General features: G+C 32.2%; 5 protein-coding genes across 7 annotated transcripts; 2 read left to right on the forward strand and 3 right to left on the reverse strand.

Annotated features, from left to right (window-relative positions):
* Positions 1-1,612: 1,612 nt before the first annotated feature.
* On the reverse strand, positions 1,613-82,859 carry LOC129949303 (solute carrier family 12 member 7). Of its 3 annotated transcripts, XM_056060683.1 has the most exons (24): positions 67,261-67,405; positions 66,808-67,202; positions 51,359-51,487; positions 38,528-38,716; positions 29,657-29,790; positions 26,803-26,885; positions 24,987-25,089; positions 24,807-24,912; positions 24,609-24,738; positions 21,639-21,760; positions 21,484-21,566; positions 20,626-20,761; positions 20,403-20,559; positions 20,078-20,337; positions 19,755-20,007; positions 19,330-19,692; positions 19,070-19,256; positions 18,789-19,004; positions 18,617-18,724; positions 17,356-17,412; positions 6,009-6,110; positions 5,770-5,945; positions 5,563-5,702; positions 1,613-1,912 (listed from the first exon to the last, which is right to left on the reverse strand). In XM_056060683.1, the coding sequence occupies exons 3-24, from the start codon at positions 51,462-51,464 to the stop codon at positions 1,821-1,823; spliced, it is 3,303 nt and encodes a 1,100-aa protein (XP_055916658.1). In that variant the 5' UTR covers positions 51,465-51,487; positions 66,808-67,202; positions 67,261-67,405; the 3' UTR covers positions 1,613-1,820. The 3 variants fall into 3 exon arrangements, with proteins under 3 accessions (XP_055916658.1, XP_055916659.1, XP_055916660.1); XM_056060684.1 differs by lacking the exons at positions 66,808-67,202; positions 67,261-67,405 and adding an exon at positions 82,722-82,859; XM_056060685.1 differs by lacking the exon at positions 17,356-17,412 and having other exon boundaries at positions 67,261-67,404.
* Positions 82,860-89,235: 6,376 nt separating this feature from the next.
* LOC129950640 (sushi, von Willebrand factor type A, EGF and pentraxin domain-containing protein 1-like) lies at positions 89,236-97,409 on the reverse strand (the record flags this gene model as incomplete). The annotated part of the gene is made up of 8 exons (XM_056062567.1): positions 89,236-91,170; positions 93,752-93,911; positions 94,028-94,146; positions 94,214-94,328; positions 94,483-94,628; positions 94,686-95,008; positions 95,072-95,179; positions 97,251-97,409. Coding segments are annotated over 8 exons (2,046 nt in total), but the record flags the coding sequence as incomplete, so codon positions are not given.
* Positions 97,410-107,152: 9,743 nt separating this feature from the next.
* Positions 107,153-114,948, forward strand: LOC129950191 (putative uncharacterized protein DDB_G0282499). Its single transcript, XM_056062039.1, has 3 exons — positions 107,153-108,227; positions 111,039-111,613; positions 114,517-114,948. The coding sequence occupies exons 1-3, from the start codon at positions 107,482-107,484 to the stop codon at positions 114,819-114,821; spliced, it is 1,626 nt and encodes a 541-aa protein (XP_055918014.1). The 5' UTR covers positions 107,153-107,481; the 3' UTR covers positions 114,822-114,948.
* An 8,455-nt stretch (positions 114,949-123,403) lies between these two features.
* Positions 123,404-124,227, forward strand: LOC129950039 (elongin-C). Its single transcript, XM_056061814.1, has 2 exons — positions 123,404-123,791; positions 123,953-124,227. Exons 1-2 carry the CDS (start codon positions 123,589-123,591, stop codon positions 124,092-124,094), a joined length of 345 nt encoding a protein of 114 aa, XP_055917789.1. The 5' UTR covers positions 123,404-123,588; the 3' UTR covers positions 124,095-124,227.
* Positions 124,228-130,483: 6,256 nt separating this feature from the next.
* LOC129950641 (piggyBac transposable element-derived protein 4-like) lies at positions 130,484-132,427 on the reverse strand. The gene has a single exon (XM_056062568.1). It carries the CDS (start codon positions 132,425-132,427, stop codon positions 130,694-130,696), a length of 1,734 nt encoding a protein of 577 aa, XP_055918543.1. The 3' UTR covers positions 130,484-130,693.
* Between the last annotated feature and the right edge of the window lie 11,752 nt (positions 132,428-144,179).

Here is a 144,179-nt window from a genome sequence, read left to right on the forward strand (position 1 = left end):
TCTGTGGACCTTGGAACGACGTAATACGTAAACATTTTCAATTTGACAAGAGAATAAAAATCATTGATCTCGGTTGATTAATTCTTGAGAATTCTTTAAAATAAAATAAAAGTTATGCGGGGTACCCATTGAGCAATTCAAAACATTTTTTTGTATTGAAAGGAGCCAAATTAAGAAAATTTAAAAAATACGTCGGTTTGTTCTGTTTCCAATTTTCGATTTTTGACTAAAAAATTTGTCGTGGATTGCTGTTGTTTTTAGTCTAAGAAAAATTAAAAACACCTGCCTCGAAACAGCAAAAAACCTTAATTTAAAAATTTGAAGTCAATCGACGCAATGGTTTGGGTCTTAGAGACAAAAGATAGACCCACGGAATCGGGGGAGCAACTTTTGTCGACTTCTCTAACATTGAAATGTCTTGTTTGATTACAATCGTAGTTCCTATACGTGCGTCGCAAGTAAAAATGTATGCATATGTATGTATAATTAACAATATGGGACAAGACTAGGTAGGTAGAAATGGCGATCTCAAGGCAACCTAGCCTTTGGGTTTTAGATTAGCGCTGTAGTGCGCCGTTTTTAAACCAAAAACTCGTTTGACCTTTGATTGAAAAGGATAGATTTATAGAGAAGCTTTATAGCGATTATGTTAGAGCCATTTTGTCGCATTGAGAAAAAAGATTAGGTCTCTAATCTTTGTCTCAGAGAGTTCGTGAAAGAATGCTTTTCCAAAGTATTTCATTCTGGTGTTTGCCAAAGCAGGACATTTGCAGAGGAAATAGATTATCGTTTCACTTTCTCTTTGGTCACTACAACTACGGCAAAAGGTGTTGTAAAAGATACCCAACTTCTCTGCATGAACTCTTATAGGCCAATGTCCGGTACAAACAGCAACAATCCTGGCTATGTCTTGCCTTGGCCTGCATAGAAGATCGTTTGTACGGGTTTTATTATATCTTCCTAGATATAATGCAGTTTGGTTAATAGCTCCACCTTCGGTTTGATTAAGTTTAGTAGATAGAAAAGATTTTACCCTTCATAGCACCAAAAGGAATGTTAACCATTTCCGCAAGTGAGCTATGAAGGGCAAATCCTTGCCTGGCTAGCTCGTCAGCCCATTTATTTCCCACGATACCACTATGGCCCGGAACCCAGATCAGGGTGACACCGAGGTTAATATTCAGGCTCGCAAGCTCATCGCGACATTACTGGACCAATTTAGATGAGGATATAGCCGAGTTAATTGCTTTGAAAGCTGCTGGCTGTCTGTAAAGATAGCCGCATTTCGGTTTTGGTTGGGGTTTTGTTTAAGTATCTTACATGCCTCCCTTATTGCCAGCAGTTCAGCCTGGAAAACGCTAGCAAAGTCAGGAAGCCTAAAGGATTTGGCTACATTTAGGGACAATACTTATTTAGTTTAAAAACTTAAATTAACTACAACTTTAAACAACTAACTAGTTCAGCTATTAAATTTTTTAAGAGGGTATATTATTATTTTATTATATTTTTGTTCATTTTCTAATGGTTATTTCTGGAAACTCATTTTTACTTACCGTCACATTGTAGCCTAAAATTTTGAAAAATGTCTTCAAAACTTTTAAATAAAAGTAAATTTAATTTATTGTAAATTTCCCTTTATTTCAATCCATTCAAAATTGACTACATTCAGTTAACCTAGCAAAAGTTAAGTTCGCCTTTTTGTTACCCTTCATTGGTAGCACTTAAAAACTTAATGTTAACAACTTAATATATGTATCGCCCGGCATTTTTTTTTCAAAATTTAATGAACTAGTGACAAAATGAATGTTGTAATTTTTTTCTTAAGAATATATCGTTATAACTTCACGACCGCCACCACGAACCATTAACACTCGCTCCAAACCCTCTGTTAATACTTCCAAGAACTCCATATCTGAAAAAATGCTTGTTAAGGAAAATACATACACATTGTTTCCTGATCCTATTAAAAAGAAACTTTCTTTGATTTGTTTAGAAGTTATTACAATATACAACTAATTTTAAAGTATTAATATTGTAGATACAATTTATGATAATTATAGTTTAAATGTCATGTGAAAGTGGATGTAAAAATAAATATTTTGTAAGAAAACAGCAAATATTAAAACCCCAACATGGACATAATCAGATGCATGTTTGTTTTCACATACTCTCCTCGTTTGTTCTTACATAAATAAATAAGAATGACTTTAAGAACTGGCGGTCTAGTTTCTTCTAGTTACGACTAATTAAGGGGACTATCCACACCACATTATAAATTTTAAAAAGTAAGCAATATAATGTATATCTCGAAAAGAACTTGAAACAATATAACATTGCCCATTATTGAGATGACCTTTAAAAGTTGTCTAGATCTGGTCTATATACTTCAGCGATGGAGAGATGTAAATGCTGAAACACATACGCGATTCAGCTTCGGCTTCGCCTGCGTTACGTTAGGCTTGCTTCGAGGTTGCTTTGAATGACATTTCTATTATTTCTTCCCTCCAAAGAGCAAATATTTTCTTTGTTGACATTTTTTTACTGCTGATGAGCTGTCAGACAAAGCAAATGTTCAGATAATTGAACTAGAGCTTCCGTTTGGAGTCACATTACGTTACATTACATTCTTTTCCTTACGATTGTCAAACGAAACGTGAGGTCGAAGCTCCATTGTGATAGCATGCATTGAATTCCTATGGCTGAACTCGTAAACGTCAGGCGAAGCCGAAGCGTGTTTGTGTTTCAGCCATAAAGGTAGATTTCATTCACAAGGCGGGCAAATGCTCACATGTCAACCCTATAGACCTAAGACCTATTAGCCTATCATCATTCATTCTCAAAACTCTAGGACGATTGATTCATATCCATATACGTAATAGCATATCGAATACTCCCTAGAGCAAAAGGAATATACCATGGTGGACTTCCTGGACATTGAGGGCGCTTTCAACAACCTTGACACATCCGCCATCACTTCTGCAATGGCGACCGTCGCGTCGAGTACTCACTCTTTGAGTTGATTAATCTAATGCTAAATAGCAGGATCATCAATTCTAAGATGGGGGATTTTTGTACGAAAAGGTCTTTCCACTCCACAAGGTGGTGTTCTGTCCCCTCCCTGTGGAACATAGTGGTTAACGAAATACTAATATCCCTTGAGAGGGAAGGCTACAGAGTGGTTGCGTATGCCGATGATGTTGCTATCGCCGTAATAGGAGAACATCCTAATACACTGAGAACCCTCCTTCAAAACGCACTCAATATGCTCACTAGATGGGCTGATCACTGCGGATTTAGTATTAATCCTCAAAAACCAGACCTCGTCCTTTTACGCGGAAATACAAGATCCCAGTAATTGTGCCTCCTTCAATAAAAGGTGTACCACTAATTTTTACCAATGAAGCCAAATACCTTGGTTTGATATTGGACAAAAAATTAAGCTGGAAACCGAATGTTCAGGAAAGAGTTAAAAAAGCTACAGTAGCTCTTTTCTTTTGCAAGAAAGCCATAGGAAGTAAATGGGGTTTTCAACCTCGCATAACCTATTGGCTATACACATCGGTCATCCGACCAATACTTATGTACGGGGTTGCAGTATAGTGGATTGCACTGGAGAAAGTCACATACTACGAAAAACTCTGCATAAGTGGGGCATTAAGAACCACACCCTCAGCAGCGTTAGAAACTCTCCTCCATCTGACACCCCTCGACATATTTAGAAAACAAATGGCAGCAAGTACAGCTATAAGACTCAACGCCTCATCTCAATGTACCAAAAGCAATATGGGGCACTCCATAATTTTGAACCTCTTTGGTTCTATAACAATGTACATAGACTACACTATTGCAAAACCCCAATTTGGAAAAAACTTCCAGGTATCAATTCAATCCAGAGATGAATGGGAAGACAAAAAACTCCTTGAAGACATATATATCCATTTTTATACAGATGGATTCAAGACAAATGAGGGAGTTGGTGGTGGTGTGTACTCAGAAAAGCTTAATCTAAGCATCTCATTCCGCCTCCCTAATCATTGTAGCGTCTTCCAAGCAGAAATTTTAGCGATCAAACAGGTTCTCTCCTGGCTAAGAGAAAACGTGATATCAACTTCTGATAACCGCATCTTCTCTGACAGTCGGGCTGCTATCAAATCTCTTGACGGTGTCTCAACCAAATCTCTAACGGCCCTCCATTGTCGATCGTTTCTTATGGAGATGGCGCAGCAATTTAACATTCACCTCTGTTGGGTGCTGGGCCACAGAGACATCACAGGAAATTATAGAACCGATGAACTCGCTAAACCGTCATGCCTATTTCACCTGAAAGGGAGGAGATAGGTATTCCGATAGCTACTGAGCATGTAAACTTATGCTAAAAGAAACAGGTTTTGCAATAGCAAATTCTTGGTAGCACAATTTTCCAACATGCGCAGGCACAAACTCATATGGCCTTCACTGGACCTAAAGCGCTCTAAAGACTTGATATCTCAAAGCAGACTTCATATTAACTCCCAAATAGGTGTCATTACGGGACACTGTCTTATAGGCAGACACGCAATACTACTTGGTGTAGCCTCAAATGTCTTCTGCAGAAGCTGTTTGGACGAGGAAGAATAGGAAACAATCTCTCACCTTCTCTGCACTTGCCGCCCTGCTCTTTCACTAAGACGCAAACTTCATCTGGGAGCATAATCTTTTGGTAATCTCAGTGGTACCCGTGGCATGATGGTTAGTGCGTTGGACTGTCATGCTAGAGGTCTTGGGTTCGATCCCTGCCTATGCCATCTAAAGTCTTTTCACGGGTACTGCCTCTTGCGAGGAATTGACAAATTCTCCAAGAGTAACTATTGTCGCGAAAAAGTGCTTTCTCAAAATTAGCCGTTCGGAGTCGGCATATAAACTGTAGGTCCCCTCCATTCCTGACAACATTACTCGCACACAGGAATGGTTGAGAGTTGTAAGTCACTAGGCCTTAGTTCTCAACGGACTGTCGCGCCACCCAATTTATGTATTTTATTTATTTAATCTCAGTGAACTAGCTAAAAAGGCTGTCAAATATCTCCTTCGCTTTTTAAAAAGCTCAAAATGGTTCGACTAGTGGGAAGAAATTCTCTAGATTCATGTGGTATCACAATGGGCCTTTTCTTTTGGCCTTAGTGTGTGGATTATGAATCCGCAGCCACTTTAATCTAACCTACCTACTGTTTAAAGCCGAATCACGACAAGAATTGCTCTTGTAGGATTTGTCAATTATTCACAAGAGGCAATACCCAAGAAAAAACTTTAGATGGCACAGGCAGGCTTTGAACCCAAGATCTCTGGCATGTCAGTCCTATGAATTTACCATCGAATCATGGAAATGTGTGTCAAAATGAGCTGCAGGGTGCTTCTACGTACAGAGAGTGACCAAATATTGAATCGGTCAAACAACTAGGAGGGAAAATCTGATACAAGTAACAATCTGCTAGATGTTAATGCTTTTTGGGGAATCATGTCTTGAACTTAAGTTGGTCTGCTGTAATAATTCATATTCAAGATATTATTATTTTTTAAAAAGGATACAGTTACTTTCTCTTCCATGTTTTAAGTCCTTTGGTGGTCCTGGTAAATTCATTATAACCAATTGTGCATCTACTGACTTATTTACAATGACTTCGTTTAATTTCACAGCCGTGTGCATTCTCCGAACATTAAATTCATCTCTGCAAATAACGCAAACCAAAAAAAAAAGATTAATTTCTCATCACCGAATCAAACATCCATTATTACGGTCTTGATTTAATTTCCAAATGTGCATCAGTGGAAGATCTTTCGGATTTTTCATCTTCATGTTGTTTTTTGTCTCTCTTCGTTCTGAGACAAATTTCCTTTGAATCACTATCGGTATTGTGTGAATATCCTTTTTGCTTTTCATCTCCCTGATTATCTCTATAGTATTCTAAATGCTATAATTACAAAATGAAGTTTTAAACAAATCACTTTCAATATCGTCGAAAATGTATATTTACATTATTTTCACAGTTTTCCTCAAAGGCTTCAGAAGGATCAGCAAATCTGACCTTTGGATTTGTTTTGGTGGTATCATGGTGATGATCGACAATAGCTTGAACCTAAAACGAATTGTATTAATAGTATTTTATGCATATAAGTTATTTAGCTGTATGGATGTTTCCATATACGCAAAATTTGGAAAAAAAAACATAAACTGAAATTATAAAAGTTCATGAAAAAATTAAATAATATTGTAAATAAATAAATACAAGGAATTTTAAAAATGATTTTTTTAAATATCATTCAAAATAAAACAGCAAATAGAAAATAATTTTACCCTTGAAAACTTAACTCTAGATTTATATTCATGAAGCTCATTTTTTGTCCAGTAAATTTAAAACATCATTATTGTTTTAGAATCTAATTAAGATCTAACATTTACTTCAAATAAAAAAACTGAAGATATACAGGTCGGAAGAAGAAAGCCTCAAAATTCAGAATGGTGTCATGAGCCATAAAACTGGACTAAGTACTCCATTACGGACAGCCACTTTAACCTAACCTAACCTTACAAATAATTGTTTTTTATTTTTGAATTCCGGAAAAGATTGAAAGTTCGAACTTTGCTCGTAGTGCTTGAAACAGTCATTAAAAACAGTTTGAGGTTATGATTAAAAGGGAGAAGTTTAGTAAAATTGTAATTTTATTGTTTCAACAAAAACGTGTTTGAAATTATTTACGAATTTTTCAATATTATAAATAGACATTGGTTTTATTTTTCTGCAACAAAAACATTAAACAATACTTTTTAAAAAAGACTTAGGTAGGTAGAAATGGCGATCTCAGGGCATTAGGCAACCTAGCCTGAGATCCAATTAGCGCTGTAGTGCGCCGTTTTGATACCATAAACTCGTTTGACCTTTGATTGAAAGGGATAGATTGATAGAGAAGCTTCATAGCGATTATGTTAGAGCCATTTTGTCGAGATACCCAACTTCTATCGACACGATGTCATCCTCCCAATTTTCTCTCGATGGGAAAATAACCTTAAAATCCATACTAAGGTTCAAAGTAGGAGTGCAGTAGTCAGTGTCTACCGAGATAATATCTGAGGGAATTAATTTCGTAGTGTTGCTGTGACCATAAGGTTTTGACAACCAGCTATTTGATTCCTTCAGCCTAATAGCGCTGCAGGAAACTATGTATTTAATAAAAAGGTCGATTGGTAGAAGATCCAAAATAACGTTTAAGGCGTCCGTTGGGCAAGTACGCATGGCCCCTGTGGTGCCCACGCAAGCTGTTCTCTGAACCTTCTTTAGCTTATTAATGTTATAGGCTTTGCTAAGAGCAGGCCACCACACAATCGAACCATATGTTAAGATAGGGCGTCTTCGACTGAAGTCCCCACTTTTTGCCGAAAGTTTTGCTGCAGGCGTAGAAGGCAACACAGGCCTTCTTAACCCGTACTTCAATATTTAGTTTCCAGTTTAGTTTAGGGTCGAGTATAACTCCCAAATATTTTGCACTGGAAGACAATGATAGGATTTGACCGTGGAGTCGAGGTAGGGTGAAGGGCGGTACTTTAGTTTTGGTGGTAAAGAGCAACAGTTCAGTTTTACTTTGGTTAACTCCTAGTCCACAACTAGTGGCTAGTTGCTAACTTTCTTCAGAGCTGACTCCGTGATTTCACTAATCACAGAAGTGTACTTTCCTGACACCAATAGCACCAAATCATCCGCGTAGGCTACCGCCTTCACTCCACATCTCTCTAATTTAACGAGAATTGTATCCATGACCAGAAGCCATAGAAGAGGCCGAAAAACACCACCCTGGGGTGATTCTTCATGGATTTTAATAGCCTACTATGTGTTTGAAAAAGTGATATTTCAAAACCTGACGAGATATTGTGAGTTTGAAGACGGTTTACCAGTAAAATAACCTTGTCGACCAGTGTAGTTTGCATATAAAGAGGGTTCCAAAACATGTATTTTCGCCAATTTCTTAACGAATCAAATAAAAACTCAATCAAGTAATTCTCGGTTTATCTAACACCATTTTAAAATATTTAAAACTCATTCCTTTACACCTAATCATGTCTGTAGAACTTGGTTTAAAATCATTTTTTAGTTCTAGATATTTTAAATATCGGTTGATTGGAACTTAGTTCGAACGTATGTATGTTTTGGTATTTTTTTTAGCAGCCCGACATTTTACAAATATATACAAAAATCTGTCAGTTTTCGTTGGATCGAACATTTATTTTAGGATTTGGTTTTGATATTCTCACTTTTTTAGAAATACAAACTTAGTTTTCGTTTTTCATGCAAATCAAATCAAATAGGGTGGCGCAACAGACCGTTGTGAACCAGGGCCTAGTGACTTACAACTCTCAACTCTTGAAGGATTTGTCAATTCCTCGCAAGAGGCAGTTTTCATGCATTTTATTTATTTAAAATTATTATTTGTGTTATTTAAAATTATTCTTTTTTGATAATTGTGCACATATACATGCATATATGAATTTGGGTTACGCTTAACATCTTTCTCGAATAAGTATCAAAAGGAATTGGTTTGCAGTCCTGAGATCTCTAAAATATCACATGAGGCATGCAATTTAAATGATAGAAATTATTGTTGAGATGAAAAATGTCAAAACAGGTGTCTTGTCCCCTATGAACACATGTTCATGCTGTCCATGTTAATATTAATTATTTTAGATTGAATTTATTTCTCGACACAATTTAAACAGCTCTTATGTCTACTTCCAAAACTTTTAATTATTGGAATTAATTTAAAAATTAAGTTTTTGGCAAAACATTACTAAACCGAGTTTTAATAACCTGGTCTAATAAATGGAAGTTATAACTGAGATCTAAATAAGAGTTCTAACGCTAAGAACTTGAGGAAGAAATGAGTAAGAACTCAATCGAGTAAAGCCCAACGTTCAGCTTGCCTATGTATAAGCGGGTCGCTTCGCACGACCCCATCTGCGGCACAGGACACCTTACTCTACCTAACACCTCTTGACCTATTTAGCAAACAAATATCTGGAAGCTCTGATCTTTCCCAGATCTTTCTGGAAGGATAGGACATTCCTGGAGGATGGGCCAATCCATTTTTATACAGATGGTTTAAAAACAAAAGAAGGGGTTGGTGGAGGTGTGTACTCTGAACGACTGAAATTAAATCTTTTATTCCACCTTGCCAATCATTGTAGCGTGTTCCAGGCGGAACTTTTGGCGATAAAAGAAGTCTTGTCCTGGCTTAAAGAAAACGTGATATCAACATCTGATATCCGTATTTTCTCGATAGCCAGGCGGCTATCAAATCTCTGGACTCTGTCTCTACAAACTCTATAACAGTCCATAACTGTCGATCATCTCTAATGGAGATGGCGCAACAGTTTAATATACACCTTTGCTAGGTGCCGGGCCATAGAGACATTCCAGGTAACTGTAAGGCAGAAGAACTCGCCAGGAACGATACAGTACAGCCCATCCTACCACGTTTGGCACGTACTAGCATACCAATCGCTACTTATAAACTGTTACTAATGCAAGACGCTGTGAGGAGGGCAGGCACCAGGTGGAACAACATCACCACGTGTCAGGTCACAAAAAACATCTGGCCAAAACTGGATTTAAAACGTTTAAGGTGCTTGCTATCTCTAAGCAGGTCGCATATAAGATCGATAATAGGTGTTATTACGGGACACTGTCTAATAGGAAAGCACGCCACGTGACTAGGCGTATTCTCAAATGACTTTTGCAGAAGCTGTATTGACGAGGAAGAGGAGGAAACAATTCTTCATCTTCTCTGTACATGCCTTGCTCTGTCTCGAAAACGCAAGAATTACCTAGGAGAATTCTTCTTTAACGATCTTAATCATATCAGCATAATCAGCCTCTCACGTTTCGTAAGGGACTCAAGATGGTTCCATTGAGCTTAGGAGAAAGCCTCAAGATTCATGTGGTATCACAATGCAAAATTTAACTGGCCTAAGTGTGTCCGTTTCCATCTTGGACAGACACTTTAACCAACCCTAATCGAGGTCTAATTTATCAATAAACCGAGTTTTAGAGCCTAAAACTTTTGTTAAGAAATTGGGAGTTAGTGTCTTCTTTTAAATTTCTTATTTCTTCACGTAAACGAAGGTATACATAAATGGCTTCTTGTTTAAATTGAGTACTCAGTTTTTTATAAATACATACCTAAAAGGAACAATACCTTAAACATTGAATGGATGTTTTTATGGCATAGTTATTGTTCTTACTTAGAAGATATGATCGAAAGCTAGTGGCTACGTAGTCAAGGGATTCTGATTGGCTAAATCTAACTACAAAAGTAGTTGAAATTTCCCCTTCGACGTAGTGTAAAAATTTCGACTACAAAGTAAGTGCACACCGGTTTTGAAGTTTCACAATCAGCTGCTTCGTAAGGACACAAGAATTTAAAATAAAATGAATCTTTCGGTATTTAAATACAACTATAAATCAATCATATTATATCTTCTATTTGGTTTTATTGAATTTTAAAAGAAAACAAACTATTTAAAGTTCTAAAAACACAAGTTTCTGATTTTATATATTTGTTTTTGTCATTAATATGACAGTTCCGGATTGCCTAGCTTTGTAGTGCAATTTTGCATTCACAAAGCTAGTTGAAATTCGATGACGTAGTCGTTAGCTTTGTGAATGCGCCCAGTGTTAACTTTTCTCTTATTTTATTAATATATGCAATAGAAATAAATTCGATCATTTCTAGCGTCTCCTGTAAATTTTGGTAATACGGAATTAGCTGATTTGAGAATGGTTTTCTTTTTATAAAGTAAAAGGGTTTGCCATAATTTTTAATCGACCGATTTGGAGTCTATGCCACAGTCCCACGACGACGCTCAACAAAATTTTCTTTCCATAAATTCATTGGGTCAAATTTGTACAATTTTGCAAACGTTGTCCAAGATTTTGTCTGTTCATAATAAAATAACAAACCAAACGGAGCATAAATTAAGTGACAGCTGTCAAAAAGACCAACTCCGATAAAAGTAGTGCCAGATTGAAAACCACACTATTTAATTTTAATATTTAAATGAAAATGTAAAAATACACCAAAGTCACACAATGTAATAAAGTCACACATATAATAGAAGAAAAAATTGTAAATTGGTGATTGTAATCAAGATAATCAAAAATAATAAATTAGGCGAGACGTTGAATTTATATGATTCAATTTGTATAGTGTTAAGACTAATTGAAATAAGTATCATTTCAAAACACTTTTACACTTTAAACTATATAAACATCCTAAAAGAACAATAAAAACATGTTTTGACGTTTTAATTCGGCTCTACCTAAACAGTAAAATAGTTGAAGGATTTAAATGAAAGTTGTAATGGAAATTGAGTTGAACTTTTCAATACATGAAAATGTTGACATATGACAAATAGAAGAAATAATATTTATTAACAACAAAAAAAGAAGACATTACGCCTAAAGTACCTAGTTACTTATTTTTAATTTTTAGTTTGTATAGTTTATAATTTTCACATACAAAATAAAATACATGTTTTTTAAAACTTAATTTAAATAATTAGGTAGGGTAATGACTATAAACGCTTATTAGAAACATGCATTAACGAAAGCAAAAACTGATCATGCAAGATCTAATAATATGATTTGTGTTATGTTTTATGAAAAACTCTTGATGAAATTTTGATTTAAAATAAATAAATATGTATGTAAAAAACTAAAAATAATGCGATAAAATCATGAGCGCCATTTGTTGAATTGATAATTTCCGACAAATTTGATTTTTTCGTTTTGTTAATTTTGTATTTATCAAGAAATAGGTACAAATGTTTTGTGTCAAATGTTAATTGTTTACTTAATTTCTTGTCGAACGTATGGTGTCATATTTTTTGTTTTTTTAGACTTGGTTGAATAATAATAATAATAATTAGAAAATAGCCTAATTATTGTTGTTAATTTTATTGTAACATAAGTGGTTTGCCATTAAATAAAGGAAACCAAATAAGACGCCACCATTAAAGGCACAACATGGCAATAGTATGAAAAAGGTTCAGCCAAATATGTTCTTTATTTTTTCAGTTGCTCATAGTAAAAGAATCAATAGATTTCAAAAACAATATCCATCAGTAAGGTAAATGAGGATCTTGCATCGAAAGTGGACAAGGTCAAACTTTAACCATTTGTTCGAAATCAAAAAAGAAATTTAAACAAATAATTATCCGTTTTTTAACCATTTAATTAGGTTAATTAAATAATATATGTAATTAATTTCAACAAAGGCTTAAAATATTTGACTTGTACCCCCTTTTGATTCAAGGCCCTTAATTGAGCTTGACTTACGGTATACAAATCTATAATCAAATTATTTTGCTCTAAATTAATCCGCAAAAATAGAAATGTATGTACCTACTAGATAAACTTAAGGCTCTACGTTTACGTGACAGGTCTACATGCCACACATGGTTAGAGGGTATGTAAATGGTAAGTCGTAATTATACGATGCCTCCTATTGTAAAAATTTGTAATACACTCCTCGTCAACTGAATACGCACAACCATTTTTTAATATGCTTTATCCATTTTTTCCAAACAGTGATGGTTATTATGCCATCTGTTGATGCTAACTATTCCCTTAAGATGTTAAGCAGATAATTCCTAAAGAATTATCCAAAAATAACCGTGAGTTTTTCTTCAACCACTTGCAAAGTGTTTTATATACAAAGTAGGATTTTTTTTAGTCAACTGACAACGCCATTTTCTTCGTTTTTTTATAAGTTTTTTGGAGTGCTTGACAATTTAAATGAACGATTTTAGTGTTTTCCGTAAAATTTAATTCTTGATTAAGCTAAAATCGATTTAGCTTAAGAAAGTTGGCCGAAGTTTTAATGTAGTTTATTCTTGAAAAATAAAGATGCATACGGCAAAAACAAGAAGGGAGGTAAGAAAGTTGCAACAACAGCAGCTGAGATAAGAAGAATTTTAAGATGTGCATAAAATTCTTGTGATTCTGTGGCTAAAATAAAACAAAAAGTTGGCGTAAACGCAACTTGTTCAACAGTTTTAAGAGTAATCAACAACTCAAGCCATCTTAAACGAATGAAACTTAAGAAAAACCCACCACTTCACGAGAGACGGAAAATGTTGCGATTAGATTTTTCAAGACTTCACATGAGTTGGAAAAAAGAATGGTATCACGTGGTTTTTTTTAGATGAAAAAAAGTTTAATTTCGATGGCTCTGATGGGTTCAACTTCTTTTTACACGACTTAAGAAAAAAATATTTTTAAAACGCCATCATAGTCGTAAAGGAGGTGTCATGATATGGGGAGCAGTCAGCTATAATGGAACAGTTGAGCTCGAGGGTGGAACACAGCAGCTGGAATAAAATGTTCCTACATTTTCTAATACCTTTGGACCCATAAACTAGACCTATCAACATAATAATGCGCCTATTCACTCAGCGCGCATAATATAACAATAATAAAACATGGATAGAGGAGCAACAAGTGCAGTTGCTTCAATGGCCGTACTCACCAGATCTAAACATCATAGAAAATGTCTGGGGATGGTTAGTACGCAAAGTTTATGATGGTGGTCGTCAGTTCGAAGACAAAGAAACCTTAATTTCTGCAATCAAATTAGCGTGAAGCGAAATTTCGTTAAATTACATTTAAAAGCTATACGATTCCGTGCTGGATCGAATTTACGAAGTAATTAAAAATAATAATAATTGTTTCATTCCATTCCAATACCAATTTTAATTTTTGTACCTATTCAGTTGACTCAAAAAAAACTTCTACTTTGCATAAGTTACACTTTGGAAGTGGTTGAAGGAAAAACTCACGGTTGTTTTTGGATAAAACTTTGAAATTCTGTTATTTATATGTTACGAAAATTTTTACCACAGATGGCATAATAACCATCACTGTTTGGAAAAAATGGATAAAATATATTTAAAAATGTTTATGGGTATTCAGTCGACGAGGAGTGTATAAACAAAGTATCACTCTAAATCAGTTGGATGTAGGCATTAACATACATAGAATATCAGCCAGAACGAAAGCAACTTAATTTATTTTAAATGTAAAGTAAAAACTTTTGGTGTATAACTTAGGTTGAAAAGTTTTTTCATATCTTTTTTTTTATTAAATTGTCTTACTATATTCACAATAATCAAGTTGAAAAAATGTTTATATAGTTATACAATAAAATAAACCTATATCGCTGCATATAAACTAAGGCAACATATATTCGGAAAAGTCATATCGTATTTAATTTTAAATATTTTTTAATCAATCTTTTGTTATGTATCAATACTTTGCATATTCCAGGTGTACTGAACAATCATCGCCAGTGCTGTCGTTTTAAACATTTTAAGAGCAGTATTTTTCTGTCATTTTGGGGACTATTTTCTTAAATTGAGGAGTTAAAAAGAAAACAAAAAACAACAAACACATGTTTGGCTCAAGAACAAATTTAAAAACTGTAAATAATAATGTCCAAATTCGAAGTTAATTGAACTTCTGCGAAGGTTAATGTTCTGAAAACAGACAAATAGACTGCTCAAAGGCCAACATTTTAAAAAATAAGAAATTGGCAATTAAAACAATATTTTACATCATTCTTAGGTTTTTGTTTGAATATTCATAAACAAATAAAATACATAAGAAAAGCTTATCCCTTCCATATGACTTATCGAACAAAACAACAAGAATAAAATACTGACATTCATAAAAACACAAAACACATAAGAAGAGCTCATCGCACTTATCGAACAAAGCACAAAAAATAAACTACATTCATAAATACATAAAATCAGTTCCAAACATTAAGGGGCCCCAGTTAAAGCTTTCGATCCGGAAAAATCGATATTTGACGGTGTTTTCCTTTGATTAGAAATGAAAATTATATGCTGATCGATCAGAAATTACATAAAGAATTTGTTTTTGAGAAATAAAGTTTAGTTTCGCATTTATTTTTTGTTAAAAATGCTTTTTTCTAATTTCTATTTTCCTGAACAGCTGAAACTTTTATGTTCAAAACTGAAAGGAATAGTGCCACTGATTTGTGTTCCAATTTTCCACAGTTCCAATGACAAATAGATATCTATCAGTAAAAATATGTCGGTGGTTTTCAATCAGGAAATTTTTGTCAATGACAGAAAGGATACCTATAAAAAACCTGTTAAAAAAATCCAAATTTTGTTTCAATGATGAAAACCACTGATTGCAATATCTAGTGCCTAATACAATTTTTTTGTAATTCTCGATTAAAGTTTTCAATGGCTCCCATTTTTCGGTGCAATTGTTTTTAAGAAGTTCCTTAGCAGTTAGTAAGGCATCACCATTTCTACCTTGAGTGAATTTTTATTTTAAATATTTTGCTATCGCAATCTGGAAGGAATGGCATGAACATTTGGAATGGAAATAGAACACAACAGAGATGGGCAAGTTTTGGCATTATATTTAAAATTTTAATTTTTATTGTAAACTAAAAAGAAATTTCTTTTGCGTTTTATATTAAGGAGTAGTTGATTCTCAAAAAGTGTAAGATACTACTAAAGTAGCAAAAACGACAGCAGTGATAATAGCTTGCAAAAAAGTTTAGTATAAATAAATCTGTTATATCTCGCTTAATAAAATCATTTAACAGTGAAGGGTCAAGCAGGATTTTCGTACAAATACAATTCAAATTTTTAGGGATCAGCTGGTTGTCAACGTGTACTTCGTCGTCCAATTAATCGAGGACTTGATCCTTTGTTTATAAGATGAACCGTGAAAAATGGAGGAGGAAGCATCGTCGTCTAGAGATGCTCCTCTTGACAAAACATTTTGTGGAAGGTTGGACGGTTTTACCACATAATATTGATTAAATATCACGTTCTTAAGTTTTAATTTTAATACAATTTAAGTGAAATATTTATTGTTTGTTTTTATAATTTTAAATTTGAAAGTTCAAAAAACTTTGTAAACTATTAGCTAAAATATATGCAATCTTATGCATTTAAATAACAAAGATTTTTAAAATTAAATACGTTGCTTTAGTTGTGCCCAACACTGTATTGTATTTTGCAAAACTTCAATAATGGTAAGGCCATTTTTTTTAATGATCCACACGTAAAATCTGTTGATGATGCTAGATCAAAAATAAAGTTTCAAGAATTTGCAGAAATATGTATACATAATTTTTGGTCGCAGTCGATTATAATTGCAGTAGTGTTTTAAATCCCATTTTGTACCTAGAATTTACTTAGTGGTGATACTTAACAAAAGTTTGGTCACACATTTTTTTAAATTAAATACCGACCATTATTACAATATAATTTTTTCTAAAAAGTTGGTTTACTTTTTTTACACAAAAAGCGAAAACCGGTATTATTTCCCAATATAGTACGAACATTAAGTAATTGTAATAAAATTTTGAAAAAAAAAACATTTCATCCTTAGAAATTATACAATACAATTAATAAAAACAACAAATTAAGTGGCCGACACTGTAAGTGGTCGAATTATTGAATTTGACCTTTCGAATTCATGCCCCCACCATGTTACAACATTTTATTTCATATTCTTTTGATCTGAAAAACATTAATACTATTAGGATAAAGAAATACTAGTATGTTCTTAAAAATCAGTAAAAAATTTTCTAAGAAATTGTATACTTGTAAACTTTACCCTCGCAACTATTAGTTTGACAACTAACTTTTAAATTAATTTAATCGATCCGGATTGAGTTTGGTGACCTTTCTGGCATCACATTTGGCAATCGAAAATGTTATATGGAATCACTTATCATATGAGCCACTTATGTTATTTCTTGACTTCAAGAACTTAGGCGGTAGGTTTGGACCAAAATTACCAGCCTACACCATTAAGGCTGTCCTACGAAACCAATGGCGTACACTATATATATATGTACATATTTTGAATAATGGTAATTTAGAGCTAAGAGGTAAGATTGTGCCGGAATTGTTAGAACTATTTGGCCGACAAAACAATTGTAATTGCCTTAAGAATAAAGAATAAACATTGGAGTTCATTCTATGAAAATATTAGATGTAATGGCATTTGACAAATACCTTCTAAGTTTATACATCACTGTTTTTCAAAAATATTATAAATCTAATTTTTACGTTAATAATATTAAAATGAAAAAAAAAGTAGAAATGTATGTAGATGCGATTTTTTTTCTGAAGAAAAAATGATTCTGTTTGAATGAGAAAGATGATGAATTAAAAAATTTAAAAAGTTCGGAAGAATGAAGGCGGTTAAAAAAATAGAATCTATGTATTCTCACAAACAAATTTTCATTTATTTTGTTTTTAATTCTTTGTATTACCAGAGGGAATTTATCCTCCCCTGATGTGCTCTCGTTAATGTCCACCAATGTTTGTACCTTTTATTGTTAAAGGAAAAAATGTAATTTTTGATATCAGATATTAGTTTAAAATTTCTGAAGGTATGAAGATTATAGGGAACATAAAGAAAGGTTTCGCTTTATATTTAAAAAAAAACTTATTTAACTTAATTAAATTTTATTAAATAGGGAGTCTTATTTATTGTAACGTGCAGGGATATTATTTCGAAAAAGCGACCACTACCAATCGATGAGATTTGCACATGCAAACAATTACTCAAGTTAAACCAAAAGATTAAGGTAAATGTGGAACTCCTTTGTTTTATTTTTTACGGAAAAGAACTTTAAAACTATAAAATTCTTAAAAAAAGAAGTCAAATTGTTATAAAAACAACGTGTCTTCCAACCAAATGAGTTTCTTTAACTACTAAATCTCAAGCAAATTTTTTTTAACACATAATGGTTTAATGAATTTAAGTTATGTTCTGTTAGATATTTATTAAAAAATACACTTGAAATGCAAAACTTAATAAATGTATATTATGGTTATAAACTTTTTCTTCTGTAAGAGTTTGTGTGTTTTAATGATTACGTTAAATGAAATAATGCTTTGATTGAATATTAAAATATGTTGCTAAACAATTTTGTATTATGTTATTTCATAGAATATGCATCCTATTTTAATATTTCTTAAAACTTTGTTGAAAACATGTTTAATTAAAATGTTTAAGGTCGTATTTTCATAAATAAAGAAAGCAAGTGTTTATTTATAAACATAAATCAATTTAAACACGAGCACTGTTGTAAATGTAAGATTCCAAAATTTGGAATTTCACTCTAAAGGTTGTTACCAGGCTTCTAGTAAGTTACCCCCCCTTTTAAGCTTGCTTCAATTTTTTAGAACTAACTTATTTTTGTTGTCCCGTTTACCAAATATTTGATGGTATGAATTGTGGAAACATTAATTTATTTTGTATTTTTTACCAAAATGTTTAAATTCTGAATTGTTATTTTCGAGGGTTGTCACAGCAATTATGTTTTTTTTCGATTTCATTGAAAACGTTCCTTTTTTTTGTTAACACATTTAGGTTTTCAAGATTTTATACTTTTATAGTTCTTTCTCCTTGGGTACATTGAATTTCCACATGTATCGATCTTAGTTTTGATTGGTTTAGTCGTTTTATTTTTGTTTAAATTTTCCTAAAACAACACAAATTTTTTTTAAATTTTTAAATCAACTTACAACTTTAAAGTTATCCTTTTTGTTTAATCGTAATTCACGTAACATCTGATTACGCTGTTCCATCATAAGCGTACGCTCATACGTGTATGCTGAAATATCACTGTTCATCTAAAAATAAAAATCGTTTTATTGAATATATGTTTTATAAGACTTATAACATTTTTCTCCTCACCATTTCAACAACTTCTACATCAGCTTCTATTCGCAAATGATAAAGGAACGTTTTTAGATCCTTTTTCATTTGAATGGAATTGTCTTCCATTTGTGCAACTGTGAAAATTCGAAGTTTGCAGTTTTTCCATGTACGATGCTGTTTCAGTAAGAATGGTAGCAGCATCAACAGTCCACCATCATGTACAATCCACCAAATATCAATGTTACCAGATATCTTGATAAGAAATTCACAATATATTATTTCCAATAAGATATTTAAAAAAAACAGCAGATATTTACCTTATGACTAGATTCAGGGTAAAAGTTGATACCTTTAGGTACAAGCAAGGCCATATGACAAGCAGCCACTGTCCGAACAGTTTGAATGAATGTCCTCCAGCTTTGCTTATTTTCTTGTCGCCAACTATAGGGCCATCCAACAATAACGGTATTTGGTTTCATTCCACCTAATCCAATTGTTTGAATTCTATAAAAGAAAAATAATAATAAAGATTTGTTACTCTCTTAATATATTAGGTAAATTTGTTCGTAAAACTTACACAGAACTTATTCCTTCTTCAATTTCCCGAGCTACTAGAATATCACAGAAGCCTTTAACTTTTTCGTCGTCCATTAACTTTCTAAGTGATTGTTTGCATTGTGTAGCTTGTGAATTTATTTTATTGTAATCTCCTGGAAGTACGGATACACAAATTGTCAGACCCTTTCCAGCCTTAAGTTGTGTTGCAAACGAAAATATTTTTCGATATTTTGGCATAAGATTGTCGTTCAATTTAGCCATGACTAAAATTTGTGGACGCCAGTTCTTGGTGTGTGGTGGACCCTCTTCTAATCGAAGAAGTGAATAGCGTGCGGCCGTTAGGGCCATTCCTCGAATACCATCTCCCCATTCTTTTTCAGCTCTGAAATATACATATATTACTATTAAATGTATTCCATTTTAAAGGTATCTTGAGGTTCATACCCTCTGTATTCAATGTATTTATAAATAACTATAGCCATTCCCATTGCTATGAGAGCAAAATACCACGATGTCATGAACATTACGGAAATACAGAGTGTCAGACCGATCAGGGACAGTGACCAGTGGTAAAACTTGAAACGTGGTCTCCAGTTTGGAGTTCGTAGAAGTGTTTGAACAGCGCAGGCAAGGTTGACGAATCCATAGCACATCAAAAAGAACATAGATAGCAATGGTGCCAGTAAATCCACATTACCTAAAATCAATTTTATTTATGATATTATGTTTGATCATGACATATCTAGTTTCTCATAAATTAAACTTACCAAGTAATATACCACATTGACAAATGACAATTGTCAAAAGAAGAGCTCTAGTAGGTTCACCTCTTGATGAAGATACGGCGAATGGCGCTAAGAATGGTATAATTTGATCTTTTGCAATAGCTTGTAATAGACGTGGGGCTCCTGTTAAACTTTGAAGACCAGCACCTAGCGTTGATAAGAACGAACCAATCAAAATAACCCACTGATTTGGCCATGCAATATTTGCAACCACTAATTTTCCACCAATTGACTGTCCAAATCTGAGAAAAGTTTAAATAAACGTTCATCTTTCTACAACATTCAAGCGGTATATATAAATTCATACTTGTCACGCAAAAGTAAGTTGTCAACAGTACCGGCGAATAGCATCACACATGATAAATAGACCGTACTAGTTGTAAGGATTGCACAAATTGTTCCGATTGGTATACTTTTTTGAGCATCGGCTAAATCACCAGATCTATTGGATCCAGCCATGATACCTTTAAAATTGAAGATTTCAAATTACATACTTAGAAATTTAATATCAACGCGAAGAAATAACTTGCCAGTTACAGATGGGAAAAAGATTCCAATCAATAAGGTAAACGATGTTGTTATATCTGCCAAAATTTCCTTGTATGCAATGTCACCAGGTGAACCACGATCTATGGAATTTTCTCCGTAAGCAATAAATTGCCCTTTCTAGATAAATTGAAGACAAAACAATCAGGGTCAATAAATGTATTCCAAATGAAATAGAACCAATCTGAAATTTTACTAATAAGACCAAAAATTTGTCAACTCAACTCCATAAAAATAATAAATTCAAGTCCAGAAGCAGTTTATCTGGAAGGATCAATAATCCTGGCAGGATTAAACATCAACATTATTGACTAAGTTAAGTTCAGTAAACTTTGGTTATTAAATACATTTATCGAAGAATATTCTTTCTCATGGTTTCAAGCTTAGCATATTTTTTTTAAAAAGCTTGCCTTTTCAAATGAAGACAATTTAAAGGAATACTCTCACACAAAAATGGATAACAGAATAGGGATGTAATAAAGAAGTCTTAGCCAAAAAAGCTTTAGAGTAATGTCCCGAAGTTAAAGAGGCGTCTTTTTATGACAACTCAGAAATTTGAGCTTTTTTCATTGTATTGTCAAAAGAACCAAGAATTCACTTTAGAATTTATTAGTATAGTTTATGTTGATTTAATTTAGCGTCAAGATGAAATAATTATTGAAGAAACTCTTGAATGCAAAGTTTTATCGAATATTTAAAGCAATCGATAATAATCTTATTGAAATAAAAGAAGTTAAACAAAAACAATTGTATTTATTAAAATATAATAATATCAAAAAATAGTTATCATATGTCAATAACCTATATTATTCAAAACAATGTATACACAAATATTTCCTTACCTCTAAGAACGATGGTAAAATATTTTCATAAAATACACCACTCGATAAACCTTTGATTCCTTTTACCTTTGTGACATTATGCACTTGAAATAGAAAAAAAAATCATTCTTAAGTTAATGAAATCAAACCAAAATTAATCAATTTTAAAAACTTACATTTGTAATATTCACCACAAATTCCGTCCGGACAAAATGCGTTGTATATCATTCCACCTTCTTCTTTAGTGCAGTTTTCTAAAGGAACGTCTTTCAGTAAACGTTTGCCGAGAACGCACATGCTAAGATAGTTCATTATTATTAATTTTTTTCTTTAAACATAAATTAACTTATATGTTATTTGGTGTAATCAAATTTACATATCCTTGACTAATAAGCTTTTTTTATAAAACATACTCTTAAAGTGCCAACCCGTGATGGAGTAAGACACACTTAAGCCAGTCATGATACCACATGAATCTTGAGGCTTTTCTAGTCCAGTCAATGAACGAAAAAAATTGCCTTCAGCTCAAAAAAAAATCCAACAGTTTCAAAAATTGGCACACTTACTAAGGGATGTCTGGTGATGACCCAAAAAAAAGTCCCCAAGAATCCGACGTGGGCTCTATGAGCTCCAGCGGCAGAGAAACATGGACATTGTTTCACTTTCTAACGTTTATCTCGAAAACTATTTGTCGTATCAAAAAATGTTGTTACACAAAATTAAAGCTCATTAAATTTTATTAAAAAAAGGCTCCGTGATTTTTTTCGTATCTGTTATAGTTTATAAATTAACTCTAGCGGCAGTGAAGAGAAACATACGGTTTTTTCGGTTTTTCGGGTTTATCTGAAAACCTTTATTAATTGGACTATTTTCTTAAGTCAATGAAACCATAAAGCTTTTTGCAAAAGTCATTTATAAATACGCATAGCCGCTTGCTTTCCTATAAGACAATGTCCGGTCTAGAAATTTGCCTAACTATCTGAGAAAATACGGATATCAGATGTTGATATCACATTTTCTTTAAGTCAGGAAAAGATTTCTTTTACCACCGAAAATTCCACTTGGGATAGTTTATAATTAGCGGAACGAGAGTTTATTTCAGTCCCATTTATTACCAATGGTTTTTTTTCAGATCCCTGCAGTAGCTTTTTTGACTCTTCGTTGTATATTACGTTTCCAATTTTGTTTTTTGGCCATAATAAGACCCAGCTACCTAGCCTCGTCCACAAACTTTAATTAGATACCGTTAATATGGGGAGGGTTAACATTCTGGAATTTTGTATTTACTCGAAAATAGGACTAATTCGGTTTTAGAGGATTGACACCCAGTCCACAACGATCAGCCCAAAATATTAGTTTATCCAAGGCATTTTGTGAGAGCTCTTTTGGGTTGTTAATATACTTTCCTTAGACTGCTATAGTCAAGTCTTCCGTAGAAGCAGGGCCGGATTAAATAAAATGTGGCCCGGGGCTAGTTTTGTAATTTTTCTTTTATTGAAATCAGAAAATTCATGATTAACTTCTTTGCTCAAGGGTTTCGATTCGATTTCAATTTGTGAAAAATTATTTCATGTAGTTTTCAATCAAAGACAACATCTTGTTTTTAGCTAGGTTTAAATCTAGTTCCACTTTTTGCAATTATGAATTGGTGGCGTCAAATCTATTTAAAATCTCTTTCCCCCATAAAAGCATTTTAAAGTTTAATAATTTTCGATTTTAAAGATAAAGCTTCTTGCCGAGTATTAAATTTTTTATTTCGATCAGCTAAGCAGCTTAAAAATTTGTTGCTAGAATTATTTTGTAAAGACGTTTTTGAGTACAAGTGTTAAATTTACGGGGTTTTCAAATTATTTAAACAAATATATTTATAAAAGTGTACAGTGAAGTGATGCTCATATAAAAATGAGCCATGAATAGTCGAAAAGAAGGAAAAGGGGATGTGCATTGAATTAAATGTCTTTTGGATTTGGGATTAATTGGATGGATTTTTTTCTTTGGATATACTTGCGAGTTGAGCTATGTGGGTTTAAATTTTAAGGGATTAATTGTGAGTTGGGCTATATGGCTTTAACGTTTTTGGGGTATATAGCTTCGAGTTTGGATTTTGTGGAGCCAACTAATTTTGTTTTTTATATTTGGGGTTTATTAGATTGTACAGTTTAAATATCGTGGTTTTAGTTTCTTATTGGGATGTGGCCCTCGTTTCCGCGAGGCCCGGGGCTGCACTCCCCTCTAGCCCCCTATTAATCCTGGGCTGCGTATAGGCAACCACTCTAAAACCCTCTACATCCAGACACCACCAGGTTCCCTCTACTAACAAATTTTCTAGCAGAAGAGTTGCCAATTTTGAGTTAATTATTCTGCTAGTCAGTATTAAATTAATTAACTCCCTTAGCGAACCCTCTACGCTCAGAGATGTTTGTGCAAATTTGATTGCAAATGTGTCCACGTTGTTAAAAGCGCTTGCGATGTCAAGGAAAGCAACCATTGTGAACTCTCTATAGCGGAGGGAGTATTCGATGGAGCGTACTAATGTGTGTATTGTCGTTTCCAAAACATTGTAAGCATGTTGAGTCTTGTATTAATATTTGACCATAAATGGATATCAATGAATCTTTCTAAGGTCTTAAGAAGAAATAATGATAGACAAATAGGTCGTAGATCTTTAGTTTTGACGTGTTAGCATTTTTTCCTTTTTCCCTTTTTTTTGCTTCCGTAGTTGTGAGTATACATTTTGGTCTTTGTGATGTTTTTTGAAAAAGTGCGTTTTGAAGTTAATATTTGGTGCTGATTTTGAATCTGAACTTTGATTGGTCCACACGTGGTTATAAAATACCCTTTTACTTGTCAAAAAAAAACGTGATGTGAAAGCCCTAAAACCGTTTTATCATTAATGGCTAAATATTTCTTTAATGGTTATGTAGGCGAACATTTACAATTAATAAGGATTTGTTTGACAAACATTTTATAACCCCATCAGTTAAGTATTATTAACAAGATTCTTCATCTATTTCATCCCCCTTAATCGATGCATGAGACCAGGTAATTCGCTCAAAACTATATTTTAAGCAACAAAGATGTTAAATTTAAATTATTGATTCAAATAACAGATAAGTTATTTTTTTTACTTAATATTAAGTACTTACTAAAGTTTTTCATTTCCATTTAGATTATCAAATATTCCTATATAAACTGCGATGATAGAGAATATAACACAGGCTAATGCAATCGTTGCAAATCTATTGACAAACTTCACTCCAAGAAATACAATAAGACCTATAGTTCAAGTACATTCCAAAATTAATTAATCAGTCCAAAAAATTATAATTATAGTAGATTTTTACCCATGACAACAAGAAGTCCGGATCCATAGACCCGGAAATTATTATACATTGCTTCGGCATCTTTTGTAAAATCTCCAAATATAGAAAGTCCAGGTGCCATATAGGTCTTGAAAGAAAAATTTCAAAAGAAAACATATTAATAAGGCTTTTTTGTTGGTATTGTACATATATGGTACTTACGAGTACAATTTCTACTGCTCCCACAATGTACATAGCTGCCGCCAGTGTAGTACCCGTGTAGAACAGCATTCCAACAGCTCCTCCAAATTCTGGCCCAAGAGATCTTTATTAAAACAAAAATACATACGTCGTTATTCAAGGACCATTCTTATAGAAATCACTATCCTATGAAAGCAATTTGATTTTTCCTGCCAAATTTTGTTAAGACATAAGTTAGACATAAGACATTCTACCAAATGTAAACTTTAGAATATTATCAAAATTATTTTATTATTAGGTACTCTACTGAAAACAGACTAGAATATGGAGTTATCAATCCTCGAAAGAGGAATGTACATGTCACAATTAATTGTCCATTTGACTTTTATTAAGTAAATTTAATTCCAACAGGGATACGTTGACAGGTCGTGGTGGCCATATTGGATGCGTTCAATCTCAGGCAGATAGGGTATCCGGATACCTTTTTGTTAGTGTTTTACGTGTAAAATAACAGGTGATCAAAAACAGCTGAGATTTCAAAAAAGGAATTCGAAGGTATCCAAGAATTTCTAGGGTATGTAGGTATTTGACAGAACAGGTGATTCAACACATGGTTGAATTTTAAGAAACTTGAAAATTGATTTCAGCTTTTTGGATTTGTTGGTAAACAAAAAGATTCAAAATGTTAGTTAAGGTTGTATTTGAGTATATTCTGTACATAATAGACAATGAAGAAGCTGAATTATCCATTAAATGTTTTAACTTACAACAATTTTGACTTCGAAGCTTAAATATCTCGCTGCTTTTTGTGAACACTTAAAAGTTGTTTTTATTTTTTCACAGCTATCTCAATATCTCGTTCAACAAGGTATCTAAAAATCCACCTATCCAAGATACCCTTTCCAACACGAGATTGAACGAAGCCATTATTGTTCCACTTTCTGTCAAATTATATTTTTTTAAACAAGCACTAAAGTCAAATCATCATGGCAAGTTACAGCGTAGATGCAGTAAAGGCGTTTAAGTGATTTTAAGGTTTTTGTAGACAATTTTTGTTCTTTACACATTTTTGCAGTTAAGTTCCTTCTTACAAAGTTATTGTGTACAAATTGAACAACAGAAAATAAATATATTTTGGTTTATTTACTTTGTTCAAGGAATAATAAAACAAAATATATAAAATGACAAAATTAGTACGTGAAAACTTCTGATCTTTGGGACATTTGAAAACCATAATATCAATGTCTAGTTTCTGTAAATTAATCCATATCCTAAATAAACACATAATTGACATTTGTCAATTTGAACTTTTTACCGTACTAAGATATGCTTAGTTTGTTTTAATGTGCATGAAATTCAAATTATTTCCAAAAATTCAACTCTGCGCTTCCTGTATTTAGGCGCCAGTTATAGCTATCATTGAAATCGATCCGGAAAAATTTTTGAATCGTTATTTGACGGTGTTTCCCTTTGGTTAAAAATGAAAATTAATACCGATCGATCGAAAATCACACAAAGAATTTTTTAAAGAAAAAAGTATAAATTCGCATTTATTTTACTCTAAAAATGTGTTTTTCTATTTTCCGGACGAAAATTCATTTTCCGAAACAGTTGATATTTTAATGTTCAAAAGTGATTTGTGTTCTAATGTCACACAATTTCAATGACAGTTTTCTGTCAGTAAACATTTTTCGGTGGATTTCAATAAGCAAATTATTTTCAATGACAGAAATTTTTAACGATAGCTATAAACGATCTGTCAAAAAAATTCCAATGTTTGTTTTCAATAATGAAAACCAATGATAACTATAACTGGCGCCTTACTGTCCAAACTTACCTTGATATCATAAAGTAGCTGCCTCCCGCCGGTACCACTCCATTCGTAGCAATTGCTGACATTGATATGGCCGTTAACATAGTCTAAAAATAAATCGAAAACAGAGATTAATGTGTTTTTTAAATAGTTAACTTTGTTAAATAAAATTCAATTAAAGGAATTTTAAGTATTGATTTATTTAATTTCTTAATCATATTCTAATATGATTAAAGTTTTCGTGGAGTTATTGAAACAACATTCCTATCAAATATGTATCATCGATCAAGTCGAAATTTTATAATGGGTGTTTTTTTTTCATACGTGTGGTTTTCAATCTGGCAATACTTATGACTGAAACACAAAAAAGCTTCAGCTTCGGCTTCGTCTGCGTTACGTTGGGCCTGCTTTGAGGTTGCTTTGAACTAAACTTCCAATATGTCATTTCTAAAATGACACTTCTGTCATTAGCATTTGTCATTTTTTCTCAAAATAAAAAAAAATGAGTTTTCAAATCGAAAAAATTAAATTTATCGCGGAAGCAGCTTACACAGCCTATAATAACCAATGGGAATCCCTCCAAAACAAATGTAATTTTTTTGTTGACTTTTTTACAGCTGTTGAGCTGTCAGACAAAGCAAATGTTCAGCAAATTTGAACTAGAGCTTCCGTTTGGAGCCACATTACGTTATTTACTTACGATTGTCAAATGAAACGTTAGGTCGAAGCTTCATTGTGATAACATGCATTGAATCCCTATGGCTGAACTCATAAACGTCAAGCAAAGCCGAAGCTGAAGGGTGTTTGTGTTTCAGCCATTATGGTCAGCTTTAATCTGTAATGCAACCGCAATGTAAGAAAGTATTCAAAAGCATCTGACTTAGGTCCCTGTAGATTTGACTGTCTTAGACTTTGTGATAATCGAAGTTTATGTTTGAGCTAAACATTTAAATTTTTTAATCAAAATTCTAAAGGAGCTTGATTTTATTATTAAAAACAAATTAAACTTCTGAAACAATGCAACGTTTTATAATTCCATTCAATTTAGAATTTTTCAATTCAATTTCAAAAGCATATTTTAGTTTCGAAATTCAATTTTTACCAACTTTGAGTAATGTTTTAGTTAAACCAAAATGTTCCCCTTTTTTTAAACTACTATCGTAAAAAAAAACCACCCACGCAATTTTCTTGAGAGCCCTTTCTGCAATATTGTCTTTATAACAACATTTATTTCTTATACACAAACTTAAAGTCGATATCTCTTCTGATTTTTGAGCTATGGACGACGAAAAAACGTCGCGAACGTACGGACGTACGTACACACGCACGCACAGACATATTTCTTTCTTTTATTTCGACTCAAGGGACCTTAAAACGTCGAGAAATGTCAAAATTTTTAATTCGACAAATCGGACCCATTACAATAACTTCCTATGGGAAGTTAATAAGAAAAGCAGATAATTTGCCCTGAGATGTACCATAACACTTAAATGTTTAAATTGTTAATTTATGAAAAAGTATTGTTTTTTGATATCTGCCTGTTTTATGAAGGGAAGTTTGATTCCTGTCAATTGCAATTTGCTCAACACCTTCACGAAAATGTAGACAAACTGGCGGAAGTGCCAGATTCAGATAATTAAAAAAAACTAACAAAATTGCGACTTTAGGCGCATCCTTTAGCCCTACTCCATACACTTTTCATTTTACTCCTCATCGATTTATAAAACTAAATACCAAATTAAAAACATAATCCATGTCACAAAATGAGTTCAAAATTCGCACACTATGTGGTTCAACTTTATTAAAAGTGATTTTTGTTTTCACATAAAAAGTGACAGCGAGGATTTTCATTTAAGAACAATTTGGATACCATAAATGGCTTATGCTCTCAGAGGGAATTTTATACTTTCTGTAGGCTTCAAGTATTTTTGTGTTCTTCTATGTGTTTCGTATGTTATTGCAAACATATATGTACGTAGAACATCACTTGACCATTTTGTATTGTAGAATATTTTTTTGGAAAACTTTATTAATCAACAAAACGTAACTTCGCAAACCTTTAAAAAAACATGATAATTCCTTAATCCGGAATGAGATAGGACAGTTATGGTTTTAAATGCTGTCTAGTTGCAAGATTATTGGACTTGGAAGTGTTGTAAACACTAACTTAAAATACTTACTTCTATGAGAGCTGAAGTAACATTTGTAATGGTTTTAGATTTTAGATATTTGGAGGTTTAAGAAAAATTTAGTTTTTTAAAAGCAATAAGCAAAAATTTAATAAAATATAAATTCAATTAAAATTACTGTGCATTAAGCATTTGTTGAAACAAAAACAAAAAAGCAAAATTTTGAGCTGGGATTAATAAATAAAACATTTACTGGACTGGTTCTTTATATTTTAGGCCTTAAAAAAAGTTTTATAGTTTTTTCGATAAAAGTTGCCGGTACACACACTATATGCTACATTTTTGTCAATATGGCGCCTTACATTTAAAAGAAAACATACCAAACATTTTATTGGCACTATTTGCATTCCACTTTTTTTTTTATTCTAAGTAAAACAAAACAACAACAAAACAATTTTTTCTTTCCAAAGCTACAATTTTCGAAAATCCTTGTTTTATTTCTGGACTCACAAGGACTAGTTAGAACTGCATACCCTCGTTTTTAACATTTAAATCGAAATACAGGTATTTTCAACGCCCATATCCGACTGTCCTATAGATTGGGGAACTTATATAATACTATGATCTTAAATTGGTAAGCAAATAATTGCATGCGTAAACAATATCTTTCGGAACATCGATTTATTATACAAACTTTAACATCGGTGGTAAAGCATGAATCAAAAACTTAAACCTTTCAACAAACTTACCACACAACAGCATGTTAGCACAATAAGAAATCCACATACAGCTCCAGCGGTTCCGACAACCCATGTTAAACGGATGAAAAGAATGACACCAAAAATATTTTGAATACATGGCAGGAACACTCCGATCAAGGTGCCTGAGAAAAAAATTAAATTATTATTTATTAACTTTCGGATTAAATTTCAGACCACAAGTACATACATCTAATGTACAATAATAAAATATTTTTAGAAAATATATAAACATAGACGGTGTGCCAGAAAGTTATACATTTTAGCTGCATAATGTAAAATGTTGAATACTCTGACAGTTTCAAAAAGTGTAAGTTATATACGCATTTAAACTTATTAACTTATATACTTTTTGTGCGCATTATTTTAGTTTTACGTACAGTCAAACTTCCTTACAGCGAATTTACACGGGACCAGAAAATTATTTCGTTATATAGAAAATTCGTTATACAAATTTTGTGAAGAATTTAAAGAAGACGGTGATTTTAGTTTGGATTACGTTCTTCCATTTTATATTCCATTCTTTGCTTAGATTTCGAACGGCTTGTAGCAAGTCTATGAGCGAAACAGGTTTTTTCTGGTCCATTTGTGCCAATATGTTCGTTGAAATACGTTTTCTGTAATGTTGTTTTAAGTTGCAGATAATGCCTTGGTCCATTGGCTGTAGTAAAGAAGTCATGTTAGGAGGAAAATAGACAAGCTCAATGTTTTTCAATATATCTTTCACATTCTTAGGATGCGCCGTGCAGTTGTCAACAAAAAAAGAACCGTACTTTTTTTTCGAAAGAAATTGTTTGTCCAACTTTTAAAGCCATTTTGTAAAAATTTCGCTTGTCATCAATGCTTTTTTGTTGAACTCATAATCTGCATGCAGAGATTTTATTTACTTAAAACATCTTGCATTTTTGGCCTTCCCTATAACAAGCAATTTAAGCTTCTTCGACGCAGTCATATTGCTTGCAACAAGGACAGTAATTCTCTCTTTGCTCTGTTTTCCACCAAAGCTTTTCTTGTTTTTAAATGCCAGCGTTTTATTGGTTTAGCATTTGAAAAACAAACCAGTCTCCTCACCAATAAAGATGTCGATTTTGCTGAAATTTTTTACCAATCGTGGCAAAACATTTAAAACAAAATCATCACGATCCTGTGTGTTCACATCTGCACTCTCCCCACATAGAGTTTTTTGACCGATTTCGTGCCGTTTCTTAAACTTATTCAACCATCCTGTACTTGCTTAGAATTCTTCGCGCCCCATTGCATGGGCGAACTCCTTTGCGTTTTGTCTCATCAATGGTCCGAAGATAGGAAGATTTTTACCATGAGCGGTTATCCATTTCAGCAGTGCTTCATCAATATCCTTGAAAAGATTTTCGATGTCTTTTGCGTTTAGTACTTAATTCCTTGTCTTCTACATTTCTTTAAATCGCTGCTTTCTTTTCTAAAATTTTCCATAAGCTACTGGGAGGAATTCCAAGTTGCTTAGCAATATCTGTTTTTTTTAGTCAATCCTTCTTCAACTTTATTAATTATCTTTTTCTGAAGAGAAATGCTACTTCGAGACATTTTCAATTATATTCACTGAAGCCTGAACATAGAATGCTTACATTTAAAATCTTGGGAAATACCCTTATAAGGTTTAATTTTTTTTATTTGAAAAAAATTCGTTATGTAAAAACAAAAACGTATGAGATTTAGAATTCCAGCAACAAAATTTGTTCGTTGAAGAGAAAAAATCGCTTTTTTGAAATTCATTATAAGGAGATCAAAACACACCAAAAAAGTAAATAAAAAAATGTGTACTTAAAGTGAATTCGCAATAGAGAGATCTTCGTTATGTAGCAGTTCGTTATAGGGAAGTTTGACGTTATTTTTAAATTAAAGGGTTGGAGGGCATATAAGCGTTTATAATGACCATAAGGATTGACTCTGCACACACTGACATTAAATTATAAGCTATTAGAATTATGTCAAGAAATAACATCCGATCTTGAATAGTCAATATTCTCATGGGCAATATAACCGGATAAAAGTGTAAATTAAAATGTTTATAAAAGAAAAGACGCCAATTTTTATATTATGTGCATCTGAAGAAATGTTTAAAAATAATAAACTTTTAACAATATTGTTCCATTTTACATCTTAACAATAATAAGTAGTTAAAACGTTTTATTTAAATTGCATGGATCATTTGATATTCTATAAAGATTGCAGGACTTCAATATCTGAATTAATGGTTTGATTTTTTAAGAAACAGTGGGAAAAATGAAATCAAAAAAACCAATTTCTTTTGATTTTTATTAAAGTAAAGATGTTCAATGCAATTCGAATATGTGCACATTTAACAAAACGAAATATTGTTATTTTTAATAGGCTTACACATTAGACCGAAGAAAAGAAAATTCTTAGTGCATTTCAAGCAGGATTTAGAAAGAGCTTTTCGACTATAGACCAAGTATTCAGTTTGATAAACATGGCAAAGGACTTCAAAAGAAGGAAACAAAAACTTTAAGCCTTTTTTGGGGATTTTCGAGCTGCGTTGAATTCAATAGCCCGTGAAGCGCTTTTTTATAAGCTTTATAAGCTTGAAGTATCAAGGAAAGTCGTTACCCTTGTCAGAGCGACGTACCTATGAAAATAATGTGGCCTACGTATGGGATGGGCAGTATATATCAAAAACACTCCATATAAAGATATAAATCCTCGGTAGACATCTTGGTTTGCCTACAAGCTAAACCGGAAATCAGCCTCATAAACTTTTTCATAGTGTGCGTGTAATTTCTCCTCTAATTTATTAAATTTCCCCAAAAAACTCAGTTAGTGTGTCTATGGATGCGTGAAAACACTTCAATTTTTCTCGTTGAATTCGTCCACATTACAAATACAACAATGTAAACAAATGGGTTTTGGAGGGTGATACGTATGAAGGATTTATATCTTTACTAGAGTGTTTTTGGTATATATCTGAAGAGTTTTTGACAGAAATGGGAGTTAAACAAGGCTGTGTGTTGAGCACACTACTATTTGTTTTGTTTATCAATGATATCTTGGAGGAGGTCGGAGGAGGAATCCAGTTCGAATACCAGGTCTGTTATTTGTGGATGATATTGGTTTTTATCTAAATCGGTGGAAGGAATGCAGCGTATGTGAACAGACTGGAGGCATACTGTGAAAATTGGAATCTGTCACTTAATTTACAGAAGTCTACAATTATGATATTTCAGGGCGGAGGATTAAGATATGCACATAATGAAAAAAGAATGTACAAAGGTGAATATGTTGCAATTGTTCGAGAGTACAAATACTTAGGGGTTTTAATAACATCTAACCTCAACATGAAAAAAGGCATTTTGAGTCCAAGATAACTGAATGGAAAAGAGCAGTTTCTTCTGTGTGGAAACGTTGCATTGATAATAAAGGTGTCGAGCATAGTTCAAAGCTAAACAAATTTCATGCGACAGCAGCTTCTATAATGCTTTATGGTGCGCAAGTTTGGGGATATTGCCAATACGAGGAGGTGGAAAGGTTCCTCAGTTATTTCTTAAAGCGCATTTTTCGGCTACCTATTTATATGCTACATTTGGAAACAACTGAACCTTCATTGTTTTTAAGGACCTTAAAGCTGCATTTTGAATACATTATTAAGGTAATGGAAATAGACGAAGAAAGATTGCCGAGACAAGTACTTAAAAAGATTTTGTCACTCAGGGGTAATCTAGTCAAAAAGTGGAAGGAGTGGGCTCTTAGATTAGGTGAAAGTATCGAATTTTTACCCGGTATAAGCCTTTCCGATCTAAAAGAGAATTTCAAAACAAAAATAGATAAGTTAAGCCATGTCGCGTATAGAAGTTTTAAAGAGGAAGCTCAATTTTCGCAACATAGAATGATTTACAGTCAACTAAATTTAGCTCCTCAAGAAGGAACATGCCTCCTCAACCATTTCCCCATAAGTATTATAAATGCTATATTTAAAGTTAGAGGATTTAAATTACATTCCGCATCGAACTGATCTGCCTATCCTATACGACCTTTGCAATCTTAATGAGAGTGAAAATGTACACCACTGCATGGCAAAATGTCCTGTTTTGAAAGAGTTTCGTATAAAATATTTTGGAGCAGCTGTGATAGAATTGGCCGAAACATTGGAAGTTCTGAATGGAAAAGTAGGTTGGAAAATTGTATATAAATATATTAAAACCGCATTGCGCTATAGACAACGTAGCCGCGAAGGGGACTTTTAATTAAACAACTAGGTAAATTATACAATTAAACTTAAATACATTGTCAATCTGGTAGACGGCCACTGGCCAAACCATTTTTAACTTGTGAATATAGAAAGAAAAATTGTGTTTTCGTGTTTTAATGGATTTGTTTTTAGTTTTAGTTAGAAAGATTTTATTTTAAAATAAAAGAGATACATAAATAAAATAAATGTCATAAATAAATAAAATAAAGCTGACAGATGTTTTGAAAACTGACAGATGTGTTGAATTGTTGAATTGAAATGTCAGAATGGTTTAAAACTGAGTTCCCCAGATACGATTAGATGTGAAAAAGTTCAAAATAATAAAGACAAACCAAAAATTACTAGATCGAGTTTAGAATTTATTTTAAAAGTTTGTTAAGAAATTTTCCGTAAGGAAATTTATTATAAAAAGTAAATAAATAGTTGATATATAAACTGATATTGTGGTGGTCACACACTTAACATAAAGAATTTTTAAATACCGGAATAAAACGTAATACCCGTGTTTTGTTGAAAAATCTATCCATAGTATAGTAGGATTTTACACGAAAAAAAAATATTCACGGCATGAATAATAAAGACAAAAATTTAAGTAGAATCTTAGTACATATGGGTTTTTGACATTTATACTAGTCTCGAATGGATCTTATGTGATTTCATTCTCAAATGTTGGTACGATTGATATTGCATTTTTCATCTCGATGGCTGTGTTCGTTGAGTAGTTGTGCATTGGAATCATGTGTGTTTTCTATTGGGGAAAAAAATCAACCTATTACTGTTGATATTATTTAGTTTTGTTAGTGCAAATGGATTAACTGCGCTTATTTTGCAAGAGAAAACAATAGAAAAGATATTTATGTTTTGCTATGTTTCCACCAAAGGTTTATCTCAGTTTAGATTAAATAAATCTTTCAGACGTTTCCCCGCACAAGAAGATTTAAAAATTATTAAGTTTGACAGCACTTTCTAAAATGCAAATGATGTTTCGATGTGTGAAGTGCAAGTGAGAATGTTTGATTCGTGATAAACAATGAAAAAATGAATAGTTCAGCACCATATAAGAATATGCTACCTACTCCATGCGCATTTTTTTAAATTTGATTGATTTTTGCACACAAACATGCAAATAAACAAACCATAATCCATTATCTGTTTAACCAACTCCTCCAGACAGGTTTTTCTTCTCAAATTTTGACTCGACTCCTATCCCTGAACGGAATCAACTCGGTTAAGGTATATAAAGAATTAAGGCGAGCTTCAAGCTGGCTTCAACAGCACATGTTAATGTAACAGTTTACGAACAAACCCTCTCCTTGAACTAATTGGTAAATGAACTTTTTTTTAAAAAATCTCAATTTCCATATGTTTTCTTAACATTTCTTCTTGAAAATTTTAAGTTTTTTTTTGCTAAGTTAATTTTAACTTTTGATTTTCACAAAAAATTCTTCAATATGTGTTTTTATTCATTATTATTTTGAAGAGATCTTCTTTCAGTTGTACCAATTTTTAAATACAAAAATCGGTCTACTGCGGATCGTTTTGTTGGCAATTTCTCACTGAACTATATATGAAATACCAAAAAAACGCACTTAATGTGTATCTTTACCTTACCTTACATTTTCATATTTCAATTGCTAAAATGACAACTTTAACTAAAAGATTATTTTAGAAAACTGTTGTTAAGTATGCATTTCATGCAGAAATGTTAGAAATTGTGTTGAAACGTTTGTTTGTTTCCAAAAATAATATATCGTCGTCGTTCTTTGAAAACTCCCAAGTCCATTTTCCGCAAAAATGAAATAAATATACTAAGTTCATGCAAATGACAAAATTTATATTTTTTCAAAACTTCCTAAGCTTAAAAATGCACCATTTTTAAATTATAAAGAATTAAAACTCCTAAAATCTATTAATTTGTATGTTGATTTCAAACTTTTGTTGCAAATATCTAAGACACAAAAAATGGACTAGGGGAGTTTTAATATATAGACGAAGATATTATGTTCTTGTCGAAATTTGTATAGATGCTAAGAACGCTGCAAAAGTATAGATGCAAAAACGCAGAAAATGAAGAAAATAAAACAATATCTGAAACGAAGAACTGTTTGGATTCTTAAGAAGAAACCTTGAATAATAATTTAATATTAAGTTAAAATTCGTGAAACTAGTCTTCAATTCCATCTTATTTTTTGTTGACGCACATAAATAGTGTAAGTCTTTCTTAAAGTGTTTTATCTTCTAAGCAGTTTTTCTAAATTCAAATTTTTGAGAACAAAGATTTTAGTTGTTTTTGACAGCAAACCGTTAAATTACTAAAAAAAAATTAGACACAATCTTTACTTATACAACTTTACTATATAAGCTTTATGGCTCCTGGATCGTCCATTGGCCAAATTTGATGAATTTATGCTACCCGATTGGAATAGTTCTGGATTCCCGAATTATATTATGTACTTGGTCTAGTCCTCAGTTAAAAGTGATACTTTTAGCAACAAATTTTAAAACAGTAAATTGAAAATTGTTTCTCATATATAAAAAATAATTATTTAGAAATATAACGCAATACGATAAGTTTTAATTTCAAGGGAATTTCTACGAAAAATACAAATTATAATCTCCCAAGGGGGGGCATGACCCCAACGAAACGCTCTGGACAAACTGAGCAAAAATCAAGTGACAGTTTTCAAAAAAACAAACTCCGAACCACACGCTTTAACAAGACACTTGTTAAAAATTAATTAACTTAGCTAACAGTATTCAGTTTCTTCAAAACTAGTTTTACGGTAAAACTAGTTTAAGATGGTTTCAAGTTTTTCATAAATTTGATATGGGCATTATATTTGTTTATATATTGATTCTTGATTTTGACCAAAATAATTTGTCTTTATTTTGATGGCCAAATCATATGGCAATGGATTTATAAGCAATATTAACAAACATTTGAGTGTTAAAAGTTTGCATACTTGTAAGTTTTCTTTTTTGTTTAAATATTAGCCGTTACTTGAAGTTTGTGAAGTACTCATAAGTATGTACAAACAATCAGTTCTGCTAATTACGTTTCGTTGAGTATGTAGAATGTAGATACCAGTACGTAACATATGTAGACATCTCAAGATAAAATAAAATTGTTAATAAGTAGCTCTGATTTGTGGGAGAACATAAAATAAATACAAAATTTAAAAAGACCGTTGAAATCATAAACTGATAAATATTTAAGATGCACACATGAATGTACGAGTACATAATTGATAGCATTAATAATAACTCTTAATAAACGCCAAATTTATGTAAATGAATTATTTGACAAATAAACACTCTTTAAATCCACTCCAAAAAGCAGAAAATTAATCAATCATATTCAAAGAAAACAAATCTAGTAAAATAACAATTTTTTAAATTCAAGTGAAACAGAAATAACATACATACTTCAAAGTGTGCTCAATTTCTTTTACATTCTACCAAAATTATTTACTTATGTATACATATATCGTATATAACAAAAGTCCATAAATATCTTAACACAAAGAATTCTGTATTAGGGCAAAAAGTCACCAAAGGCTTCTCTCTTACATAATATATTATTAAAAATTAAGAGCTTACATAAATGAGAGTTCTCTTTTTGAACTCGAAGTTTATTTGATGCTGTGGAAAAAAGCTGAAAAATATAATCTTCTATACTGAAGCTGTTCCTAGGTTATTTTTTTTTGTTAAAATACCGGACCAGAATTTTGATATGTAGCTCCGGTAGCATAAAAGAGAATATTTCGAGTTGCTAACAGGTGTAACAAAAAGAGATTCAGCAGGTTAATTTTTCGGGCCTGGATATCCAGGGAACTTGAAAGTTCTTATGCTGAACCCAATAATCACGTGCTTGGTACTGGATGGACCAATACAAAGATGAAGAGAAAATGTATAATTTAACATCGAAAGTTATAAAATTAAATAAAACATATAAAATTATCATAAAAAAAGGATCAAATGAGAGCTATACTCAATTCCAGCAGGAAACATGGATTAGGGTGTAAATTTTTATAATTTTATGAACTGTAACGAGTTCAAAAACCAAACGAATTTTAAATTGTATGGTCAAATTGGTTTTGCTTGGGAAGCATTTATGTTTTGAAAGTTATTTTTTTTCGGAGGATTTTTAAAATTTTAAAACATTACTCCACTATTATAAGAATTTGATAAAAGTGTGGGTATGGATTGAGCAAAGGATGTGTAAAAGGTGTGATTTGTCAAGTTGAATATTTTAATATTTTTCAATTTTTTAAGGTCACGAGAATATAAATTGTTGGTTTTGAAAGAAATATTTACATATGTGGTCGTGCTTACTTAAGTTCGTTTGTTTTCCATGGTTAAAAGGCATTGATAGCTTGAAAAATCAGAAGCACTAGTAATTGCTGTAATTGACAAATATTTGTTGTAACTTGAGGTTTTGAAAATGAAGTCTGACATTTTGTTTATAAGCAAAATTCTCACTGCCACAAAAAATCAAAATAATATTTTTTATTAAAATAACCAAAATAAACCCATTGACACACTTTTAGTATTTAAAAAAAATATATATTTTTTATACTTTTATAATAAAAAAAAGAATAAACAGCTTTAAAACTTACCCATTCGTGCAACTGGTGGAGCTTGCTTCGCGTCGGGGTCTGTAGCTGCAGGTATTGTGTTTTCATAATTCGCCAATGAAGAAATGAATGCGGACACATGTGGTCTGGTCTCAAGTTCGTCATCGTATAAGTACAAATTAGCATCTAGCCTGTCTTTGGTTTCTTCCAAACTGGGAGTTTCTCTCTCTTCTGTAAAAAAAAAATATATATTTTTTAAAATGTAATTATTTAACATACATAATTATAATATGCGTCAAGACAAGTTGTAATGGTCATCTTCTGATGAGCCCAACCATTACACCGGGGCGAAACGCATATATGAACACTTATGCTGGTTATATTTTCAATAATATTTATTAAAACATAATTATAATTTTTGCATATATTCGTATTCTATAACAATCGTATAGAGTACAAGTTTTGACTTATTTATCTAGAAATGTAAAGTGCCTAAACCAATAATGTTTGTCTTGGATCAAAACATTAAAGTCATCCAATTTTAAATCTACATCTTTCTCTTAAGATTGGGTATCATCACAGAAATGAATCAATATATTGTTTCCTATAAAAATAATCCCTTAGATTTCATAATCACAATACTTAACCTAGTGTACCAAAACTATGTAATAAAAACGGAATGCGGGTATGTTACTAGGTTGCACAAACTTGCTTTTTTGATTCTTTAATGTGAATTTAATTAATATTATTCTTTATGGAAGTAAACAAGTTTTAAATTCAGAATTTGTAACTTCGGAATTTGTAACTTTATATTTAATTTACTTTCAATCAGCTTTGGAATGCAGTTCTCTCTGTATAACCTTTTGAGTTGTATGTGCTCAAAATTAGAACGAATTCGGTAAGGTAACAACACAAAAAATCACATAAGATTTCGGTCAAGAAAAATCGAACTCGGCGACATATGTACATAAAACATATATATATATAAATATATATTTGATTTTCTGTAGCTTAAATGTTTCGTTCAACATCACTAGCCAATTTAGTTTTAAAGCTAAAAACTATAATTTTTGGAAGAGACTTCCATTCTGTTCATTTTATTAGAATCGAAAAATGTGTACATACACCTATGTACAATGCACATACTTCAGAAATTAAATTGGCATATATTTTAAAAATTGCGTATTCATTTGATACCAAAATTCAAATATATTAAAATTTTACTTCTGAATTTATATGATTTTGTTGTCAAAAGTAATTTTGTTGTCAAAATTGGGTTAGGAAAACATTCTCTGTGGTATCTCAAATATCTTTGTTTTATGTATGGTAATACTCATGTCCTTTTTTCAATGATATTAAGAGCCTTTAAAATAAACCTTTTATAATAAAAATCTAAAAAAAAATATAGTTTTTAGAAAAAATAAACTTCTTGGGAGTTATTAAATAAAATGCAAACGATAGTATCGTTTTCCTGGTAGTACAACTCGAAAGCTTGGTTTTCTATTGGCAAATATTTTCCAGGCGTTACCCAATACAAAAAAATCCCTACCCTAAAATACTTTTGGCTATTTTTCTCCAAATCTATAACCTGTATGAAAAAAAGTGTTAGGGCATTTTTTGAAATAAAATCAAAAGAGTGCATTGGACTCCCGCTAAAAAAATACAAACTAGGGAGTTTTAAGGACGTACAAATTAAGCTCCCTACCAAATTTCGGCTTGATTTGTTTCATTTTTTTGCGAAGTGAAAATATAATTTTCGTAGGCTAACACCGGTGTGGAAACGAAAGTCAATTCTTTAGAAGAAAATATTTAAAACTATAAAAATTAAGATTTTTTGTTTAAAATGTATATCGTGTATTATTACTAATAATAATAAACATTCTTTTGTGTGAATGAAAAGAAATATATAATTTGTATAAAATTGAATTGTAGAATAACAATTTCATACAAAACTAGGTATAAAGTTGAAAAAACAATGTTTTTAATTAAAAATTCTTACCAAATTCTGCAAAATCCTGATTTAAACTAATTTAACAAATAAAAAACTTACCTTCAGTTTTTTCTTGGCTTTCGCCTTCCTTATTTCCCTCCTCCATACCGTTCCCGTTTGCTAATTCTGTAGCATCCGAACTCATTTTTCAAGTGAGTTTTTAATCTTCACAGATTTTGTGCGTTAATTTAAACCGTTTTTCTTATTTAATCTAGCACTTAAAAATGTTTATTTTTTTTTATAATTTTCTCACTCCAATTGTTTTAAAAGAAAATTTTAAGGAATAGTTCTTAATTATACATTAATTGCTTATTATTTTTGATCATCTATTAACTTTGAACACTATTATTTCGAGAACTATAATGAAAAATAATGGTTATTGTGAGAAACATTAAATTCGCAAAAATTTTAAAACACTTTCTGATGGAAAAAAGTATTGAGTGACCTATTGTTACATTTGCGCTTATATCAAATTTAAGAAACAGAAACCTTCATGTAAAAAATTCCTGTGAAAATTTAACTATTAACAAATATTTGTATTTCTTCTCAAATTTGTATTATAATAAATGTCAAGTTTTTAGCTTTCAATATTTTATGCCATGGGAAGCTTCTTAAAGGGAATCGGAATTTGTTTTATTATGTTTGAATTTTGTTCTAGTGAAATAAAAGTAATTCTAAATGGGTTTGTTTCAAAATAAACATAAGTTCTAATACCTACTGTCTCTTTTGACTGATGGCTGTCTATTTAATAAAAATAGGTCTTAAGTTAGATAATGAAATACGCCTTTTTCAGCTCTCAGGGAGGTTAAGTGATTTTTTTCCTTTGGAAAGTTATATAATGTTGTATTCTGTGTATGACTTTTTTAAAGACTTCAAAAGTTTAAAAAAATATTCTCAGACTCCTTTCTTTTTGAGACAAATTTCTTCTCATGTTTTTACGGTTTAAAAACTTAGACATTTAAAAATACAAAAATGATAAACTAAACTTGGATTTTGAAATTAATTTAATACAACTTTTAACCTAGAAAAAATATTCGAATACAGTTAAAAGAAGATTTGTTTGTTTAAAGTTTATATAGCTTCTTTAAAATATTTCATTTTTTAACAAAAATAGAAACTTTTTTTCCAAAAAAGGTAAACTTATAAAATTTATAAACACGATTATCTAAACGTAGCCAAAAAGGTACTACCAAAAATTTTAACCTTAACAACGATAGAGATTTTTCACCCCATTTATTTCAATTAAACATATTTTCTTTAAAGTTTTTTTTTTAATTTTTTTTTTAAATACGTTCAATGATTGGCTGTGGTGTAAAATCAAATATGACCCATAATATACAAATGCGTGCTTTTGCAATATTATGCAGCATATAAATTTAAGGTTTTTTGTATATATCTACATAGATCCTGGATAAGGCTCCAAGTATAACATCAATTAATTGATGTTTTAAAATATCACAGTATATATGTACATTTTACACTTCAAGTTTAATCCAACAGAAATGTTAGTAAGTAGAATATAAAAAATAAGCATCGCGCTTTCAAGCCTTTAAAATAAAATTATCTTTGATAAAAAGGATCAATCACAAAATTTAAAAGCAGAAGGCTGGCTAATGAACAAAAAAAAGAATAAATAGGTTTGATTATGTTATTAGGTCTTCACCAGGACAATTTTTCCTTATTGACCAATTAAGTTCAGAGATTGAAGGAAAGTATATGGCACGTGCACTTAGGAATTGAAAGTCCTTAGTGATATACACATCGTAATGAAAATAAGTACAACATAATGACAGATAGGTATTTAGATCTGAGATTCTCATTCACAGAAACCGATGTAGGTTAAGATTTTTTACACAGTTACAGAAAAAAACTGAAGTACCTACCCGGGTAAGGATTTGTATTTAATATGTATATAGTTTTGTATATATATGTACATATGGGAGATTCAAAAATACATATAATTTTTGTATCCTTTAACTGAGATAAATGTTTTTTGTGTATTTTTCAAACGAATACATATTTTTTTTTGAAACCTCATGATGGATAGTATTTAATTTTACACCAATTTGCCAATAAGCCCACAGACAATTTAAATATTAAAAGCAGTAAAAAATCATCTTCGTATTATATGAATCCAATTAAAGTCGGTAAAATAACCTTGCTATTTGATATAAAATTAATTGTAGAGCTCCTGGGAAGCATCTGCCTGTAATCGATTTTTCATAAACGTTGAACTTAATTATTTCTTTAAAATTTAAATGAGATTTTGTATCGAGAAAAGTGTTTTTACTCTGAGAATTTCATACAAACCCCCAGAATAAAATAAGGATAATTCATAAACACAGATCACAGTTAAATTTAAGATTTATGGTTATCAAATTCATCTTAAATGACTTGTGAAAATAGATATAATTTTTCTACATAATACAAATCGAACATATTTAATCGAAAGTTAAAACTCCCGGGCACAGAACAGAATTAAGAATTTTAAAGCATCCTTAATAATTTGTGTTAAAATATTTATAGATAATTTTAAAACAAAAACCAAAGATACAAAATCATTAACCTAATAAAGGATGCTTAAACTGAATTTTCTATATAAAATAAAAAAATCTTAAATAAAAATCTTCCATCTTCTATAATACCATCACCATTGGGAAAGGTCGTTTTCGTATAATTATAGGTACATACAGATAGTTTCTTATCACATTTTAAATTTTTTATTTAAAATATTTATTATGGCACAGCAAACGTTATTTTTTTTAACGTGTATCACAACGAACTAAACAAAGTATTTTTTAGGTTTCGAAAAGAAAAATCTAAGAAAATTATTTTAAGTATTTACAAACATCGGGATAAAGTACGACTATTTCTACCTTGCACAAAAAAAGCACTAGCCTAACCAAAGAGTTTTTAAGAATACAAATATTTTCTCAACGGTACAATATTCTTCTCTTTAACCCATATATGGTTCGGGACTTGCGTAAAAGCATACTAAATTCTCTTTAAAATTAAAATTTTACTACTCCTAGCCTAGCATCACCTTATATAGAGTATAGTATTCAAGCCCTACTATGGGTTTGCCACTCCCTGTTGCAAAAAGCCCTGAGAAAATAAGATAGTAAAATCAAAAGCTTCTAGAGTGTCGCAAAGTTATTGCTGTCCTGAGAGAACGGAATTCCAGGTTTAGTTACAGTTTTCAGTTTGTATATATAGTAGTGAAAGTTCTTAAAGACTTTTGTATGATAGAAAGATGTTCCTTCGCTTTAAGGATGTTTCAATTTTTCAATTTGGTACATCTAATGGTATGTCTTTAAAACTTTGAGATTCGTTGTACCGATTTCAAACTTTTCTTCATCCATTGAACAACCAATTAAAATGCATTGATACGATGAATTATTGTGGAAGAAAAAGTAGCTATACAAATATTGCACAAGATACCTGAACTAGTAGCAGCTTAAATCATAAAATTTTTATCATTTGTGTTCCTACTTATGGTTTTGCTTACCATACACAAGTAGACATAAGTTAATATACGCAAAAGTAGCACAATTTGTACTTTGAGATGCTGTAGGTCATGTAAAATTTGAGGAGAAAGAAATAAAAAAAAAAGTAGGAGAGGGTTTTTGTGCCTGTTCAACTTCATATTATCCTGGAATTGTGGTTATAGGCCCAAAAAGCTGTTTAAGCTTGTTCGAGCCATATAATATGTAGGTTCTTATGCACATGGAGTGTGAGTATACCTATTAAACTTTGGTTTGAACAATGAATTATACATCTTAAAAATATAGGTCGATGCTGAAAGGTATGAAAGGGAGAGATGAGAGTGAATTTTTGGGCATGTTATTTTTGTGCATGTACCTTTTCCAAAAGATTTGTATTCCTGGAAATTGAGAAGCTATTTATATGTATGTAAGGATAATCGTTTTGTAAAACAGATATCAAATATTTTTTGAATGAGTTCTGTAGTGCTACATTCAACCTGATGTCGACCATGCTATAATTTTGTGTTGTAATTTGTTTTTTAAATTCTCATAAGAAGTTATTGAAATCGGTCCAATTTGTCGATTTGACAATTTTGGCATTTCTCGACGCTTCAAGGTCCGTGGAATCTAAATCAAAGAATTTTAGACACATGGCTGAGTGTGCGTATGTATGTGCGTTTTCACGTTCTCATCTTCGTACGTTCGGGAAGCTTCACATCTTGAAAATCAGTGGAGATATCGACTAAAAATAAATTTTGTTGTATACAGATAATGACCCAAAAAAGGACTTTCAAGAAAATTGAGTTGGTGTTACTTTTACTATAGCAATTTAAATAAAGAGGCTGGGATGCGACCCACATTGATAACTTCCCATCCCGTCTGTCGATTTGTCTTGCTTAAAAGTTTGTATGTTTTCTTGTTGGGTTAAAAAAGTTACAAGTTGAATTATTCTTAAAAAATATAAAACTACCAACAATATTTTTTCAAAAAAAGAAAAAGTTTAGTTTGAAAATCTTGTATTGTTAAATAGATTTTTAGTAACAAAAATGTTACCAATTTAAGTAGAATTTCTTAAATTTTTAAAAATTGGATGAACGAAATTAATTTGAGAGATATCAAGAACCGAACATACATTTTTACCAAATTTGCGTACTTTTTTTTGTAGATTTTATTTTTTTTTATAAAAAACGGACTGTTGAGCTTAAAAACAAAACTACTGAATATCGAAAACAATATATCCTGTGAAATAAAAAACAATGAAGACAATATTTTTAATTTTTAAAAGCTCTTTAAATCGAAAGTAAATTTTTACCAAGTTTTAGTGTTGTTTTTTCTTAGTTTTTTATTTTATGTAAAAAAACTGTCAATTCGATTTTTCTTAAAATTTTTACTGAATATTGACAACAATATTTTTTAATTGATAAAAGTAGTTTTTGAAAAGATATTTGAATGGAAAATCAATTTTTACTAACTTTTATTAATTTTTTTATTTTTTATAAAAATAACTATCAATTCGATTTTTCTCAAAATCTTTCAGAATGTTGAAAACAATATTTCTTATAAGTTAAAATTAGTTGAAAGCCAAAATATAAAATTTTTGAAAAGATATTTGAATCGAAATTCAATTTTTAGCAACTTTGAGTAATGTTTTTTTTTATATTGTTATTTTTGAACTGTCAATTCGATTTTTCTCAAAATTTAACCAGATGTTGAAAACATTATAACATCTTTCTTCATTGCACAAAATTGTTTTGGAGATAAGGTCATTATGCATTCGTAAAATTTTCGAGGTGACAACATTTTTTTATCAGCTTTTTTGATTTATAAAAAAATCGTTAATTGGATTTTTTTTCAAAAAATATACTTCTTTGATATCACGTTACAATATATTATACAAAATTTTTTTAAGTCTCTAGCGTTTTTGGTTCGTAAGATAATTAGGGTTAACCAAATTTTTCACATTGTTCTAAACTGCTATGAAAAAAAAAATTCTTTAGAGCCCATTCTGCATCTTTCTGCATTATTATCTGTATAACAAAATTTATTTGAAGTCGATATCTCTTCTGGTTCTTGAGCTGTGGACGACGAAAAAACGTCGCGAACGTACGGACGTATACGAACGTAAGTACACCTACACACGCACGCACAGACAACTTTCTAAAAATCTTTTATTTCGACTCTCAGTGTCAAATTTTTCAATTTGACAAATCGGATCCATTACAATAACCTCCTATGAAAAGTTAAAAAAGCGAAAAATATCTCACGGACCAATAATGCAAGCACTTCAGGAGTGGCCGTCATAGTCAATGGCGATCATTATCGGGCCTGTTGAACGAATTTTTGTTCACAAAAATTGAAGAGAGTGATATTGGCAACATTCGTTTTCTTTTTTTTATAATAAGCGCACACTTTGGGGGATATAACTACCCTTATTATGCAGACTCAGTGTCAGCACTAGGAAAGGGAGAGAGGGGTTGAAAGGAGGTGTCGGTGCATATTGGTTTTGAATTCCCGAACCTTGGTTGGAAAAATAGAGTGTGGTAAGGCATTCCACTATCGAGTAGTACGTCTTAAGAACGAATCTCAGTACTTGACGGTACGACCGAAGTTGGGCTCGAGGGTATACTGATGAGCATTTCTAGAAGCGCGAGTATTACGGATGAACTGTTTAAGGGGAGGAATGCTGCTGGCTATTTCTCGAGAACAAACCGTTAAAATAATGATACAAAAAATCGTGAGACAGGAAACTTTACGACGATGTTCGAGCGACGTAAATGATCCTAAGATGGTATTTTAACCAATCAATCTAAATGTAGTACCCGTAGCGTGATGTAATGCAAGGGGTCTTGGGTTCAATCCCTGCCTGTGAAACCTAACTCTTTTCACGGGTACTGCCTCTTGTGAGGAATTGAAAAATGCTTTCTCCAATAAGCCGTTCGGCATATAAACTGTAAGTCCCCTCCATCCCTACAATTACTTGCACAAATGAATGCTTGAGAGTTGTAAGTTACTAGGCCCTGGTTCTCTACGGACTGTTGTGCCACCTAATTTATTTATTTATTAATCAAAATGCGCTACGTTCAATACTGTCCAAGAGGTTTAAGTAAGTTCCAGGAGCACCAGCCCAGATATGGGAGTTATACTCAAGCTTTGGACGTATATAAGTCTTGTAAATAACAGCCAGATCAGAAGCACCAAAAATAAATAGACTGCCTCGGGTTGTACTGTACACTTTCACCGCGGCGATGTTCTCGCCCGATCTGTTGGCTGATTGCTTACTGAGCCGGTCGTTTCAAATTTGGCCACCAAAAGTTGAAGAGCCGACATTGAAACGCCATCACGTATACCATACAATAAGCGCAATGCGCTCAACGTTTGCGTTAACGAACACTCATTTTGAGTTTTATCATTTAAACGTGCTGTTCAATCGTTTAACTTGCCATGATGATTTGGCATAAAAAACTGAATAATAAACAAAAGGTTTGACAGATGTCACCAAAATAAAATGGCCACGGAATGCCAAAATTTACCCGTGCCAATTTAAAAACCCTTTATATTTAAAAATTATAAAAATAATGTATTTGTTTTTATATTTTCAAAATTTGAGCAAGTAGTAAAAATTAAAGTTTGAATTTGAAATCAGCACCAGAAATTAAGTCCAAAAGGTATTTTTTAAACTTTGAAAGTTTTAAATCAAAAAAAGCGCATAAGAAGCGTGCGATCGAAGTTGTTGAGGGGTTTAAAAGCAGGAATGAAGTTCGAAAGGTTTATGAACAGGTAAAACGAAATTCACAAGTACATAAACCTAGACCCAAAGCCCTCAAAGACGAAAGTAGAAACATCATAGTGGAACCACAGTCAATGCTGAGGATATGAAAGGACCACTTCTGCAGACTGTATAACGGCAACGACGAACCGAATTCCGCTGTCAGGCAGGATGATGCATTCAATATAGACGACGAAAGCCAACAATCCCGTCCTCCCGACTTAACCGAAGTAAAGATTGACATATCTAAGCTGAAGTCTAATACAGCCGCTGCAGCGGATGGCTTGAATGCCGAGCTCTGAATGCCGAGCTGGAGATAATTTGGTTAGGAGCATGCACGAAATTATCTGTAAGATATGGTCGAAAAGCATGCCCGATGAATGGAACCTCAGTAATGTTTGTCCGATCCTGAAAAAAGGAGACCCTCTAAACTGCACCAACTATTGAGGAATCAGTCTACTTAACATCGCCTACAAAATCTTCTCTGCCGTAATATGTGAACGTCTAAAGCCCATCGTCAACAACCTGATAGGTCCTTATCAGTGTGATTTTAGAGCAGGAAAGTCCTCAGTCGATCAAATATTCACATAACGGCAGATCGTGGAAAAAACCCAAGAACACCAAATCGACACCAAATCGACACCCACCATCTTTTCATCTATTTCAAGGCCGCATATGACAGCATCTACAGAAACGAGCAAAACAAAGTACATGCTGTCGTCAAGAAAGGACCTACAACACCGACGACTTGGTCAAAACATCACCATTGACAGACGTAACTTTGAGTTAGTCAAGGACTTCGTCTGCATAGGCTTCGCTGTAAACTCAGAAAACAACACCAGCGTTGAGATCAAACGAATAATAACTCTTGCTAACCGCTGTTTCTTTAGGTTAGACTAAGAAAAGAATTGAGTGGAAAAGTCCTCTCTTGAAAGACGAAAATGTCGCTATATAAGACCTTAATCATCCTCGTCCCGCTATACGGTGCAGAAGCATGGACTATGATAAAAGCGGATGAAAGCACCTTTGGTCGTTTCGATAAAGTTCTTCGTGTCATCTACGGTCAGGTATGCATAGGAGGGGAGTGGAAGAGAAGATTGAACGACGAGCTGCTGTACAGTGACGTACACTTAGCCAGAAGGGTAAAAGTCCAATGACTAAGATGGCTGGGTCACGTAGATCGCATGGAAATCAATGCTGCGGCCGGAAAGTCTTCGAATCCACACCCACAGTACAGAGCAGTAGAGGAAGACCGCGAATCAGATGGTGCGCACAAGTGAAAAGTGGCCTCACCCAACTTAAAGCACGAAACTGGAGACATCTAGCTAGGGAGAAGTTTGTTGGGTGAGGCCCTAGTTCACACAGGACTGTAGCGCCACCTTAAGTAAGTAAGTACAGTATACGGGAAAAAGATCTCCGATATCCATCTTGTTGGAACCAGACTTCTTTGTGGTTCCCAGTAAACTGATTTAAGTTTGGTTGGAGGAAGGTCTCAATCATGTGACAGTAGCGATCCGCATTAACTGTAACTTTTTGCCCACACCAAATTCAGCAACAGCATACCAAGCTGTCACATAAGGGCTGTGAAGTGGTCGTTGATGAATTTCTTGAGGGTTTTCTATTGCTCAGTAGTGGAAATTTTATTTATTTACAGTACCCGATAAATGGAAATGGGCCTCGTCAGATGAAATTAAAAGAGCACCAACGGGAATGTTTTGAAGAATGTCTTTACAAACAGCTCTGCAGAACCAACATTACGTATATATTCCTCTACGACAAATGCCATGCCACGTTGACCTCTATTTATCTATACCCGGAATACCATTTTATCTATAAAAAGCTTTAAATATAAACGTCTAAAAATACGGAAGGTTTTTTGCCGGACCCTTTAGTATCAAATCAAAACTTTATGTAGAGTCAAATAAAGATTTATAACTTATGAGAATTTGCAGAAACTAACTTAGATACTAAAATAAGATTTCTACTTTGCAAAATCATCATACAATTTTTTGTTAAGAGAAATTTTGAATTTTAACTTAACCTTAAAAACTCCGGTTTGGTTGTTTTCGGAATATTTAAAGAAGCATATTTAAAAAAAACTGTTGTGAAAAAAATTAAAGCCGAGATTAGAATTAAGGACATCTTAATCCTTTAAGAAAATATTGTTTTGTTTGCGGGACAGAAAAAAAACGTAACTTTGTAGACCAGTGTAATTTGATTAACATTCATAGCTTTTGATAGCAATATTTAAAAAAGTATTGTTTTTGTGAATTTGTTTTATTTATTTTTGTTGAGAATGAGAATCTATTTTATTGCGAGGAACTGACAAGTCTCCAAGAGTAATTCTTGTCATAAAAAAATTGTTTACTCAAATTAGCCTTTTAGATTCGGCTTAAAACTGTACGTCCCCTCCATCAATGACAACGTATTCGCAAACAGAAATGGTTGAAAGCTGTAAGTCACTAGGCCCCAGTTCTCTATGGGCTTTTGCGCCACCTAATGTTTTTTTTTTAAATTAACCAAAAAATAAACATAAGCCAAAGGTTTTCCGGATACGTGCAAAACCTTACAAAAATAGTTTTTTTTATTAGTTATACATATGTATTTATACGTACATATAACATACATCTTATTATATATTATGTATGTAAATGTAAGACTTATAGAAATCTTATCGAACATGGGTAAGTATTTAAGGAGTAGTTTTGACTTTTGGTTTTAATTTGCCAAATGATTATTGATATTTACGTCAGCAAAAAATGGGTACAAAATATTGTATGTATTTGCCACTTGTTTAGTATCATTGGTATCATGATGGATCACCTATAAGTTGATAAAGATCTAACGGTATTAAAATTTAAATATAAGTCCCATAGATGTCAGTAGTCAGTAGAACTGTAGATTATGAAAAACAAGAGTAGCAATAAAACGATTACAATTAGAATTGGCAATTGATCTCACTCTCATAACAAATATTTATGTAATCTAGTCTCATTATTCTCGAGGAATATTGCAAAAATGGCCTAGTTAAAATAAAAATCAGAAAAACCTGAATTTTGGCATAAAGATTAATTTATAGGTCTATCCTGTAAAAATATTCTCTATTATAAAACCTAGTTTCAGAGTGGTATCGCCAAGGGGTCACACCATCATTTTAAAATTAATATTTTGTTTGCATTTTGTTCAATAACTCTCAAGAAGTTTGCTTTCTACATAATTATTTGAGAACAGCAGGCAATACAATTATGTATAAAATGACACATTAAAAATGTCTGTACGTTATTTAGTTCTTAAGTTACAGAGGTTCAAACTATATCTTTTTATGAAGATAGGGCAAAAACTATATGACATTTTAAATAAATAATGAAACTGGCTGCAATCCATAGCTTATTAAAAAATAATTGAAAATGTTTAAGCTAAGCACTTAAATTTACTCAAAAAAGTAGTAAAGTAATATTTTGTTGGTTATAATCGTTAAAAATAGTTTCTATATTAAAAATATATAAATTTTAACAGAGGTACCGGATGAGTGAAACCACCATCATAAAATTTGTGTAGGCATATTCACTTTGATACCCAAAATCAATTTGATATTCAAAATCTTTCTAGGCATATTTTAAATAAGTACATACCTTGAGTATAAGACAATAGTCCTCCTGTTACGGCTTCCTCTTCAATGTCATGGTTAAGCTTGCTGTCATCTCCAGTGGCCCTCGTCACTTTAAATCTTTCAGGCATATTATATCCGTTTATTAAATCAACTAAAATAAATACCAAAACTTTATTTGAGTATAATACTTTCAGCTTTTTTAATTAAATAATTGGGTATGTTTTTTAAAAATAACTAACTTAACTAACAAATAACAAAAGGTTAATTAGCCTAGATTGCTACTAATAATAATTTCATTTACTTACTATTTAATTAAAAAGGTCAACGCACAGCTTATCTGTTATAGTTATAACACAAACATCGATCTTAGCTTATGAAACATATTTCAAAATGAGAATTAAGTGTTTTTTTTAATTCAAATTGAAACTTTTGACATTTTGACAAAAAAAAATTGTCAGCTCGAAAATTTTACGAATGAAAAATGATTTTACCTCCAAAACCATTTTTTTAAGAAATGAAAAATAATGTTTTTTTTTTACAAAAAATAAAAACCTAACTTTGGCTTTAAACTAATTTTATATTTTTAAATATATTGTTGTCAAAATTGAGTACTATTTTGAGAAAATTAGAATTGACAGTTCTTTTTTTGAAAAAAATTAAAAACCTAAAAAATAATTAAATTAATTAAATATCTTTTCAAAACTTTGAGATTTTGGCTTAAATATAAATTTATCTTATAAGAAATATTGTTTTGAATATTCGATAAAATTTTTGAAAAATCGAATTGAAAGTTTCTTAACAAAAATAACCTAAAAAAAGCATTTCTATTTGTATCTGTTTATGTACGAAATAAAAACTTTGCAGAAATGCTACTAAGATTGGTTAACGACTAAAAAATCTCGTTAACAAAAATTGATTTTGAAATCGTACTATTTCATCATATGCAAAATATTGTTAGTCATTTTTTTCAAATTATTTAGAATAATTTAATTGACAACTTTTTTAACAAAACACAAAAACCTACAAACCTTTTAAGCAAGACAAATGGGCATACAGGATGGGTCGCATTCCAGACTCTTTTTTTTGTTTAATTTGATAGGTTTTTGGTATTAATTACCCATAAAATGAATTTGTATTAAATAACAACGGTATACGCAACAAAATGAGAAAATGGGTGTTTTATCAGAAAAACAACGATTTTATAAATTAACGGATTGTATTAAATTGCGCATTGCATATACGATCCTTTCTACCATATTGCGCGAACGTCTGAAGCCTTTCGTCAACAACCTGACAGGACCTTATTAGTGTGGCTTCAGGCCAGAATTCCCACCAAATATTCACAACACGGCAGATCTTGGAAAAAAAAAAATAGGAATTTCAAATCGATACCCATCATCTCTTTATTTTTTAAAGCCGAGTATGACAGCATCTATAGGAAAGAGCTCTACAGAGCAATGTCTAGTTTTGGAATCCTTGTCAAATTTGTCCGTTTCAGATACCAAGGTCAGAAAAGATCTCATCGATGCATTTGATTTAAAACCAAATGCACTGTCATGCGACATCCTTCTGGAAAGAATTGTGTAAGAAGACTTACACTCAACCGTCACCACTAGAGGCACAATCTTCCAAAAGCCCACCCAATTACCAAGATGAGTTTAGGGCAAGACCAATAATAGCTGTCATCAAAAAACGACATTGAACAACAATGTCTTGGACAAAACGTCACCATGGACAGCTGTAACTTTGAGGTACTTGAGGACTTTGTCTATCAAGCCACTGCTATAAGCTCAGACAACGACATCAGCGCTAAAATCAAACGAACAATAACTCGTACAAATCGCTCCTTCTTTGTCCTAAGAAGGCAACTGAGTAGTAAAGCCCCCTCTCGAGCATCTTAAACCATTATTTATAAGACACTCATCATCCCAGTTCTTATTTATGGCGCTGAGGCCTTAGGATGCCTCGAGAGAAAAATTCTTCGGTGATTTTTAGTCTTATCTGCATAGATGCAGATTGGAGGAGAAGATACAAGCTAGGGACCGAGCTGGCTGAAGACGCATGTTGGTTGAGGCCCAGATCTGCCCTTGACTTTAGGGCTAATTTAAGTGAGTATGTATAAGGATTGTATTAATTATAAAATCTTTATTTTACACTTTATTTATTGACTAAGCAAGAGTACCAACTATTGTTTACGACTTTTGTTTTCAAAAGTCAAACATTTTTGTTTAATCCTTAATTTTAATGTTTTGTTTTTTATAATTTACAGGCACTCAAGGGGTTATTAGTAACCTTTATATGTTTATATTTAAACACAGTGCGAGCATTAGGAAAGATTTTAGAGGAGATACCGGTGCACATTGGTCTTAAAGTTCTGTACATCAAAATGAGAGGGAAAACGGAGATGATCATTACATAAAAGCTGATCTGTGATACACATACCGAGTACTGACCTGGATGCAAGTGCCACTCATAGACAGTGAGATCGGGGGTGCTGTGAAGACCAGAATTTAATTTATTTTTAAATTGTGAAATTAAGGACTAAATTGGATTAAATTATTAAATATACATTTGTAATCGTACCCTAAAAACTCGATGACTTTTAGTTTATGAAAAATTTCAAAATTACCAAAACAATTTTTTTATAAAATTTAAATTTAACTTAAAACATGCCGTTAATCCCATACTATTGATGTAATTCTGTTTCTTTAACTCAATATTTGAAGAATATATTTTCTGAGCTCAAGATGAATAGTACTAAATAAAACAATACTTTTACAGAATAAATTCTTATAAAAATATGAAAAACATTATTAGCTCATTTAAAAGTGAACATTGAAAATAATCACTGACCAGAATTTATTTTTTGTTGAACATACATGATTATAAATAATTTAAAACACACATAAATACAACCGAGCCATTAATCCATCCTTTTCAGTTGATGTCGGCAATTAAGATAGTTCTTTTTGATAATGCACAAGTTGTTTTACTTAGATATAATTCATTAAAAGTCTTATAGCCTTACACCGTTCATCACAAATTGAAGGATTGATTAATTCAAAAGATAATTTAAAAATATTGCGGGAGAAATGGTAAATAGATCAAGAGCCAAGCTTTTTGTTTTTATTAAGTGTGTGTTTTAGTAATAATGTTTACATATATGTACACACGTATCCAACTCGTAAAAAAATTAATACTTTGAATAAATACATACTATATGAAAATACGAAACTAACTACTTTTTGAAAATATAGACATGGATTTTATCACGCGCTCTGATTTGAAATATATTTGCGTTAACCATCAAACAACGAATTATACGTTAAATTTTAGGGGTCAGTTGGTAATAGAAATGTGTTAATTTTATAATAATGACGTAAATTAATTTATAACTCATAATAAGATTTACCATAGCACTAAATTGATTTTAAAATTATTTATTTATTAATTTAATCATAATTATTATCGTAGCTATTAAATTTAAAGCAAACCGTGAGAAAACGATAAAAAAGAGTTTAAGTGCATAACTACTAAAAGAATTTAACTAAAAAAACACAATTAGTTCTGGAAATTTAGGTAATACAACCAGAACCTTCAAATTAATAATTCATGAAATTTATAATTAGAATTAACGTTTTGGTACAGCTTATAAGCTTTATGTCCAGACGCATTAAAAAGGGGTGAGAGTGGGGGAAAGCAAGTTGGTCAAATATCATACCGTAATAGTTTTTAATATTACATCAAATAGAATTTTGGGGAATTAACATTTATTTCTGGTCAGGGTTGTTCTATGATAGATTATTGTTTGGCTAGAGGCAATTGGCCTATTGTTATAGAGGATTTTGAGGTACAAACCGCAAGCTATTCAGTCCACCTTCCAATAGTGACATTTATGAAATTTCAAAACGTCGATTCTACGGTGAGCGAACTAGTCCTAAAATATAAATGGGTTGATAGCCAGGTAGTATTGTAAAAGCGTAGACCCGATGCGCAAGTAAATAGTTTATCAAGCCATGTATCCTGGTCCTGTGAGCAGTCGGCTGGCGAAATAATAGAAGTTATTAAGAGTTCAGCCATGCCACCCAATAGGAAACAAAATTTTACTGCTGAGTGGTACGACTGGGAATGCATAAAACTCAGAAAAAAGTCCTTTGCAATGCTTAAAATTTTTAGGAAAAAACAAAGTCTAATTTCTTTAAATCGCTCTACCTAAATGCAAATAAAGCCGGGCTAGATGGAATTCCAGCTGAATTTAAAAACAAAACTCATCCCCACCTTTCCTAAATCTTCTTCTTGATTTTTTAATTAATGTCCCAAATTTGTCCAATTTTTAAAAAAGGAGATCCTAGCTCACCAGCAAACTATAGAGGCATTTCGATTCTTTCTTGTTTGAGAAAAATATTTACCCAAATTTTATACTGCAGGCTTATGAGGTGGGTAGGAGAAAACTAATTGCTCAGCACTTTCAAGCTGGTTTTCCCTCTGGTCTTTCAACTGTGGATCAAATCTTCGCACTCTCCAATATAGCAAAACGTTCCATCGATAACAAACAAAAACTGTATGTCTTTTTCATTGATTTTAGGGCAGCATTTGATACTATCAACCGGAGCTCACTAATTTATAAATTATCAAATTTTGGTATATCGACGAAATTTTTAAGACTCTATAAACTTCTCCTCACAAATACTTGCGCTACTGTGTCTAATGGGAGTTCCATATCCAGCTTCTTTAACACTGATTGCGGTGTGCCCCAAGGTTACCCCTTAAGCCCGATTATGTTCGCCCTTTTCATTGACGATGTCTCCCGTGATTTCCCTGGGGGTGTTAGGTTTGGAAATATACTTACTAAGGTACTACTTTATGCGGACGACCTTGTTGTTTTGTCGGACAACCCCACCACATTACAGTTACAAATTAATAGACTTAAAAACTTTTGTGATAAATGGGACCTGAATATAAACACCTCAAAATCAAAAATTATGATTTTTGAAAGCACCCGTCGAAGTAGAAACCCGCTAGAAGCATGGTCATTGGATCGTGAACCTATAGAGGTGGTTAACCAATTTAAGTATTTCGGTGTTTTATTTTGTAGCAATCTAGATTTCAGGCACCATGTTAAGGAAAAATGCTTATCGGCAAAAACTGCAATAAACCTTATATGAAACAAAATCTTCTGTAATAAGTACATAGATATCTCAGCTAAATTTAGAATTTTTGAAGCTACTATAAACTCATACTTATGCTATGCCAGTCAAGTTTTTAGTTACCAAGATCTTGATGAATTTGAGATAGTGCAACGCTTCTTTTTTAAACGAATATTTAAACTTCCAAACTATACACCAACTCACGCTTTACATGTGGAATCAGGGATCCCTCCGATTTTTCTAAAAAATCTTAAATTTAATGCCGATTACATAATAAAAGTAATGCAAAGGTCAATTAAAAATCTTCATAAGCAAATGATGGATTTCACATTCCGAAGGAATTTATCGCCGTTTAAAGAATGGTATGAAATAGCAAATTGTACAACTTCTCTTGATAATTGGAAAGGTAGGTTTTATGAATGTATTGCGTTGGTTGATAACTCATTGTATCTCAAGTTCTTGAATAGGACTCGAACCTCTCCAAGCAGATTGGTCTATAAGCAACTCAATCACTCTTTGTTCGTAAACAATTATTTTAATAGTAATCTTTCTGCAAATCAAATAGGTACTTTGTTTAGAGCAAGAACTGAGATGTTAAATCTGAATTACAAACCTCACAGAAATGATAATCCCAGGTGTCACCCCTGCAATCGAAATGAAATCGAAGATGTCAACCACTTTTTAGAAGTTTGTCCAATTCTACAAGAACTCCGAAGACTTTATTTTTCAAAAAGCTTTCTCAATCACCAGGAAGCGAAACAAATTTTAAACGGAGAGTGGGGTTGGAAGGACCTTTACAATTTGATTGATTATGCCTTAGATTACCGAAACAGTTTCTTAGAGTAATTTTAAATTTTTAAATATATGTATATTTATGTATCATTATCTAAGATGTAACGAGGAAATATATATTATAAACTTGGATATTATGCTCATTTAAATTCAATTTATTTATTCAATTGTATACATAATCTATTTATAAACTTACTATAAACTTAAACTTTCTTTTTTTTTATTCTCGATAAATGTCAATTTTCAGGCAGACGGCAAATATATTTTTCGCCATGCTAATGTTCTCATATAATTTTTCAACTGTATTTCGAGTTTTGGTCAAATAAAGAATTTATAATAATAATAATAATACATTTTGGATAAAAATTGTATTTTAATATAAAATTTGAACATCTATGTCAATTTAGAGTGAAAAACTCTATGATTCACATATCCGCCTCTGGAGTCCATGACGATGATAAATAGGCCTTACGACATCAGCATCCATTCTCTTCAAATTTCTTAACAATTGCACCGATTGTCTTTTGTAGTGAATTTTAATTAATGCGTTGTTCGATCCATTAGCAATTATGGCAAACATAAAATTAATATGATCGCACTTTAAGCGACAACTGTGTTTCAAAAATGTCAGCTGCCAGGACTGCTAATTTAAAACCGCGAAATAAATTACTTGATATGAACGAAGTAAAAAAATGATAAATAACTAACCAGGGCCATATATGTTATCGAATCTACTTTTGATTCTATCCGAAATTCATTTCCGATTCTACTTTCAAATCGTACTACGTATGAAAGTAGCATCGGATGCCGGTTATACCAACTTTTTTCAAAAAAAAATTTACTTTCGAACGAGTATCGAGTTATTTGACATTAAAAAAAACATCAAATATTTTGACAAAAATAATTGTTGCAAAAATGGACACCGTTAGAATTTTGTTTAATTTGCAAAGAAATGAAGAACGGTACGAGCCAATTGAACGCAGAAGAATAAGATATAATACCAAAATAATGGAGCTGAGTGAGAAGAGGTTTTTACAAATATATAAGGTAGAATATTTGAACGAATTCTTATTGAAAAATTTTAGTTTTGTTAAGAGCTATAGTCTTTTTAAAGACGGATGTTCTGACTTAACACCATATTATCCGACATGACTACTCGCAGAAGGCAAAATGCTGTTCCGATTATCATTAGGTTATCAGCAGCATTGAATTTAACATGAGGTTACCAAAACCAAATCGGTGGTGACAAGAACGCTGGAATTGCACAGCAAACCATGACAAAAATGCTTGCCGAAGTTTTGACTTCAATCGAAAGAGTCATGTGTCCGCTGATGATGAATTTTGAAATGAATGAGGAAGAGAAACGAAAGTCCAAACGCTATTTTTGGCAAATATCCAAACAAATTCCCGGTGTAATTGGGGTAGTATTTTCGATTTTGCCTTGTTTTGAATTCTACTTTCGAGTTACTTAGTTCCTTGTTTATTCGAAAGTTCATAAGAATATAGTTGGGACTACTACAACTATTCGATTCTCGTTGGTTCGAAAGTAGTCAAATAGATACATGTACCAATTTTTAGAATTCGAGCAATTTTATTGTAGAATCTAGTTACATAGTAGGGACCAGGTTTTCCAATAGGGACTTCAGTTTGGCAGTTGATAGAGGCCCAAAGCTGAGCACTGGCTTAAGTGCTCACTTTTGTAGCTCAATATGTTTGGATTGTGTTACTGCACTTGCGCTATGTCTTCAAAATACTTCACTTCAATTTACTTCACTTTTTGTACGTGATAGGAAAGGGACAGATGACGAAATAGCAATAAAGAAACAATTAAAAATAGCAAAGGAAAATAAAAATAGTTTAGTTAAAAATTATATTCTTGTAAACACTCCAATGCACACATGTGAGTCAACACGTTCAGTAGACAATTTACCAACACCCGTACTTCAACGAAACATCGCTCCTGTTAATTAGATTATACTTGAGGTATAAGAATCTGAGGAATCACTTGGACAAAGACTTTTCACAGACGTTAACTAGGCAACTTGGACCTCCTCCCCCGAACAAAATGCAGCTGATTGTAAAATCATTGTTGTTTACAATTTTTTAACTTCCCATAGGAAGTTATTGTAATGGGTACGATTTGTCAAATTGAAAATTTTGACATTTCTCGACGTTTCAAGGTCCTTAGAGTCGAAATAAAAGATTTTTAGAAAGATGTATGTGCTTGCGTGTGTACGTACGTTCGTACGTTCGCGACGTTTTATTCGTTGTCCATAGCTCAAGAACAAAAATAGAAATCGACTTCAAATAAACTTTGTTATAATAATGCAGAAAGGGTTCTCAAAAAAATTGCGTGGGTGGTTTTCTTACCATAGCAGTTTAAAAGAAGTTGAACATTTTGGTTAACCCTTAATATTTTACGAACCAAAAACGCTAGAGACTTAAATTAAATTTTAAATTATATATTGTAACGTGATACCAAAGAAGTATTCTAAAAAAAAATCCAATAAACTTTTTTTTTTAAGTCAAAAAACTGAAAACAAAATTGTTACCTCAAAAATTTTACTACAACAAAATGATTGGGATCATGACGAAATCTAGAATGCCAAAAATCTCGAATGCCGAAAATCTCGAAAATAAAAAAAAATTATCTAGAACGCTAAAATCTCGAATCCACAAAAATCCAGAACTAACAAAAATCTCGAAAGACTCTATCTAGAAAAAAATCTCGAAAAAAAATATAAATTCGAGATTTTTTTTTTTTGTATTTTTAACAGTTAAAAGTCAATAAAACACAAATACATCAGTTTACCCAATATTTTATTTTCTGCGCAAGAAAAAAAATTTTTGCAAACAATGAAAAAGGTGCATTTGTGTAGCAATGTGCAATTGTATGATTGATAACTTTACTTGTCAACTTTAAGTTTGTTAAGAAGCAGTAAGTTATCCAGAATGTATGTTTGAATTTTTGAGACAATGTTTTCAAACATACATTCAGGATTTTTGCATTCGAGATTTTTTTTTTTCTAGATTTTGGCATTTCGGGATTTTATTTTCTAGATTTTTGTTTTCTAGATTTTTTCCATTCTAGATTTTTTTTTCGAGATTTTCATATTCGAGATTTTTACTTTCTAGATAATTAATTTCTAGATATCGTGGTAGACCCAAAATGATTTTATCTCTAAAACAATTTTGTGCAAAGAAAAATAAAGTTTTTAAGAACTGGTAAAATTTTGAGAAAAATCGAATTGAAAGTTTTTTTACAAAAAATAAAAACCAAAACAAAAAAATTAATAAAAGTTGGTAAAAATTGATTTTCGACTCAAATATCTTTTCAAAACTTTGAGATATTAGCTTTAAATTACTTTTATCTTAAAAAAAATACACTCAGCAAAATTTTGAGGAAAATCTAATTGACAATTTTTGTTTACAAAAAATAAAAACCTAACAAAAAAAACAATACTTGGTAAAAATTTACTTACGACTCAAAAAGCCTTTAAAAATTAAAAATATTGTCTTTAAACTCTTTTTATTTCACAAAAAATATGGTATTCGATATTCAGTAGTTTTTTTAAACCCAACAGTCCGTTTTTTCATAAAAAAAAATAAAATCTACAGAAACTAGTACGCAAATTTGGTAAAAATTGATGTTCGGTTCTTGTAAAAATTTAAAAAATGATACTAAAATGGATAAACATTTGTTTTCGACTAAAAATCTATTTAACAAAACTAGATTTTCAAGCTAAACTATTTCTTTATATGAAAAATATTGCTGGTAATTTTGAAATTTTTAAGAATAATTCAATTGACAACTTTTTTAACCCAACACGAAAACCTAAAAATTGTAAGCAAGATAAATCGACTGACGGGATGGGAAGTTATCAGTATGGGTCCAGCCTTTTTCTTACGGTCACAATTTCTTTTTTTCCGGTTTCTTTTTTGTGAAACAAATTGAATTCTTTGTTTTTTTTACTAAATAAATAAAACTTATATTTTTGGTATTGTATTTTTTATTGGTTTATATTTGTCTTTCTTACATCCTATTTTGGTCTGACAATTTTCTCTTTTCTTATAGGTTCCAAATGGACATTCTTCACACAGGTCACACCGCTTTGTAAACTCTACAGGAACGACTCGAGAGAATTGTCACCTCACAAAGATGTGATTAAAACTAGCCATACTAATATCAATTTGACACTGTTTGACATTTTTCTCGGATCTATTTGACTATAATCTACAAACTACATTGGCGTTGAAAACCAACATACCCATTTAATTAGTCAGATTCAGTACAAATTTATTATAGCTGTTAGTATTTATTTAAAAGTTAAAACCCATTATACTAATTGTGTAAAAAAACTACCTTATAAATAAAGACATAAAATCTGTCCGATCAAAATTGTTTAAAAAAGGATGCAAAATATAAAAACACTATAAGATGGATGGACTTAGTAAATTAAGAATTCAGAGATATTCATAAATGCAGATTATAACATGAGCGATAATGCAAATTCCTGCAGTCGCGTGCATCTATCCCGCTCTGCTTTTCTTTATAATTGCGAATGGAAGCAATACATTTAAATATTAAGCTAATCCCAGTGATGCCATACACTAACTTTTTTAACGCTACATCATTATGAGTACTTTTTAAAAGCCATAATCAAAAACTGATAAAAAGAAACCTAAGAAAAAATAGTAGTAAATTTCAAAATTAACTAAGGTAACCCTACATTAAAGTAATATTAAATGAGGGTATAGGCACTAAACTGTGCGCCACGCAGCGACAACGACGACTTCGTCGGACGCCACACAACTCGTTTCGTTTGTGATTTATTTCGGATAAGATTTATGGTTTTTTAAACTGTTTTTATATTATGAAAGATATTTTCATCTGCTTATAATGAAAATACTACCTATTCTGTTAAAAGCTCCCGTAATACGTGTATCGATACATTATCCCCACCTTCAACAGCATTCCGCTAATGGAAAAGTTATAAGCTCGAACAAAATGGGATTACCTATTACAATTTGTGACTACTATCACTGCAATAATTATAACATTCCACAAGACCGATTCGTCTTGATGATGTGTAATTCGAATACACTCTTTCTTAGATGTACCTTAGGGAGGTTGCAGGAGGAAGCAGAACTTACTAATACACCAAACTGTAATATAGAAAATCCACAGAAATTATAAAAATAAAACATTGGCGCAAAATTTTAAACAACTTATTGACCCTTATAAAATAAAGCATTTTACACTTCAGAATTTTTAGAAAGTAGCAAGCTTCAAACTACGATCAGAGGCTCATCATAAGTGCATGTAATAGTTGTCAGTAAAAAATAATACAATAATAATACAATTATAACACACGCACAGAATACAAAGCATAATTAAAATTTAACTATTAGAGAACAAAAAATAAAATGAGAACGTTTACGATAAGGGGGCACTGGTTCTAAACAATGATTTTAATCCCACCTTATTTAAATTTAAATCTTTTGATGAACAGTTTAAGTTATAAAAAATGCTCATTCGACTTAAAGCTTCATTCTTCCCATAGTTAGTTCTAAGAAAGTCAATATGAATAAAATCAAATGTACGCAGGTGATGAGTTCCGCCTCGGTAATTCAAATGTACACAAGATAGCAAAAAAGGTGCATCAATTTCACCATTAATGAGTTGATGAAAAAATACTAAGTTAACACGCCTTTGATGGAGAGATTGCATTTGAAGTAGCAGAATACGATGTTCATTGGGAGGCAGATCATAAGAATCATCCCAAGGAAGACACTTTAGGGCAAAGCGAATGAAATTATGTTGAATCGATTCAATACGTTTTCTATAAATTTCGTAATTAGGAGTCCATACTTGCGATGCATATTCAAGATGAGGACGAATATGCCAATTGTACAAAGAAAGAGTAACATAGGGATCATTGAACTCCTTAAAACCAAGCATAGAACTTGATTTATTAACAATAAAATTAATGTGATGTGTAAACTCTAAGTTGAAACAGAAATGAACACCTAAGTCTTTATTGATTAGTTTGTTGGTAAAAGTTATCGTCTGGCATTTTAAAGGGTTAAGTGAAACACTATTTTTCCCACACCAAAATGTGAAACTATCAATGTCGGCTTGTAAAACAATACGATCATGGGTGGATTTTATTATTTTGAAAATCTTCAGGATGAACAGAAAAGGACCAAGATGGCTTCCCTGGGGAACACCAGATTGAGCAACAAAAGGTTCTGAAAGACAATTTCTAAATTTTACCTCATAGGATCTGTTTTCAAGGTATGATTTAATCCAAGCTAAGAAAAAAGGTGGAAAACCAAGAGCTTTAAGTTTAAATAAAATAATTCCGTGGCTTACTTGGTCAAAAGCTTTAGAAAAGTCAGTGTACATATACACAGTGTACATATACGCAACTTCATAACCTTGTTCTAAAGCGTTTGAATATTATATGTTTGAGAATGTGAGGAGATTTGTACCGGTTGATCTTTTTTTCACAAAACTATGTTGATGTTCGAAAATGAGATTCTTACAAAAAAAATGTTACACTTTCACAAACAACTTGTTCCAACACTTTCGGAATACAAGCAAACTTTGCAATGGGCCTGAAGTTGCTTATATCCGCCTTGTTACCTTTCTTGAAAATTGGTGTTAAAAATGACTTCTTTCATATACTGGGAAATTTGCCTGTTTTGGAGAAAGTTTAAATAAGAAAGTAAGGGGTAAGTTTGAATAATACTATCGGAGGAATACCATCGGGACTGGCTAAGCAGTCATCATTCAACGCAGATAAAAGATCAAGGACCGTACTCTGCAGCACAGGTATGTGACTACAGCTAGTTTGCATAAAGGAGTGAAGATTATGAAAATATACTTCATCAACTTCTTGAGGGCTATTAACAAATGACTCACGGAAATTCGTTGCGAAAGCATTACAGTTATCAACAGTTTTATCTATAACGAAGGGTTTTAGTACGTGAAGTTAGCTGGAAAGCCATCTGATTTTTTCTTTGAGTTTACAAAATTCCAACATTTTTTAGGATTCTCTTTCAAAGAGGTGCCCATATCAGTAACATAGCTAGTATATACAAAATTAGAAAGAGACTTAAATTGGTTAAAGAGTTCAACATAAAAGGAGAAGTTGATTGGAGATAGAGTTTTGAGATACGTTTTCCATGCCTTATTTCTTTTGTTACGCAGTAAACGTAATTCTTTCGTATACCAAGGATGGCTTAGGTTTGTATTTCTTGATTTCTTTAAGGGTACATTTATTCCCAAACCATAATTAAGGATCTTATAAAAAGTTGACACTGCTTCGTCACTATTAGAAAATGCTAAAGTATCAGCAATTCCAGTAATGGTTACATCTTCAGACAACAGCTGGAAAGTAGCTCTTCTGAACTCAAAATTATATAAGCAATCAAAGGAATTACTGTGTTCAGTAAGGTGATAACTTAAGTCAAAAAAAATGTCCAAAGAGGAGTGATATGTATCAATATTAGTAATTCCTGACCTAGATTCTCCAACAAGAGTACTAATAGCGTCAGAAGAAAAGATTAAATCGAGAATTAAATTTTTTGAGTTTTTAATACAGCTCGTTTGCTGTTAGTCAGTTAGAAGGACTTCATCGAGAAGAGATAGTTCCAATTGTGACGAAGAAGGAGAAGCTACAAAGCACGATTCGTCTTTGGATAGAATCCAGTCAATGTGTGGTAAATTAAAATCACATAAGGTATTCTCAAATTTTAAACCTTTCTTTTCGTTTTGCTTACTAGTAAATTGATAATTGCCTTAAACATTTTTTTAGTTTTCAATTTTCCCATTAAACTGAAGACATGAACACATCCAGTTTTAAGTGGTTACAAATTGTATTCAATATTTCAAATATTATCAAATATCATGATTATTACTTTTCAGTTTGTGTCAAACAAGCTTGCTGTTAAACCTGTTATAGTATGTAATTAATTGTGTCTCTTTATTTTGCGTCTGCTTTCGGGTGATATAGGGAACATGTAATCGTCAGTTTCAACGCATTTCTTAAAAGACACTTCTGTTTTAGGCTTGACAGATAAACTGATTTGCTTGCACCACGGTTTTCTATGACTTCATTTCTTCTAGAGCGTGACATGACTTTCCTTTTTGGTCGGCAATACAATTTTCGTAGGAATAAACATAAACTGTTAAACAAATCTTAACCTTGTTTTAGGGAAAGTTATCTTTTTTGCAACTTCTAATCTATTGTCCGTTTTCATATTCTTACATTAAAATCCTTGTCTTTTAGCAGTGGCACTCATTAAATCTGATAACGACACCATTTTCTAATGGTGAATTATCAACCGTGTAGAATTTAATGCTTCGAAAAGTCAAAGCTGTGCGTGTCAGTAAAGTGATGCATTGTTGGTATTTTCATGGAAGAGACTTTCAGTTCTAGAAAAGTGCATCACACTTGACTTTTTATGGATTGATGACATTATTAAAAAAGCCAAAAATGTTGTGCATAATTTGTCTACCACTTCTCATCTGGCCTTACAGACTTTATTTATCTGAAGACAGAGTATTCTCATATTTGAGTCGGTGCCAAAATATCCCCTGTAGTTCTTAGACGGAATTCGAAAGATTTCTTTATAAACGATTGGCTAGCGTTTACCAACAGAATCATTTGTAACTCTCAACCATCAACGAAATATTTCATGGATGTCATTACTCTACCCTTATTTTCATAAGAATGCTCCATTGAAATATCCACTTGAACAATTCAACCTTTATACATCTATATACTCATCAGTTAACCCTTAAACCCTATTTTGGACGTACTGTTCATTTCAGATATTCTTTCTTTAGCCGCACTATAGGAATGTGGAATACCAATATTTTAAATCAATTACAATGAGCAGACATTGAATTTTTTTTAACCCTGTCCTACTTCCCTGATTGCTCGCACATAACACCTTGTGTTTGCGTATAATCAAAAAACAAAAAAAAACATCTTAAAACTTAAGCTTTACTGGCTTTGTAATTTTAAAAATAATTAAAGAAACCAACCAACTGGAACTCTAAAACAGGGGGATCTAAAAAATGTTAACATTAGTTTTTAAATGTCTATGAATAAGTGGTATTCGTATCAATCTATATAATTATGATTTTACTTTTACAAAAATATGTGTTTTATAATAAATTCGAATAGAATCAAGAGCGGAGTGCGACACCACTGTGTCATGTGAATAAACTTTTTACATTGCACCTTCATTAACCCTCAGTACTTCGAAGCGCAAGCGTTAATCCACATAATATCAAAATCGATACAAGCACCCAAAATACACCTGCTACATACTTTTTTGACTAGTAAAAAAGTGCTATATAATCCACACAAAAATATTCAATGCACCCTATTCGAATTCGACTTGTGCAATTTATAATTTTACTTCAAAACATTTAAACATTATGAGACCTTAATAAATGAATAAATGTATCTTCCACAAATAGGTGCAACAGGTTTAAAGTTTATTATAAGCTTACCTCAATCTTTTTCTTCTTAATGTCGAAATAATATCATATCTAAGAAATCACGAGCATTGAAACAGAGCTATGTAGATAAAACGAATGTAGTTCGGTATGGAGCAGTTCACAATGTCTTCCCTTTATTCACTTCTGTTCTATGTCAACCTATGCAGATACTCGTATGCCGTGGTCGTTCTTAAATAACTTAAAGGAATAATCGTATCCAAAAACAATCTAAGAGATATGTAAACACTAAGCGAAAATGTCAGTTTCAAACAAATGCTAGGCGGAATTAATTTATACGAATACAATATGTCTATAAAATGTAAATAAAATTAAATAAGAATATATCCAGCAATAACGCGGCGAAACCCAGTCTGAATTACTTCTAAAAAGAAGAAATTAATAGAAATCTGAAAGAAAAAAACATACTCTGTGAAATTGGCCTGAATATATTTCATTACGACTTACACATGAAAGATGATTAAAGTAATACGTTCACACAAAAGACAAAACTGTGTGAAAGATAGATATGCTTTCACACAAATATGTGTGCGCATACATTTTGCATTGAAAACCCCCAAAAACTATGCTCAGTCGTTTCTGTACAGAATTTTTTTTAAATATTTTTGTGAAGCAATTCAATTGAAAACCTACAATTGAATATATCTTGTTTCAAATTTCTACGACATTTCATGCTAAAGACGATAACACTTTCTTTCGCTTTTAAATTACCGCAAAGAAATAAAAATGAAATAAAATAAAATATTTTAATGCAAAAGAGTTCCCATACAAAATAATTCTCCCCTTAATTAAAGAACATTTATATCAATTAAATGTATTGGTTGTTTTGATAGAGGTTTGTTGTGAGTATCTATTTGGAGTCGCCTTTGCCTTTGCCTTCGCCTTTGCCATAACGCCATGCCATTCGCCTCTTATGTGGAATGGAAGTGGCTGCAATCAAACTTTTATCTATGAAACAGAATGTTTTCATTTGAACACGCATGCTCTTTATTGTGAATTTGTGGATGAATAATAAAACATTGTTGAAATAAAATAATTCCTATAGGGTGTCACATGCCACTTTAAAAACAAAGAATTCTTTTTAAAAAAAATATACATATATCCAAACTGTGCTGTAAACACTATTTTTGACATTTTTGTTTGAGATTATTTACTTTGTCCCTCAGAAGCAATTTTTATAAATTTTAGTAATAAATATATGTATAGCAAATAATAATATTCACATAACATTTAAGTAATTCTTCTCATTATATTATGACTTTTCTTTTATAAAAAGATATAAATATGTAAATCCATCTACCCTTTTGTACTGTGGTCATATTGCCCAAGGCAATATTAGAGAGAGATAGATATATTTTAGTTTCATATAAAATAACATTTTTAAAAAGTTGTCACTGCACAGTGCACATTATGTTACATAAGTTGTATTGTCTTACTACACAGAAACAGTTTTGAGTTTAACTAAAATTTTTAAAAAATATAAAAAAAAACCTTCAAATAAATAAATACGTTAAATTGTATCACAGTAAGTATGTATGTACAAACAGAATTGTATTGTATTGTATTGTATTTATTGTAGCAGAATATTCTTACATTTTTTCTTAAACTATATTGCACAATTTACAGAGTTACGATATAAATCTACCTTACTACTGCAAATAATAACATTTTTAATACAAGTAATGAAAAGCAAATAACAGTATATTGAAGGAAAAGCTACATAAAAACCTTCATTAAATTGTTTTGAGGATTTAGAGAGGAGAAGGGTGGGCGGTGAGGTATTTAAATCAATCCCAACTTAAAGTTTTACATATATTCATTACATGATAAAAAATTAACAAATGAATTAATAAGTAAATAAACAAATAAATAAATAAATATATAAACAAAATTAAATAAATAAATAACAAAATATATATAAGACAGTTCAAAAACAAACAAAGAAAAAAAAGAAGAAAAATGAATAGTAATTAAATTAATGAACAAACAATAATAAACAAAAAAATAATAAATAAACAAAAAATCAAATAAATTAAACAAATAATTGATAAATAAATAAATTAATTAATTAATTAGCTATCAAATAAATAAATAAATAAATAAATAAATATATATAAATAAATAAATAATAAATAAGTACCTAAATAAATAAATTAATAGATAAAGAATAAATAAATAGAAAAATAATAATAAATAAATAAATTAAAAAGTAAACTATAAAATTAATATCACAAGTCAGTCTTAAAAAGGATAATAAGAAAAAAGAACGAAAATGTACTTTTAATAATAATTACATATATAAAACTAAGAACCTAGGTTTCAATATGTTATCTGAAGATAAACAAGATAAATTATAGCATACATTGATTTTGTCAATTCTTTGCAATACTGGTTCTAAGTTTGACAAAGCGTGAAGTTCAGCTGTTGAAAACGACCATGAAAGCTTCAGAATCATTTTTAAAACTTTATTTTGAGCTATTTGAAGTCTACGAATATGGCTTTTTGCACATGTCCCCCAACACGGTGAACCATAAAACATAATTGCTTGAAAAACTGCTTTAAATATCAAGAGCTTATAATCATTACTCAGTTTAGATTTGCGGTTTATAAATGGATAAAGAGTTTTGATAGTTATATCAAACTTCTTGATTACTTCTTGTACATGCAAGCCAAAAGTTAAAGTTTTATCTAAATGAACTCCAAGATACTTAGCACTTGAACGCCATTCTGTACTTATTCCTCCAACTTGACTTTTTCTTGAGAAAAAGATAGCCTGAGTCTTTGAGGCATTTATTTTTATCTTTCAATCAAACAAATAATCTTGAACTACATTAAGTGCAGATTGCAGATTTGTTTCAATAATGAAACCAGCTGAATCTGATGAAAAGATACAAGTATCGTCAGCGAATATAGCTTTATCACAGTTTGTTAAATATGGAAAGTCGTAGGTAAAGATAGTGTATAAGATTGGACCTAGCACCGAGCCTTGAGGCACACCTACCTGCCATAATATTGTAAGATTCAGAAAACCAATTATTTATTGAAACCTTAAACTTCCTTTCAGACAGAAAGGATTGAATGGTCTTTATAAGGTACATTGGGAAATTGAGTCTTAAAAGTTTGTGTAATAATGCATTATGCCAAACAGTATCAAATGCTTTTTTAATGTCAAGGAGTACCATGCCCGTACTTTTACCCATTCTAAAATTATTTTTAATGTGTTTGGTAATACGATGAACTTGATGTACTGAGCCCTAAAGCCAAATTGTTCAAGCGGTAAAATATTATTTCTAGTCACTTGAGACACAAGTTTACTTTTTAGAATCTGTTCAAAACATTTGCTTAGTGAGTTTAATAAACTTATTGGTCTATAATTGCTAGGTAAATTTGCACTTTTACCAGGCTTCAAAATGGGTATTTTGGCTGTTTTCCAAACATTAGGAAAGTAGCTCACCTTCAAACAAAAGTTAAATAGGAGTTGTAAGAATTGAATTCCCGATTTTGGCAAATTCCTTAAATACAAATTTTTAATACCATCAAAACCCGCAGATTTTCTTGTTTTAAGTGCCATAAGTACATCTTTGACGTCTTGAAATGAAACATGCCCATAAATATCATTTGCAGTACTTGAGTTTATAAAATTGGTTGAGTCACTGACCACTGACTCAACTGTAGTATTACAAGGGATACCTGTAGTAGTCAAATGGTTTACATAAAAGGTTTCAGCCAAGGCATTCGCTATTTCAACACTTGAAATCATTACATTATTCCCAACCTTGAAAGCTGGAATATACGTATTTTTCTTTTTGATTATTTTGACTGAATTCCAAAAAGGTTTACTCCCTTTGTCTAATCTCTGTAATTTTTGATTCCATGCTAGGTTCCTATAAGCTAAAATTGAATCCTTTATTAAGATATTAAGTACCTTAACTTCTGAATTATAATGAGGGTCTCTTGTTCTTATCCATTTTCTTCAGTTGCTGTTCCGAGTTTTTATTAGATGTAAAATGTTAGGAGGTAATAAGTTGGCCCTGTCATGACATAATATTTGTTTTTTAGGAACTGAAATGTCAATACTTTCTTCAACAGTAGTCGTGAAACAAGAAGCTCCAAAGTCTATTTGTTGCTGATCGATAACATCGATTAAAGGTGCATGTATACATGTCAACTTGGATCTAATTTCTTTTTTATATCTATAGACCAATTAGCATTTTTAATGTCTATTATTTCATTTTTGTTTTCCATAGGTGAATCAAAAGATTTTATAAGAACAGGTAAATGATCTGAACTTAACTCGTTTATGACCATAGGTTGGTTAAAAAGATTAGGCATATTACTTAAATATAAATCCAAAGTTGATGGTTTTGATCTATTATTAGTAGGATAGTAAGTTGGGTGAGGAGGGTATAAAATTTCAAATTGATGCCTGGAGTTAAGGCTAGCAAGAATATTACCCCATGTATTTGCTCTTAGACAACCCCAACTTCTATGCCTAAAATTAAAATCACCCCCAATAAGATATTTATCATTTATACCTATCATCTTTCTCAAGTCAAATGAAAACGTTTTTCCGCACTAGCTGAACTTCCCGGAAAATAAACAGAAAATATTTTTAATGCACTTCCATTGGCAAAAGGTATTTTAATTCCCAAGTTTTGAATTATTTTTGTATTTACAATTGGAATTAATTCATGTCGTATTGTTTTTTTAACTAACACGGCAACACCGCCCCTTCTCTCATCTCTATCAACACGATAACAAGCATAGTCTTGATTATTTAATTTGTATAAATAAATAGTACAATAAATAAATAATAAACGAAGAAATAAATAAAATAAACAAATTATTGATTAAATAAGGAAATTAATTAACAATGAACAATGAATAATAAACAATAAACAATGAATAATGAACAATGAATTTTAGTGATGATTTATTTAGAAAGTGGAATAATCAGTGGTTTTCCCAAACTTTGGTATTGTCTTATGAATTTTTGGTTTTCTATTTTCTTCTTAACTGTTATAACACAAGTTTGTTGGCGCAATATTGATGTTGAGTAGAACCAAAGCACACGAAGAATCATTTTAAGGATGTTATTTTAAGATAATAGCGACTTTTTATCGGATGTGTAAATATTTCGAGAGAAAAGTTCTTCGTTCGATCTATGGCCCCGTATGCATCGAAGGGGAGTGGAGGCGAAGATGGAACGACGAGCTGTATGGGCTGTACAGCGACCTAGACTTAGCCAGAAGGGTAAAAGTCCAACGACTAAGATAGCTGGGTCACGCAGAGCGCATGGAAACCAATGCTTCGGCCTGGAAAGTCTTCGAATCCACAATTTTCTCAAAAAAAAATTGCTCGAATTACTAAGTAGGCTTATAGGTCTATATCTATGCAAACGTGATTTTTAGAATCGGAATCACCTTTGTTAATTTCCGTTTATATTAAAAGTATTGTAACTTTAAACAAGAGTTTACTATAAAGCCATTAAAGGAGCAAACGATGTGCCTCTTTGAAGTCAAACAGACAAAAAATGTAAAAGAATTAAATAAAACATGCAGACTTACATGATGTTGAAAGTCGAGGTTTTTCATAACGATAAGTAAATTGTCGAGTTCTTCGCATTTAAAAAAAATAAGAGGTGTGTAAAATCAATGAACATTTCAAAAATTTTCGCAGTATAACATCACTGTTACTGTCCTTGGAGTTCATCAAACTTTCATTCAATTCTTTAAGATTGACTCTAAAGGCCATACACAACTTTTGATCGGAGACACTTTTACCCTATTTATTGGATTTCTTAATATCTTATCTTAGCCAGTTTTTGATTATTGATAATTGATAATGGGGCGGGGTGCATTTATTTACAATATTTTACAGATCTTGCAAAGGCATTTGGCAGAGTTAACCATCAAATCTTAATAAACAAACTCACTTCTCTAGGTATTCACTCTTCCTTACTTAAGTGGCTTGAATGATATTCACCTGGTAGATTTCAAATAGTAAAAGTTGATAGCTCGCTCTGGAAATATATCTCGGTCCCATCTGGTGTTCAACACGGAATCTATTTAGGTCCATTATTATTCTTGTTGTTTCTAAATGATATACCTGATATTTTACATAATTCAAACTGCCTTCTTTTCACTTATGATCTCAAACTTTATCGCAAGATTTCTTGTCAAGCCGACTGTGTTCTTCTTTTGGAAGATCTGTTAGGGCTCGATACTTGGTGCAAACTAAGTCACCTACTGTTAAATGCTTCTAAATGTCAAGTCTTGTCGTGTTTCCAAAGTTCTAATCCCATAGTGATTGATTATATTAACGAAAAATAAGGATCTAGGAGTAATATTAGATACAAAGCTTTCCTTCTTACCGTACTATGATTATATCATAAACGGAGCAAATCAAATTCTTGGTTTCTTAAAAAGAAACACCAAAGAATTCTCAGATTCATACACCTTAAAATCTCTGTACAATTCACTGGTAAGGTCAGTTCTTGAGTACTGTAGCATTATTTGGAACCCTTATTACAATACTTCAATAGACAGAATTGAAAAAGTTCAGAAACATTTTACAAGGTATGCATTTAATAAGCTAAACTGGAGGATTGTAAGGCTATTATACATGATGCTTATTATTTGGTATGCAAATGCAATCTCTTTATGATCGTAGGGCTTATTTTTCAGTTAGCATTTCATATCAAATGTCCTCCTCTACTAAGACTAGTTAACTTTCTAAATGCACCCTCTAGAATTACACGCTGTCGGTTTCATTTGTATGAGCAATTTCATCGTACAAATTATGGCAGGAATGAACCCATTAAGCGTTGCACAAGAGAAGTGAATTTAATTTGCAATAGGATTGATTTTAGTCTTGATGTTTCGAGAGAATCATTTAAAAAATATGTTTTAAATAGTATTTAAAGTGTAACCTCCTAAAAAATGTTAACACTTAATCTTTTTTTTGTATCATTAAGTTGAATTTTTTAATTGTAAATTATAAATAAAAAATGTAATTTATAGTAATATTTATTTATTTATATTAGTATATTTCCATCAACAATTATACTATATTTTTAACTTCCCATAGTTAAAGTTATTGTAATGGGTCCGATTTGTCAAATTGAAAATTTTGACATTTCTCGACGTTTCAAGGTCCCTAGAGTCGAAATAAAAGATTTTTAGAAAGATGTCTGTGCGTGCGTGTGTACTTACGTTCGTACGTCCGTACGTTCGCGACGTTTTTTTCGTCGTCCATAGCTCAAGAACCAGAAGAGATATCGACTTCAAATAAATTTTGTTATACAGATAATAACGCAGAAAGATGCAGAAAGGCTCTCAAACATTACTCAAAATTCGTAAAAATTTAATATCGATTCAAATATCTTTTCAAAAACTTGAAATTTATACTTAAAGCTTATTTTATCTTATAAGAAATATTGTTTTCAACATTTTGAAAAATGTTGAGAAAAATCGAATTGACAGTTTTTTTATAAAAAATAAAAACCTAAAAAAAATATTAATAAAAGTTGGTAAAAATTGATTTTCGACACAAATATCTTTTCAAAACTTTGAGATATTGGCTTTAATTTACTTTCAGTTAAAGTTTAATTTCAGTTAAAGTTTGAAAAAGATCGAATTGACAATTTTTTTTTACAAAAAATTGAAAACCGAAAAAAAAAATTAACAAAAGTTGGTAAAAAATAATTTTCGACTCAAATATCTCTTCAAAAATTTTAAATATTGGCGTCAAACTAATTTTATCTTATAAGAAATATTGTTTTCAACATTTATTATTATTATTCATTTATTACTATTTATTAGGGTTTGAAATACATATGCTTTTAGTGTTTTAAAGTTGTGAAGTAATATTGTATCGATAGTTCTTTATTGCAAATTTGTTTTTTAAGTAATTAAAGTATTTTCTTATAACGCTGTTATCCTATTTAGATCCGTGTAGTAAGTTTTCGCAAAGTAAAGTCACCACTTAGAGCTCTTTACTTTGCGGAAACTTACTTAGGTATATTTACGATTTAACAATATTTTGCGTTTTATTTTTTTTCTTGTATTTTAACTTTCGTTTTAATAAACTTTTTCATAACGAAAAATAAAATATTAAGAACTTCTGTGTGAAAATTGTGATTTTTTTGAGGTTAGGATTTTCATGCATTAGTATTTGACAGATCACGCGGGATTTCAGACATGGTGTCTGAAAGACCGTGAAATGTCGATTCGTCGCCGTTCGCAGCAATTGGGTTTGTGTTATTCGACTACATGGAAGATTTTACGCAGAAAAAATCCGCTTTTTTATCGACAAATTTTGTTCAGCGATGAGGCTCATTTCTGGTTGAATGGCTACGTAAATAAGCAAAATTGCCGCATTTGGAGTGAAGAGCAACCAGAAGCCGTTCAAGAACTGCCCATGCATCCCGAAAAATGCACTGTTTGGTGTGGTTTGTACGCTGGTGGAATCATTGGACCGTATTTTTTCAAAGATGCTGTTGGACGCAACGTTACGGTGAATGGCGATCGCTATCGTTCAATGCTAACAAACTTTTTGTTGCCAAAAATGGAAGAACTGAACTTGGTTGACATGTGGTTTCAACAAGATGGCGCTACATGCCACACAGCTCGCGATTCTATGGCCATTTTGAGGGAAAACTTCGGAGAACAATTCATCTCAAGGAATGGACCGGTAAGTTGGCCACCAAGATCATGCGATTTGACGCCTTTAGACTATTTTTTGTGGGGCTTCGTCAAGTCTAAAGTCTGCACAAATAAGCCAGCAACTATTCCAGCTTTGGAAGACAACATTTCCGAAGAAATTCGGGCTATTCCGGCCGAAATGCTCGAAAAAGTTACCCAAAATTGGACTTTCCGAATGGACCACCTAACCGCAGCCGCGGTCAACATTTAAATGAAATTATCTTCAAAAAGTAAATGTCATGGACCAATCTAACGTTTCAAATAAAGAATCGATAAGATTTTGCAAATTTTATGCGTTTTTTTTTTAAATTTCTCAAGCTCTTAAAAAATCACCGTTTATATTCAATAATTAAAGTTGTTTTTATCGGGTTAGGTACCCTAGCCCCAAAACAAAAATCCCCAAAACTTAATACCCAAATCTAAAATCTTCGATACCGAAATCCCCAAATCCAGAATTCCCAAAATGCTTAAGGATTTTTATTTTGGGAATAATTCAGAACGAAGTTAAGTTGTGTTTATCATTTTATTCAACAAAAACATAAGAGATTTATACTATCTACGTTCTTTTAAAATAAGAAATACATTTTGAATTCATGGTAATAAATAAACAAATGAAACAAATAATGTAGTATAGTACATATGTATTATATTAGTTTTAAAAATGCAATTTTTTTCAACCTTTGGCCGAATTGTTTTTTATTTTTAACTTCTGAGCAAGATCACGTCAAGTGGACCCCCTTTTTCCGCTTGATTATTAAATTCAGATATGAATATTTGTCCATGAAATATTTACTATGAACAATTAATCCCCAGATCGTTTTTTGAAAATTTTTATTTTAACAACATTTTTTGTTTAATGAAAATTTGTATGACATTTTATTAAAAAATCAATAAATATAAATCTATCAAAGATATTTTATTGAAACTTCAAGGATTAATAATTGTACTTTGATAAGATATATAAAATATTAAATCATTTATTAATTTTCATATTGTTAATTAACTTTTTAGTAAACAAATGAACATTTCAATGACTTTTCCCTAAAAAAACAATTTTTTTTCTCGATATTATGCATTAATAATTTAAGTAATAAAATCCGCAAAAAATTTGACTGCCCAAGATTAGATTGAACAAAAAAAATTATTTTTGACGGACGGTATGTCGGTACGGCGGGGCACAGTGGGGCACCTTGTATGGGAAACTGGGCAAAACTCTATAAAATCTAAACTAATGAACCGATTTTGATGAAATTTTCAGGAATGATAGCCAATAGCAAGACAAATGTGCACCATAAAATTCCCCCCATTTCCATTCCCACTAAAGAGAAAATAACTTTTTTTGGAGAACATATATGAAAACCAAAGATTTGTTTACCAAATTTAAAGTCTATTACGAATAAAATAATAAATTGTGAAAAAAAAAACATTTTAAAAGCATTGTATATTACTTAATAATCAGTTTTTATATATTTTGTTTGCAATTCCAAGGATAACACATGGCATTTATAATGATATAGATAGTTGGTGTTTTCAAAGCTAATCGTTTGATTTATTATAAAAAAAAGAGGCTGGGATGCGACCCACACTGATAACTTCCCATCCCGTCTACCAATTTGTCTTGCTTAAAAATTTGAAGAATTTCGTGTTGTGTTAAAAAAGTTGTTAATATTTTGCATATCATGAAATAGTTTTCTTTTAAAATTTAGTTTTGTCAACTAGACTTTTATCCCAAAACAAATTAGTACCAATTATAGTAGAATTTCTTAAAAGTTTTTATTTCTTTTTTGAAAGATATCAAGAACCGAACATCAATTTTTACCAAATTATCGTACTATTTTTTGTAGATTTAATTTTTGTATGAAAAAACGGACTGTTGGATTTTTATATAAAAATCACTGAATATCGAAAACAATATTTTCTGTAAAATAAAATAATTTTTTAGCCAGTATTTTTATTTTTTTTTACAAAAACTATCAATTCGAATTTTTTCAAAATTTTACTAAATGTTAACAACAATATTTTTTGAAAGATAAAAGTGGTTAAAAGCCAATATCTACAATTTTTGAAAATCAATCAATTTTTACCAATTTTACTGAATGTTGACAACAAAGTGTTTTGAAAGATGAAAGTAAAGCCAATATCTCAAAGTTTTGAAAAGTTATTTGAGTCGAAAATGAATTTTTACCAACTTTTATAAATATTTTTTAAGGTTTTTATTTTTTGTGAAAACACTGTCAATTCGATTTTTCTCAAAACTTTATCGAATGTTGAAAACAATATTTCTTATAAGATAAAATAAGCTTCAAGCCCAAATTTCAAGTTTTTGAAAAGATATTTGAATCGATATTCAATTTTTACGAACTTTGAGTAATGTTTTATTTTAGATTTTTATTTTTTTATAAAAAAAAAACTGTCAATTAGATTTTTCTCAAAATTTTATCAGATATCGAAAACATTATTCTTCGTTGCACAAAATTGTTTTGGAGATGAAATCATATTTCAGTCGTAAAATTTTGGAGGTGACAAATTTTTTTTTTTCAGTTTTATTGATTTAAAAAAAAACTGTTATATTGATTTTTTTCAAAAAATATACCTGTTTGGTATCACGTTACAATATATTATATAAAATTTAATTCAAGTCTCTAGCGTTTTTGGTTCGTAAGATATTTAGGGTTAACCAAAATGTTCACCTTTTTTTCAAACTGCTATGGTAAAAAAACCACCCACGCAATTTTCTTGAGAGCCCTTTCTGCATCTTTCTGCCTTATTATCTGTATAACAAAATTTATTTGAAGTCGATATCTCTTCTGGTTCTTGAGCTATGGACGACGAAAAAAACGTCGCGAACGTACGGACCTACAAACGTACGTACACACGCACGCACAGACATCTTTCTTAAAATCTTTTATTTCGACTATAGTTACCTTGAAACGTCGAGAAATGTCAACATTTTCAATTTGACAAATCGGACCCATTAAAATAACTTCCTATGGGAAGTTAATAAACTAAAAAAATAATTCAAGTAAATAAAATAAAAACAAATTATTACATTTTGTGTGCGAGGAAAATTATTATTTAGACAATCGGCAACTGACTTTAACTCTGGGTCATGTTTCCTTTTTGACGCATCCAAAAAATTGGTTTTGAACCAGAAGTAAAGTTTTGAAAAGTCGTAATCTTCTAAGCCTTTGGTTAGCTCCGAAAAGTACACTCAAATGATGAAAACAAACATACATTGACGGAGTTTGAAAAATTTGATTTGGGGATTTCGTTTGTGGATTATCGGCATGGGGATTTAAATCCTGGGGATTTTATTTTTGGAGATTTCGTACTTGGTCGTTATCCTATTTTTATCAAGATATACGGGTTAATTTCAAAATAAGCAACAGTGAGCGAGGTTAGTAGAAAGATGGGGGACCGTCTCGAAACCTACCGCGTGCTGTTGTCATGTGTTCTTACTGTCTGTTGTTCTTTCTCTTCTGTCCTTCTGTCTTGTATTAATGTGTTGTGTTGTTATCACCTTACATAGTCTAGTCGCTTAAGGTGCTGTGTTCTCTACTCTGTACATTTATGTGCTGAGTTGTGTGTAATGTAATGTAATGTAGTTTCAAAATACTGTATGGATCATAATACTGTATTTTAAATATTGTTTCTCAAAATGCTCTTTGATCGAAATATTGTAACTCAAAGTACTGTATTTCAAAATTATGTAAATCAAAATGTTATAAATAGGCTAAAAAGTAGAAATCGTTTTGATAATTTTAAAATGTGCACACTTTTGTACAATATATTTAAAACAGAATAATATTTTTAAGTATTCATCATAATAGTTTTTCATTTAAAAAATGTTTTAATATACTTTCATTAAACAATAACATGTATGCCTATGATAATTCATAAGTCTTTGAATTAGTAAAAACAAACATCTTCTTTCTTATTTTCTCTTCCTCATTTTCTTCTTCCTAATTATTTGTATCTCTCTCACACTTTAAATGAATTGTTCTTATTATAATCAACAATTGCACCAAACTAATTGATTCGTCAAAACATCCACGTTTTGAGTTACAGTATTTTGATCATACAATATTTTGTACATGCAGTATTTTGAATTAAAATGCAGTATTTTAAATGTACTGTATTTTAAATATAAGAATATTACAGTATTATGTCGGAAGCAGATCGAAATATTGTATTTGGTCAAAATTCTGTATGATACTGTACGATATTGTATGGTCATAATACTGTATGGTTAATATTCTGTACTTCAAAACACTGTATATTTGAAATACTGTGTCTCAAAATGCAGTATTCTCAAAATACTGTATCTCATAATATAGCATAATACTGGAAGTTTTGACATATCAATTATTTGGTGCAATTCTTTATGCAATTGTTGATTATGATAGAAAAAAATCTTGTACAAATGTGAGAGAGGTACAAAAAACTATGACGAAAATGAGAAAAATAAAATAAAAGGAAGACACCATTTATATTATTTTTGTTTTTATTATTTCAGAGACTTATGAATTATCATAGCAACATATTTTATTGTTAAAGGGAGTACATTATGATAAAGACAAATTATTATGATGTTTTCTTAAAAAAAGTATTCTCTTTTCAAAATTCTGTATTTTAAAATAAGGCTAAACAATACAAATCGTTTGAATAATATAAAAAAGTGAGCATTTTTTACATTGTCAAAACGACTTTTATTTTTTAGAATTACATATTTACAGCATTTTGAAACACAGAATTTTTATATACAGAATTTTGAGATACAGCATTTTGATCATGCAGTATTTTGTACATACAGTATTTTGATCCAAACAGTATTTCGACCCAACCCTATAATATCCATACAGTATTATATAGAATTTGACTAAACAGTATTTTAAAATACAGCATTGTCAATTGGATTTTCATAAAAATTGAAGTGTTCAATACATTTTTGTAAAATATGTAATAAGTTTTGAGCTAATTGCTTTATCTGTTCTCAAAATATTCAAGTTGGTAAACAATTTTTACTACCATTTAGGAGTATATTTAAATATGTAGGTACTTCAATTTGTTTGTTAAAAAAACTGCCATTTGGATTTACCTAAAATTTTTGACAGATATCAAAAACATACTTCCTCTTATCTTTTAAGCGCTTTTAATTAAAAAAGTATTGGTTTATTTTAAGTCTTTTCATTTTTCGTACTGTTCGAGCTCAAACTTATTTTTTTTAAATGTTTGTGATCATAAAATAAATAAGTGCGTTTTTTGGTACTCCATATATGGTACAGTGAGACATTTCCAACAAAACGATCCGCAGTAGCCAGATTTTTGTATTTAAAAATTGGTACAACTGAAAGCAGTTTTGTCAGTATAATAATAAAAAAAACACAAATAAAAGAAAGTTTTGTAAAAATCAAATATTAAAATTAACATAGAAAAAAAACCTACTAAAACTAGTTAAATGGACAATTTTAAAGGTAAGAAAACATCTATAAATTGAGATTCCATACAAATAAATTCATATAACATTTCTTTAAGGGAGGGGTTTGTTCGTAGACTGCTACATTAACATGTGGTGTTGAAGCGAGCTTGAAGCTCCCCTCAATTCTTTATATACCTGAACCGAGTTGAAACGAGATTGATTCCGGTCGGTTATTGGAGACGAGTCAAAATTTGTGAAGGAGTTGGTTTTACAGATAATGCGTTATGATCTGTTTATTTGCACGTTTGTGTATAAAAATATAGTTTGGGTTTAGTCAAATGGAATAAAATGCACATGGTGTAGGTAGCATAGTCTTATATGGTGTTAAACTATTCAGTTTTTCATTGTTTAAGACGAATCAAACTATCTGGCTTGCACTTTATAAAAAACATCGAAACACCGTTTGCTTTTTAGAAAGTGCTGCGAAACTTTATCATTTTTAATTCTTCTTGTGCGGTGGAAACACCAGACAGATTTATTTAATCTAAACTGAGATAAACCTTTAGTGGAATCATAGCAAACCATAAATATCTTTTCTATTGTTTTCTCATGCAAAATAAGCACAGTTAGTCCATTTTAACCAACAAGACTAAATAATGTCAACAGTAACTGATTGATTTTGTATTCCTAATGGAAAACACAAATGATTCCAAAACACAACTACTCAAAGAACACAGCCATCGAGATACAAATGCAATATCAATCGTACCAATATTTGAGAGCAAAATCACTTAAGATCAATTCGAGACTCGTATAAATGTCAAATACCCATCCATAGTAAGATTTTACTCTAACTTTTATCGATGTTATTCATACTATGGATATTGTTTTTGTTATTCGTGTAAAATCCTACTATATTGTGGATAGATTTTGCAACAAAACACGGGTAATGTTAATTATTTACATCTTTTAATTTTGATACCATCGAAACAGTAAGAAATTACAACGCCAACAATAAAAGGAAAGGAATTTTTTGACATTTGGTAGTCAGCTGTTCAAAAATTGTATCATCAACATTTTTAAAATTAAGCTTTAAATAAGCTTTGAAAAAAAGTACTTGGTATTACAATTAATAATATTGCATTCATTTTTTTCGCAAAATAAGTTCAAACATTTTCAAAATTGTAAAACCAACATTTTACAAATGGATTTTACTGATTGCTATAAAGGGCTATCACTAAAATCCAGTACTAAGAAAATTAAATTTCAGTCAAAAGCATTCTTTGTGTAAGGTATTTGAGACCTTTTAAATTCTTGTATTTCTAAAATACAGACATTTCTTTAAGAACGCTGAATTTAAATTCTAAGTATCTTGAAAATACAAGAAAAGTAATAATTCAATAAAAATGACAATTGACGACATTTTTTATCATGTACATATTTTCTAAAAGTTATTAAAAATAATATGGAATTCTGAGTATACTATTTTATCAATGTTTTTTTTTTCAAATTCCTTTATTTCCCCCTTCTGGCAGAGCTCTTTGCCCACCTCTTGTATTATCACAAACTTAAAATTTTTATCGAAACATTATCATTTAAAAAAAAAACTTGCAGCATACTTCTCGGTGGTATCGAAGATATATATACATTATACGCTTCAGAATGTGTTTATTGCACTATACCCGCAATCTTTTCAAGCGAATCCATTCCCCATTTCTTATCTTACTAACATTACACTAGCATCGTTCAAGAAAATAATAGAATTAATACAAAAATATACCAACCAATTTCATTTAATATCCGAAGTTAAATAATCCGAGAGTTATATTCTCTTAAAACTCTTTTCGTAAAGGCTACAGCAATCGAGCGGTATATTTGTCTTGAATTGTTTATGTTAGAAAACGTTCTAATGCAAAACGATACCAGCACCAACGTTGTTGTAAGATATTTTGTTTCCTCTTTATTTTCTTTTAAGATACATTCACGCAATGAATTGCAAAATAATAAAACATAACAAATAACTTCTTATAAACAAATCCGGTTTTGGTGAACTCGTAAAAACACCCTATTGATACAAATGACGCACTCAAACTGGATAGAATCAGCAAGAAAGACAGCTAGCCACATGGACTTGTCAAGCGGGGTCCGCTTTGGTGGGTTGTTTTTTGCATTGCATGTTCTGAGATCGCGTTTGGTCTCCGTGAACTATTAGCTCATAGATTGGTGTACAACGTGCTTGGGCATACTTTATTACTTGCACAGTAATTTGTTGGATTGTGATTCAGAATTATCTATTCACCTTCTACTACATAATGTTCAGATACTATCGTGCTTTAATTCTAGGCGTTCGCAGCTTAGTTCATTTCCAATTAATTAACTATGATGATGAGTTCGAAAGTATAAACATTCGGTTTTTTTGTATTTATGCTACAAATAGCAGAATGCAGATTTCAAAATACTACATTAAATTTTCTCGCGGGAATGTTTTACAGATTCAAGTTTTTTCTTTGCATTAAAAATCACCGGCTGTTAAAAATATTGCGCTTCACTTTATCTATACGGCCGGCATACTTACAGCTCTGATTGTATGGAGTTGATCAAAGGAGTTTTATTCGTAATGTTTAAATTTGTATTTTTATTTATTAGTGCCAGATAAAATTTAAGTATCGCCCGGAACCCGAAATTGGAATATCAAAACCTGACACCAAATCAATCTAGAGGTTTTTTTTTTTAATCTTATTAAATTCTCCAAATAATTGGTATACAACTATTGAAGTAGGTACGTAATAAATGATGAATTTATTGCGAATCATTTGCAAAACATTATATTATAAAGCTCTGAATTTGACAACTCTTGCTTTTGCCAATAAGAATAAATAAATATAAAGACATCTTTTGATTCAGTTTATTAATAACGAGGTAAATATATAACATTTATAATGTACAAAGAACATGAAGAATGAACTAACAAAAAATTTAAATTAATGCACAACTAGAAAATGAAAGTTTGAAATAAGTTGAATCAAAATTGATAAAGGAAGTATGCCAACCGCTGGTGCAGTGATTGGTTGGAAAATGCTAAAATATGCAAATATGGTAAATCGAAGAAATATATTTAAGTGTTTATCTGTTCTCTGTAAGATATTTTATGGCATGATTATAAATCATGTACATACATACATTATGTATATAACAATAAGCATCATTGATTATCAAATTTACAAAAAAGTTTTTTTTCAAATATAATAAGTAAGACAAATTGAGTGATGCGATAATATAATCGGAATTCACTGATATAAGATCAGAGAGAGAATGGTACCGATGCGATGTTTCGAAGAAGAAACAAAACATAAACTCTTCCTTTGGGTGGACCACAACATTAAGAGGTATGTTCCTTTTGCACTACTTAAAAATGATGCAAACAAATGCTGTTTAAGTTGGAAAATTTATTAACGTTCTTTAATAAAAGGCTGTCTAACTTATAGAAGTGCGTAGGACATGTTCAAAAAGTCAGATTCGGGATCGAACAAACGCAGACGAATTTTCAGTAAAAATATGTGGGTTGGGTTCGAAATCTTGTATGAGTCATAATACTGTATTTAAAATACTGTATCTTAAAATACTGTATTTCAAATTACTGTGTGTACAAAATACTGTATGATCAAAATACTGTAGCTCAAAATTCTGTATCTTAAAATTTTGTATACCAAAATTCTGTATTTCAAAATGCTGTACATAGGCTGACAGATAAAAATCGTTTTGATAATGGAAGAAAGTGCGCATGTTGAAATACAGAATTTTAAAAACAGATTACTTTTATAAAGAATACATCATAATATTTTTTCGTTAGCAATATGTGATTGTTACTTATAAATAATATTGCCTTGTTATTAACTTATCTATGATATAACTTATTAATGTATTCTGTTTTTTACTTGTTTAGAGTTTCAATAATTAATATAATGTACATGCGGAAATCGAGTTATGATTTTGTTGTTCTCTATAATGAAAGCATTAAAGCGGAATTTTGCAAAAAGAAGAAGAATTTTGAGAAACGATATTATCAGTTACAGTATTTTACAACACAGAATTTTGAGATACAGTATATTAACCATACAGTATTATGAATATACAGTATCATACAGTATGACACAGTATTTTAAAATACAGCATTTCGACAAGCTCGACGACGGGTTGGGGTCGAAATACTGTATGGATTAAAACATTGTATTTAAAATACTGTATCTCAGACATACTGCATTGCAAAATTCTGTATATTAAAATTTTGTATTTCAAAATGCGCATTTGTCTAGATTGACAAAATAATTTTTATTTTTAAGCCTTATTTGCAGGATTTTTAATAAACACAGATTTTTGTAAACAGAATACTTTTTTTAAGAAAGCTTCATAATAATTTTGTATTAGCACAATGTTCTAATATACTCTCTTGAACAATATCATATGTACCTATGATAATTTATATGTCTCTTAAATAATAAAAACAAAAATAATATAAAAGGTGTCTTATTTTTTTCTCTTTCTCATTTTCTTCTTCTAAGTTATTTGTATCTCTTTCACATTTGTACTCGTACATGATTTGTTTCTATCATAATCAACAATTGCATGAACAATTGCACTAATCTAATTGATCTGCCAAAACTTTCAGTATTATACAGTATTATGAGATAAAAATATTTTGACAATACAGCATTAATACGTAAAAGGCGATGATGAACCGAATTCCGCTGTAAGGGAGATAGAACCACTCAACCTAGGCGACGCAGATCAACAATTCAGCCTACCCGACCTCAACGAAGTGAAGATAGCTACATATATCTTAACTTAAGTCAAACAATGCTGTTGGGGCTGACGGCATTGCTGCCGAACTATTCAAAGCAGCAGGCGATGACTTGGTATGGAGCATGCACCAACTCATCTGCAAAATATAGTCGGAAGAAAGCGTGCCCGATGAGTGGAATCTCAGCATAGTGTGCCCGATACATAAGAAAGGAGATCCTCTAAATTGCGCCAACTACAGAAGCATCAGTCTTTTTAACATTGCATACAAGATCCTCTCTTCCGTATTATGTGAACGTCTGAAGTCGTTCGTCAACAACCTGATTGGTCCTCATCAGTGTGACTTCCGACCAGGAAAATCCACTATCGACCAAATATTCACACTACGTCAGATCTTGGGAAAACCCCAGGAACTTGAAATCGATACCCACCATCTCTTTATCGATTTTAAAGCCGCGTATGACAGCATCTTTAGCGGAGAGCTCTACAGAGCAATGTCTAGTTTTGGAATCCCTGTCAATCTTATCCGTTTGTACAGAATGACGATGGAGAATGCACGCTGCTCTATCAAGGTCGAAAAAGATCTCACCGATGCATTTGATGTCAAAAAAGTTTTTAGACAAGGCTATGCACTGCCATGAGAAGAAGATGGGTTTAGGCAAGACCAAGTATATGCTGTCATCAAAAAAGAACAATGAACAACGACGTCTTGGACAAAACGTCACCATGGACAGCTATAACTTTGAGGTAGTTAAGGACTATGTCTACCTAGGCAACACCAACTACACCAGCGTTGAAATCAAACAAAGAATAACTTTTGCAAATCGCTGCTTCTTTGACTAAGAAGGCTATTGAGAAGTTAAGTCCTCTCTGGAGCATCTATAAGACACTCATCATCCCGGTTCTTATTTATGGCGCTGAGGCCTAGACCCTTTCAAAGAAAGATAAGAGCGTCTTAGGATGCTTGGAGAGAAAAATTCTATGGGTGAATTTTGGTCCCGTATATATAGATGGAAAATGTAGGAGAAGATACAACGACGAACTGTACGGACTGTACAGCGACACTGACCTAGTTAGCAGAATTAAAATCCAACGGCTTAGATGGCTAGGTCATGAAGAGCGAATGGACATCAACGCTCCAGCCGTGAAGGCCTTCGAGTCCAATCCCTAATACGGCGCAGTAGAGTAAGACCGTGACTCAGGTGGCACACCCAGATGGGCGTGCAGTATTTTGAATTACTGAATTTTAACCATACAGTACAGTATCATACAGAATTTTTACCATACAGTATTTTGAAATACAGCATTTCGACCCGCTCCCGTAAATGCGATTAGCGTCCTCAGGCAGATTTAGCATCCATATATTTATGTAAGTTTTTATTGGTAATTTTTGATTCTTAATTGTGCTTACATTTTTTTGAAGGCAGAATAACCTGCAGGGTAGATTTGGCTAAAATTAAATTTTTTGTTGAAAATAAATTTTTATGAAAAAAAGTATTCAGTGCTGTAAAATAGAAAAAAAATCATTGAAAACGAAAATAATGATGTGCAATGAAATAAAGCCACTTTTGTAAAGTGTAATAAAGCCAATTTCCAACAGTTGGTATTATTAAATTTAAATAAATTAAAATAAAGCCAAATTCATTTAATTTCAATTTAACGATACGGTTTGTCATTAATATAAAGAAACTTTGCATACACTCAACCTCGCACATACCCAAATCCTAAATCCACCGCAAAATGTTTTCTGACAGAAATCTGTCATTGGAACTGTGTGAATCAGTTGGCCGATTTATTCCACTTTTGAACATAAAAGTATCAACTGTTCAGGAAAATGAATTTCTGTCCGGAAAATAGAAAAATAAATGTGCAATTCCACTTTTGTCCTCAAAAAAATTCTTTGTGTGATTTCCGATCGATCAGTAATTTTCATTTCTAATCAAATGGAAACACCGTCAAATATCGATTCAAACATTTTTCCGGATCGATTCCAAGTTTTAAAAGTTGGTTATTTCAAGGCACTGACAATTGATTATTGTTGTATAGCTTCTAATCCAGAAATTATTTTTACAAGTAAAGTTTTCGTTTTTTTTTTGTTTCATTATTTCAACAACTCTCGCGGGTGCCATATCAGATTTTTATCTGATGTTTATGAATATTTAGTGACTACTTAAAATTGCATTTAAGTAGGCCTACACAAGTTCTGCAGAATTGGTGTGCTCACTAAGGCAACAAAGCAGAAAGATGGATTCAACTAAGGCCGATTTTTTACGTTTATAAAAATACGAGTACGAGGTAAGGCAATTACTCGTAAGTTCCGGGAATTTGTCAATAAAAAAGAAGAAAATGAAGTTTTAGGAAACTTTACAATAATCTCCCTTTAACTCTACACAACGATTCCAACGTTTCTTCAATGATTGGAAGCACCCTTGGAAGTCCTCCGAAGTTAGCCCGTTTAGCACCACGGTTATAGCTTCTTGGACCTTCTGTACTCCGCCATGATGAGTTCCCTTGAGGGGCGTCTTCGTCTTGGGGAATAGAAAAAAGTCGCAGGGAGCAATATCGGGGCTATTGCCACACCTCGTATGTTAATCTATTTTTGACCAAAACATATTTCAAGATTTGAATAATTATTTGTGGAGTTCAAATATCAAAAATCGGATCAAGAAAAGAGTTCTAAAACATTTACAAATATGTAGAATTTCAAATGAAGCAATTAAACATTCATTTAAAAACATAAAACCAGAAATTTAAAATATAAACTCAAAGTACGAAAAATGGGCAACAGAAAGAGATTTCAGCGTATATGAACATTTTTAAATTGTACACGTATATTTCGTTCATGAGCAACTGAAGTCAATAAAATATTTATTTGTTAATATTAAGTTTTTAACTTAAAATATCGCACTGGATTAAAAGCAGATGCAAGCTGCTAAGTGGCTCTTGGAACTGCACAGTTGAAGTTCACTCTACAGTCTTTATGAACAAAATATTTGTTCTATAAAAGAAGCAATTGTTTCAATAGAACTTACAGTAGTTGACACCACTCATTACCATAACGGATAAGTGAAGTAAATTATCAATTGACATCAGCAATACGGCTGCTAACACTAATTGGAAAATTTGCTACGTGGAACCGTATTTTCTACGCCTACGTAAAAATTATGACATTTCATCCTAAATTACTGTCCAATTCACGATGCTCTAAGGACTAAACGGTTGATGCTCATTCACCTAAATCAGTTAAATGTTAAGCAGCAGAAATCGAAGGTGAGTTTTTGTTCGTGAATAGAGGTCCACCCCTTATTATCCGTGTACGGGGGATTCGTGAGTACTGTAAATATATACATAGTACATTCACTTATGGAAATAATGTTCTTAAGCTTTAGGTAAGGTTTTTCAAAATAAGTAAATAAACAAATTCCACTAAGTATGTTAATTTTTACCACATTAAGTTATTTAACAATAACGTTTGAAGATTGCTTAAATAAAACACACTCATCTTTACATTTGATTTTTATTAAGTTTAAGTAACGGTTCATTATAAAGATTAAATAAATGTCATATGATATGGAAGTAACACACAAATTTGTATCAATTTTACAATATTTTTTAACAGCTTTATAATAATTTGTAAAGATATTTCAATTCAGTAAAAGTATTATTGTACATTGCCGACCGTTTGTTCTAAGATACAACACCGGGTTTTAACATTGTAGCTTAACATTATAATTTAACATATAATAATTGAAACATAAACTGATATAGTTTTAAGGAAGTTTTAACTTATCACATGTGATATCATCTAACTTGAGTTATTTAACAGATTGCATATGGTCATAGACACTGCAGGTTTTAATAATTTTTACTGTCAATATATTTAATCTGATTTATTATTTAATATTCCAAAAACATGACAAATTAATAATTAGTCTTAACGAATTGAACATCGGTTTTAAAGAAATTAATAGTTTTAATTAAATGAACAATTAGAATTGATTTGAAATTTTACTGCATTTGAAAATTCAATTAAAGAATTTTGACAGCGTTGTAAAACCAATCGGTTGAAACCAAAAATTACCAAATAATACAGATATTGACCTTAAAGATACCAACCAAAAATAGAACTGCAATTCCAACTTAAAAGCAGAAGCCGGCAATATTTTATTTTAATAACACAACAGTCTCTATATAAAACTACATAGCTGTTTCAATGAAGAAGACTTGACTTTTAGTTAAGATATAACAACTATCCCTATTAAAACAGAGTCTTATTCTTACATTTTAGTTGAATCGATATTATAATATTCAAAACTATGTTCCCTATTCCTAATAATTTTATCATTTTATGCTGGAAAAAAGTATTTTGATATAATGTCATATCTTTTGCTTTAAAGCACATTGTGATCTTCCTTTCTTATTAAAAGTGGAATAAAACTTGCTTCTTCAGTACGATTACTTAACTTTTTTTCACAAAACCTCAAAAGTTATAAGACTTAAAACGTGTGGTTGTATCATCACTAATCCTTCGAAAGCATTCGGCTTTTATTGACAGTTTCCAAACTAATACACGTTGGGATTGCATTAGACCATTTTCCATTCTTTAAACACTTAACCATAGTTGCTCCTCGAAGCTCTAATCCAACGTCACAAGAAAATGTTATACTTTCCCCAATGGTATAGTAGAATTTAACTGAAGACATGCGTCCACTTATGACAGTACCAGGATACGAACATGCCTGGACACATTTCGGTAGTCCACCAGACCATCTTCCACTGTCCTGACATGCAATTATTGGTTGCCCTTGCATCATGAACTCTGGATTACAATTAAGCTGTACTACGTCACCTGCTCTATAAGGTGCTGAACCTTGGGCATAACCATTTTCCGGGGCACCGGGATCATCACACTGAACTTCGACACATGTTGGAAAAGGAAGTGCCCATTCACCCGTGGGCAAGCAAATAGATTCAATTGGGCCTCGTAGTCCATACCCTGATGAACAAGAAAATGAAGCTCTGCCTCCAACTTCTCTGGATAAAACTGCAACACGTGGAGTACTTTTATTTTCTATATGCATGTTAATATCCCCGCATTCAATGCTCTCACAAACTGGCAGAGGAGCACTCCAGTTACCGCTAGGAAGACAAATTATTTCTGAAGCTCCAATCAAGGAGTTTCCATTTGCACATGAAAGATTTACTCTGGAACCCATTTTCGTGTCATTTATATTTATAATCAATCCGCGTCGCACAGGAATAGCAGGACATGATATTATTTTGACTACCACTTCAATTGAATGCTCGTGTCGAGCTGGAGTTTGGCATGTAAAAATTCCGGAATCTCCTTCTGTTGCTTCTATGATACTTAGCCTGTACTCCAAGCTAGAATCACGACCTTCATCAGCATCCGTAACCCAACCTTCAGGATAAGTCCTAAAACATAAAAGAAATTTATTTTAATTCCGTGAAAAGCCGAGTAAGTAAGTAAGTAAGAAAAGCCGAGTATCATTATAATTTGTAACTTCAAAATATAAAAACCTAATTTGACATTTTTGATTAAATAATATCCGGATTATCAGTCTTAGGTCAGTTTATTCTCAAAAATACAATGGGGTATAAACCTAAAAGAAGAACGAGTCAGGTAAGTTTCTGAGATCAATTTATAATTTGAAATCCCTCAATGAATGCTTAATTCCAGATAGCTAACAAAATAAAATGGAAATAACATCAAAAATTATGTAATGTAAGTAATGTTGCTAAACTAAGTTTCCCAAACATTACACAGTTTAAGAAATATTATTTTACTAAAAGCGAACAGTAAATAAAATTAATTTTCAGAAATACAAAAAATATTGTTTCATTTATTTAAATTTCAGCCGTAGTAAAACTTTCCGACTAACATCACATGTATGCGACATCCACAGGCGCAAAATGGCTGCGTTCAATCTCAGACAGATAGGGTATTCGGATACTTTTTTGTTAGTGTTTTACGTGTAAAATAACAGCTGATAAAAAACAGCTGAGATGTCAAAAAAGGTATCTGAAGAACAGCTGATTCAACACATGGTTGAATTTCAAGAAACTGGAACATTGATTTCAGCTGTTTTGTATTTGTTGGTTAACAAAAAGATACAAAATGTTAGTTGAAGTTGTATTTGAGGATGTTCTGTACATAATAGACGATGAAGAAGCTACTTGCCTCCGAATTTTAGAAGCTTATCTCTTATTTATTTAATATTTACGCACCTATCAATCCATCATCGTCCGACGAATCAGTTGAATTATCCATTAAATGTTTTATCTTACAACAGTTTTTGTTAACAGATGAAAGTTGTTTTTATTTTTTTTGACAGCTATCTCAATACAGCTATTCAACTCGATTGTAGTGTTTACATGATAAAACTTGGAAAGTGAATTTAATTTGCCGTATTAAATTAAAATCAAAAGATTCTATAAGAATAACTTATGTTAAAGGTCGTTTTAAAAGATTCTAACATAAACATACATTTGTAGAATATCACATTTGATAACAAAAAAAACATCATCTATGGACCATATCTCTGATTTGTAGTGTTTATTAAATTTTTCACCTTAAGCCTAGTACGCTGCTGATGCGAAACGAAAATTCCCATATAAAAATGACATGACGAAATCATAAACGAAAAATTTTGCTGTGCTTTTCGTTTTTCAGTAGTAGTACCCGTAACATGATGGTTAGTGCGTTGGACTGTCATGCAAGAGGTATTGGGTTCAATCCCTGCCTGTGCCACCATAATTTAAAAAAATAATTTTCGCGAGTACTGCCTCTTGCGAGGAATTGACAATTCCTTCAAGAGTAATTCTTGTCATGAAAAAGTGCTTTCTCAAACTAGCCGTTCGGATTCGGCCTTAAATTGTAGGTCCCTTCCATTCCTGACAACAGTACTCGCACACAGGAATGGTTGAGAGTTGTAAGTCCAAAAAATAAACCGAAGAAAAAAAATTGATTTCTCTTCGGAGGAAAAAAAGAAATAGGCGTCGTTGGTCGAAGCCAGTGAAGTTATTTTGAAGTTGGAACATAGGCTTCACAAAAATAATCTAGCCGTTGCGAGCCTCTGGAGTAATAAATGCTCAACAAAATGTTAATAAATAGAATTCTTTTGCACTTTTGTTAACCAGCAGCTGACTGTTAGAACTTCTCAATTGTTTTTGACAGCTGAAAGAACTCTCCTCAAATATTTTTCCACTGCGGTTTTCGTTTTCATTTTGCTCTGCACTAGGAGACCGCCGAAAAAATTCGTTTCACTTCAGCTGCGTACTAGGCTACGATGAAATTTTGTACTCCATACTAATAAAAATAAACATTCTATTGGTTTTATGACTCTATGTCTATCTGGCTCATTATCCTTTTTCGGATAAAATTGAATAAAAAATGGTGTTGGAGAGCTTTACTTTGACGAGTAATTTTGTTTAAACCAAAAATAATAATAACTGTATTCTGCATTCTTTTAAATTGATGTCTAACTTTTCTTTTTTTATTATTATTTTAAATCTCCACTTCTACTCTGGCAAAATTTTGATTTCAAATAACTGTTAGAATCTATAACTTTTAACCGCGGCTTGACAACAGTTGAAAAGCTTTGATAAGCAGTGAAAAGTCTTCAACTAGTAATAAGACTTGGAAGTAGTTAGAAGTCTTCAATACATTGAATACATTTGAAATGCTTTAAGAATTCAAATAATATAATATAATAATAATACCATTATATTGCATTCTTTTTAAAATCAGAGTTGAACGAAGAAATGTCGAAAAAATAAAGTTTGTTTTTTCTTTTGTCAATTAGTGTACAATGTGGTTAAGTTTTTTAACAGAACAGAAGCCCACCCCAACTGAATTCTGAAACAAAATGTCTCTATGCCCAGTCAGATATTTTGTTTTACAGTGATTGCATTCAACGCGGAATTTATTATTAATTAATAAATTGCATAAAGAAAACATTTCTAGTATTATTTTTGAAAAATGTTGATTATTTACCTAAATGAATTGCTTACATTCCATTTGGGATTTCCAAACCTCCTCATCCAAAGGCACTCCATGTGCAGGGTAGTTCCAGGATAAACTATAAGTTTTCCATCGTTACTTTGTGCAATTGGTCCGTTTTGGTGGCGGAATAATATAGTTGGGGGTTTTTCCACTAAAAAATATTAAGATTTATATAGCGTAGATATGAAAGTTTATTTATTTAAAAAATTATATAATCATTAAAATATTAAGTGCATACAAAATGTTGTCTTTAAAAATCGCCCATACTTGCATAATCGTTTTCCTGGTTCAATCCAAAGCATGTTGGCTGATTTGTTGTCCATTCAGAATGTATACAAGTTCTTTCCTTATTTCCCACCATTGCATATTTTCCAATGTCGGCACATCTGAGTTAAAATTAAATAAAAATAAATAAAGTTTTATTAGCTTGAGTTTAAACGATAGTAAAACAACCTTGATATTATTGTTGCACCAGGTGGAAACTCAACTATGTCTTCTCTTATTTCCAAATCATTATAAAAACTTACAACGTTCCGTTCATTATTGTGAAAGAGGCATGTTCCATTTGCTATTTTTGAAATTGTAAATTATAAAAGAATGTTTTTTAATCTTTTTGTCAAAATGAAAACTACAATTAATAAGAGGATTATTTTTCAGCATACTTAAGCTTTAAAATAACTCCTCTTTTACCAAAATGTAAAAGATCAAAGTTTATAACTTACCACAGCTGTAAGAACGTCCAATCCAATTACCATTTTCGCAAATGATTTTCCAAGTATTTCTTTCATTCGAAACACTAGCAATGCAGTTAAAAAATATTTCCGTACCGTTGGGATATCCTTCATCGTTTTCGGGTTCTTCATTGTTCCTTAAAACAGTTTTATGAGAATACTCGGATATTTTATTGTTTGTATAATATGTTTACTTATAAACAAGTGCTCCTTCTACTTTATTTGGAGGCCCACAATATCTTGCTTTTCTAGGAACGTCCGCAACAATATCATTTTTGATCAAGCTAGTTTTGCTTAAACTATCCAAGGGCGGTTGGGATTTTTCTGAACTTTCAATAGATTTATCTTTGCTTGGATATTGATCAGATGATTTTCTTAGACGATTTGAACAATTAAAGGTTGTGGGCCAAGTTTTTCCTCGATAGCATGTTACCAAAATTGTTTTGTTTACCTTTGATATGCAATGAGCGGTTATTTCACTCTCGTGAGCTATTGTCAAACCGGCCCGATAGCCTCCCTTTAAAGAGAAAACAAAATTATTAATTTCGTTACAGATTTGGGTTTTGTGCATTTAACTGACCTCATAAAATATGACATCAGAGTACGGCAGTACACATGGCGAGGAAATACAAATTGGAAAGTTACTGACGGACCATTTTCCTCTAAAACAATGCAAAAGTGAAGGTCCCTTTCAATATAAAATAAGAAATATTAATCAAAAAGAAGAAAAAATGGTTTCTTTAGCATATATTCAAATTTGTGAATCTTTTACGTTTGTATCTTTTCTAGGGAAACAATTTTAATACAGAGAAGAGATCTAATTTAAATTATATGGAATGGACAATACTTTTGGACTTGCCAAATACGAAAGAAAACAAACGATATTTTTCCATAAAAGGAGGCATACAATGGCTGCGTTCAATCTATGGCAGATAGGGTATCCGGTCACCTTTTTCTTTGTGTTTTACGTGTAAGGGAGCAGCTCATTCAACACAGCTGGGATGTCAAAAAAGGAATAGAAAGGTATCCAAGAATTTCTGGTTTATGTGGGTATCTGACAGAACCCGAAAATCGGGCTCAAATTTGTATGTTTTTGATATATTTCAATATATTCTCGGTATCGTTATGATGAAAAATGTGAATTCAATTTAAATTGTTTTATTTTTCAATATAATCTCCCCTAACATCAATGCATTTGTTACATCTTGAGACAAGCCTTTTTAAACACTCAAAAAAATAAATTTCCTCTTTCCCTGCAAAAAACACACATTTATTGCCGACTTTAGTTTTTCATCATCCGAATGTTGGATTTCTTCGAAACCACAATCTCGCGCAGCAGCCTTGGAAACTCGCGCCATATGAACAGGAGCGTTTTCATGAAGAAGCAACACACCCGCTGCGAGTTTACCCCGTCTTTTCTTTTTAATTTCCTCCCGCAAAGTATGCAAAGTGGAAGCGCAGGATATGGCGTTGATGGTTTCACCTTTTTTTTGTACTCAATGACCAAGATTACCTTTTAGTCCCAAAAAACTGTGGCCATGAGTTTTACGGCAGACGGAGTGACTTGGAACTTTTTTAGGGTGTCTGTTCCTTTTGTATGCCACTCCATGGACTCTTGTTTGCTTTTCAGGGTCATAGTGGTGAACCCACGTTTCGTCCCCAGTAACAATTCGATCCATAACACCGTCCGCGTTCTCACTACACATCTCCAGTCGAAGCTTGGTGATCTCTGCCATCATTTTCACCTTTATTCGGGCATCCTCGAGAACAAGTTTTTCGACTTCTTTGATGATTTCTCCCGTACAAGCACTAGCCGGGGCGCCGGCCGGAGCGGGGGTCGTCTTCAACGCTCTCCCTGCCTCTCTTGAACTCACTTGACCACTTTTGCACAGTTGATAATGAAGGTGCGGAACAATGGTAAACAGCCACCATCTCTTCATGAATAGTTTTTTGACTTTTTCCTTGCTTAGTGAGAAATTTAATTACAGCGTAATGCTCAATTTTCAAAATCATCGTTTCAGTTGCCATTATGATTCTGTTTAACTAGAGATGAAACGCGAAATAATAATCACATTTATATGAAATTTTACATGAATGCACTAAAATAATAAATATATATAACCACAGCTTCACCCCGATACCAAGAATATATTGAACGCCCCTCTAAATCCGGTGAATTATTAAAATTAATAATTGAACACTTTCAAATGGGGTGGCGCAACAGTCCGTTGTGAACCAGGGCCTAGTGACTTACAACTCTCAACCATTCCTGTATGCGAGTACTGTTGTCAGGAATGGAAGGGACCTACAATTTTAGGCCGAATCCGAACGGATAGTTTGAGAAAGCACTTTTTCATGACAAGAATTACTCTTGAAGCACTTGTCAATTCCTCGCAAGAGGCAGTACCCGCGAAAATTATTTTTTTTTTAAATTAAGGTGGCACAGGCAGGGATTTAACCCAAGACCCCTTGCATGACAGTCCAACGCACTAACCATCATGCCACGGGTACTGCAAAATTGAACACTTTATTTTACAATAATTTTGGACCTTGTTCGGACCTCGAAATCTACCCTACCAACACTGGATTGAATGCAACAAACACAGTTCTTGCCACACACGACGAGTTGTCTCATTCGAACTAAATTACCATAGAATTAAACAATTGGGAAATCCAAGTTGTCAATAACTTCAGTTCAATTTTTAACAATCAATTATTCAATATGGATTATTAAATTAAATACATATGTAAGTACGTACCTGAATATTAAACCCACGCTCACATTCCACAGTTACATATTGATTGGATTCAACTTCTTTTTTTGATAACAACTGGCCACCGTTCGATTCATTGTATATTACTCTACCATTTTCCAATCTGGGAACTTTACAACTTGCTGGTGATAGATGAACATGCAATTAAAATAAGTCAATAATTATTTAAGGCTTAAATAGACAAAATGCAAAAGCCAATCAAATGTCTTAAGAGTTTCAGTACGGATCTATCAAACTATGGCCAAGTTATAACCCTAAATAAATATCGTTACAATTTTATATTGTTATTGTAATATTACTATCTTAGTAAATATAATTATTTTCCATTGCTGACTGAAAAAAAAATCATTATTTATATTCGTTTTAATAAAAGTAATTTAAAAATGTTATAATTTCCTTTCATCGGATTCCATTGAAGACTTGAAGAATCCATCTATCGCTCATTGTTTACCTAAAAGTTTATACAAAAAAAAAACAATTCAGGTACCGAACATAAGCACATAAATATTAAAATAATATAGTGTCAAACAAATATGTTACTAATTTATTAACAATTTCATCAGAAAGTTACTCTTAATAGAATACCTACTAATGTTCTGTGTACATTAACCCAAAGATTTTAAGCATAATTGGAAATTTCGTTGTTGCCGATAACAGTGTATACGGTCCAATGGCGGATCCAGAGGGAGGTCGGAGGGGTTATGACCCACCCCGCTGGGAGATAAGTTGTCTGTTTTTTCGTTGGAATTCCCTACAATTTAGAATTTATCGTATTGCGTTAATGGATATGACCCCCATTATATTTTGAATAATTTTGTTTACATGAAATTAACATTTGCATTTTACTTCCTTGAACTTTGTTGCTAAAAAAACTACTTTTAACTGAAGAATGGAACAATAACATTATATGAGTCGGATATTCAGCTTTATTCGAAAACACAGCACAAGTTCATCAACTTTTGACCAGTGGAGCCATAAAGCTTACACAGTTAAATTGTATAAGTAAACATTTCAACTAAAAATTTGTTAATAATTTAACGACATTCACCAAAAAGTGGTTGGCTGTCAAAAACAACTAAAGTTTTTGTTTTGAATCAATTTAGAATTTAAAAAAACTTTAGTCATGACTTAAATAATTTTTATAAAATTTGTTTTCATTGTTTTTGTTCTTAAGCAGAAACCTTGAATAAGAGATCATCAATTTTATATTCAGTTGTCATAAAATTCTCAAAACTAGCCTTCAATTTTATTATTATAGGGATCATTGAAGTTATTTTTACTTGTGATGTATTGGAACTATATAGCAAGTTTTGCATTAGTAAAAAATTTCGAACTAGAGCCGTCCTGACCCGTATAGTCCAAACAATTGTATTGATTGAAATTACGGTTTTTAGCCCATTAGGGTAAGCCATTTTTTTCATTTTATTAATATAAAAATAAAAGCAGTCCCTATACAAATTTGTTGGTTAAAATATGTGATTTGTCTCTAAATATGTAAAAACATATTTTGGTATTGCTTCGGAAGGGTACCCTCATAAAACCTTTTTTTGTTTTTAAGGTTTCTCAAACAGTTATGGACCGATTTCAATTATCTTCTCTTTTAAAAATGTATTTTGTTTACAAAACTCGAAATCTCAGAAAGGGGTCAACATTTTGTATGGAAATTTAAATCCAAAATGTATATTTATAAGCACTTTACTTAGTGTTTACCAAAAATATTTTAAAGACAAAATTTAAAATGATTTTCGAAAAAAAAATAGGTTTAATGAGAAATAAAATGGCATTTAAATTTTTGATAAAAAACTTATTTTGCAGGTACATTTTTAAATCTTAAAATATAGGAAATATTTGTAAACAGACTTTTTAAAGAAAGTACCAAGTTCTAGCGACCTTATCGTGTATTTTAGTTCTTTCAAAATTGATTTTCTGTTGAATAAAACTACTTTTGAAATGAATTTCCTTTGGATGCTCTAGAACTGAAATTTAAACATGAATTTCAATAGTACAAATGTTCCAAAAAAAAGCAAAAGTGACACTTTTGTTAAACTAATGGCTAAGTGAAAAACATAATAAATGTTTCATATCTATTGATATAAAAGCTTTGAATGTCTTGAGATTTGAAGTGAAAAGAGATTCTGAAAAGTGAAATTTGTCAGTGCTACGCACACGTTTTGGTCCCAACTTATTTGTTTACCTACCTTAATCTGTTTTAATTTAGTTTTTAGAGAAATTATGTGCTTAAATGAACCTATTTCCCTAAATTCAATAACTAAACATTTTTTCTCTCTACAATTTGTAAGTTTTGTTGACGCCTTTAAGATCAAAATACAAATAAGCAGATTGATAACTATAGTAATAAGAGTTTCCCGAAAATTTAATTCGAAAAAAACTACTTAAAAAAACGAAATTTCTACATATCAGAATATCAAATCATCTCTCATTTTCAGGATTTTTGAATTTTTGTAGGGTTCTTCACATTAATAGAAATGGTAACAAGAAAAGTATATTTTATTTTTGGATAAAAACATATGTACGTTTTAAAACAATTTCTTACATTTCTGCGAAAATTCACCAAGAACACTCTAAACTTTTGTGTTTTAACTCTTAAGTATTTCATATTTAAAAAACTGTTGGAATCTTGAATCGCTTTTATATGTAGGGTGTCGTCTAAATTAAATAGTTCAACCATACCTTGTTGGACAACAGTGTTCCAAAATAATTTGATTACTAAAGTTGTTTAGCAATGGAAATGTGTAAATATAAGGTTAATATACCCATTTAAATTTTGTTAGCCTCCTTTAAAAAACATTGAACATTTTGTAAGCGATGAGTAAAAACTAAGTGTGTGACCCCCCCTGTTTAAAAGTCTGGATCCGCCCTTGATACGCTCAACTGTGATCTAAGAAGTGTAAGAACTAGAGTCGGTTATGAAATCGGGATCACTTTTTTGTAACATGAATATGATGTTGCAAAATTTTAAATGATTTAGTAAAATGTTAAAGCCTTTATTTAGCAAATTACTAAGCTTCAAAGATAATTTACCTAATTGTAAACGATTTTAACATCTACTACCTTAACTTTTATCAGTTTATTTAATCCATTTGATATCTGTACGAATAACAAGCAGTGTATAAAATGGTTCAGTCGTTGGGTAGGTTCAGACGACATAAAGGACTTGAAAGTTACCCAAGTTTCTAGTATCTGATTGGCCAGCTGGCAAAAACTTGCCTTTCAATTAAACCAACTTTAATGGAAATTTGACTGAAAAGTTAGTCAAGAAAAATCTCCCTAACTAAGTCAAGTCTACTTTTATTAAAATAGCAGTTTATCATGTTTTTTCATTCGACTGAAAGCTGAACTTTATTACTCTATGATTTTCTGCACAACTTCATTTAATGCTTTCTGTAAAAGGGTTCCTTGTCAATTTGGAATTACAATGCTAAATTTCAAATCGCTTGCCTGAGGAGTGTTTTGTAGAAAATAATTATTTTTGTACTTTTTTTACTATGAATTTAAAGTAGAGGATTACGGAGTAAAGTTCTGAATTTGAAATGCATGACATTTGAGAAGCTTACTAGTTGCCTTGGTCAAAATGTATGTTCAAAGAATGAAGTTGACTGCAAATGAAGCCCCTTTGTTGCTTGAACCCATTATTTGAGAATTCCAATTAGTAGGTCCTTTAAAGCGAATTTGCTTTGTTTATTTTCACGACCTGTCACTTTTTAGACATGTTTGGAAGCTCGTTTTTCAATAAAAGGCAATTACCAATTTACTAGTTAGCAAAACGAAAAGAAAGGTTTAAAATTTTGGTCTTCTTTAGTAAATTGTTAAATAAATATCAAACCCTTGACAATAGATTGTTTAAAATTAACCAATGTTGTCTACTTTTAAGTCATATTATATGGCATATTGATGTATATCCAATTAGCTCTGGACTTATCAGCTCTAATCAAAAGTAGGAAAACTATTAACTTCTTTTTTAGTTTAACAATTATATATGATATACAAATTTCTGCAGAAATAATTATTTAAAGAAGTTTGATTTTGGAATACAAATTTGTACACTGAAAACTAAAACAATTGAGCCCTTACTAAATATGGTATGAAATGACATCTAAAATATGCATAGATACACGCAATTTACTTACTTCTAAACATTACTCAATATTGACAATAGAAAATTTGTTATCCAATAGTTAATGTCCTTTTTTTGAAATACTCATTTTCAGCTGAATGGTCCATGTATTTTATTTTAAATGTCATCAATGAATATACTCAACTGTAAATATATTAAGGTAATTCAAGGTAAATTAAATCTTATAAATTCAAATTTTCTGATGTGTATTCAAAAAATAGGTAAATATTGTATTAACTCTAAATTAGATATTGTTGTTATTTGAATTAGAGTAAAATTAACAATTTCCACAGTTCCATAATTTTGTAATGATATTTTGATAAGTTGTTAATTTAGAAAACAAATCCAGATTTATGAAAACGAAAAAAACATTTTATTAAAACTATAGAAACACAAATTATCCTTCAATGCAGATCACAATTACACTTGAAATGACATTATGTATATATGTATATAACATAAACACATTTTCAAACATGCGCATTAAACAAAACAAAGAGACAAAATTTAAATAAATTAAGTTTCTTTTAGATGGTCTTTTTTTAAGTCCATTACTGAATGACTGTTCTTTTGAACAATTTGACAGTTTGTTTTGAGTTTTACTAACTGATTTTATTTAAAATGGCCCATTACTCTCGTTAATATCTTTTTAAGTAAGTTTCCAACTTCAATTCAGGTAGATTGATTTGGTATGTTCATTGTAGTTTTTCTTTTAATTGTGTAATTTTTTTTAAGAAGTTATTAAAATCTGTCCGATTTGTCAAATTGAAAATTTTTACATTTCTCGACGTTTCATGGTCCCTAGAGCCAAATAAAAGAATTTAAGAGAGATATCTGTGCGTGCGTGTGAATGTGTTCGTAGTATCGGGAAGTTTTTTTTTTGTCGTCCATATCTTAAGAATTAGTAGAAATATCGACTTCAAATAAATCTTTTTATGAAGATAATAATGCAAAAGGATGCAAAACGGGCTAAAAGTTGGCAAAAATGATTTTCGACTCAAATATCTTGACACATTGATAACTTCCCATTCCGTCTGTCGATTTGTCTTTGTTTAAAAGTTTGTAGGCTTTCATGTTAGGTTAAAAAAGTTGTCAGTTGAATTATATTTGCAAATTTTAAAATAATCAACAATATTTTTCATATCAAGAAACAGTTAAGTTTGAAAATCTTGTTTTGTTAAATAGATTTTTAGTCGAAAACAACTTTTCACAATTTTAGTAGCATTTCTTAAATTTTTACAAATTGAATGAATGAAATAAATTTGAGAGATATCAAGAACCGAAAATAAATTTTTACCAAATTTGCGTACTATTTTTTGTAGATTTTATATTTTTATGAAAAAAATGGACTGTTGAGTTTAAAAAAAAACTACAGAATATCGAAAACAATATTTTCTGTGAAATAAGAAAGTTTGAAGACAATATTTTTAATTTTTGTAAAGTTATTTGAGTCGAAAGTAAATTTTTACCAAGTTTTAGTATTGTTTTTTTGTTAGGTTATTAGTTTTTGTAAAAAACTGTCAATTCGATTTTTCTCAAAATTTTACTAAATGTTGAAAACAATATTTATTAAAAGATAAAGGTAGTTTAAAGCCAGTATATCAAAGTTTTAAAAAGATATTTAAGTCAAACATCAATTTTTAAAAACTTTTATTCATTTTTTTGTTTAGGTTTTTATTTTTTGTAAAAAACTGTCAATTAGATTTTTCTCAAAATTTTACTGAATGTTGATAACAATATTTTTCAAAAGATAAAAGTAGTTCCAAGCCAGTATCTCAAAGTTTTAAAAAGATATTTAAGTCAAACATCAATTTTTAAATACTTTTATTCATTTTTTGGTTAAGGTTTTTATTTTTTGTAAAAAAAACTGTCAGTTCGATTTTTTTTAAAATTGTTCTGAATGTTGAAAACAATATTTCTTATAAGTAAAAAATAAGTTCAAATCCATAATATCAAATTTTTGAAAAGATGTTTGTGTTGAAAATCAATTTTTCCAACTTTTGTTAAATTTTCTTTTAAGTTTTTATTTTTTATAAGAAAACTGTGCATTCAATTTTTCTCAAAATTTTTCCAAATGTTGAAAACAATATTTCTTATAAGATAAAATTAGTTGGAATCCATAATCACAAATTTTTGAAAAGTTGTTTGAGTCGAAAATCAATTCAATTCTACTTTCTCAAAATGTTACTGTTATCACCATGATAACAATATTTTTTAAAAGAAAGAAGTAGTTGAAAGCCATTATCTCAAATTTTTGAGAAGATTTTTGTTGTGAATAATTTTTTACCAACTTTTTTAAATTAAATTAAATTAAATATTAGTTTCAAACTAATTGCATTTTATAAAAAATACTGTTTTCGATATTCAATTAAATTTTGAAACCGACAGTAACTTTTCAAAAAAAAAACAGTACGCAAATATAAAAATTGATGTCCGATTCTCTATATCTCGTGAATAAATGAAGGTTTTGAATCTAAAATGATCTCATTTTGTGCCAAATTTTGTAAGACGTAATATAATGTTCTGCATTTGTATTTCGTTATATAACAAATAAAATATTTTATAAAATGCTAAGAAAATTTGTTAAAAATAGGTTTTCGACTTAGTATCTTGTTAACAAAAATAGATTTTGAAATCAAACTGTTATTTTACATCGATTTCGATTCAAGTATTAGGAGAACAAAGAAAGATAATCACTTCGAATTATTTATCTCACTCAAAATATTGTTATGAATATTTTGTTAAAGTTTTACGTAAGACTAATCACAAACGATGTGAGAAATTATCAGTGTGGGTCCCATCCCATCCCAACGTCCCTTCTATATGTAAAATAAACAAAAAGCATTTCCAAAACGAAATAAATTAATAGACATAACCATTTCGATTAAAATTAGTGAATATATTAAAATACAAAATAAAATGCACAACTTGACACGAACTCGTCTTATACAAAATATTTCCTGCATTTTAAGATTTAAAAATGTACTTGCAAAAATATTCGTTTTCAATAATTTAAACGCCATTTGATTTAGAAAAAATATTGTTCTTAAATGTTTATTTGAAAATCGTTAGATTTTTTTGATTAATTTTGTATAAAATGTAGTTTTTTTGGAAAACCAAAAATAAAAACAATGACATTTTGATTAGTTCTTAAGAAAACTTAAAACAAAAAAACGGAGGGTCCCTTCTGGTTCAATACAAAAATATTTGTTTATATTCTAAAACCAAACCAAACTAAGAAAACAAAAATGTTACGGCAAATTTAAAAAAAAAAATCAATCGGTTTGCTTTCGAGAAAATTTTAATTTTCAATTTTTGACGAAAAATATTGTATGGGGACCACTGTTATTTTTAGTCGTAAACATAAAATGAAAAAAAAAACTAGTGCGAATCAGCTCAAAACCTTAATTTCCAAATTTTAAGTCAATCAACCCAATGTTTTGGGCTTTACTATAGTAATGTCAAGTTTGATTAGAATTTCGAGTTCGAATGCAAGTAAAAAAGAATAGGGTGTTCTTTAAGCTGTATTGAAAGTTTCAATGATTCCTTTCTACGGTTAGATAGTTAAGAATGTCAAACGTGTTGACATTTCTGTTTAGTAAGCTTTGACAATTAATCTTGAATCGTTTAAAGCCAGATAAACTGTTGCAATTTGTGGATATTTACTTTTGCAGAGCGTTTTAGCTTTTTGAAAATTTAATGTTGGCTTCTGCAGTAAGGATTGCAGTCTTTTAAAATCTAGTTTTTACTACAATTTGTAATTTATTTATTTCATTATTTTTCACATAGAAAGTTATTGTAAGGGTCCGATTTGTCAAATTGAAAATGTTGACATTTCTCGACGTTTCAAGGTAACTATAGTCGAAATAAAAGATTTTAAGAAAGATGTATGTGTGTGTGTGTGTACATACGTCCGTACGTTCGCGACGTTTTCTTCGTCCATAGCTCAAGAACCAGTAGAGATATTGACTTCAAATAAATTTTGTCAGATAATAATACAATAAGATGCGGAAAGGGCTCTCAAGGAAATTGCGTGGGTGGTTTTTTTTTGTACTATAGCAGTTTAAAAAAAAGATGAACATTTTGGTTAACCCTAAATATCTCACGAACCAATAAGTCTGGTAAAAATTTGGGAAAAATTAAATTGACTGTTTTTTTATACAAAATAAAAACCTAAAAAAAAATACTCAAAGTTGGTAAAAATTTAATTTCGACTCAAATATCTTTTCAAAAACTTTGAGATATCGGCTTTAAACTACTTTTATCGTTTAAAAATATTGTTGTCAACATTCAGTAAAATTTTGGAAAAAATCTAATTGACACTTATTTTACAAAAAATAAAAACCTAACAAAAAAACAATACTAAAACTTGGTAAAAATTTACTTTCGACTCAAATAGTCAGAAAAGATTGTTTTCGATGTTCAGTAGTTTTTTTTTATAAAAATCCAACATTCCGTTTTTTCATAAAAAAAATAAAATCTACAAAAATAGTACGCAAAATTTGATAAAAATTGATGTTCGGTTCTTGATATCTCTCAAATTAATTTCATTCATCTAATTTGTAAAAATTTAAGAAATGTTACTTAAATTGGTAAACATTTTGTTTTGACTAAAAATCTATTTAACAAAACTAGATTTTCAAACATAACTATTTCTTTATATGAAAAATATTGTTTGTAATTTTAAATTTTTTAAGAATATTAACCTAACCCTACAAACTTGTAAGCAAGACAAATTGACAGACGGGATGGGAAGTTATAAGTGTGGGTCGCATCCCAGCCTCTTTTTCGATATTTAATGCATATGACAGAATTTATCCCAATTTATTGGCATTTATCGTTATATTTTTGCACAATTTCGACATTGCCTCTATCAAAAATACTTTGTATGACGATATAAATCATCCGTAACTTAGTTGGTTTGTCTACAAGCTAAAGCGAGTTGCTGATTTATTTGTTAATTCAATGTGTGCGTGACGTTTGCGCACAAAACTTATGAGTTCTACATATATTCTATATATTTATGTTTGTGTCAAAACAAGCCTAATATCACATCTTTTCATCGACATTAAAAATCCAACAATTTGAACAAATGGGTTTTGGTCTTTTTTTAGGTTATAGGTAGGATCATATTAAAAAAAGTCTTTTTGTTATCCCGTTTTATAAGCTATATTATTGCAAATAAGTCTCATTAAAATCCTTTATGTAGTTTGTGCATACAAACTCACAAATGCTCGTGTTTATACTATACATACATTATGTTCATGAATAATTGGATTCCGAAAATGTTTTATTTTACCATGTTTTTAAGTCGCGCCTGCCCTAATTCACCTTAACAACATAAATATATGTATATACATACCAGTAAGTTGTACAAATCCAAACATAAATGGTTGAACATTTCTTATGCGCACGGCTCATTTCCTATAATATACAAACAAATATTCAAGGGGTTCTTATACATATGCATTTGGGAGGGTGAAGTTAAGGGATGTTTTATTTTACTGATGCATTAAAACTTAACTATCCTGAACTAGTCCAATACATAGGTAGGTAGAGCCGTTCCTCCTGTCCCGACACTGAGTGAAATTTTTAACAAACCTAACAAAGGACATGCGCATTTCGGTTTTGTCAATAAATAAGTAGGTATGTTGAATTCAAACTATAGTGTTGTGACTCGCGCATGTGCGTTCGATGAAAATGCGCATAACATATTTTGTTTTCCAGACAAACGGGCAGATAGCCTTTTTTTTGGATTGTGTGCAGTTTAAACTTGAAACTCCGAAGACAGAAGAGGCGCGTTAAGAACTTAAATAAAATTAAACAATTAAACACATAATATAACATATTTAATTTAAAAAAAAAAGTGTAAACTTGCTTAAATCAAAATAAGCTGTTCTTTTAATATTGTGAAGAATTAAAGAAGCAATATACTCAGAGTTTCATCCCCTAAATAATTCATTCATTATTCTCTAAGTACTGTATTCTGTCGGTTCGATATCGATTTTTCAAATAACTTTTGTTTTAAACTAGTTTGTGTTTTACTTTCACCCTTAATTTGAAGTAAATAAACAAATCATAATGAAACGGTTCAGAGTAAAACGTAAAAATGAAAAATGGGTATCCAATAACCGAGTTTTGCTTGGCTCATCCAAAAAGGACCCGGGACGTAATCCTAATTTCGATACTGAGGAGACAAAATTGCTCATATCACTTTGGGGAGATCCCACAGTGCAAAGGACACTAATAACTACGCATAGAAAGCACACCGTCATAGCAAAGCTGACAGAGCAAATGAATGAATATGGTTATAACAGGTCAACGGAAGAAATCAACACTCGGATAAAGAACTTGAAATGCTTTTACAATCGTTTGAAAAAAGATATGGATATGGGTTCAATAAGTGGAGTAACATGGAAGCATTTCGGAGCAATGGATGAAATTATGACTCGTTCAATATTTAGTGTCAGACCAAATGAAATACCTAAACCATCTCTGAAATATCAATTGGAACAAGAACTTGAAGAGGAAAGGAAAAAACATAAGGGCGAAGGTGCAAGCGTCAAAAGAAATGAATCGTCAAATAATAATATTCAAATCCTGGAGGAAAATGCAAGTTGCTCTAGCTTGAGCTCAAAAGAAGAAAATGATGAGCCCTTAAATAATATCGAGAATGGAATGGAACACAATAATAAAACGGATGGTGCATGCAAAATTAAAGAAGAAGATTCTTTAAATTCTTGGAAACTTGAAGATGATGAACCGTTAATAATTCCAAAGGACGAGCCAATTGAAGAGGATGTACAAATTATAAACGAAAATGAAATGTAAGTAGAGAATACCTAGTAATTTTGATTTAGTCTGCCTTTAAAATTTAAATTGAATTGTGGTTTTCTAATAAAAAAGTCTTTCTGCGTAAACTATACAAACCCAACTTATTACATATGTATCTATAAAGTTAACGTTTTAAAAGTGTGTTAATCTTTAAACAGACTGTTAAATTCTGTTGATAAAAAATGTCATATTTTTAAATGAATAAAACCATAAACAGATTCGACTTTGCAATAATTTCGGAAATCGTTAGTTTTTTACAAGTATTCAAAAAACTAAATTTATTGGATACATCGAAGCAAGGACACCTTGTTTTTTATTTTTATATTTGAAAATACAATTGATGCTTAGTTTCGACGAAAAATTATTGAACAAAAATAAAATAAAAATTGTGCAATCTTCTAACTGTTGTGCTATCACAGTTAAAAAGGGTTTAACTTTAAATCGTTCTCTTTTTTCCTAACACTCGTACTGTGTTTAAACGTAAACATGTTAAGAGTTATTAACCCCTTGAGTGCCTGTAAACTAATAAAAAAAAGTACTGAACAATAAAATTTTAACAAAAATAAAAAATAAAAATACAGCTTCAATGGATTTTTTTAAAAATGGGATTCTTAAACTTTTTCATTTTGGTTGTTTCTTAAATGTTTTGAACTAAAGCAAATATTTTATGACACGACCAGTTAATAAAATGGCTGCAAAAGAAAATCCATAGAGTTCGTTGATTTTGAAAGCAATTCAGTACGACGAAATGTCTGTTAGAATTGAGAAATGGGAAAAATGTTTTCTGTATCAAAATTGAGATTTAATCCTATGGCTACGCATGATGTTCAGATTTTTAATAATAAGGCTTGTGAAAACCCTATTGTTAAGGGTTTAACAATTTAGTAGTTCGTGATAATAAACAAAGCAAATACTCTTAAACGGGCCTATTAATTAGAATTCCCAATTGTTAACATTACATGTAATATGGATTAAGCAAATTGCTAAGAGTTATAAAGTAGCCATTCCGCGATTTTAACTTTATCAAATTGTTAAAAACGTTTAAAACTAGGTAAATCATCTTTTTAGCTTAGTCTACATTGCTTAAACTTACTAAAACGTTATGCTAAATCATTTAAAATTTTGATCCATTTTTTGTAGTTTTTAACTTTTTCATCAGCCTGGAGACATTAAAACATCTAGTTTTAGTGGTTACAAGTTTTAGTGAACACTTGAAATATTAACAAATACCTAGACCCTTATTTTTCAATTTTTATAAAACAAACTTCCTGTCATAACAACTGTTGTAGTAATTTGTTTCGGACCTTACAATTTTGTATACATTATTTATTTTAATTTTTTTTGTAGACATTTTTTAAAACCCGTACGGTAAAAATATTAAAATGTATGGACAAAAATAAAGAAAAAAGAAAATAATGAAGATAATGTTGAAAATGAAAACAAGCAAAACAATACATTTTTAATACATACAACTAAAATTTTTGGACACAATAAAAAACAAACATTTAAAGTTGAATAATTTTATCGTCTGATGTTGAATTTCATTTTCTTTCATCAACTTGCTAAATGGGCGGTTGCAAAACTCAGTGCCGTTATCGGTGCGTACAATCTTGATTTTCTTGTTGCTCTGTCTTTCAACAAAAGTTTTCAATTCGACAAATCTTTGAAAAGCTTCAGACTTTGCTTTTTAAAAATAAACAAAGATTTTTCTACTAAAATCATCGACTAGTACCATGATATAACGTGCACCACCACGAGATGCAACATCAATAGGACCGCAAAGGTCAGAATAAATTAATTCCAATTTCTGTCTCGCGAGTCCCCCAACCCATACCAGCCCATTCGTCACTCACCTCCATGACCACTGATTTCGTATGACTCGACAGAATCACTATCATATAGTGATTAAAGTCCGCAAAAGTCGAACTCTGCGCGTCAGTCCTGAATCTTCAAGTCGTTCCAGATTGTTCCATGCTTCTTTCGCAGTCTTCCCAGACTGAACATGGACGATGTTTATTGATCGAGCCAGGAATTATTTTTGCTCTGACTTTCGTCACTTTCTGCGAATCCGATCCGAAGATCTTCTAGTTCGAGGTATGTTTTCACCGCAAACTTCCAGGAACCACAATTTTCTCGACCAGATTCTTCCAATAAAATTTCAATTGGTCTTCAATTTCCTTTATTTAATTAACTATATTAAGCATGGACTGGGCCATAACCTATTAAAAGTTGCTTTATATTTAAATAAGAGAATATACGCTTCAACAGTTTAAAGATTCAGAAAAGAATAACTAATTTATTTTTATAGGTAAATATGAAACAAAGAAATAAACAAAATGCTAAATTAACAACAGGTTTATTTTAACAAATAAAAAGCAATTTTTTCATAAAATAAAAAAGCCAATACAGTACTAATTTTACAACTTTGAAATGCGTTATTATTTTACGGAGCCGCTGTAGTAATCATGTCTTCTTCCAAGTAAATCATGTGTATATTATGTGAATCTCCTGTACGACCCAATACTTGGTTTGAAATTTTGTATTTTATTTAATTTCCAGTAAACCAAGTTAGAGTGTTAATGTATAGCACGTTTTATATCTTACTATGTTTAAGAGTTTACTAAAAAAAAATAACTCAAATTAATTTTAAGGAAAAGAAACGTGGTATTCATCGTTCTACTCAATTAAATTAAAAACATAATATCCACTTCCTAAATTTAACTTAGTAAAATTAAATCTTCCTTACCATTAGCAAATATTTATAAATAAATTGATGTCCTTTATTTTTGCTTTATAATTTACAGCAACCAGAGTCCGGAAAGGCATGCTCCTATCCTAAATGAATACATTCAAGCCACAAACAACACCAATTCAAGTCCAGGATCACATTTTACAAATTCGTCAAATAACCTTAATGCAAATACAAATAGCTTACCGAAAACATCGCAAGCTCCATCAACCATACCTCAGTCAATTGTTATAACAAACCCATCAAACAATGGTATTTCACAGCAAGGACTTATTTCATTGGTTCCTACTAACTTCTTGCTTCAGCAAAATAAAAAACCAGAACCTAAACAAATACAAATCCGACCACAGCCCCAACAGAGAATTATCTGCGCCCAACCAAAACCCCAAACAAATACAGGAATCGTATCATCTGCGAATAATGGAAGAATGAAAGTGTTATTTGTGAACGCATTTCAAAATGGGAATACTCCAAATGTTGCATCATCGAATAAGGAATTTTCTTTGCAAAATCCGAACTTAATAAATGCTTCGAAAACACATCAAACAGAACCTACGATCTCTATGAGCTATATGGAAAATTCAAAGCCAACATCAACGGAAGAACCAGAAGTTAATCCTAAAGATCATGGTAAGCTATGATATTCATGGTATTCATGTTTCCTATTGAAACACCTTAATTAAGATATTTTTATTCTTTATTGCTGAAATCTTTAACTTGGCTAAGAAACATATTAGCAATGTATTAAGTAGAACCTTCTAGGTCAATAAAATTATTACCTTCAGAAATTTAATAAAAATAGGGACGTATTAAGTCATGTCTTTAAAATGTTGACTCTAAAACTTCTTTGAACTTTTAGTCAACAACATTTCTAAGTAATAGCAAATAAATCTGTCAACCTTGACTATTACTATGTTTTTGCAATTAATGGGAGACGCTTTGATAATTTATGTTACTTTTCGAATCAAGCCAACCTACAAGTAGTCAACACCGATTAAATAAACGACAGAGAATGTTGATTCGGGTTTGAACGAATTCCGAAATTTTAAAAACCCGTCAAGCGGGACTGCAAACGTACTTTTAGTCAAGAAAGTTGTTTATTTTGAGTTTTAAGATCAAGCTAAACAATAAAACTTCTATATATTTTTAATATCATCTAGTTTCTTTTATTTTTCACATTGGACTTTTGAGCATCTCTACCAAACCACCCACGAAAATTATAATCAAATGTTACTCAAAGACCTTAACCTTCTCTTGACCAAGTATAAAAAGGTCATGGCAGACGAATTTTAAAGCGTGACTTTCTCTCAAATAATTTATTAATTTCTAATTGCTTGATCATTTTGTCCACCTTACATTCACATTTATTAAGACTACATTTGTTTGTTCTTTATTATTTTTACGACTTTTTAAATAAAAAGCAAAAGAATAATTTTAAAGCTTCATACGTTATTGAATTTCTTCTAAACTACATGCACGGAAAAATAAGTTGTTCAAAAATATTTTTTGTTTGTGTTATTAACATATGTATACAAAATTTCAAAAAAAAAAAATTGACATGTACCTAACCTAACTACAGTCATGGACATTATGATAGAAACACTACTTCAGATTTTAAGAATTCAAGTACTTTATTCAATAAAATCTTAAAATAAATTTTAATGTAGACTTCAATTTGTTTTTTTTTTCTGTTTTTAAAACTAGTTTAAAAAAAAAATATATTCATATATTTGAACAAAAAATTATCATATTTCCTAGTCATTCAAATAGATACAAAAATTAAACATTAAAACACCTACAACATTTCATAGCTCATAATATTTTTTGTTAGTACTTTGTTGCCCCACGCTTACTCTTAGTTACAGCTTGACACCTATTGATCATGGAGTCAACTAAGGGACCGGCCCATTATCCTGCTGTAGGATTAATTTTAAAGGCATATCCTCTTCCGCATATGAGATAATCGTGTTCTTCATAATATTAACATACGCTACTTGATCCATTTTGCCTTCAATAAGATGAATTGTTCCACGCCAGACCAGGAAAAACATCCCCAAAATTAGAATACTTCCACCTCCATGCTTTACAGTTTTGATGGTATATTTAGAATTAAGTTCACAACTATTTGGCCTTCAAACAACTTACCTGCCATCACTTCCGAACAAGTTGACCTTCGTTTCGTCAGTCCACAAAACATTTCTCCATTTTTTAACTCCTTCCGGTCCGGTCCTACTTAGATGTTCTTTTGAAAATTTTAAGCAAGATGCTATATTTTTTTTTTCTTAAAAAGTGCACTCTTCTTGCGAGAGTTTTCTGCGAACTGTTCTGAAAGAAACTCCAAGCTTTAACTCGGCAATAATGTCTTTTGAAGACTTCAAAGGATCTTTTTTTGATACACGAATTATGTCTCTATCTTCTCTGATGTTCGTTTTGGGATCGGGTAAAAATTCTGGCTTCAAAATTCTGCTTTTTTAACGAAAATTCTGCTTTTTTTCTGGTTTACAAAATTCTGGAAATTTATATTAAAAAAAAAATCTGCTAATTCTGCTTTTTTTAATAATATATTTATTAACGGAAAAGTCAATTTAACATGGTTTTTGTTTCAATTTTAACAAAAAAAATTTCGGCTATCATCAGGTGTCTGAACCACAGATTCCTGCACTATGTTGCTAGCTGGGAGAATTGTTGTTTTCGCGAGGTTATGGTGACCAGTTTGCCTTACAATTACATGTACAACACAATTTAATTTAGTCACTACTCGCCCTTTGCATTTATCTTTAATTCTATTTGAGCATGCCCAATTATAGTTTTTACATTTATTTAACTTTTCAAAATAAAACATATATCCATCCACGCACAGCTTTTCTTTTCCCTTATTAGATTTAACAAGTGAAACGTTCATTTTTGCTTTTTAATAAGAATAACACACTATCACGAAGGGATAAGAAAAGACACTAACGATTGTCTAAGACCCAGACTAAGTTAAGAGAGGAAAAATTAATTGCGTCTTATGCAAGCGAGAGGATAATTTTACAAAAAAGCGCGCGCTTTTTAACATTTTCCAAACCTTATTTTTATTATTTATTTATTAGAATTTTGAAAAACAGAATTCTGAAAAGCAGAATTTTGACAAAAGAATTTTGACCCCGGCAGAATTTTGACCCCAACCCGTTCGTTTTTCTTGGATGGCCCAATTGTTTTTTTTTAGCTCGTTGGCTTAATTGCGTTTACAACTAGCTTGAAAGATCTACCAGCTTTCTCGGCTATTTGTCTTAACGAAAACCCTTCTTTACGTAAAATTAAAATTGCACTTTTCTCTTCCATGCCCCATAATCTCTAAACTTTATATAAATTTGTATATAAAAAAGAAATCCAGATGGACGTACCGCTTAGCTTATTTAAGATTTTTAAAGATAAATACGTCTTGATTATTGAACTGTTTCTATTTTAATAACCATAACTGTACATATATTTTTTCTGAAGTCCAAACATACATAACTTTAAACTTATTCATGTTAATATTATTTTTCTAGGTTTTGAATTGCTATTCAACAAATTAATCGAAATGCAGAACGAAAACAATGAGATCCAAAGGCAACATTTGGAATTGACACGACAACGTTTAGAATTCGAAAAAACTATGGCCGACAAATTCCTCGAAGTGCTCTCTTCTTTAAAGTCTGAAACCCCCAAGGAAAGCACAAATAATATTGAAAACTCTAGAAAGAGAAGTGCGCATTCTGAAGAAGTGAACAACGAAAAGTCAATATTACCAGACATTATCGATGATTTCAATAACTATCATTTGTTGACACCAAAGGTTGAAAAAATTGACTAAATAAAGGTCCATGTTCAGATTCTGAATACCAAACAATGTGATATTTGCACGAAATGTTAAGTTTTTGTATGACTAACATACATACATTGAACTTATATGAATAAAAGAAATAAATAATTTGACATGACAGATTATAATTATTAATTAGGAACCATCGTAAATTACACGTCACCAGGGTTTAAATGAGGTATAAAAAATTCGAGATATTTCAGCTAAGAATTAGTAGTTGCAAAAAGAAATATCTGCGTATAACTTTGTATGTTAAGTAAGTAATAGGAAAATGAAAAGAAAGGTATTTATATAATTTCTAGAAAATTAAATGGAAGATTATTAACAGTCTATAACTCCATAATACAAAGTATTTATACAAATATTGTACATCCCCTCTTTCTTAATTTTTAACTTTTTTGTTTACGTTTTTATTTTTGACAAAAAAAATTACTTAATGTTATTTTATTTTTATTTTAAGGATATCCTGTATTATTTAAGTAAAGCATCTTTTTAAAATATTAATTATAATTCACTTTTTTTTTCTTAACTTTAACTTTATAATACTACTTAAATACTAGGCTTATATTTTGTAATTATACCGGGTGACGAACGCAGCACAGTGGTTTGGGTTGTATAGGAGAGCGGAAAAAGTCTGCTTAATCTGAACGGTTCAACGGATTTAAATGAAATTTGGCAATCATATTTAGATTAGTCTTATACATATTTGGTCAAAATTTGGTTGAAAAAATAATTATAAACAAAGTTATTGACATTTTTCTAAAATTTGAAGGTTTTGAGGTTTGTATGGGAGAGCGAAAAAAAGTCTGTAAAATCTGAACTATTAAGCGAATTTTTATAAAATCTAATTCACATTTTTAAGATTAGTTAGTTATACAAGTCTTGTCAAAATTTAGCCAAGAAAAAAATGTTATAAAAAAAGTTATTGACATTTTTATAAAATTAGAAGCTTTAGATGTTATATTTAAATAAAAGTTGTTTTAGTAAAATCTTGTCTTAATGGCATGGCATGTCTTAATACTTAATATTTGCGTTTCGACAATTCTGCTTGTTAAATAATACAAGAGCCTTATCCGGATCAAATTATGAGCAGAAAAGGCAATCTGATGTTGCTGCATAGTTTATCTCTTCTTGAGAAAATATATTTCTAATTTCGTCCCTCTTATACCTTTTAGCTCGATCACAGCATTCGTCAAAACTCTTTTGTGGTCTTCGCATATTAGTTTCGGGCAATACACTTTGTGTTAGTTCTACTTCGGAAACTCCTTCGAGCCAATGAGTGTATTTTTTTTTCAAAATTACTTTTTTTCTATGAACTGCGTTCCATAGACTTAAAAATTGAGCCATAAAACGTTTCTTTAATTCTGACAGCACAGTTTCTATTTGCTCAGAAATTAAGTTGGGGTATTCCCCTACAAAATATGGTACAAGATTTTGAAAATCATGACCATCAGTAATAAGTTCACTACACAACACCGAAACATGTTTGTTATTATATTTCACTTCACTTTCACTTTTTGGTTGATCAAAGAGTAAACATTTTTCTTAAACACCTTGCACAAATGCTCAATAACTCAATACTGACTGTTTTTTACATAATCTTTTATGTATATAGATTTAAGTAAGAGATTTTATTCTTATAAGCCAGGTAATTAAAAATGAAGCAAAACTTTAAAATTAACATCTTTTTTTATTTCTACCGAAAAATTAAGAAAAATAAAGGACTATCCCCAATCCTTTTCTTTATTTTGTATTAAGTTAATTCATATAATTTAAAATTTCATGAAACAATATTGTTTTTCGTAAGTTGTTTTCAATAAAATTGAGTTCAAAGTTGAAAAAAAATCCCTTTCTTCCTCTTCATACAGCTTCTGCAAAAGTCGCCTAGTCTCGTGACGTGCTTTCCTTAAGACAGTCTTGCATTAGCGGCAGTTTACAAGTAGCGATTGGTATGCCAGTACTTGCCAAACGTGATAGGATGGGCTGCACTGTACCGTTCCTTGCGAATTCATCTGCCTTACAGTTACCTGGAATTGCTCTATGGCCCGGCACCCAGCAAAGGTGAATATTAAACTGTTGTGCCATCTCCATTAGAGATGATCGACAGTTATGGACTCTTATGTCCATACGATGTAGTCTTTGTGGTTTGGAATTGATTCTAAATACCTAAGAATTACGGAGTGGCCAATGTTGTTGTTAGTCCTCTGCGTCGAAGCTATGAGGGGAAAAGCTGAGCTTGCAGTTATTTGTTTGCTAAATATGTCAAGAGGTGTTAGGTAGAGTAAGGTGTCCAGTGCCGCAGATAGGGTCGTGCGAAGCTATTCGCTTATACATAGGCAAGCTGAACGTTGGACTTTATTTAGCTTATCAACGTTTATACCTTTCGATAAAGCAGTCCACCATACTGCCACACCGTACGTTAAAATCGGTCTGATTACTGATCTGTATAGCCAATGCGTGATTCTGGGTTGTAAATCCCATTTATTACAGATAGCTTTTTTGCAAGAAAAGAGAGCTACAGTAGCTTTTCTGACTCCTTCCTGTACGTTGCGTTTCCAATTTAGTTTTTTGTCTAAGACAAGACCCACGTATGTGCAGCTGATTTGTTCTGTGCTTTAACCTGAATGTATGGAGCATATGCTGGCATACTTACTTTCTTGGTATCTTTTGGCGCTTTTTTTTAAATGAAAAAGTTTTAAAAAAACGCATTTTTTTTCCTAGTACTTAAGCTTCAGACTACTTATAGGTCTTGTACATAATCAATATTTTTATTTTTTTTAGGTAATCGAAAATAGACCAATTAAATTATTAAACCGCTAGAAAATTTATTTAAAAGAACTTCAGAAAAAAAACATCTCAAAATTTGTTGAAAATACGGTTCCCGATTTGAGTAAACTTATTTTTCAACTTTGAGGGCTTGTAAATCAGAACATACAATATATACATATGTTAAAAAATACTTTTAAATCAAACGCTCAAATTATCTAAGAGTACTTAAACAATAATTTTTAAAATGACTTTTAAAAAAAACTTTTTTCCAGCCTCGCACCAATGTGCGCCGCAGGGCCGTCAACTTTCGCTTATTAACTTACTATTTGTTCTTTTTCTCTTTTTTTCAATAAAAAGTAAAACATTAACTTCGAACCGTAAATTGAGATTGGAATTTGGAAAAACGGAATATTTTTGTGGAATGTGGTGAAGGCGGAAAATATTAATTTTGTGGATTGTAATTCTTGAGCGCTACAATCCCAAGTCATTTTCCTAGTACATAACATTTAACAATACATGTACACACATACATGCATATAATTTAAAAGTTGTGGCTTTTTTAATAAAGCATATTTTGTAATAACTAATCTCTTTTCATTCGTTTTATTGCTACACGATAGACCTCAATTGGTGACCCCGAGAAAAAAACAGAATTGTATTTGGATAGTATATTTTTTTTTATTAAAAACGCTCAACGAATAATCTGAGTGAATCGTAATTACATTTTTTTCTAATAAAACAATCAATCTGGTAAGATGTTTACTGCTTTGAGCTTATTTCACATGCCAGGTGGCGGGGTAAAAAACGAAGCAATCGGATGATCCTGCAAATTGTACAGCAACAACAGCAAGTCAAAGGAAATAACGGGTCAAATCATCAAAGATAACTTTCAAAACCCCACCTTTCTGGCACGAAAAATCTGAAATATGGAATGCTCAAATCGAATTCTTACTTTACTTACTTACTTTAGTTGGTGCTACAGCGCATTGTGCTCCTGGGCCTCAAGTAATAACTTACTCGATCTCTAGCTTGCTGCTCCAGTTTAAAATACCAAGTTGACGTGCGACAGCCTCAACTTCATCACTCCACTGGAGAAGAGGCCTGCCTCTGCTTCTTGTTCCCTCAGGCTTGGCTTTGAATACCTTACAGGCTGGAGCTTCGATGTTCATTCGCTTCACATGCCTTACCCATCTTAAGCGCTGTACACGCAGTTGTTGTTCTGCAACAACAAACTAATCAGATCAAATGTTAGTTAAACGAACTCACCAAACCCAACGGTACGTGGAGACTTTGTATGGATTATGGCTAAAACACAAACACGCTTCAGCTTCGGCTTCGCCTGACGTTTACGAGTTCAGTCATAGGAATTCAATGCATGCTGTCACAATGGAGCTTCGACCTCACGTTCCATATGACAATCGTAACATAATGTGACTCCAAACGGAAACGTCTGACAGCTCAACAGCTGTAGAAAAATGTCAACAAACAAAATATTTGCTCTTTGGAGGGAAATGTCATTCAAGCAACCTCGAAGCAAGGCCACCGTAACGCAGACGAAGCCGAAGCTGAAGCGCGTTTGTAATTCAGTCATCAATTATTGTATGAGATAGTCCATGATAGCTAGATTGTTGTTAGTTGGTAACAGAACCAAACTAAGCCGCCTCATTTTGGCTCGGCTCCATTTGAATCTGGTCAGAAAAAGTGTATTCAGAATATGTGAAGGCCTTTTTAAAGCTGGACATACAAGACCAATCGAATTGGCTATAAGTCACTGCCACTTTGACATATTAATTATTTTTATATTTTTCATTTCGAGTACAAGCAAAAAGTACAGCCTGACAAATGCTAATGGGTTTTTTAAATTGGCAGGTATACTATCATTGCGCACAAAACTTATAATTGATTTTGTGAATAATATTATTTTTTTTAATTATAAATATGATGTTCAAATGGTAGACATGTGCATTCAAGATGCCACAAGCGTCCACAGGTTTTTCTCAAAACCCACCTCTGTCTATCAACTCCTACTCTCACCTCCCCGCGGTGAACATCGGGTGCCTAGTACCTCAACTGGAGATTGGGTTCCAACCCTAGTGGAAAGTTTTTGGGGCAACAAACGAGAGAGGGTGGAGAAGTGTTTCCACTAAGGCACCTCTCCTTATCCAGGCGGCAGCGGACGAATTCTCGAGATGGAATCAACGGTGGCGCCTACAGTTCCAGTAAAGAGCCTTGCACATGAGAGCGAACAACGAATGAACGAATGGACGAACAAACGTGATTTAACGTATTTTAAAAAGTCAATTTCAAACAAAAACACATTTTAATTAAAAGAAACCAATTCACACTTATGTTAGGATAATAAAATTTGCATTTTCTTCTCTACAATAAGACAATTCTATAAAAACAATTTCGTAGTAACAAATTGTAGTGTGTTTGCTACGAACTGTCAAACTCTATTCGCGTTCCACATACCATCCACACAGCAACGAATAAATTGCCCGCGCTCAACTTAACCTCAAAATTATACTACTCTTGTTTTGTTTGTTGAAATGTGTAATTATAAATTGACAATTCGTCGCTGTCTGCGAATAGAAATAAAGCTCATGTGAAATAAAAGTCAAAATATGCGAACATCCACAGTTCGCAGTTCGTAGCGCATGTGCAAGATGCTTAAGGTTGAACTATTTAGTGAACACCTTATAGGGCTTCTTCAACATATTCGAAGCCCAGTTCTGTAAGGAGCGGTTTATCCGGCTCCCCTTCCTTGGAGTTATACGAAGGATCTGGCCCTCCAGGTTGGGGGTTGAGCCGTCGGGGTGACTTCCTGGCCACGTAAAAAATACCTTTAGTTGCGAAGCACCAACAAGCCTCGGATACGGACGGATTCACTGTTGCAGGACAACGAATTTCGAATATGTACGTGGAATGTTAGGTCCCTTAACAGACCACGTGCAGCCGAACAATTAGCGGAAGTCCTAAACTGCTGCAAGGCAGATATTACCGCCATCCATGAAGTGCGATGGGATGGACCGGGCAAAAGCAAACTAAAAGACTGCGATATCTACTACGGTGACTGCTACCGAGGACAAAGACAGCGTCTATTTGGGTGTGGATTTGTTTTTGGAACTAGACTCAGGCAAAAAGTCTTGAGTTTCAACAGTGTGAGCGAGCGCATCACGACAATCCGCATCAAGGCTAAATTCGCCAACATAAGCCTTACATGCTCGCATGCCCCAAGAGAGGAGAAAGATGAAGACACCAAAGACATAATCTTCGAGCTCTTGGACAAGACATATGAGCAGTGCCCTGGCTATTACATTAAAATTGTTTTAGGAGATTTTAATGCCAAGCTAGGAAAAGAAGACATCTTTGGTGGCATAATCGGGAGATGCAGACTGCACGACACCACCTCCGACAACGGATTCAGGCTGGTCGATTTCGCTACGGGGCAGACGTTCTAGTAGCTAGTTCGCAGTTCACGCATCTTTATATCCACAAGGGGACATGGAAATCTCCTGATCAATCAACCGTCAACCAGATTGACCACATTGAGATCGACGCACGACACTTCTCCAGTATACAAGATATCCGAACATTCCGAGGGGCCAACATTGACTCGGACCACTACCTCGTTCTAGCCAAGGTACGGCTACGGATATCCCGATCCAAGCCATAACAAGGAAGAACTGTGAGAAGATTCGACGTTAGACGGCTACAATCGCAAGAGACTGCCATGTCCTTTTCCGATCGAGTCTCTAATAACCTCTAAAGGAGTCCTATGCTGCCTGCATAAAGCATTAAAAACCAGTGGCAACATTGCCTTGCAGCCATCAGAAATGCCGCCTCTGAAGTGCTAGGTTTCACACGGCCACCACAGCGAAACCCATGGTTTGACGACGAATGCCGGCAAGCCCACGCAGCGAAACAAGAGGCATACAAAACGGCGCTGCACAAAAGGACTAGAGCTGCACGCGAGCCCTACGAGCAGAAGAGGAGAGAGGAACACCGGCTTCTTAGACGAAAAAAAAAGCATGCCCGATGAGTGGAATCTCAGCATAGTGTGCCCGATAGATACATAAGAAAAGAGACCCTCTAAACTGCGCCAACTACAGAGGCATCAGTCTCCTTAACATTGCTTATAAGAACCTCTCTGCCGTATTATGTGAACGTCTGAAGCCATTCGTCAAAAACCTGATTGGTCCTTATCAGTGTGGCTTCAGACCAGGAAAGTCCACTATCGACTAAATATTCATACTACGGCAGATCTTGGAAAAAACCCAGGAGCTTCAAATCGATACCCACCATCTCTTTAACGATTTTAAGCCGCGTATGACAGCATCTATAGGGAAGAGCTCTACCGAGCAATCTCTAGTTTTGGCATCCCTGTCAAACTTATCCGTTTGTGCAGAATGACGATGGCGAATGCACGCTGCTCTCTCAAGGTCGGAAAAGATCTTACAGATGCATTTGATGTCAAAAAAGGTTTAAGACAAGGCGATGCACTGTCATGCGGCTTCTTCAACATCGTTCTGGAAAGAATTGTGCAAAACTCAACCGTCAACACTAGAAGCACAATCTTCCAAAGAACCATCGCATTACTCGGATACAAATGATATTGACATAATTGGAAGATCAAAGCGTAATGCCAGTGGAGCGTTTTGAGCATTAAGACGGAAGCGAAGAAGATGGGTTTAGTGGTCAAGACCAAGTAAATGCTGTCATCAAAAAAGAACACTGAACGACGACGTCTTGGACAAAACGTCACCATGGACGGCTATAACTTTGAGGTAGTTAAGGGCTTTGTCTACCTAGGCACAGCTATTAACACAGACAACGACACCAGCACTGAAATCAAATGAAGAATAACTCTTGCAAATCGCTGCTTCTTTGGACTTAGAAGGCAATTGAGAAGTAAAGTTCTCTCTCGAGCATGTAAAATCACCATCTTTAAGACACACATCAATCCGGTTCTCACTTATTGCGCTGAGGCCTGGACCCTGTCAAGAAAGATGAGAGCGTCTTAGGATGCTTTGAGAGAAAAATTCTTCAGGTGATGTTTGGCCCTGTATGCGTAGATGGAGAATGGAGGAGAAGATATAACGACAAACTGTACGGGCTGTACAGCGGCCGTGACCTAGTTAACAGAATTAAAGTCCAACGGCTTAGATGGCTAGGTCATATAGATCGGATGGACATCAACGCTACAGCCCGGAAGGTCTTCGAATGCAATCCCGAGGGACGGTGCAGTAAAGGAAGACCGCGACTCAGGTGGCGCACCCAGGTGGGAGAGAACTTCAACCAACTTGGCGTGCGAAACTGCAGACCGAGCTGTCTGGAAACGCATGTTGGTTGAGGCCCAGGTCCGCCCTGGACTGTAGCGCCACCTTAAGTAAGTAAGTATTTATAAATATATTCAATTTTACATAATATCATAAAGTTCCCAAGAAGTCCTTCTCTTTTTGTGTGTGTTCGACTGCACTTTCGGAAATTAATTTTTAATTCCATCTTCTCTTCGCTCTTAAAAATGTTAAATTCTTAACCACTTATGTGAAAACATTTGGTGAATAACCCGTTTTATTCACCAGCCTAGTGTCAAAAATTTAAATGCCCTTAACGTAGCTCTAGCTTCAAAAAATATGAACCAGCAGCTCAACCCTAACTCAACCCGAATTATAATACCGCATATAACGCTTTTGTTTTCTTTCCTCATACATTGTTCATGGACGACTTTCTTTAAAACTGGAAATTTTGGCATCTCGTATGATTTATTTTTAAATACCCGCTTCTGCTTGTTATCTACCCTTCCAATGCAATACACAATCTCAAGCAAATGGTGTAACAGGAGAAGAAGAAAAATATTGTGGTAAAGTGAAAAAGTGACAGTGATTATTTTCGCTAATCATCCCTCATAATTCGATTACTTTATGCGGATTGTCGCCACCAACATATTAATTAGATAAATAATAATATAACCTCCATCGCAAACGAAATGGATGACCAACGTAGCGACAGAGTTTATGGTGGATGCGAAGGTCCTGATGCTATGTACGTGAAGTTAATATCGTCCGATGGCCATGAATTTATAGTAAAACGAGAACATGCACTTACTTCTGGAACCATCAAAGCAATGTTATCTGGTCCAGGACAATTCGCTGAAAATGAAGCAAACGAAGTTCATTTTCGCGAGATTCCGTAAGTTGAAGTTAAATCACATTTTAATTTGAGCTAGAAACTCGATGAAAAATTGTGCCATGCAATTATTAACTTCAACATAAATAAATCGAGCTTCTAAAAATATCATAACATTTATTTGTTATTAAATTAATTATTAATCTTACTTTTTATTGCTTCAGTTCCCATGTTCTACAAAAAGTTTGCATGTATTTTACTTATAAAGTAAGGTACACAAATAGTTCAACTGAAATTCCAGAGTTCCCCATAGCCCCAGAAATTGCTTTGGAACTATTGATGGCTGCTAATTTCTTAGACTGCTGAAAAAATAAAATGAATACTGTTTACACAGAAACGAGAAAAGAAAAGGTGATCATGTTAAGTGACAATGATATGAAATAAATATTTATTCTTTACGCACTTTGGAATTATTGTAATTAAATCATTTTGTATATAATTTTGCATTTTACATTATTTTATTATCCAAACCAAATAACTCCGGCTTAAAGTTCAATTATGTAGGTATATATATTTGCATAATCAACACGTAAGTATTTTGTGTACAGAAATATTAAATTCCTATTTTTTGTTTTAGTGTCGGGTGCGGTGCGGTGAGTTAAAAAATAACTTTAAACTTTCTTTAGTTTAAGTCTTTAAATTATAATTACGCCGAAGTAATTCGAAGAAAATTATATTTTTAGCTTTAAAAATGATCTTCAGTATATGAAATAATGTGACACTCAGCTAGGCTCTGCATTTCACTTTCCCTCAAATTAAAATCAAAATTTAAAAATAGTGGACAAATTTAACGTGACTAATTTGTTTTCTTTAAAAGCTGAACAAAACTGTCATTGAATTGGACTGAATAGTTCGGAAAAGACTTTAAAAGAAACGGATAAGCGGAATACTGAAAATAATGTATTAGTTTTATAGTTCATGATTATTTTAAATGGTACATTTACTATATTTACGTTATTAAAAACAAATAACCGAAAGTTTCTCAAAAGATAGTAAAGTTGAATTGTGAAATATGTTAAGGGCGGAAGTACTCAGTACTAAACAACTTGATTCTTAAAGTGAATTGTTCAAATTCACAAGAAAAACGTTACTTGATCATTCTAAACATAAGCAAATACTGAAAACGGAAGTAGAAAAGATTTAGTGTATCTAATGTAAAATTCTCTCAAATTTGGAAATAATTGTTCGACATCAAAAGCGTTGAGAAGTTTGCTCAAAATTTAAGCAACGAAAATTATAAGTAATTAATATGTTGAATTCTTCATAGAAGTTTTTTGTACATGTAATCAACTAAAATTTGGAATAAATATTCGAGATGTTAACGTTTTCTTGGTTCTAAATCTATGGAGTTTGGTCAAATCAACATAAAAAATCTTCGTTTTGAGATAAATGCGTTTCAAAGTTAAAAAAATTCCTCCAAATCCACTTTTATTAAAAAAATATTTTTTTGGATGCAATTTTGTTTCAAATAATAATATTAACACGAGTAAAATAAAAAAAGAATATTTAAGCTTGTTTGTATATTTATAGTGAAATATGTTGTTTTGCCCAAACTGGGTTACGTTCAAGAAAAAGATTATTTTGAGTTGTGTCTTTAATACCAATATTGAAATAAGATTTAAACTACGTTTTTTTTAGAAAACAAATTTATTTCACTTTAACAAAATACAATAAGTAAAAACTAAATAAAAACATTATAAAAATTCATTATTAAAAAAAGGAACGAGTAAGAAATTAAAAGTTTTTATTGATTTTTGTTTCAATATTAATCTACATCGGATGAATAGTATAAATCCGGATCTACATCCCTTTTCTGATTTCAAGGCTTTATACAAATCGTGGAAAATTGGATATTATGTCATTTTTTTTTTCTTCCAATATCGGTGGTTATATAACGTTTTCCAAATCAAATTTTGTTGAGTTTTTACCCCTTCATTTGAATTTTACAAATCGAAAAACTGTTTCTTCATGCAATGTTGTTTTGAAAAAGGGTTTTCCGGGATCTGATTTCAAATAACGCAACCATTTGATGGTTTGAAAACCAAACATTTTCCCATCTTTATCTTTATTTCGAACGACGAATCCCGCACTCGCTTTCAATAAACTTGAAAAATTCCAAACTTCCTGTGGCTTTAATTCATGTACGACAAATATTTGTTTTTTCCCACATATGGTTTATCTTTATACTAAGAATTCGAAGCAAAAGTACCTGCCTTCTACGATTAGTTTCAAAAAAGCATTCAGTTTCTTGAGTTGTGCTGTTTTGGCCAAACACTTATTTAAAATATTAAACATTTTTGATTGGTCAAAACTGCACAAGTTGAGTTATGCCATTACGACCAAACATTATTTTAGAAAAAGCAGTTAAGTGTTGGTAGGATCAGTAAATATCTTTATAACTAATTTACATAGAGTTATGTTGTTAAGACCAAACGAAAATATACATATATATTTTTTTAAATACTTCTGCATACTTAACCCATTTTCGAAAAAAATTGACTTATGCTGTTTTGACCAGACTCCATAGAAATATCCTCCGACCTACATTTTTATTTATTTCAAGACAAATCGCGATACAATACAGTATATCTTTGTTATTATAATTAACTTTGATATTTCTTACTTAAGGTGGCGCTACAGTCTTGTGTGAACTACTTTCTCACCCAACTTCTCCATATAACTCGGATCGAAGCTAGCTGTCTCCTCCCCAGTTGCGCACTCTAACTGATTAGTGGTCTTTTTCTATTGCGCTGTCCTGTGGGTGTGGATTCAATGACTTTCCTAGCCGGAGTATTGGTTTCCATGAGCTCTACGTGACCCAGCCATCTTAGTCATTGGACTCTTATCTTTCTGTCTAATACCCCTATTACCATTGGCGAGTCGAATGAATAATCGTGTGAGTGTGAGAAATTTGTATTACCGTTAGCGAATTGAGAACCGTTGATTCGACTTAAATGTCATACATTTTTCAAAGATTGTTCTCAATCTATTGTTGTTATAGAATGTTAGTTGATTTGAACGTCATTGGTGTTATTTATTTTCAAACGTTCATATTGCGTGAGAAAAGGTCGAAGCTTTTGTAAAAGAAATGACGGAAAGTACAACAATAGCCGCGTTTTATTATCACCGTGATCTGATCCGGATCAGATCATGATAATAAAACAGCATTGGATCATCATATTTTTTATTATTTAAAGTTTGGTAGCAGTGTCAAATTCGTTCTTTCAAAAGTGACATTTCGAAGCAAAAAAATAGGCAAAATATTACCCATAAATTATGTCAAATATACATTTTTTTGGACTTAATTATTTGAATTTCACCAATTAATTAAATTTGTTAAAATATCTAATTATTTCATGGATTATATACCAAATAAATAAATATAAAGCTTCTCGCTTTTTATTTCAGTCAAATTAAAATGTTTATATGGCAATACAGGTTTTTTTTTGTTTGCAATGATACCAACATTTACATGTGAAATCACAATGATAGAGCGCTCCTTGTTGTGAAAAAAAGAATTAAATTTTAGATCTCAAATTGAGATCCAAACACAAAGCAGGATCTTGTGTTGTTGTTGTAATGCATGTAAATCCAAGATCCGGATCAGATCATGGTGATAATAAAACGCGGATATTATAAAGAAAAAAGATTATAACGAAACAGCTTTAACTATGGTAAAAAGAAGTTACATAAAACAAATCAAACAATAATTCGGAATTCAGTTTTTATGTCGATATAATCTATGTGTTGGTTATGGTTTAGTATCTTGTGGCATATCCTTTCAGTCGTATGACTTCCCTTAGTCAATAGGGCATCGATAAAAACAGCTTACGTGTTCTTTCAGAAGAAATTTTGTTCCATTCTTCCGCAATGGCGATTTTTAGAGTATCTTTTGAATAGGGTTGAGATCTGCGGATTGTAGTTGTGTTTTCAAAGTATCTGGTGTATTTTAAAAAAATCCAAAGCCTTGTATTGTGCGCAGTGTGCTTTGGGTCATTATCTTGTTGAAATCGGTAACGGCCCGAAACACCAAATTTTTGCCACTTATCCCCAAATTATCTTTAAAATTTGGTAATGATTCATTCTATCATATTACCAGCTCCACTTGCATTCATACACCCCCACAACATCACATTGCCACCCCCATGTTTAACTGATGTGTTGAACGAAGCTTTGAGCTGCAGAGCGATGAACACAGCTAGCAAGGATCGCCAACATTGACATACTACACATGTATGATCGCCAACTTCATCATGTATCCGGTAACCTCTCACTCGATACCAAGCCGCCAACCATTTTGCATCTCGCTACCTTTTATATTTCACTCTAACTAAATTAACTTTGTAAAACCACTTATATATTTAATAAAACATAATTTTTTGCTAACAGGTTATGGGCCCAGGCAACTGGTTTTATTAGTAGTTTTTTTGTTTATGTCTTGTATGAACGTGATTGGCAAAATGGTTGACGACAGAGTAAGTATTCCGAAATTAAATAGTACGAATTGGCAAATATGGAAAATTCGCGTGGAAAGTTTCCTCGCACGAGATGATTTATCAAAGTACATTGAGGAAGATATTCCTGCTACAGACGATTTGAAGGATGCTGCTTGGAAGACGGGCGATCGAAAGACGAAAGGAACAATTATTCTCTTCTTGGGAGATAACCAGCTGTCCTTGGTGAAAAATTGCTTGCATGCAAAGCATGTGTGGGATGCCCTTCGTAACCACCACGAAAGGGTTTCTCGATCGACTCGTGTAGCTCTTCTCAAAAGATTGTGCTCTGCTAGGCTGCAAGAAAATGGAAATGTTGAAAAGCATCTTTCAGACATCGAAGAGATTTTCGACCGCTTGGCTGCAGCTGGCCATGTGTTGGATACGGACACACAAATTTGTATGATGTTGCAAAGTCTGCCAGATTCCTTTGCGACATTGGTGTCAACCTTGGATAGTATTTCGGACAAGCATGTGACTGTCGATTTTATTAAACAGAAACTTATCGATGAATATCACCGTCGAATCAATAGAACAGATTCATCAAAGCAGGAAAAGGCCCTGAAAACAGATTCCAAACGATCTGTGGACAACAGAACTTGTTTTTACTGCAAGAAGGTGGGGCACATACGATCGAGCTGCCGTAAATATTTGTCATCGAAGAACAAGGGTAATTTTAAGTCTGTTGAAGAAACCAACGTGGCTTTTGTAGCTGGGTGTGAAAAATCAGGATCATGGCTGATTGACAGTGGAGCCAGTTCACATATGTCATGCGATAAAAGTTTTTTTACCTCCTTGACGCATTTTGACGACGCGCACGTCACTTTGGCTGATGGAAAACAAACCGCAACTGCTGGTCGAGGTGAAGGAGTTCTTTGGAGCCTAGATGAAAACAAGAATCCAGTTAAAATTACACTTCACGATGTGCTGCTTGTGCCAGGATTGGAAGGTAATCTTATTTCTGTTAGTAGATTGGTAGACAAGGGTCTTGGTGTTAAGTTTGATCATACTGGATGTCGGATTTTGAATTCGGATGGAAAAGCTGTAGCATTAGGTAATCGAAGTGGAAACCTTTACCAGTTACAAATCCGAGAAAAATGCTCGATAGCTTCGGAGAAACATCAAGAAAACTGTGAACATCAATGGCATAGGCGATTTGGGCACCGAGATCCAGCAGTACTGAAGCGTATGCAAAATGAAAATTTGGTGAAAGGTCTAAAAATGAAAAAATGTGGTGCGAACAACATCTGTGAATGCTGCATGGAAGGAAAACTTAGTCGAAAGCCATTTCCTGAAGTTTTAGAGAGAACATCAAAGAAAATCCTGGATATAGTTCATACCGACTTGTGTGGCCCAATCAGTACACCAACTCCATCCGGTAATCTATACATCATGACAATGATAGACGATTTCAGTAGGTACGCTGTAGTTTATCTATTGAAGCATAAGTCTGAGACACCGGAACGAATTGAGGAATATGTTCGTCAAGTACAAAACAGATTCGGAAAGAAGCCCACAGTCATTCGCTCTGATGGAGGAGGAGAGTATGATAACAAAAGGTTACGTGATTTTTACCGTTCACAAGGCATTAAGGCGCAGTTTACAACTCCATACTCGCCTCAACAAAATGGTGTTGCCGAACGCAAAAATAGATCTCTTATCGAGATGGTCACCTGTATGCTGCTGGATGCTGGTTTGCCCAAACGCTATTGGGGTGAAGCTGTACTAACAGCAACTTACGTACAAAATCGAATGCCATCGAAATCCATTTCAAAGACTCCATATGAGTTATGGAATAACACCAAACCATCGTTGCAACATGTACGAGTCTTTGGATGTGAAGCGTATGTGTACGTCCCTGATGTCAAACGAAAAAAGTTTGATAGTAAATCAAAGAAGCTGACGTTCGTCGGGTACTCTGATGAGCATAAAGGGTATCGTTTTTTAACACTTTGACTGCCATGTCGTACGTTCTCGTGCGACAACTCATAATTCCCCAGAAGCCACGTCGCACATTTTCGTGCGACACCTAGTACTTCAGTTCAGGCCATGTCGTATGTTTTTGTGCGACAGTATATGGGATATTGTATGGGTTTCGGATTGCGTGGTTTTTGGTGAATATTTTGGTCTAAATTTCATCGCTGTAGGATAAATTTTGAGGAAAATAAATAAGAGTGAAATTTCTTCTTCGTGTTTGTTTATATACTTCATTTTTATAACTTTTTTTTATTCAGAAAAAAAAATAAAAAAATAACAATATTATTTCATTCTAAAAATTAAGTTAAAAATAAAAATTTATTAGTTCACTATTACTTATTCTAAAATTTGTTTCAAAATTCCCAAAGATTCAGGTTTACTGTCTAAAAAGAAATCAGTTGAAATTAACTAATTTGAAGAGATATTTTATGTAAATTACCTTTTTGAATGTGAATATTTTGGAAAGCAAGTAACGCATAGCTGGGGTTTGTTGGGGCACTCTGGACAAAATGTTGTTGTTCTTTTTATGCTGTTCCTAGCAGTTTTTCTATCAGAGGATTTTTTTGTTTGGGCATAACACAAAACGCAAGCCCGTCTTATGGTTTTACCATTTGCATCCTTTCTTTTTTCAATATAATGTTTCTTTGAAGCAACGGGTTGTGGAGAAAGAAGGTCCAATAATCCTTCAGCAACCTGCTCTCGAAATTTTCTAATTTGCATAACACTTTTCGTGGCTTTTTTGTAAACTAAAAAAGAATTTACAACTGCCATTCCCAGCAAAAATTCAATGGCAACTTTTCTGTACCACTTGAGACCTCTTCTCAGTGTTGTAGCATATGAAGCCATTTGGTCCGATAGATCAATGCCCGACTTGCCTTTGTTATATTCAATAATAGCAAGAGGCTTTTCACGATTTCCCTGGCGTCGGTTTATTCTCCTGCCTCTACTGGTGGATGGAATATTTGGGTCAGGAATCGATTGGTCAGATACGGCAGCCATAACAGGAGCATGTTTTGTCGATAGCATCCTGACATCTCGGGTGTCCTTCCACTTTAGAACAACAATGCCGTTTTCTTCCTCACGTGCAACCATTTCTCCTCTCTTTAGCTGTGCATTCATAACCTCTTTTGGGCAGAATTTTTTGTTCGCTCGAAGTGTCCCAACTACATGCGTTTTTTGGTCAAGCATGGAGCGTGCCAGTTCGTAGCTCGTATAAAAATTGTCAACAAATAGAGTGCGACCTTCTCCTTTCAACAAAGAACTTAGTTCTTCACAAACATTTTTTGCCAAACCAACTTCTCGAACACCTGTTGAGCTTTTGCCGGAGTAAATTTTAGTAGACCAAGTGAATCCTTCTGTCGAGCAAAGTTTGAATAACTTAATACCATAAGGATGGGCTTTGTTTGGTATATATTGTCGGAAGACTAGCCTGCCTCTCCAAGGAATTACCGTTTCATCTATGACCATATTTTCTCCGGGTATAATCACCCTCTGAAACTTCGTCTGCAGCATGTCCAGAAGAGGTTTTAGTTTTCCAATTCTATCTCCTGCCGCTATGGACGTGTTGTCAGTAAAATGAATGAAGTTTAGAAGAAGTTGAAACCGATTTCTGGACATAGTTTTAGCAGGAATGCCAAAATTGTAAAGATTTTTCTTCGACCAATAGTCTTCCAACAATCCCACCTTTACGAGGCCCATCCACAGTAAAAGCCCGAGGAATTTTCTTATCTCTGTGGCGTTTGTGGGAACCCATTTCTTCTTTCTTGATGCACGAGTTATTGGAACGCGATGTATTTGCTGCTCCGCATACCTATTTGTTTCCAAAACTATAAGTTGTATAACCTCCTCATCAACAAAAAGATAAAAGGCTTCAAGGCAGCTTATAGTTGAAGGCACGTCTATTAGGAAACCCGACTTTCCAGTGAAAGTAAAGGTTTTTTGGCGGGAAGAAAACTCCATCCAGCGTACATTGTCACTTGTATCAATCAGGGTTGGTGATTCCTCGGTTTCTTCAAGCATCTCTTCCTCATCACCTTCTAGAATTTCCGCATCAACCGCGTTCAAATCTTCATGTTCCGAGTCGGTATCTGAGTTAGGATCATCGTTTGGTAGCCAATTATCATCAAAGTCCAAATCGTCGCTTGAAAAATCTTCGTCACTTTCTTCCATTTCTGGTTCCCTCTCCACCTCATTTTCATTCAAATTTTGTCTTTCCATTTTTCATTCTTATTTTTCAGAAAACTATAACTGTACGAATATTATTGACAACTTGCGCAATCACTTATGTAACACTTACTAAAAACACAGGAGATAATACGAGACAACACGAAGAAACTACTGTCGTACGTTTTTGTGCGACGTGGCTCCAACGAGTATAATTTATTTTATATGGCCACGTCGTACGAAAACGTGCGACACACAAATACCGTTAAAATTTCACAGTTATGATGACAAAAAAGTAGGAATTAGTTGGAAACTTCTTTTTAGGTACTATGATACAGAAAAATGAAAAAAAAATGCTTTGGCCTGGCGTAAGCCATAATGTTCATATCGCTTGGCAGTCAATGTGTTAAACTGTGAAACTGACAAGATAACGATAAGTCGTGATGCTCGTTTTTTGGAACTGAAGGAGAAGATTAATGTCAGAGTTCCGAGTACAGAAGCTAAACAATTATTTGACGAAGTTCTAGTAAGCATTGCTCCTGTTTCAATCAAACCTAATGAAAACCAACCAACTGAAGCTCAAGTTGATAATAGCTTTAGTGATGATGAATTCTTTGGATTTGACGAGCCCGTTTGTGAAAATCAGGAGGAGCAAGTTCCAACGAGACGTTCTGCGCGTAACACGCAAGGTAAGCTCCCCACGCATCTTAATGATTATGTTGTAGATATGGCATCCCTCGCTTCGGATGAGCCGAAAGACTACATTGAAGCTGCGAAGATTCCGGAATGGAAAAAGTCTATGGACGAGGAGATGGCAGCCCACCTGCGTAACGAAACTTGGACGCTTACGACTTTGCCCTCAGGACGGAAAGCCATTGGTTCAAAATGGGTGTTTAGAACTAAACTAAACGAAAATAATGAGATATCCAGATACAAAGCCCGCATCGTTGCACAAGGATACACACAGAAATACGGCGTTGATTATGATGAGGTGTTTGCTCCAGTAACGAAAATCACAACTTTAAGGACGTTTTTGGCAGTAGCTGCAAAACAAAAAATGTTTGTTAAACATTATGATGTCAAGACGGCATATTTAAATGGAATTGTTGAAGAGGAAATCTTCATGAAGCAACCACCTGGCTACGAAGTTCATGGAAAAGAAAATTTGGTTTGCCATCTGAACAAAAGCATTTACGGATTAAAACAATCTGCACGTTGCTGGAACCAGACATTGGATGAGTGTTTACGAAAATTGAACTTTGAAGTATCAACTGCGGATCCATGTTTGTACATGAAAAAATTTGGGAATCAGATTTTATATCTTCTCGTATATGTTGATGACCTTTTGGCTGGATGTGTCGATGAAGGTAAGATAGATGAATTTTATTCTGATATAAAAACACACTTCCAGATAACTTGCTTCGGAAATGTTCGTCATTTTCTTGGGATGGAAATTGAAAGATCAGCTACTTCATTTTATGTCTCGCTGAAGAATTATAGCAACAAAATAATAACGAAATTTGGTATGAGCTGCGCTAAGCCCGCAAAGACGCCAATGGACTCCGGCTACATGAAGATAGGTGATAACAGCACATCATTTTCCGATCCAGCATTGTATCAAAGTCTTGTTGGAGCCTTACTGTATTTAGCGGTAAATGCCAGGCCGGACATTGCAGTTAGCACTGCTATTTTAGGCAGAAAGTTCAAAAATCCTTCGGAAGCAGATTGGATAGCTGCAAAAAGAGTTTTGCGTTACCTTAAAGGCACTATCGAATATAAACTTTGTCTTGGCGAAGCCTGTGAGTGGAAACTTCTTGGATACTCAGATGCAGACTGGGCAGGTGACCGAGAAAGCCGAAAGTCAACATCCGGCAATGTTTTTGTGTTCGGAGGACCTATTTCATGGACGAGTCGACGACAAGATTGCGTTTCACTTTCATCGATGGAGGCCGAGTATGTGGCACTCAGCGAAGCTTGTCAAGAGGTTGTATGGCTGCGACGTCTACTGAAGGAGTTTGGTGAAACTCAACATGAAGCCACACTAATGAATGTGGATAATCAAAGCTGCATATCCTTCGTAAACACCGAACGACTGAGTCGAAGATCAAAGCATATTGAAACGAGAGAGCGCTATGTTCGAGACCTATGTCAAAATAATGAAGTTTATCTGCAATACTGCCCTACGGATTCAATGCTAGCAGATATTTTTACAAAGCCGCTGGGGCCTGTAAAGCAATTAGGTTTTTGCAAACAATTAAACCTTTTTTAATTGTGATGGTTCATCGAGGAGGAGTGTTGAACGAAGCTTTGAGCTGCAGAGCGATGAACACAGCTAGCAAGGATCGCCAACATTGACATACTACACATGTATGATCGCCAACTTCATCATGTATCCGGTAACCTCTCACTCGATACCAAGCCGCCAACCATTTTGCATCTCGCTACCTTTTATATTTCACTCTAACTAAATTAACTTTGTAAAACCACTTATATATTTAATAAAACATAATTTTTTGCTAACATGATGAACTAGTATTTTTAGGATTTCACTCTGTATTTTTTTTTCGCCAAACCTTATTCCCAGAATCAGGACCAAAAATGTTAAATTTAGTTTTATCACTAAATATAACAGTTGACCAAAATTGTTCAGTGCAGTTTAAATATTAGTTTGCAAATTCTAAAACGGTTTTTACGATTCACTTTGCTTATGAAGGGTTTAATTCGTGGAGATCTTCCATTATAACCAAAACTTCTAAGCGTTCTTCGAATAGTTTCGGCACTGACATGAACTACATAGTTTTCAGCGAGATCATTATTGATTTCTGTTGCAGAGGTAAGCGGTTTTTCTTTCACTTTTCGTATTATCACTGATTTATGTCTATATGTAAATTTTTCTGGTCTAACACAACGATGTACTCGCGATGGAAAAGAAAAATTATTGAACGACGAAATACAAATATAAATACAACCAAGGAACATTGAACGTTCTGCTCTTTGGTACCACGTTTCAAGAACTGATTTAAGATTACTGGGGTGGAATCGCGTAAGGTGATTGTTGATTGTTGACCATCAAAATTGATGATTTTGCTCCACGTAAGGTGATTATCAAATTGACTATCACTTTTTGTGTCACTTTCATATATTTTGATTAATTTTTTGTGAGAAAGATAATTTGTGTGAACTTCAGCTCCACTTTAAATTTAAAATTTAGTGAAAAAAATTAAAATATATGAAAGTTAAAATAAAAATAAGTGAACAGTAATGTATACTTCAATGCAAATGTAATATTAGAGCACCAGAACGAGAAATAACTACACAAAAGTTTAATTGCTGAGAATCAACTTAAGGAATAAAGCAACTTGGAACTTCCTAACCCAATGTTACTATGTAACTTTCTATGAATATTTATAAATAAGTTATTTACATTATGTATGTATGTATATAAATTATTTATTTCAGATTCTTGAAAAATGTTCGATTGAACAAAGAAACGTTTGTGCATGTTTTGCGGTTGCTCCTATCCTTCAACTGGCTGCAACTTTAAATCTTCTTGGGGGTGTTTATCAACGACTGTGCTGTCGGTTCTATGCCCACTTTTCATTAAAATTGAGCCTTAAGCCTAGTACATACTTGTGAACCATCTCGTGAACCCATACAAATTTCAGTTTTTGGTTCACCCGTGAACTTGCTCGTGAAGCTGAGTGGAGAACAAAGTGGAGAGTTTTCGTTCACGGGCAATTCACGTGCAAAATGTACGGGAACTGTTGGTGAAGCTTTGACATTCGGTTTGTTCATGTTCACAACGTGTACTCACAAGTGTGTACCAGTGAGCAATGTCAAAAGTTCACTTTCTCCACTGGCGAACGTTCACTTCACGAGGAAGTATGTACTAAGCTTTAAGCCTAGTACGCTGCTGATGCAAAACGAAATTTCCCATACAAAAATGACATGACGAAATCATAAACGAAAAATTTCGCTGTGCTTTTCGTTTTTCAGTACGCTGCTGAACAACGAAATGTGTCATTTTAGTGGATAGCTGTACTAGATTTTTTAGTACAATTCTCCACTCTTTTCGTTCTCAATTTAATTGCCCGGTATATTAATTGCTTGCGAAATTTTGACGTTTAATTTATTTATTGGAAAAAATTGTTTACAAATCAAAATTGAAAATTGTTTACTCGTGACTTTCGGTGTTTCTCATTTTGATATATGTACATATGTAGGTAGTTTGATTTAAAATTTAAAAAAAAAATTGATTTGTCTGAGTTTTTCCAGCAATACATTTCTGAGTCGGAAACTCAGGATGTTGATGACAATGTATTGTTGATGTGGAAGAAGTGAACACAAGCAGTGAACTTCAACTTCCAAAAAATAAACAAAAATTCATTTTTAATTATAAATAAATTAATAAACTCGAACTCGAAAAAAACTTTTTCACTTTTGTTTACAGCAGCTGACTTCTCAATTGTTTTTGACAGCTGACAGAACTCTCCACAAATATTTTTCCGCTGTGGTTTTCGTTTTAATTTCCCTCTGCACTTGGAGACCGCCGAAAAATTTCGTTTCGCATCAGCAGCGTACTAGGCTTTAGATTCAACAAAAGAATATTTTTTTTGAGAAATAAAACAAATATTTTTATTAATTTATAACTAGTATTAAGTTTTTTTTAGCAGAAACAATACTGAGCTGATTGAAATGACATTTATCCCTGTTGAAATTTGTACACAGTTTCCCAAACTTGGCTAAGTGCTGCCAGCAAATAGTAAAGTTTTAGCGCTCACTTTACACAGAACAAAGAAAGGTTGATAATCAAAATTGACTATCAAAACAGTGACAATCAACTATCGCCTTACGCGATTCCACCCCTGGATTCCGATACAATGGAATCATGTGTTGATCCATGATATCTTGAGTTAAAATAACGAAGCTACTCTCGAGGAAAAAACTTACTATCATTGCGTTTAAACTTTAATATTCTTTTTTGCTAAGATATTGATGACACTCAATCGGAGCAATGATTTTCATATGGGTTCCGTCAACACATCCTATTACTCTTGGTAACCTGGCCGTTAAAAAAGAGTAGTTTCGTGCGTTTTGTTTCTCATCGGATGACATGTTGAGACTGATCCAGGTTGGACATAATTTATCTTCAATTGCACACACAACTTCTTTTAATATTAAGGAAATCAATGATTATGACAGGCCTAAGTCAAAATCTTTTCCAACGCTGCTCTGATAACTACCACTAGCAAAAAATCTAAGGGTAGAAGATAATTTTAGTATAATGCAACACCCTAGTCACAAATTAAGCTTCTGTTCCCATCGATCACCGAAATCAAGCATCAGTGAGCGTGGTTAGTAGACAGATGGGGGAAGTCTCGAAACCTACCGCGTGCTGTTGTCATGTATTCTTTCTGTCTGTTCTTTCTCTTCTGTCCTTCTGTCTTGTGTTGTTATCACCTTACAAAGTCTAGTTGCTCAAGGTGCTGTGTTCTCTACTCTCTACATTTATATGCTGAGTAGTATGTAATGTAATACAATGTAATTTTAGTGTAGCAGGGATAAAGAAGGTGCTTGCATTTTTAAATTGGCCTTCCAACTTGTTTAATACGAATACAAACGCTTTGTTATTCATTCGAAAATATGATCTAAAACTTAAGGAATTAATTTCAATTAAAAGAACTTCCAGTAGGTACAAAGTATTTGTTCTACTTACCGATGATTAGGGAGTTCAAAAAAAATTAGAGCTGTCTCGAATATTCTTGCGCAGTCGAAGCACTCTTACTTTTTTACTTGCGACATATAGGAACTATATGGCAAGTTTTGCATTCGTGCAAAATTTCGAACTCGAGATTTTAATCAAACATGATATTACGATGGTAGAGAAGTCGAAAAAAGTGGGTCCCGCGATTCCGTCCGGTCGGTTTTGTCTGTCTGTCCACGCTCCTACAGCCTAAACCATTGGGTCGATTGAGTTCAAACTTAGAAGTTAAGGTTTTGAGCAGATTCGCGTTAGGCGTTTTTTTTCATTTTTTTTTTAAGATCGAAACTAACAGTGGCCCCCATACATTTTTTTTGGTCAAAAATCGAAAAATCGAATTTTCTCAAAAACAAACCGATAGATTTTTTTTAAATTTTCTCTAAAATTTTATTTTTTAACTTGGCTTCTTTTTATAAGAAAACCATATTTTTGTATTGCTCAGGAAAGGTACCGCTCATAGAACCGTTATTTTGTTTTTTAATTTTCTCAGCAACTTATGAACTGATTTTAATAATTTTTTTTCTGAATAAGCTCCTATATTGCTTTTACGATATTTGATTAACAAAAATGCAATTTTTAATTGTTTGGATTTTTTAGAAAATATTGAATTTTTATTTTTCAAAACTCTATATCTCAAAAACGGTTCAACAATTTTGTACGAAATTCAAACGTAAAACGTATATTTACAATCACTAAACAACTGCATTCCAAAAATATTTTTAGAACAAAATTGGAAAATTTTATATATAAAAAATTAATTTAAAAAAAAACCGCTCTAACGATTTTCAAAATAAAAATTTGAAAAATCGACGGTTTTTTTATGTATAAAATGGCATTTAAATTTTTGAAGACAAACTTATTTTTCAGGTAAAATTTTGAATCTTAAAATATTATTTTTTAAATTATTTTAACTGTGCATGAGCCCGAAACAGCGCATTATTTTGACAAAATTGTAATTACATTGCTATCTTTCATCCAAATTAATGCATTTGGTACACATTTGTATGATATATTTAATCAACAATCTATTTTAAAGAGTCTATCAAGATCAAGAAGTATTATCTTGGTAACTTTGCATATAATGATTTTAAAATATTATTCTTTACGAATAAGGTTGTTTCACACATGATTTACTGGCCTTCGCCTATATAAAAAAATAAATACTTAGTACCTACAAGTTAAAGAAACTGGCCAGAGAGAGTATATGTATTTTCTATTAGAATCACTTTTTCAACGCATACACATTGTACCTATATATAAAGGTATTACGTACAACTTCTACAACTACTGCTTACCTGTCACTTCTTAACTAAAATCCAAAACGCACAAGAGCCTGACTGTAAACAACACATGAACAGCAATTTCTTGTACTTGTTCGTATGCTTTTTTTAAAAACTTTAGTGAAAAAAATAGACTGAACGTAATAACTCCATGTTTGCGCTGAAAACTTGTAGTAAAGAAGGAATGTAGTATGTACCTTCTAGCCACCAATAACATTCCTTCATTATCATCATAAACATGTCCTTATCTATCTATCTGCATAAAGCTAAGCACGCCAAGTGAACTATTCTATGGTCGTTTTAGACATCTACCTGCTACCTAACTACACAACCAATAGGCGATCGCCTTACAATTTAAACATTCATGGTCTGCCTCTTTTCTATCTTATTTATTTTCCATCCTTGTTCTTCTAATATGAAATTACTATAAAGCTATCTAAAGGAAAAAAGCTTTGAAGTAACAAGTTGAATCTATATGAATCGCATCGTAGCTTTATACATAATACAATGCATTTTTCATATACAAGATCGTACACAAGTAAAAGCAGACTTATGAATGTAAATAAAAACAAATATCGGTAAAAGATTCTAAACAGCTGACTTAAGCATGCAAAAGTTGGTTTCATCCCCTTATTAGATACAAAATAAGCCATTTTGTTTGTTAAAACAAAAACAAATTCATCAACCTTCCTATGGAAGCCTTTTATGTGAAAACATATACGGGGATAGACTCAAATAAAATGAAGGAAATTGTGTTGACTTTTTGGGTCGAAAATTAATTATCTCCCTTATTCTGCTGGCTGCTTATGGGAATGGGAATAATATTTTTCTCTCGCTCCCGCTGAATTTCTCCACTTTCGATACTAACGCCACGCCAACGACTCGCATCTGGTCGCCCCAAAAGTTTCTGCTCATGAGAGTACTACGGTTTTCATATACAAAGATCGTGCGGTTTTTTTTGACAAATTAAATGGCATTTATATCTTTGAAGACAAACTTACATTACAGGTATATTTTTAAATCTTATATAAGTAGTTTTTTAAACAGACTCTTAGCATACAGGAGCAAGTTCGTGCGACCCAGTCGTGCATTTTATTTTCTATAATTTTCGTTTTGTCCAAAAAAACAAATCTATGATGCTTATCACTTTAGTTTATTTATGTCTGTTATTTTTTTATATGGTAGCACTGAATTTCGAACTCGAATGTTAAAGTTCGCCAACCGTGGTATGTCGAATGTATTAGTTCGCTAATGAAAATATCTCACTTCGAACGTTCGATTCGCCAACCATAATAGGGGTATAAGTCTACGTCGCCGTACAACCCGTGCAGCTCGTCGTTCCACATTCTCCTCCACTGACCTTCTTAGCAAACGGGACCGTACATCACGTCAAGAATTTTTCTCTCGATATGACCAAAGGTGCTTTTATCGCTTTCGTCAGAGTCCATGCTTCTGAACCGTATACCTAGCAGGGCGGGGATCATAAGGTACTTATGTATAAAGTGACGCTGTGGTTGCTCGAGAGAGGGCTTTACTACTGAATTGCTTTCTTAGTCCAAAAGAAACAAGCGGTAAGCAAGAATGATTCCTCGTTTGATCTCAACTCTGGTATTGTTTTGTGCATTCATTGCAGCGCCTAGGTAGCTGGTGTTCTGGGTATTTTCTTGAAGATAGCTTTACTTTATTTTGGCCTCATTTACCGCCAAACCCATTTTTGCCGCCTCTGCCTCAAATACAAAAACAACATTGACATCACGCTGAGTTCCTCCGATTTTGTCAATATCATCAGCATATGCTAGTAATTGGACAGATTTTTGATAGATAGTGTTTCAAGTATTGACGTGGGAGCTCTATTCTTTCAATGGAGAAATTGCATGACAGCGCATTACCTTTTCTAAATCCCTTTTTTGAGCGTGAATTCTCCATTTCCATCCTGCACAAACGGACGAGTTTGGCAGGGATGCCAAAACTAGACATGGCTCTATACAGTTCGTCCCTTTAGATGCTATCATATGCGGCCTTGATTTCAATGATGAAATTGGTGTCAATTTGTTTTTCGATTGTTCTTGGGTTTTTCCAAGATCTACCGTAATGTGAATATTTCTTTTGTTATTATTACTGTTACTATTACTTTTAACAGTAATAAATTTGTTATACGCAAAATGTTGTTTTTTTCTTGTTTTAAATCAAATATAATGAGATACTCGTTCAAACAATTTTTAGCATCTATTTTATTTGGCATTACCTTCATTTGATCTTACTTTCAAATAGCAACAGTAGATCCAGTAAAAAGTAAGGTCCAAATTTAGTCAAAAATTATTTAAAACACTTTTGTCCTTTCTCTAAGAAATAATATGGAATGCACTGTACAATTACTTCGTTAGGGAGTCACAATGGATTTTAATGGTCAAGGTAGATTGTTGTTGAAAATACAGTTAAGGATGAAAGAGCTAACTTGCCTTAAGAGATATAACCATTTGCTGCGTTTCCATTTTTTTAAATATTTTTTCTTTGTACTTTGGAAAAATATTCAATCCCATTTAACAAACAAATTAGAACCCCAAAATTAACCTACATTTATATCTTATATATTTGCTCTATTATTGATGAATGTCTCTTACCTGAAGGATCATATTGTGATCTATTTATGACCTTTCATTCTTTTTTTTAAAACAATATGCATAGCATCTTTATAGGTGACACTTTGTGCAAACCGTTATAATTTTAGTTTAGTCATATGCTTATTTTGGTTGACAGCTAATTAGAAACGATTGTCTTTAAGGTAAAAATAATCAAAATTTTCGGTATTAGTGTAAATTAAAAGGTGAATATTTAATTAATTATCATAAAAAATATCCATTTCTAACAAAAAGCTGTTAAGCAGGCGGTTTTCAGAATGGGAAAAGGCAGACGTTTTACGCCAAAAATCCGAAGCGCTATTGTTGAGCTTAATACTACTGGCTTATCATACCAACAAATTGCAACCCAGCTTAACTGTTCCAAAAAGATGGTGTTCGGTGGCGTTGCCCATTTCCGTAATTATAAAACCACTGACAATATTGCCAAGAGACCACGAAAAACATCAGTTCACACAGATAGAAAAATTGTCCGCCTGTCAAAAGCAGATCCTAGAAGAAGTGCAGCACTTATTCAGCGCGAAATAATGGACGATTCTGATATCCGCATATCGAAAAGAACCGTTGACCGTTGTTTGGTTGAAGCTGGACTTCATGGACGGATTTCACGTAAGAAACCAATGGTCACAAATGTTTGAAGACAACGGTGACTCCAGTTTGCCAAGAGACATGCCGATTGGACGGTGAATCGATGGAAATTTGTGTTGTGGAGCGATGAGAAGAAGATAAATCGCATTAGTCCCAAAGGCAGAAAATACTTCTGACGCCCAAAATGTAAAGAACTTGACCCAAAGTACATTTCATCGGTAGTCAAACATGGCGGTAGTTCAATCTGCGTTTGCGGATGTTTTTCTTGGAACGGGCGTGTTACCCATTCATCGTATTGACGGAAATCTTAACAAAGAGAAATACGTCGGATACTGGAGAACATAATGCTACCGTGGGCTGAAGAAAATATGCCGGTCATTTGGTCTTTTCAACAAGACAATGGTCCGAAGCACACTGCAAAACTCACAAAACATTTTTTTTTTGATCAAAATTTTATGCGAGTACTTGGCTGGCCATCGTCAAGTCCAGACTTAAATCCTATCGAACATCTATGGCATGAAGTCAAAAATGCCGTAAGCACTCAAAACATTCAAAATTTGGATACTTTATTCGAAAGAGTAAAATTAGCCTGGTATGCGACCTAATAGAGTCAATGCAAAGACGGTGTTCAGAAGTTTTGAAGCAGAGAGCATTTTCGACAAAATATTAACCTTTTTAAATCACAAACCCAACCGAATTTTATGTTTTCTTACTTTCTGTTTGACATTTTTCTAAGTTTCTAATTAGTTGGCTCAGCCAAATCAGAGGTTTAAATATTAAAATATTTTAAAAACAATATGTCCCTGTGATAATTTAATAATAATAAAAAATACGGTTAGATTTGCCAAAAAATATTCCAAATTTTATGATCATAATAAATAAAAGTCAATATTTGAGAAAATCTATGTTTTTATTTGAGCATGAAATCGCTTCTTATTAGCTGTCAATGGCTGTATATTAAACCGTACGTTAAATCCGATAGTGATGAAATGTTTATGATGTGTGCTTTGATATTTTTAATTTCGTATCTAGAGCTCCGAACACAACATGGACACGAATAAGAAAAATTAAGAAATGCCTGCGTTTATTGGTGCTCCAACGCCTGAAGGACAATTTCTTTAATGAAATGTTCTTCTATGGTTTGAAAGCTACTAATTTGAGGTTTTGATTATGTGTGTGGATGAAACGGTTTTAAAGTAAGAATCAATTTTCTATACTTACCAAAGTGTTCAAATTTAAAATACAGGCAAACCTGAGTTGAGACAACTTTTGGTTAGACAACTATACGCTACTATATAGATAATTGAACGAAAAACTGACACTGCGTAAACTTTTCCATCTTTCCTACTCTGCAGGTCTTTTTCCGAGCGGATGGAAAATAGCATTTGTCCAGCCTGTCCCTAAAAAGGCGAATCCTCCTTTCCCTCTAACTATCGTCCAATAGCACTCACGTCCCTTCTTTCCAAGGTCATGTAAACGCTGATTAATTATCA

Source organism: Eupeodes corollae, chromosome 3 (genome assembly GCF_945859685.1).
Source record: "Eupeodes corollae chromosome 3, idEupCoro1.1, whole genome shotgun sequence".
NCBI classification, from domain to species: Eukaryota; Metazoa; Arthropoda; class Insecta; order Diptera; family Syrphidae; genus Eupeodes; species Eupeodes corollae.

Coding starts and splice junctions, on each gene's coding strand:
- LOC129950039 (XM_056061814.1), top strand. CDS start 123,589: ATGGATGACCAACGTAGCGACAGAGTTTATGGTGGATGCGAAGGTCCT. Junction 123,792..123,952: donor GTTCATTTTCGCGAGATTCC/GTAAGTTGAAGT, acceptor TTATTGCTTCAG/TTCCCATGTTCTACAAAAAG.
- LOC129949303 (XM_056060684.1), bottom strand. CDS start 51,464: ATGCCTGAAAGATTTAAAGTGACGAGGGCCACTGGAGATGACAGCAAG. Junction 24,739..24,806: donor CGGACTTCTTGTTGTCATGG/GTAAAAATCTAC, acceptor CTTGAACTATAG/GTCTTATTGTATTTCTTGGA. Junction 18,725..18,788: donor ATGTAGAAGTTGTTGAAATG/GTGAGGAGAAAA, acceptor TTTTATTTTTAG/ATGAACAGTGATATTTCAGC.
- LOC129950191 (XM_056062039.1), top strand. CDS start 107,482: ATGAAACGGTTCAGAGTAAAACGTAAAAATGAAAAATGGGTATCCAAT. Junction 108,228..111,038: donor ATTATAAACGAAAATGAAAT/GTAAGTAGAGAA, acceptor TATAATTTACAG/CAACCAGAGTCCGGAAAGGC. Junction 111,614..114,516: donor AGTTAATCCTAAAGATCATG/GTAAGCTATGAT, acceptor TTATTTTTCTAG/GTTTTGAATTGCTATTCAAC.
- LOC129950641 (XM_056062568.1), bottom strand. CDS start 132,427: ATGGAAGAAAGTGACGAAGATTTTTCAAGCGACGATTTGGACTTTGAT.